This window comes from Antedon mediterranea, chromosome 3, assembly GCF_964355755.1.
Source record: "Antedon mediterranea chromosome 3, ecAntMedi1.1, whole genome shotgun sequence".
Taxonomy (NCBI): domain Eukaryota; kingdom Metazoa; phylum Echinodermata; class Crinoidea; order Comatulida; family Antedonidae; genus Antedon; species Antedon mediterranea.
In genome coordinates, this window is record NC_092672.1 from 6104260 (window position 1) to 6226155 (window position 121896).

A 121896-nucleotide genomic window follows, 5' to 3' on the forward strand; every position below is an offset into this window, starting at 1 on the left:
AGGCCTACCTTGGAATGTTGTGGTGCATTAGGTTCCTTGATAGTGAAGTAAACTTTTCAGGTGTTAGCTTATACAGGTAGTGTACCTGGATTAATAATAATCATGCAATGTGCAGTGTATTATTATTATTTATTTTGGAAGTATGCCAAAGATTACCAATATTAATAACTGTCCTAATAGATGATAATCTTTAAGTCTGTGGGAAAGGAGTGGAATTGTTTGTTGCTATGAGAACAAAAATCCTGACATAGTGTAAGGGAAGTAATAGTATAATCTATCAGCTTACTGCACTGCTGCACTGTTCGTTGGTTGGAAAATGATAACACTTGCCTTCTCAAGAGTTACTTAAATTTCAGGGAATTGCAGTGGTGTTTAAATCATGTTTGTTTTCCTTTATGCCAGGTTGTTTTCAATTAGTTAAATTTTTATTCAGAGTCTCTATAAAACATTTATCGCTTTCTGTAATTTCTTTGATCTTAATTTGTTTATCAATATTTTAAGAGGGTGGTCCATTCAGCCGAGAACTACAATACAACACATCTATTAATTTCAACTTTTTGCCAAGGGTAGCTCTAACAGCAGCACTACAGAAGAGCCCCCTTATCTTGACAACAATGAGAGTTGCATATACTCCATATAAATGTACTTATTGTTGATTTGCAATTAAACATCATCTCAATTTATGAAGTGCAATTACTGGATTGGCTTTTAATCAAATCACAAACAGAAAAACTCATTATGAAATATAGGAGATATACATATACTGCCCTACTTTGAGAAAAGGGCTTAACTACATTTTTTTTCGAAATTGAGATTTTTGTCTAATTTGACTGTTGGGGTATATACTCTATCACTTGAATTGACCAGTTATCCCAAGATATGTCTATAAATATGAAATTTATAATAATAATTATTATTGGGAGTTATCTACAAACATGGCCTATAGAAATAATTTTTTTAAAAAGCCTCAACTACAGCATTCCACCAAATAAATAATAACAATATAAATAATAAACACATGTATTTTTGTCAATAACATCAAATGTTGGCGCCTTCCGGGTTGAATGATATTCACTAACCCAAATTTCTTTGTAAACAGTTCGTTTTTAAATCAAGTGACACAATACAGATAAAAGACATATGCTTCATCAGATTTGAATGTTTATGTGTACAGTATAGATTTGTTACTTAATATTAGTATTAAGTGTAATAACCTCCAAAAATACAAAACATATTTGTCAAATAAAACACCACTGCATGGTTTTTCCAGTTTAAAATTGAAGCCAACTGTTACGATGCAGCCCCCCCCCCCCCCCCACCCCCCAATAGATGCTTCAACAATTCAGAATTCCGAAAATAATAATAATAGTGCATATAAGCAAGCTCTTATTGCGCTGCAAATTACAAATTATTCCCCTGGTAATTTTTTAATCAAACACGTATGGAAGCATACTCCCATAATAAGTTGTGTCTTGATCTAACCAGTACCGATTTAAACACTGGGTAGAGAGGCAAATTTAATTGTAAAGTGTCTTGCCTAAGGATACAGCGATGCAGCAATAGTTGGATTCAGACCACGATCTCACGATTAGTAATCCAACGTCCAACACACTGCACCCTCACTATAAAAACAAACAATTAGCAGCAATTCATTGCTGTCACTTCCCTATTTCAAAACGGAAGTGTTTGCGTTGCCAATTTCACTCATATATAATAGTTTAGGAGATTACGTTCGTTTGGTACTTTCTTCATATTGTTCATTTGAGGAAGAAATTGTTAACAAATCTGCTGTTTATTTGTAAATGTCATTTTGTCATACTTTTTAAAAATTTTCGGTGGCAATTAACTTTCATGACAAATGCTTCCTTTTAAACTTTAAAATCACCACCATTCAAATTCTTCAAGTGCAATTTTAGAAGAAATTTGAGTGATCAATAATATCAATGGATAACAAAAAATGTAAACTTTAAGAAATATTGCATGACTTTCAAAGCCATGAGAAGTGATTTTGGGAGACTCCTTGGTTATCTGGACAACCAAATGTGTCTTTGAACTCTTTTGTGCTGTTTGATCTGTAGTACCTACGGAAGTATTAAAATATCAATGTTAAATTGCTTTATAAACAAATAACATCACATTGTTTGTGGAGTAGTTCCCTGCAGTAGTTTACCCAGGGAGTTGTTATCTAAATACTCCCTGGTTTGCCTTACCTTTTACACAGTTTGCTGAAATAAGTTTAAAGAAAAACTAAATTGAGGCCCATTTCAACGTAAGTTTGTACTTTGTTTACAGTAGGCCATTTACTGAACTTTGTACTGTTATTAGTTTTCTATTTTTGGTACAAGCATGCAGAATTACAATGGGTTTAAGTTATTTACAAGTTACTATCTGACAGTAGATGTTTGTTCATTCTCACCGCCATCCCTTAACTCTGAAAATCTGAAATAGCCTAGGTGGTGATACACGTTTGGGAGATTCATGTGTTATTTGGAAGGAAAGTTTTAAACTTTTTTAAAAGCTCAAAATGTAGATTCAATAATTTCTTTCATAATTGTAAAATTTCCAAATTCTTTACACAGTTTTTCAATAGATAGAAGAAGAATAGAAGATATCAATAGGAACATTCACATGAATAGATTTATTATCTATTTTAAAAGCCCTAAAACGTCAATTATTAGTTGGAATTTTCAGTGCTTTTAGTTCCTTAATAGAGACAGTTAACTTGTCACATGTTAATACCTGGATTGGAATTTCCAGTGTATTATATAATTCAATAATGACAGTAAATGTGTCACATGTTAGCTTACAGGTAGGGTACCTGGATTTAATATATAATATGCAATGTTCAGTGCATAATTATTAAAGGTCTTTCTCCAATTAAGAACCCAGGTTTTAGTGGTATGTAGTCGCTCTGATTATAAGCCCTCCAACTAAAGACCGGTCACTAGAAGTGGTCTTTAAATCACCCTATTTAGAGGATAAATTAAATGTCAGAATGGTATGCTTCCCAGATTAAATCAGGTTGGTCCTCCTGTCCATTTGTGTGTATTTCAAAAACTGCATTTGTTTGATTTTCAGACAATTTTCTAACCTAAAGATACATTAAAGTGATCTTTAATTGAATTTGAAGGGAAATGTATTGTTCAGTTGGGTCCACCCATGGTCTTTGGTCTCTAATTTGAGGGAGTCTTTAATTGGCAGGAACTAATGATAAAAAATAGGCGATCATCCTGGGCCACGGTACAGAGGTTTTTAATTGAAGGGGAGATCTGTATAATACCCCTTTCACTCCAAAAGCAAAACTCCGGAGATAACGCTCTACTGTGTGAAAGGTAAAATTAAACAACTCCAGAGTTCAAAACACTGGAGTTCTCCAGTGGGTGAACTGCAGGGACATACCGTGACGGTCAGTGTGAAAGGTACCAACATCAAACTCCAGAGTTTTTAGGTCAACAGGTCATCCTCACACGATCAATCAATCATTGCTTAGTTTTATTTCAAAATACTTTAAATATGTGAACAAAATCTACAAAATAATAAATAGTATAAATAAAACATTAAATGACTTCTGAGACTGGAAAATAATTATCAAAAAAATTAAATATATTTTTTTTTTAAATTAAAAATATTATCAATTAAAATGATACAAAATAGAGTATTTACAATTTTATTTAAAAAACCCCGGTGTTGCTATAGGTTGATGTGATGGGGTCTCTTTAGAGTTTCTCAACATTTTGAATGGTCACAAACCCCGAGGAGATCATTTCGGAGTTTGGTGTGAAAGGGATATTATTGTTATTTATTTGGCTGTATGCCAAGGACTACCTACACAATTTAATCACTGTACCCAATATGTGGGAGTGAAAAAATAATTTCATAATTGCAAAATTTCTCAATTCTTACTTTACTCCAGACTGTTATACTGATTTCAATAACTTATTATCTATTATTTCAAAACCTAAAGCGGTGCATTAAGTTCTTTGACAGAAAACAAATTTGCTTGTACCTGGTATTGGAATTTTTCGTCCATTAACTTCCGCGATAGGAACAATACAGTAGGCCTACCTTGGAATGTTGTGGTGCATTAAGTTCCTTGATAGTGAAGTAAACTTTTCAGGTGTTAGCTTATACAGGTAGCTTACCTGGATTAATAATAATCATGCAATGTGCAGTGTATTATTATTATTTATTTTGGCAGTATATGCCAAAGATTACCAATATTAATAACTGTCCTAATAGATGATAATCTTTAAGTCTGTGGGAAGGGAGTGGAATTGTTTGTTGCTATGAGAACAAAAATCCTGACATAGTGTAAGGGAAGTAATAGTATAATCTATCAGCTTACTGCACTGCTGCACTGTTCATTGGTTGGAAAATGATAACACTTGCCTTCTCAAGAGTTACTTAAATTTCAGGGAATTGCAGTGGTGTTTAAATCATGTTTGTTTTCCTTTATGCCAGGTTGTTTTCAATTAGTTTAATTTTTATTCAGCGTCTCTATAAAACATTTGTAATTTCTTTGATCTTAATTTGTTTATCAATATTTTAAGAGGGTGGTCCATTCAGCCGAGAACTACAATACATAATAATAACAACACATCTATTAATTTCAACTTTTTTTCCCCGATAGTAGCTCTAACAGCAGCACTACAGAAGAGCCCCCTTATCTTGACAATGTAACAATAAAAGTTGCATATACTCCATATCAATGTACTTGTTATTATTGTTCCAAGTATTGATTTGCAATTAAACATCATCTCAATTTAAGTGCAATTACTGGATTGGCTCTTAATCAAATCACAAACAGAAAAACTCATTATGAAATATAGGAGATATATACTTCCCTACTTTGAGAAAATGAAAACTACATTTTTTTTAAATTGAGATTTTTTTCTAAAGCGTGGTTCCCACTAGCGACGCAACACAAGGACGTAACGCAACGCAAGTGAATTGACCAATCACAAGTGATGGCTTATTCGCTTGTGATTGCTAACCGTCTATAACTTCGCTTGTCATTGGTTAAAACGCTTGCGTTGCGTTTACGTCCTTGCGTTACGTTCTAGTGGGAACCAAGCTTTATTTGACTCTTGGGGTTACACTTGAATTGACCAGTTATCCCAAAATATGTCTATAAATATAAAATTTATAATAATAATTATTATTGGGGCAAATAGAAATAATTTGATAAAAGGCCTCAACTATAGCAATTAACAGTATGATGAATATATAATGAGGCAGATTAATGCTCTTAGGGGAAAAGCCTTTTTCATATATTTTGTAAATTTTTTACAAATTACCTGTAATTAAAAGTTAACTAAAGTTATTAAATTCCTTCTTTAATATACCTGGATTATTAATTGTAATTTTTTGTGCAACTTCTGTAATAGTGACAGCTAGTGATTGTGTCACGTGTTAGCTTATGAATAACCCAGGTACAGTAATCAATAGGACCTGGATTTAATTCATAATCATGCAATGTTCAGTGCCTAATATTACTGTTATTTATTTTGGCAGTATGCCAAGGAATACCTACATAATTTAATCACTGTAGCCAATAGGTGGCAGTCTTTAAGGAAATGGAGTAATAATTTCATAATTGTAAAATTTCCAAATTTTCCCTTCCAAAGGAGAGGTTCTACCGTATTCAATTATTTGCTGAAACAACAATTTATTTCATATAATAGCTCGCCATGTAACCCACAATCGTCCAATCAAATGACAGGAATTTATTTAGGTGTTATATAATGCAATACACAATGTTGCCAGCTTTGTGTTGGAGTTCCTCAATGGTATTGGTCATTGTCATGGTTATTAACAATATATATCAAGAACTTTATTTTTAAAGGATTTGTTAATGCATTGTATATTTCTATGGCCAACTAAGAAATAGACAATGCTTCTTTCTTTTTTAAACTATTACGAAGAATTGTTTGGTTGACTGAAAAGAAATCTACGAGTCATCCTGATTCAACAATTTCATTTCGGAACTCAAACTTTCACCTAAAGATTTTTAAAAGGAATGTGGTTATTTTGATCTCTATTCCTATTGAGGAAATATTGCTTTAAAAACATAGAACATATGGCCAGGATAAAATGGCTACTTAGTTGAGTCAAGTCTCAATCAAGTATACGGTTACACAATCAAGTCTCAATATACCGGTCTGTCGTAATAATTTATTCTATTTTTTATTTTTCAAAACAAACTTTATTGCTTAACACAATTAGTGCTGCAATATGGATAATAGAGAAATCTGTGAGACTGAGAGTGAAATCTAAGACTAAAAACTCAAATTTGGAAAAAAACTTAAAATAAGTATTTAACCTTTTTAAAAAAATCATCTCACTACCTATGTCTGGTTTTGATCATTAACAATACTATTAATTCCACTTGTTGCTTACACAAACACTGTAGGCATTTATACAATATATATATGAAACAGGAACTAAAATGTTTCTGGTAATGACCCAGACAGTGTGAAAAGGTTTTACAATACTTTACTTCTACACTTACTGTCTATTTAATTTTTAAACATTAGTAATTACCATCATAAATAAACTAACCATCTTTTCCACCATGATTCTTTTTTGAAGTCTCAGGCAAACTTTCTTCTGTTTCATTGCTGTTTGACTCCATTTCTTGCAGATAAAGCTGTGATTTGTGAAGAATAAGAGTAACCTACTTGTAGCAACTTAAACAACCTGTAGTCATAATGAATGTGTTAATTGTCATAACCAATTACAGACTAAGAAAACAAGTCTTTCCTTTAATTAGTAAACAATCACAGCAGCTGTAAGATATTGAAAAGAGTACCTACTGACTGTATTATTACTTCAAATGTATTGATTGTAAGTTGAGGGCGCACTGCTCTTTTGATCTTTAAAAAACCCAGAGAGTTGTTTTTGTTTTGTAATTTATTTAATTGAAAGTTGTATAAAAATGACCGAGGAAGAGGAAGAAAAGAAACATGTGAAACCTAAAGACCCTGTATTTGTTCCGAAGTCTACAAGTGCCAAACATCGCCTGCATATTGAACGCTTGATGAAAAATCCGGTAATTTCATATGCATAGCCTGGCTAGTTAGGCCTAGCCTAGTAGTAGCCTAGCTAGTAGGCCTAGTAAGTAGGCACTAGGGGCCTAGTGGCCTACTAGGCTAGGCCTCTATAGCTATTCTTCGCTTGAGGAGGACCTAGGCCTAGCTAGCCTACTAATGCCCTGATACTATAAGCTAGAGTAAAACCTTTTACCACTAGGCCTAGTAGTAGTTTTACCTACTGTTAGCTAAACTTAACCTAGGGCTAGGCCTTGCCCTACTAACTAGAGGCCTAGCTAAATTTAATAGCGCCCAATTACTGTATTAAAATAAAAAATAATAATTAATATATTATATAGGCCTAGATATTTTTGTATGCCTACCTACCTATACCCATGAAGGTATAAAGGGACACCCAATTTTTCCAATCAAAATGTCAACTAAGTCTGCGTTTAATGCATGGTTTCTTACTGTATTGGTACAGTGAAACTGGCAACAGTTTTGACCATGCCGATAGCCACTTCCCTTTAATTCATAGATAGGGTTGATATGGTGCCTCTTAAATATCCTTTTACAATTGAAAGATACATTTTACCAAACTGCTAAATAAAATAAACAAATTGTATAATAATTATGATATTAAATCCAATTATTGCTCCTCTTTCAACACTAATGTGATCATATTTCAGGAAAAGGCTGTGTTTATACCTGAAGTAAGGAAAGTATGGAAACCCAGAGATGCCCCAGAGTTTGTCCGTGATGTAATGGGTAAATTTAATTGCTTTGCTATTGCACTTATACTACATTATCACATTCCATTTCAAAATTGTATGTAAACTTGATATACCTGTAACACCTATAATACATGCAAGATATTTCATACCTTGTCAGTGTCGAGTTGAGCCATACTACAGATATACTACATCGGTTAAGGCTGCATCACATCAATAATGAGATATGCCATTATTGCACACTCACTCGCTCTACCCTCTGTTGGCATCACTCTCTTGTCACATACTTCATACATGCTAACACTCTGTTTTGGCCGGGAGACTACCATACTGTATTTTAGACTTGTCTCCCGGCCTAGCATCATGCTCCCGGTTTCCCACATTTTCTCCTAGATTACAAAGATGTGTTGTTTCTGCATTAAAATATAACCAAAAAAATCTAACACACACAAGTTTTGTTGACGATATTTAAGCCATTATACAACGGTCATAATTTGGTAGTTTTTTTTCTGAACAAGATTCCATGTCACGCACTGCACTCTTTACCTCTCCTGGTCTTGATAATAAATAGAGGGGGCTGTTGCCCTAAAAAAAAACACCTAGTTTTTAAACTTCATATGTTGGTATGTATGATACTTGGATGCCTCATTCTTATACCTGTAGTATTGTTTTAACTATTTTCTTATGGTACTGTTTCAGGTTCAAGTGCTGGTGCTGGTAGTGGTGAATTTCATGTTTATCGTGGATATAGACGAAGAGAACAGATTCGACAAGATTACATTGATAATAAAAATGAGAAAGTATGCTCTTTATTTTTTATAAAATCTTCAACATTTTTCAAAAAACAGAACACGTTTTTTTATTAACCATAAATTATATTTTTTATTTTGCAAATTTCAGGACGAAAAAGAAAGTGAATTCCAGAAAAAGTTAGAAGATAATAAAAACAAAGCAGAGGAAAAGACTGCTAAAAAGCGTGCTAAAAGGTATTTATGATTTGATTGGTTGCCACACAAGAATGATTATGCAATGCAAGTGACAGATTGTAACCTCCCTAGAGGATAGCAACAACACACTTGGCAATTCTTGGCTGTGTGCCTTAGAGTCTGTTTCTACTGCATAGCGCCGAATAAACCGTTTATTTCAAAATAGATTTAAAATGAAATTTTTTATTGACTGCATTTCTGATAAATTTTTTATCCAAAATAACAGTTTAAATGCAATTGGTCCTGGCGGTTAATTCAATCAAATAACCATAATTTTGTGTTGCAGCTTAAAGTTGCCCAGCAATAACCGGTTAAATGTTGTTCTAACACCGAATTGAATGGCTGTTTTTAACTGTTATTTTTGCACTGCACAAATTTTCCTGTTCTTCTTCCAAGAAATTGGGGTTAATTTATTCACACCGTTTTTTACCGGTTATTTTTATGCAGCTGAAACAGGACCTAAAGAAAGAAACAACGATTGCAATCTGAGACTTTACACATAAAATGACCTTCCACTTTCCATCCTGTGAAGGAGTTGTTTTAGATTCACCCTGCAGGATAAAAATCAAGAGAGGATTAGAAGTTTTTTTACTAGACACCAGTGGCCATATTCACCATTCACATTAAGGGAAACCTTAAAATTTTAAACAATCTCCTATCTAAGTGAATACCATTTATTAAGTTAAATAAAATACTTAAATATTTATGGGAATTATCTCACTTAATTGTGATTGGTGAATATGGCCACTGGATACTACTGAATTAAGCACTTTGTATGTCTGCGTCCATTTCATGCAATTCAATCTCATTTTTGTTACACTTTCAGAAATAAAAAGAAACTCAATGCAAAATTGAAGAAACAAAAAATAGAAGAATCCAAAGGTAAGTTAATACAGTAGAACCCCTACTTTGGGAAACCCCTATTAAAGGGACACCACTACTAAAAGACACCCCTATTAAAGGGACACCACTACTAAAAGACACCCCTATTAAAGGGACACCACTACTAAAAGACACCCCTATTAAAGGGAAACCTTATTAGGAAGACACCCCTATTAAAGGGACACCCTATTAAAAGACACCCCTATTCAAGGTACACCTTATTAGGAAGACACCCCTATTAAGAATACACCCTATTAAAAGACACCCCTATTCAAGGGACACCCTATTAAAAGACACCTCTATTAAAGGGACACCCTATTAAAAGACACCCCTATTAAAAGACACCCCTATTCAAGGGACACCTTATTAGGAAGACACCTCTATTAAAGGGACACCCTATTAAAAGACACCCCTATTCAAGGGACACCCTATTAAAAGACACCCCTATTAAAGGGACACCTTATTAGGAAGACACCCCTATTAAGAATACACCCTATTAAAAGACACCCCTATTCAAGGGACACCCTATTAAAAGACACCCATATTCAAGGGACACCCTATTAAAAGACACCCCTATTAAAGGGACACCCTATTAAAAGACACCCATATTCAAGGGACACCCTATTAAAAGACACCCCTATTAAAGGGACACCCTATTAAAAGACACCCATATTCAAGGGACACCCTATTAAAAGACACCCCTATTCAAGGGACACCCTATTAAAAGACACCCCTATTAAAGGGACACCTTATTAGGAAGACACCCCTATTAAGAATACACCCTATTCAGCCCTCGAAATTGGGACGAAATGACCTCGGCAAAAAAATGCCGACGTAAACGAAGCCCACCTCGGCAACACGTCGGCATTTTTTTTGTTCAGCCCCCAAAGCTATTTTTAGTATTCAATCACACACACATTAACTGTACTGTACCTAAAAATAGCTGTGTTATAATGTACAGCGCATTTGCGGCGCGGCTTGCTCTCTAAATAATAACCACGCAAACAAACCACGTGGTTTTCAATCCCCAATACAAGTTGGACTCTTCCATTCTCTCAGATCAGCCAAGTAACAATAAGTCATGTGATTTGTCATGCCTCACTAAACTCACATCATACGACGATAGAGCTGCTGAGCGTGGTTCGTTGTTGTTGTAAACGCCGGAGCGGTCTAGGCCTAGGCCTAATAATAGCTCCAACGTACAGTACAAATATTTAAAGATATATTTAATTCACTTGTAACGAAGGTAAATTTGAAAAAAACTGTAATACAGTAGGCATAAAACTATCTATTTGCTGTGTATGTGGTAGCCTTGATTTTACTCCAAGGCCTAAATCAATAAAAAGAGCCTCGGCAAATCAATGCCGTGGTAAGCTAGCAGGACCTCGGCATTTACCTCGGCATTGCCGAATGCCGAGGTAAATTTCGCGGGCTGCCCTATTAAAAAACACTTCTTTTCAAGGGTACCTTTTTAAGTGAGTGAGTTGCCGAGCCGAAGATACCCTAAGTGGACACCCTATTGAAAAGAAACTCTTATTCATGGGAGACCTTATCAAGAAGACATCCCTATTCAGGGGAGACCTTATCGAGAAGACACCCCTATTATATTAAGCGGATACCCTTTTCAGTGGCCACCCCTGTCTCCTTAAGAGGGGAGTCTATTTTAAGATAATAAGAATAATAAAGCGCACATATCCACAAAGTGCTCAAGGCTACTATAGTTTATTAGATTGTGAAACGTATAGCAATTTTTAAAAAGGAGATGGATTAGGTAGAGAAATTGCATACTTTCAAATTTAAAATTAATGTAATGTTGAAACCAATAAACATTGACTAGACTGATTAGTTGGCTAATTAGATAATTAATAATATAATAATAATAATTAATAAAAACACACCAAGTTTATTCTTGACATTTGATTGGTTGATTACCTATCGCATGCCATGCAATTTGATCCATCCTCACGATTAAGTGGTACATTGCATTTAGTGTAGGTTTTTTTATGTTTTATCCATCCTGTAATTGGCGAGTTGCTCGCTGTTGGATGCGTATGAAATGTGCAATTGCAAGGATGTTGACTTTTGTGCAATTAAACACCTGTACAATGTCTCTACTCCGCTAACTAATTCTAAGCACCGTTCTTATTATATTGTTTATGGCCTGTAAAAGGTTTTACCAGGTCCAATGTGCTAGGCTAATAATTCTATGTACAGTGATTAGCATTTTTATAGACAATTATATAACTATTATAAAACTATTTTGTTGTTATTAAATTAATTAAAGATCAAGAAGAGAAAGAAGAAGAGGAGGAGGAGGAAGAAGAAGAAGAAAATACAGGTGAAGAAACATGCTTTGTGATTGGTGGAAGGTAGCTATATGTTGCACCTTTCTAAGGTGCTCACTGATTGGTTTACAGACAGACAATCATGATTGAACAATGAGGCTGTTAGTAGACCCAAACAAGAGAAGATGACAAAAAAATGAAAACTTTTTTATTGGTTACACCAGATGATTGTTTTAAAAGTAATTTTATGAGAGGAAAAGAAGTTATGTTTTTAACTATTGTATTGGGTGTGTAGATAAAGGTCTTATATGATGATTGGATTTTGAAGCCTCATTTTTGATTTTTTGTTTTTAATAATATACTCTGGCTCTATCGAGTGTGATTACACAATATTATCACAAAATAAGAGTATATTTTGGTCATTTTTTGAAAATTTGAAGATAATAACACAATATATGTGCATATATGTCAATATTATCGCATAATTATTGAATTTTAAAAAGTGGATATTTTGGGCATTTTTCGAAAAAATCCCTATACTAATAGTACAGGAAAATTTTCTAAAAATAACCAAATTTGTACCCTTTTTTTTTTGACATAACTAGTTACTATGGCTCTATAAGATCGTGATAAAGGTAAAGGTAAAGGTATTCATATTTGTCCTCAAGCTCAACTGGAAACTGAGGAAATTCGGATTAGGCCCTCCACGGACCCACGGCAGCCAGCAGCGCCTACCAGATCAGCACACCGGGAGACGATCCCCTACTCTTTTCGAATAGTGTACCAAGTTCTTTAACGTGCACTGTTAAGTACACGGGACCAACGGCTTTACATCCCATCCGAAGGACGAGGCAATGAGAGTAAAGCATCTTGCCTAAGGATGCAATTAGTATGGTACAGATAACCTCGAACCCCATGCCTATATATAATACCACATTTATATAGCGCCCTTTTCATGAGTAATCATGCTCAAAGGCGCTTTACAAGGATTATTACCCCAGTATTTTTTGGGATCAAACACGTATGGAAATATACTCCCATAATGCAGCCGGTAACCAGCGCAAAGTTGTGTCTAGATCTAACTGGGTACCCATTTATACACCTGGGTGGAGAGAGGCAACGTAGGTAAAGTATCTTGCCTACGGATACAAGCAATGCGGCGAGAGTTGGATTCGAACCTAGGTCTGACAATCGGTAGTCCAACGTCCAACACACTGCGCCACACGCCTCACGTGCTAGTCCGATATTACCATTACACCATCACTCTCCAGTATATACAGCACCCGCCGCGATTTCTAGACAGTCTCCCATCGGCCGTATATATAACACAATATATGCGCAATTATGCCAATATTATCGCATAATTATTGAATTTTAAAAAGTGGATTTTTTGCCCAGTTTTCTAAAAAAATCCTTGTGTTTTCTAAAAATAACAAAATTTTAACCCTTTTATTTTTTGATTCTATAAGATCATGATAACACAATATATGCGCATTTATGCCAATATTATCGCATAATTATTGAATTTTAAAAAGTGGATATTTTGGGCATTTTTCGAAAAAATTCTTGTACTATAGTACAGGAAAATTTTCTAAAAATAACCAAACTTTTACCCTTTTATTTTTTGACATAACTAGTTAATATGGCTCTATAAGATCATGATAAAGGTAAAGGTAAAGGTATTCATATTTGTATTCATATTTTTAACACAATATATGCGCATATATGGCAATATTATCGCATGATTATTGAATTTTAAAAAGTGGATATTTCGAAAAAAATGGCCGATTTTCGACCCTTTTTATTAAATGGTTACTGTTGCATAATAAACATGCGCAGAGACGAATAATGGGTTCTGCGCATGTTATTTGTGCTATAGTAACTAGTTTTGGCATAAATGGTTACTATAGCATAATTCGCTATAGTAACCACTTTTATTGAAAAATAAAAAGGTTGAAAATTTGACATTTTTTTGGAAAATTTGCGAAAAATGGCCGATTTTTTACCCTTTCATTTTTTGACATAAATGATTACTATTGAATAATAAACATGCGCAGAGTCGAATAATGGGTTCTGCGCATGTCAATTGTGTCTTAAAAGGTGTCATTATTCTGTACTAGATGGTAAGCGAGCGTACCATCTAGGTCATGCCCACAGATGGTTCTCGAATACATAATAAATGTCAACGTTAAAAAACTGGCGATTTCAAATATACGTACGCAGGACAATAATACATGTCGTTTACAGGAACGAATAAATAGACACTGTGATTTATGTACTCAACTAAAATTAGCACCCTATTACTTCCGAAAGAGAAACTTGTCACAAAATAAGACCAATTGTTTAAGTCAAATTTAAACAAACTTAATTTGTGTTTTGTATGTAACATTAGGGTTGAGGGATGGGGAAGAGGATGGGTGCAAAGAGGAACAATGTTAAAATATATTCTTTATCCATTTAGTAACGAAATATTAATTGCTTTCATGTTTTACAAATAATATACCACTAAACACAGTATAACATTGCGATGTAATACTTTGTTGAAACTATCACCGTCCTAGTCGATTGAAATAGTACAGCACATGTAACGATACATCACTACGACGTGTATATGTTTATAATAATGTAAAACAATTTGTGAAAACCACCTCTATTCGGGGAAAATCATAAATTCGATTTAATCGTCAATAAATATTAAATTATCTAACTCAACTTAATTAGTAGGCCTAATGGTTTTCAATTGTTTCTTAGAGCCAATTGATACTTAAGTTGGTTCCTACCCTACCCACCAACGTTGTTCTGCGTTTAGGGCATGTGATGTACCGTAGGCCTCTCTACTAGTTTTACAACGCTACTCATGCCAGTGAGGGAAAGGTGATGATGTGGGTGGTTTAACTGCAATAATAAAGATTTGTACATAATATACGGCGAGTGAAAACGCTAGCTCGATATCCGTTAAAAAAAAATTATATCCAACCTCTGCAGCACAGATTGAAAACAAAAATGGATCGAATTTCGAGTATACAGTACTGTACTTGCCTTTACGACGCCTGAGGGAATAGACACTTGTGAAACAGAGATTGGAATGTTCCATTCATCGCAAATCAATACATTTGTATAATCGTATATTAAATCTATCAAAATAGTATTTTTTTAAGAAAATCGGCCTGTCTTCAACATTATGATGCTGTACTCTAGCTGTTCAACCAGTTTTCAGCTATTAAAAACAATTATCGTAGGAGGAGATAGGAAAATGCGAAGCCTCCTCGTATTTTTGTGGCGGGTATTTTTCAAGATGGACATCCATTAGACAGTGTATACCACGATCGGAAAACACCCCTATTTGGGGCAAATCGTTGAACCTAAATTCATTTTAATCGTCAATAACTAATTACCTAACTCAATTTAATTAGTAAACAGGGTTACATCAGATGGTTAAAATCAGTACCGAAAGTATGAACCAACTTTATATACCATCGAGTAAAAATTCTAGAAATAAACCGAGATTTACCGAATTTTGCCCTTACGTAAATTTATATATAGATAACATATATATATATATATTTCAGTCAAAAGTGGTTACTATTGCATAATTTTCGAAAAATGACCGATTATCGACCCTTTTTTGTTGTTGACATAAATGGTTACTATACTATTGCATAATAAACTTGCGCAGAGACGAATAATGGGTTCTGCGCATGTCAATTGTGCTATAGTAACCACTTTTGACATATGTTTAAAACAACATTACACAGCTTGCTGTGCAATTAACACCATTGTTGTGCACTTGAATGGGTTTCCTATGACATAAATTCAATAATTTTGAATATCTGAATATACCACAAGGTCTAAATAGCCCAAAAAGCTAAAAAAATGATATTTTAAAAATGTGTCAGTTGAGTCGTTCTTTCATGATATAGTACAGGAAAATTTTGGAAAATGACAAAATTTCGACCCTTTTATTTTTTGACTAGTTACTACGGCTCAATAAGATAACACAATATATGTGCATATATTGCAAAATTATCGCATAATTATTGAAATAAAAAAAGTGGATATTTTGGGCATTTTTCTAAAAAATCCCTGTACTAATATAATAGTACAGGAAAATTTTCAAAAAATGACCAAATTTCGACCCTTTTATTTTTGACTAGTTACTATGGCTCAATAAGATGATATATATATATATATATATGTGCATATATGGCTATGGCAATGTTATTGCAGTTAAACAGGGAGTTGTCAGGAATTGAACCAGGGTCTCTCTGTATTCAATTACTATTATTATTAGGGGAGGGAGAGAGATACCGCCGGTCGTTGTCTTTGTGAAAGGGTGCGTAACTAATAAAATGGCTATGTTGACTGTATATGCTTTTACGCTCTAGCGTATTCGATATTCGTCGTCCTCCCCTAACCGTCGTGTTTCGTAAAGTCTCTAATGATTCATTACAACGACAAAGACATAAATACTTAATTATTATACTAATACAAAGCTCAATTTAATCACTACCAAACAGGACATTTTGTACATACAAAGGAGATTCTTCTAATAACAAATGGAATTTATACAAGTTACAATGATTTCTTCAATTTTTACTACCAAAATCCACATCCTTTCCCAAAAAAAAAATGGTGCTCCTTCCCATTTAATAATAAATCAAATTATTCACAGTTTAATAAATAAAAAATCACCATTGCTGTATTACATATTTAAATACAGTGGATCATAATGTTAAAATCTCTCCACATTTTTGTTCATTTTCACGGCACATGGTATTTGCTAGTAAGAAGAAAAAATCAGACTTTATAGATGTTAGTATACAATGAATCACTATAGCTATTAACATGTTGCAGAGATGAAATCCCGTTGTTTTCATCAAATTAAAACTCTCATAATTAGGTATATTCACTATTTTAAAACCAGTAATTCAGTGCATGACAATTGACATAACCTAAAAGCAACGTCTAAAAAAAATCAGACCGCTAACACTAACAGAGGATGAACATTTACAATATGCTCAAAACCATTGCCAACATCGCCATGCTTTTAGTTGATTTAGTATTCTATTATTTTACAGGCAACGTATACTTTGTACAACATTAAGTTCACTCCAGATCACGGACAATGGTTGATATTAAGTGAAATCATTTCAACATTCCAGTCACTACTATAACAAAAATCCATACATTTGTTTACAGACATCAAATTATGTTCAATAAATAAACTCTTGATCAAGTATCTATGTAACATACATTGCCACAAACCTAATCTAAAAATGTACAGTTCTGTATACTAAAAAATCAAGGCTTGCTGATGGCTCCTCTAATGGCTTGTAGGTTATCAATTACTCAAACATGGTTTACAAAAAGCAAATAAAAAAGCTATTTTCTCAGATTAGTTAGAAATAACTTACCATCCAACCAACCAAATTAATCGACGGCTGATATTTAATTAACATAATTACCAAAAAATAAATAAACAGATTAAGCTAGTGTAATATAGATATAAAAAATGTTATATATATATATACGTGATATGCTTCTTTTATTTGATTTCAAGAAGAAAATCACTAATTATTGACTATTATACAAATACGTTAGAATTAAAAGAATAAAAAGTGACGTATGTAAACCAAATTCTCGGAGGCGAACCATCTGCTAGGGTGACAGACATCGCAACCTATGTGGGTGCAAAATGAGTTCTGGGATGTTTTCGTGAATGTTAGGACGATTTCTAGGCCTTACCAAACCGAGTTCATTTCTTGGCATTCTTCTGATTCGCTTTCCCCCGTGGAGGTGTTACAGGCCTGCCTGCGTTGTATCCACCATATGTAAACTTTTTCTTGTCAGCTGGTTTTAAAATCTAAATTGCAAAAATCAATAAAATGTTATTTACTGCATTTATAAATAAAAATACAGGACATAAGTAATGTGTTGGGTAGGTGGGAAAATTAATAGTACAGGGTACAAGGTAAAAATCTAATACTTTGAATTTAAGTTGGATAACAAAGATGTCCTTGTTAACAAGCACAGTAGAACCTTCATTTTACGTACAGTACAGGCCCAAAGGCGTACGTAAAACATGGGATTCGTAAAATCCAGGTTCACCTTAAATTCACCCCCAAATACATAGAGATTGTAGCTATAAAGGCTACCGTGTTTGCCTAGGCCTATTTTACTGTACAGCATGCAGGTGGTCACTAGCTAGGCCTAGCCAGGCTAGCAGGCCCTATAAGATGTGAGGCCTAACTAGAAATGTACAGTACTGTATATACAGCCTGTGCGTTTAATATCAATGTTCTTGTATTTTCTATCAATAAAAACAGTTGCTGCTGTAGGGGGAATGCACGTGTGTGTAGCTTGTCTCACACAGCAGAATTCCTTACACAGCCATGGCTTTGTTTTGTTGTTAAATTGCACCCTCAATGTAAGAAAATGATGACGTCATCGGTTATTTTAAGCGTACGTAAAATCAGGGTACGTAAAACACAGGTTCTACTGTAGATGCAAAAACATAGATTCATAAAAAATCGATATTGATATTGATCAGTTATAGTACACAATATAAAACAATATCACATGAAATTCAGTACAAGAACTTACTTGGAATGAGCACATAAGAGTTTCGTCAACACTCATCATGGCTCCTGCATTATCAAACTCTCCGCAATAATTCGGAGCTGAGAATAACGTCACTAGTTGTCGTTTAGCAAAGAACTCGTAGCCATCTTCAACAACCTTAAAAAGAAAAATGGATTATTTTTACAGAGCCGACATTTAGAATACATTTTGTGTTAAACATTTAGTCTGTTTTTTTTAAATAAAAAATATACACTACTACAATATATATCCTTTGCACTTCCTAGTAGCAAACCAAGATACTTCCTCATGGGTACACCACAAAGAATCTGTTAAAGATATAATAAAGTTTATATTTTGTATATTTTTAATTCATTTTAAGTAATTCATCAAGCATTACATACCTGATGTGCCCTGCATATCAAATCCAAATCGTGTTTACTTAAGAATTTCGCCACAATTTCGGCACCAAATGTGAATGAGACGCCACGATCATTTTCACCCCATCCCAATGTTTCTTTGTCTGGATCTGACCATAGTAAATCGCAGAGTAAGCCTTGATCTGGTACGTCTGTAGGTCGCATGATCCTTCTAATTTGTTCCATTGATTGCAAGTCTGGAGATAGGCCTGTTCACAATGTAAATTGTACCGGTTATCTACTGAATATATTTCGACAATAATTCTAAATATGTATTCATTTTCACCCCTGCAAACCTATCAATATATGTATTAAACTTCCCAAGCTATAAATCCATATTAATATATTATAAGTAACATACATGCATAAAACCATTATAAGATTTGAAACAACTTTAGATAAAAAGCAAGCAACAATTAACATAAAGGTCTACGACAATCAAAATCAGCGATACTGTAGTACAGTAATTTAATGCATCAGTTATTGCTATCAATAAAGAAAAACTATTGAGAAAACTTTTCAAAATAAGAAATTGAATGTGTTTCAGCTGGATTGTTGTAATGACACATAATTTTTATTAATTGACTATAGTTGTATTATTAGTCATATTTAAAAATTGAAAGCAATGTATCATGCCAGCCTTGGCCTTGTTCATGCATGACCACACTTGAAAACATCAACCATAGACATCAAAAAGGATACTAAATTAGTATTAAAAGTATTGACAAGAATTTACAAGCGTAGACTTTTAAATATCGATATACACATAAAATACTATTCGTTACAATATACAAATCTGAATTTGATTATTTTAAATTTTTTTTATATGAATTAGACCAATAAAAGATGAATTGATTTCGCCCTCACTACAAACAACGGATTCCAGAGTTCTTGTAGTAGTACAATAAATGTATACAGTTCCAGAAATAATTCTCTTACTAAAGTGTAGACAGGCCTAATAAGCTCTGTCTACACTATCAAACTTTATGTGACAACAAAATGTGATGTGCCCATATATGGAGATGATGTCATATCACTACCATATTTGAGAATATTATTTTACTATATTTGGGAATACCACTACCATATTTGGGAATATCACACACTACCATGTTTAGGAATACAACTACCATATTTGGGAATATCACTACCATATTTGGTACTTTTTTAAAAAACTAGTTTGATAGTGCAGACAGAGCTTACTGTAATACATGTTTCACTTTCAATACTCTCACACGACTACCTTAATGTTATGTCCTTACCTCCATGACAACAGAATATTTTCTCATCTATAATGGCTGCTATAGGCAGACAGTTAAAGCAGTCTGTAAATGTTTTCCATAACTTAATGTTGTATCTTCTTTTACCTTTTACAAATAAAAAGAAGACAATGAAATCAAACAAATTCTATTATCAATACAAGTCCTTGTTTGGCTAAAAAAAAATTCATTTTATACAATAAGTTATGTATTCGGGAAGATAGAGATTATGCTAATTTTGTTCACGTAAAATGTATACACAATGTCAAATTTGTTTATTACAATACTCTGTAGGAATAGCAGCAACCACTAAGCAGCTGGCATAATTTTCAAGTTCCATTAAAGATTTTTGGATTTAATGCTCACTACCACGCATTTGATATTTGACCTTAATATTGTACAATGGAACAGAGGATATGTCAATGACATTAATATCACATGAACGTTTATAAATTGTAATACATACAACATACAAAGGTTGCTATCGTGAATGTTAATATATTTTGTTTAATTTTAAAAGGCAAAACTTTTTGATCCACTATAATTTTCTCCAAAAAAGTGAATGCACAAAAATAATTCTAATTTTAAAAAATATATAAAATAGCCCACAAAGGACGGTATGGTTTTTATTGTTATACAACTGTTTATATATGATATAAATTACATTTGCATAGATGCTTAATCTTTTGTATTCAATTTACTATAGAAACCAAATCAATAGTATGATTCATTTATAAAATCAATAGACCATTCATTTGGTACTAGTCTGCATAACATTTTAAGAAACCAAAAGTAATTTTCAGAAGCAACAAAAGCACTTTTCATATATTTGATAAAATTATTATAGGTTAAAGTGTTCTTCTCCCAATGTAAATAATCAATACTGGGCAATTAAGTGACCAGGGTACTGAAACGCAAGTGATATAATGTTTTAAGATGTATTCAAATTTTAATAGAAAAATTTCAAAATATACTGTACTTTATTTTTGCCAATATTTTGTTTACACTTCCTAATATACAGAGAGAATGTTTTGTTTAAAGAGTTTAATTTAGTTAAGTATCATAATTGATGTTTAATCATTTTAAAGATGAGACCCGGATATCAGCTGGTCTGAGCGTCCAGCTAGAAGGGCTACCTTCTCTAATTGGAGCGAGTTTAGAATCTGTTTAGGCTTCAGGCTATTCTCACGCCTGGTTATTATTCAGTGGTAACCGAATAAATATTATTATTAATATTATTTTATTATAAATAAATACAATATTATTTGAAAATGTACAACTTACATTCATCATAGAAGCCATAGATTCTATTAATACTTGCACATTCATGATTGCCACGAAGCAAGAAGAAGTTCTCGGGGTACTTGATTTTGTAGGCCAACAGTAGGCAAATTGTTTCTAATGATTGTTTACCCCTGTCTACGTAATCCCCTAGGAAAAGATAATTTGCTTCTGGTGGGAAACCACCGTATTCAAATAATCTTAGCAAATCATAGTATTGACCGTGAATATCACCTGTAAACAAAACAAAAATTAATTTATATAAAGATGTATTATCCACCAAAAAACATGAAAAATAAAAAAATAAAGTTAATCACGCACGTCCATAGGAAAAAAAACCCTAAAAAATTTATAAAAAAGTTTTCACTTATAAAAAGAAAAAAGCAACAAAAATCAGTTAAAAGTGAGTGGAGGAAAATATATATTTCAATTGTTAGTGATAATAATAAGTAATAAATAAAGTAATTTTTTTTTAAATATTAGATAAAATATACAGTAATATAAAAAAAAATGGAATTACAATATTACACATTTTCGCAATATCATTTATTCAAGTTATTTCAATCAACAAATAACCACCAGAGGCACAAATCATGTTATCTTTATATCTAATAATAATAATGATTAAAGATTTAATTTCATTTTAAGTCATTCAGCTATAAGGAATAAAATATGTCAACTACTTAAACAGCTTTTGAGTAGGTAACCACCCACACACATATTCAGTCATAACCTGTACACACTGACATTAGCCAAGCCTATAATAACCACAAACTACAAACTAATAACATACGCACATCAAAACAATACAAGAACTACTTACCACAAATTTTCAAGGGTGCCTCTAATTCAAGCAATATTGGCTGACTGAGAAATAATTCTCTAGATTTTAAACAAAGTCCACGAATTTCTCCTTCTGTTAGTTGAACATTTTTGCCAGGCCTAGATCCACGTACTAAAAAGAACAAAATAGGGATGTGAAATCAATTACTTTTGAATTAAAATGATAGTAGTAATATAACATAGGAATAGTAATGGCACAGCATTAAAATATTACCGTATTCAGGGCTGAAAATTAACGGTCGCCAAATTTATTTAAAAAGCTTAGTTTCTTTAATTATGTCATTTTGAAGATGGATTATTTCTTCGAAAGTTCTAACCAATTTTGGTCACTCAAATCCTCCTCAAAACACGTGCCGACGTGTGACGTCAGCATCTTCTAGAAGCTCTCTCAGCCCTCCCCTGTATTGTGCGTGCGTGGTTATCCCCACCCCCGCCGGCCAAAAAAAATTTGTACAAAAAATTAATAAGGGCCAGCCATTTTTAATAAGGGCGACCATCCTTCAACTGGCCACTATGGTTTAAAGGTTAATTTTCAGCCCTGCGTATTTATGTGAATAAACGCCCCGATTTGAATAACCATCCTCCCCATAGAATATAATTTTGAATAAACGTCCTGCCACATGCATTATTTGATTAAATAACCCCCTCCCACCCTCCTAAACAATAAACGGCCTCTGAATAAATACAGTATTTCAGCTTCAAATCATGTACTATTAATGTTGGTTTCCCAATACCAATGCTGAATCACCGATTACAGCATGGTTAACAGAACAGAAATTGCATTTCAAAATATATTTTTAAAAAATCATTGGTCCCTGTATTGGCATTGTATTAAAGAATGATGCATTTTCTTAAACAAATTTAGGATTAGGTTTAGGTTATTTTAATTGCATTGATTTCTTATTAATGACTCTGAAAAAACATTTCTCAGTTTTTAATTATGGTATAAATTGCAAAATTATTATTCAATTAGTTTTCTATGCACAAATGCTAATGTGCTTGATTGAAATTGTATAGCCTTTCCATGTAGCCCACACCCAGGTACCTGGAAGTTGTAACTCCATAGCTGCTCTGGCTATAAACCTATTATAATGCATGCAAATATTGTGTGTATGTTGAATGAGAATTATTAAATGGTTATGACTCATGTATATTCTTTGGACTGTAAATAAAATTGGTTTACACTGATGATATGGTACCTACAAGTACTAGTACTGTAGATAAAAACATATAATTAAACAAATAAAATTAAAAAGGTTCAATGTATGGCGACTATATGTTAGAACAACACCAAAAAAACCAATCACAAAGTCTTTTCCAGACTTTGCATCTTTTATTTAATACTTTGATTTAATCTGTATAAATGACAAGTTTGATGCATTGTGAAATAAAAATGAACGAACGAAGTGAGTAAGTTGGGCCAAAATGGTCTCCAATTTTATTAGGAAAGTACCGTATTTTCCGGAGTATAGGTCGACCCCAAGTATAAGTCGACCCCCAACTTTGCCCTAGAATATTTTGGTATTACCTGAATATAAGTCGACCAGCAAAATCATCTAATAACAAAAAATCATCAAAGAGGGCTAGAAATGTATGAAATGTGGTTGTTTGTTTATATTATTAAGATGTAATCAATAATATTTATAAGACAATCTATTATTATTATATGTAAACCACAACGACTTCGCCGCAGTCTTCGCCAGCCTATAATAAATGATAGCGATGTAGCATTACAGTACTTGCCATCAGCGATGTTTTTTCGTGTCACTCACTCGAATAAATTAAAACGAGTTTTCCGTTTGGAGGCTTATTAAATTGTACAGGCGATTAGTTGTAAATCGCGTTATCTGTAAATGTACACGCGCCAGAATAAGGAGAATTTATTTTATGAATAGACATGCGCAGTAATTGTAATTACGAACAAACAAACAAACTGTGCATGTGTATAGATGAAAATATCGCGCAATAACAAACATGCTGCATGGACATTCCAACGACGTGTAGTTCGTTTGTGGTGTGTGTTACGATGTTTTCGCGAGTGAATACGACGAAGCATATAAAACACAAACGAAAACTATTTATTCTTAATTATCTTAAAAGCGTAATATAAACATCAAAATGAGTCTGTGATATATTAATATTTTATTGACCAGTACTTGTTGGAGTTGTATTATTTTGTACAATGTAGGTATTAAATTGAAAACTACTGTGAGTGATTGATGATAGGCCACTGACCATGCTAGCTAGGCCTTGACAGCTGACGGCTTTTGAACACATTTTTTCGGCCTGATTTTTTTTTTTAAATCGCATGGTCGGAGTATAAGTCGACCCCCCGATTTTGCAATTAAAATTTTCCCACAAAGTCTCGACCTATACTCCGGAAAATACGGTACTGTAACAAGACAAATAATTAAATACCGATAGATACTTTTACTTTGACCAAAGGTTTATACAGTATGACCCACTGTAGGACACAGCACAGGAGAGGTGCGTCATTTGCGAAGAATCATTAACTTTCATGATGTTGATGTTTTATTTAAATTTGAAAATGGAATAACATGAAAAAGTTGGAGGGATCCAGTTGGAGTAGCTAAATTGGCAATGTGTGTGCCCTTCTGCAGAAAACCAAATAAACAAACGCTAGGCTAACCACTTACCATACACCAGCAGCAGAGTCGAAGTATAGGCTTAGTATAAGGCTGCTGCACCCGTATTTTAAGTTTGTAGGACTAGGATACTGTACTTTTACACAATAACCAAGGAAAGGGCTCTATTAACATACACTTTTTTCATATATTGAAAATTACTAAACATTACATAAATATACATACATTTGGTACACAACATAAACCCATATGAACACTGTTAACTGTACTGTAAATCATGTATTACAGTGTAGTTATCAATTAGCCGGTTAGGCTAGCCGAGGTTCCCTGATATAATAATCTTCGGTTTCTACTCACCTTCTAAAAGACGTGAAATGATGCTATCGACACTTAGTTTCTCCTCAGACATTCTAAATACGATCCCTAAATACTTAATGAAAATTATTTAAGATAAAAAAATAATTTACAACTTAAATTGATTTGATTTTAAAGGATTTTGACTGCCGTTTCCCTGCTTCAACCGGGAGACGTTTATATCCCCTGTCAACTTAAAAATGGCTGCCGTTAATGGTTCTGGTTGTGCGCAACAATAAATTATATCATTTCGAAAATCTTAATGATTCGTGACGTCATCTAATCCAAACGTCGTTAATACGCCCACTGTACTACGCAATACGAAAAATAGTTCCGTAAAATAAGCCAGAATTCTAATTGTTACAGAAGAATAAATTGTGCTAATTATACAATATAACCTTACTTTTTCTATTCTCTGATTGAATTGTTACATCCAGTTATCGTTTAGCCTATATCATTCGTTGAATCTCCACTAGGCCTAGAACAAATTTTTAATATCGAAAAATTAATTTCCCAAATGTTTCATTATTAATTAATGATATTGAAATATCAAACCGTTTGGTCTTTCAAACACTATGATCAATTATTGTAAACTGATTGTTATCTTAATCATAAATTGTTACCTGTAAATATAAAGAATAATATATATACAGTAATAACTTCTTTTTTAAAACTTTTCTTTTATGCATTTTTGGATAATTATTTATTTACCCCAATAATAATTTTTATTTTATCTGTAATAAAAGACAACCCATTTATATATCTATTAAGTGGCTTCTTCAAGGCTGTAGCAAGAGGTTAAAAACAGACGAGGAAAATATGCTTTAAATATAATTATCAAAATATAATATGACGATCTGTGCTGGGGAATTAGGGTGGGTAGTGAAAATTGAAAATTTCAGACGAGGCAAGAGCCTCATCTGCCTCATGCTACAGCCCTGTTCTTTCTGACTTATTTCTTCATCTATTGCTCTTTCAATCAGCTGTCTAAAAAACAGCATTTTCTGAGAAATTTCAATTCTCAATACTTCGTCCAATACTCTGTAAAATGCATTCTAGTTGTCAGAGAAGTTTTTTTAATATTAATATTATTGTAATAAAAAAATCAAAACAAAAAGTCATACACCAATTTTTTTAATTTGGCAAACAATTTATTTGAAAGTCTTCACTCAAACAATAATTCCATCAAGCAAATTAACACATTGATGCAATCTTTTAATTTTTAAACACTCGATTAGATTTAGAAAAACAGTGAAAGATAAAACATTTTCCAGTTTATACTTTGATTCAGATAAAGAATTAAACAAAATAATCTTAACTTGAACTTGATAAAATGCATACAGCAATTACACCCCCAGGGTATTAGAATGAGCGCCACCGTCGAATGTGTGCTGCACGATTTGTACGAGAGCAATGCCACACTTACTCAATCATTTTACAGTATTTTAAAATGACTGCATAAAGTGTCAAACTGTATATACAAGATTAGGTGCGAATCTCGCACAAATCATAGATACATCATCATCTAAACTAAATGGAATGCGCTAAGTTTAATACACAGCATCAACATGTGAGGCTATAGATACAAATTATTTCCAATTGAATAGAAAAACCAGCACCGGTGATAACTACAAAAATCATTAAATATATATATATATATATACTTTACATAATACCATTTCAAATTCATTGATAATGCAGTGTTGCGGTAATGTTAATACTAGAACATGATAGCGGAATGGAGAACATTTTTTATGTTCGAATGATGTAAACTAGTCTAGGTTGTAGAAAATGATTCAGCTTAAAATTTAAAAAAAAACTATTTTGGCACAAATGGCATGTCATACTTAAACATGAGCTGTTGTAGTTATGAAAAGAAATCAAATCACCCACTGGTGATTAAAGGAATATTAATAACGCAAAAAGAAACAATATTTAAAGGTTTTTGGCAAGTCCTTGCATAACAATGATTTAAACATTTTTTTTATTATTTCATACACATCTAACAGAGAGTAACTTGCCAATTACAGAATGGATAAACTATTTTATAATTTATCGTGCTTATAAACATAGGGAGTGGTGGAGTTGGAAGAGGTGTGAGTTACAACCTTGGTACTAGGTCAGGATTGAACACTGGACCTTTGGATTGGAAGGCAAGCATGTTATCCACCAAGCTACAATGTATATTATACTCGGTGTGTCCGAGTGGGTAGATCTGCTTCCTATACTAGTATTAACACTACAATACACTTAACAATTTAAACTTCATCAGATCAATAAAATGGAATACAAAAAGCACCTCCAACAACAAGGTATAACTTCCGACATAACCAACCAAATAGTACCGGTTATAAGCGTAAATTCAATCTAAATTAAATTGAATAATGTTAAATAATATTTTCAATCTGGTAAATAAAATCACATACCACATCACTATAGTAAAAACTGTAAACAAACCAGGAAAATTAATTTAATTTTAGAATTATGTATAAAAGAATTTATCCTCCAAATCAAATGGCAAACTTAACTGATATTAATATAATGTATTTATTATTTATAGTATTTCCTTTACATCTAATTTGCAACTTCATGTAAGCCAAAACTATAGAAATAAATGGGAGAAAGGTAAGGCACAAGGGGTTTGAATCGGGTTTGTCTGGTCTGGTTCGAGTAATGGAAGGGTTAAATTGAAAAATGAATATTGAGAAACAGGAATGTTGTTAAAAGTTGTATTGCACTGTGAAAAAAGCAAGATTTCCAAAATTGAGTGAGCTTGAATTTTGAACTGGCTAAAGGGTCTTTCACACCTGTTCCGGCACAGTTCCAGTCCGGCGGCAGAAAAATCAATCAAACATCAATGTTTCGTTTTCACACGGCTACATGCATATCGATAGGTGCATATCCGTGTGGAGCGTCGTGAAAACAAAACAGGTGTGAAGGGTTTTTCAGGTAGGGATACATAACCACAGGATTTATGGCCCTATTCATGGTTGTGGTTGAGGAAGTTTATCGGGATAAGAAAAGAAAAGCTAACCAAATGATTGTGAACATACCATGAATCCCAGTGGTCTAATAGGATGTCTGTCTACATACTAAGTAGAATGTTCCTTGTTCAAGTCTTTAGGCAATTTTTTTCTTTCATATTGCTTGATTCAGCATTTTTATTGGGAAATTAAAATTTGTTTTTAGTTAGAATTAATATCTTAGTATTTTATTCATATTTTTATTTGTTTGTAATATATACTTTTAACCAATAAGGTAGTGCTTCATTCCTATCTAAATATTCTAATAACTAATTTTAGATGCTGAAATAATTGTAAATTCAAAGAAAACCATTAAAGCAGAAAAATCTAAAAATACTAAAAGCCAATAAATTATTTTTGAAATACAAAATAAATATATTATTTATATACGCATACAAAATCAATTAGTAAATTGTGAGGCACATTTTATAATATTTTAGAGTACATTCTCCTAAAATATCAATCCCATAACTATGAATAAAGTCAATATTTGGTATAACAGCTTTTGTAACACCAGAATACACGCGCTCATGGTTGAATACATCAATATCTAGATACCGAATAGAATTTTCAGCTGTGTTGCATGATATGAGGAAGCTAACACAAGGGCGAAAGCAAGCAGTTTCTCATAAAAATTATTTTGCCCTGATTTTCCAAGATTACATATTAGCTTGTTATTGAATATTAGTAACAGGTACTGTTTTGTGATTGTCCTTTGCTGGAGTAAAGATTGTCAGATCCTAAACAAAAATCATTGAATACTGGCAATATTAATCTCAATATTTAGTACTTTGGGGATCTTGCTGTCATCAAATACTCAACATTTAGTACTTTATGTTGCTTGCTGCTACTACAATCAATCAATCAATCAATCAATCAATCAATCAGTCAATCATGACATCATTGCATTGATAAAAGCATCAAATCCATTCTCTTTAATTGTGGTGCCAGTTGTCCACAGAACACCCTGCCATGATGATGGAGCCTTCCTGCGCAGGACAAGTGAATACATTTTCAACAAACCAAAATTTAATAAGTCTGTTCGTCATCACAAGCATCAGTCCAATGGCCAAATTCTACAATAAAAAAAATAGATTAAATCGTACTGATATTCATGATTTTATTCAATACGCATTAAGCGGAAGAATTATGCAAGTTCTCACCTTCGCATATATCACAATAAGCTCTCTCTTCAGTTCTGCTACCGTGGTAATTTGAAGGAGGCGGACTGTCAGAACTCGCCTGAAGAGGACAGTCTTCCGTATCGTGAAGGTCAAACACATCACAGATGTCACAGAATAACCTAGGAGGTGGCCCAGTTGGAAGCTCAAAACTGTAAAAGCAATTTTAATATAAAAATTGTAATTAATGCTCACAAGTTAGTGGCGGTTTCATCGCTGTTGGTTGTCAACTGAATAAAAAAAAAAAAGTAAAGAGATACAAACAAAAACAATAGACGCAGAGATTGCTAAAAACCCTCTTCTGTCTTCATGGGTAGCTGGTCCTATCACCCAATTTTAACTCTTTATGAATTGCTGCATACAATGTACTTTAAAATAACCAAAACAAAGTTGATAATCTTTCTAAAACAATTATTGTACTAGTATTTTCAACAAATGCTACTCACTCTATCGACAAATCATGGTTGCCGTTGATGGCGCCATTTTCCATAACATCCAACTGCATTTTCAATTCATCGTTTTTCCTTTGCAGGTCAACGATAACCGAGTTTAGAAACTGTACCTGACCTTCAGCCGTTTCCTTCCCTTCTTTTAATGAGGCATAAATTTCATTATCTGTAAATAAAAACCAAACAAAACATTTTATATGTACGACGCCTTCCCTCATCAGCAGTCAGTCATTTAGTAATTAGGCGGTAAATACATTTGTTATATAGTTTATGTTACTCTTTATACCAGGGGCTGTTGGTTGCAAGCTTCATTCGGAACACTTTGCGGACAAATTATTTTGTTGTTTAACTTTTACCAACCGATAAACAAAAAATGACCTAATATTTTTGTATATAAATATCTAAATTCTATGTTCAATTGTAATCTTGTTTCTATTTCAATTTTAATGTCCCAATTCATAGACTTCGTTCAAAATCAATGTTACATGTTCAATTTTCCTGCGTTAATATCTGTAAGAATGGTATTTTTTGTAGAATTTATAACAAATGTGTTTGTCAAAATCCTGAATTAGATATCATTTATTGTGCCTTTTCTAAGTTGCAGTATATAGTCCATGAATTAGTTAATAACACTGCTGCCAATCTATAGATTAGATTAACTTTTAGGCTTTTCTTTTTGTTATTTTTATTATGTGTATTCTTATTTATATCTATATTTTCATCCTGTAATTGATGTATACACTGTCGGATGTGAAGGAATAAAGAGTAACATATATATTTCAGATATATATTTTAATGCAGTAGATTAACCTTGTTGATATAAAGTTTGAGGTACACCTGATATATTAGTTCTGAAAAGAACTGTTGAGTTTCTCAACGTTTCGATCAATTTGCTTTGATCGTCCTCAGGAGTGAGAATATACGTGTTGTACCGCAACCTTTATATCAACATTTGATTTTGCCATGCAACAACTTGCAACAATAGATTAACCTTCCTTCCTCCACCAGAAATATATTTATAAAACAAATGAATTTAGTTTGTACTCTTACCATCTGGGATGTATTTGTTATTACTTTCTTGGTGTTTCAACTCTGTTAGTTGTTGTTTTAAGTCAGCATTTGTGTCCTCTACTTGGTCTAACCGGTCTTTGTAATTTTTCATTACAATACACTCTGCTTTTAAAGTAGTTATCTGAAAGTTAAAAACAGGTTGATAACTAAAAATTAACACATTCATTTATTCAATATTTTAAAATTATTATATGTCATCATTAGTTGATGTCCAGAGTGATAATTTGTAGCTAAAGCTCTGTCTACACTATCCAAAAAAGTAGGATGTGCCAAAATATAGTAGCGAAAAGGCCAAATATGGTAGTAATCATCATCATCGTGTCCATATATGGGCACATTACATTTTGTTGTCACATAAACTTTGAGCTTAAAAGCTTTCCTTACCTCTGATCTACATTTCTCCATGTCTTTTTCTTTTCCTTCAACTAGTAAATTTGTAATTTCTAAATTTCTTTCCAAAGATTTGATTTCAGATTTAAGACCCTCTGTTGATTTTGACTCGCTGTAAAATAAAACCAAGACAATATTACAAAACCTCCAACAGTGTTCAGCATGGTCAGTATCAATGTTTTGTACAGTTTAAAAATCAGTGAAAAAGATCATAAATTGAAACACAAATTGTGTGTATTTCCAAATTCAAAATGTACATTACAGTACAGTATTTGTTCATATAGCATGTTGTATTTATTTGTAAAACTTTTTTGCGACAGTAATGTTGATGACAATCAAATTTAAATTGTTTCCCTGGCTAGATCAATCAACATTTTCATGAGGACTGGAGTGTATAAACTGTATAGCCGATTGATAAAGAATTAAGTTATAAAAATTGACTAACAAATGTATTTCATAACTTGTAAATATTCCAATTGAATCTATTACACAATACCTCTTTCCATCATGTATGTAAAAGATTATTCATTATTATTATTTATTATTATTATTCATTATTTTATTTAATAATACAATGACAATTATTATTATTACAGTGTTAAACTATGCTGGTAGGGATTTAGGTTAAGAATGTATGACATTTCATTTGTATTACTTGTATAACTAAAATCTTGTCTAAATTATAGCAATATAGATGACCTAACAATTTGAAATGTATTATTTGTTGTTACAGTCTTGTTAAAGGTTATTGTACTGGATAAACAGTGTGTGCTGTAATTGGTTATAATATTTGCATATTAGAGACAGTGGCCATATTTACCATTCACACTTAGGCTAAGGGAAGCATCTCCTACGTAAGTGGATACAATTTAAGGGAAATACTTAAATATTTATTGAGTGAAAAAACTTAATATTTAAGGGAAATATTTCACTTAAGTGTGATTGTTATATTATATGGCACAGGTTCCTTTGTTCAAATCATGATTTATTATTATTATGAAAATAAAAGGTTAAAGGTTGAAGGTTAAAGGTTGAAGGTTAAAAAGGTTGAAGGTTACATATAAAAAAACATGCATTTTTAAAATTATTTCTCTTACTTTGATTTTGTATTTTCAAGTTCTTTGGTAACTTTATCCAAATCAACTATTAGCTGAAAAATAAATTGTTTAACAAAAATATAAAAAATGAAATCAAGCTGGCACATATTATTTATTGCATCAAATTATAATAATAACCTCCAGCCTGGAGAGGAGATAGGCACCACTTGGAGATATGGCATATGCCTGTTTATCATATCATGATGAGTACTACTACTGCTACACCCATACGATACTCTAGGTCATGGGACAACTACAAATAGAATAATACTTGGGTGATATATACCTTTTCTTTTTCTTCTTTCATTTGCTTATTGAGTCCATCCAGCTCATTTGTCAGGTGATCACGTTCCGTTTCTAATTCTTGAACTTTAACCTTTGACTGCCCATCAACTTGTTGAAGCGTTGCCCTGATTAACAATTATTAAAATTGTTTAATACTATTACTATCATACAATACTATCTCTCCACACAATAATATCTCCACACAATAATATCTCCATGCATTATACAAAACAGTGCATGTTAACCTGGACAAACATGTCTGGATTCATGGAGGTCAGAATAAATAGTATGAATTTGAGACATTTTTATGCATCAGAAAACATGTAGTTTTGGAAGAATTTTTTTCAATCAGGGTAATTTGTACACGTAACTTACAATTTTTCTTTCAGTTCTGCAACAACTTTCTCACTTTCCTGCGATGTCTTTGTCACTGTTTTCACTTGTTCTTCATAATCTTCTAGTTTCTTTTGCAGTTGTATTTCCCGCTGTTCCTTCGCCTGTCTGTCAGTGTTACTCTCATTCATTTGTTTCTCAATGTTTTCTTTCTCTTGAGTGATGAGACTTTGGTTTTGTGTAGCTGCTTCTAATGAAGCCTTCAATGTTTCTGCCTCACTTTTTGCCTAAAAGAAAACAAAATTGCCATAATTATCTAAAAATCATTGTTATAAGTTTTTAGGCTACTTCAATATTAAAAGTTCAGCGAATCAAACGTCAATGTTTCATTTTCATGATGCTCCACGCAGCTATACGCATATCCACGTGAAAACAAAAAAATTGATGTTCGATTTTATTTGCAGTCGCCGGACCGGAACTGTGCCGGAACAGGTGTGAAAGACCCTTAATATACAATAATTACAATAATATATATGTTTTCATGCACATTATTATTAAATTAATCATGTGTCCAGATGACATCATTACCACAAACCCTAGCACCTTGTTCATTAGGACACATTAAGCTCTGTCTACACTATCAAATTAGTTTGACAAAAAAAGTGTAAGGTGCCCAAATATGGTAGTGATATGACATCATCATGTCCATATATGGGCACATTTTCATATACAATTTGATAGTGTAGACAGAGCTTAAGATGACACAGGCCACTATTGGTCATATCTGTCTAAAGTCTGATTTTCCCACTCCTCTCAAAAACAAGCAATGTGGAACCACGACAATTCTTTACAAACCCCACCTTGTCAAGGTCAACTTGAACAGTTTTTAACCTGGATATTTCAGATTCATTTGATTCTTTAAGCTTTTGTAGTGATGTAACTTCACCTTCCTTTGTAGATAATGATGTTTGTAATTTAGTGCTATAAAATAGAATATAAAAACATAATTTTACTAATAATACCAAACACATCTATAAAGTAGAACATTAATAGTGATTACTAAGCTATGTCTACACTATCAAACTAGTTTGACAATAAAGTGTGATGTGCCCAAAATGGTATTGATATGCTTAAATATGGTAGTGATATGGCATCATCATGTCCATATGGGCACATCACATTTTTTCGTCACATAAATTTGATAGTGTAGACAGAGATTAACATTAAGAAATCAATCAGTGTACTTAGGACTTGAAAATCTGATCACTTCAATAAAATACTTTTTATGACTTACATTTGTTCTTGTAACTTCTTTGAGTTTTCATTTTCTTGATTTTCATGTTTCTGTTTTTCTTCCAATTGATTTTCGTATTCCTTAGCTTCTTTGGCTAATTCTTCATTTTCATTTTTCAATGTTGATGTTGTCGTCGCTGCCTCTTCTAACTTAGCTTTTATTTCACCACTATAAAGTAAACCAAAAAGATTAAAAGAATGTGTTTACACTGATATACTATGAATGAAAATAAAAATGGATCAAAGACCATGTAACACAGTGTCTGTATACCATGTACCTCCCAACTTAAGGGTCTTTCAAACCTGTTTCGGCATGGCTCTGGCAAATCAGAAGGCAAGTTTTTGTTTCACATGTCTACGCGCATATCTATTGGCGCATGAAAACAAAACATTCACATGCAATTTAATTTGCCAGTGCTGGACCGGAACCATGCAGGAACAAGTGCTATGTACTGTTTCATTAAATTGGTAAACATTCAAAGCTTCACAACAATAGTTCGTCTGTTTAAATTTTATTTTTAGGATCTGTAAAAATACTTACACTTCTTTATTCATTTGAGAAAGAGCATCTTCTTTGCCTTTAACTTCTTCTTGTTTTTCCTCTATTTGGTTCTTCATTTGTTTTACTTCTTCTCGTAATCCGTTCTCATCTTCCTTCAGGTTATCTATCTGTCGTTTGCTTTCCTCTAGTTGGTAATTGGCTTCATCTCTGCAAATAAAACAAATGTAATCAAATCAATACATCATATTTGTATTCCTTTAGATGCAACAAATCAAGACTATCTAAAGATGTAGAAGGACTTGTATTTTAATCTTCCGTTGTATTTGCCTTATAGGCAGTCATGTATTCATTTCTGAATGTAGGGTAAAGAGCTGTTGAGCTAATTGCAGTAAGCCTCTGCATAATATAGTAGGATGGCCAGTTCCATTCCACGCCGCTTTATCCTCCCTAGTATTTTTAACCTGCTACTCATTTACAGCCGAGTAGACAGGGAGTGGTCGGGAATTGAACCCAGGTCTCTCTGTAACCACTCGGCCTACATTCTGTCAACACTATCAAACTAGTTTGACAAAAATTGTGTAGTGATATACCTAAATATGGTAGTGATATACCTAAATATGGTAGTGATATACCTAAATATGGTAGTGATATACCTAAATATGGTAGTGATATACCTAAATATGGTAGTGATATACCTAAATATGGTAGTGATATACCTAAATATGGTAGTGATATACCTAAATATGGTAGTGATATACCTAAATATGGTAGTGATATACCTAAATATGGTAGTGATATGACATCACCATTTCCATATAGAGGCACATCACATTTTTGTTGTCACATACAGTTTGATAATGCTTTAACTTACAGCTGTGTTTGTAGTGAACCTATATTCTGTTCTTCTTTCTCTGAATGTTCCTTGCTTTGTTGGTCCAGCGTTTTCTTGAATCTTTCAACCTCCCTTGTCAATCGTTCTCTTTCTCTTTCAGATTCTGTTACCTCTCTCGTCTTGTCATTTAGTGACTGTTGTATTGTGTTACTGTAAAATAAGTATAAGAATAAGTAATTTGTTTTGTAAATATAGTATTAAAATGAAATACTTAATGAATTCTTAGACCTAAATATTATAAAATAATGTGTAAAAAAGGTGTAGTCTTGTGGGAGAACTACTTTTTCAATAGTGACCTAAGAAAGCTCTACCAATTGCTCAATAGTCATATCCCTCTGAATTGGAAACAATTCCTAAAGGAGGGGTTTTCTGTCTTCTACTCAAACGTACAGTTCAGTTTTCATTGCTCCTCTTGATACCTCCTCCTCTTTCTTTTTGACCTCATTTTCTCCAGATTGTTTTTCTAAAACATCTAATTTTTGTAATAAATCTTTCTTCTCATCTTCTAGGGCTGATACTAAACTTTCTGTCTCCTTTAACTTGCTCTGTACATCATTCCTAAGAAGACAAAGAAAGTATACATATATATTAATTACAAAACCGGCTTTTTAAACCACTTATATAGTGGAGATTATAATGCAATGTTATGAGAATAAATATATATGATCACATATATAGGAAGAAGGGAGATAGGAAGGACGGGAGGGAAAGAGGAAGGAGGGAGAGAAGAAGGAGGGAGAGAAGAAGGAGGAAGAGAGGAAGGAGGGAGAGAAGGAGGGAGAGGAGGGAGAGAGGAAGGAGAAAGAGAGGAAGGAGAAAGAGAGGAGGGAGAAAAGGAGGGAGAGGAAGAAGAAAGAGAGGAAGGAGGGAGGGAGAGAGGAAAGAGAAAGTGAGGAAGAAGGCAGGGAGAGAGGAAGGAGAAAGAGAGGAAGGAGGGAGGGAGAAAGGAAGGAGAAAGAGAAGAAGGAGGGAGAGAGCAAGGAGAAAGAGAGTAAGGAGGAAGGGAGAGAGGAAGGAGGGAGAGAGGAAGGGGTGGTGTTGTTGAGTGAATGATATAATAATAACCAGGGGTGTCATTTTCAGCCAGCTTTGGCCTCTCGAATGTTCATTTTAAAAACATGGTCTATTAATAAAATTAAAAACTCTCACATTTTGTCTTCTACATTCTTTAACTGTTCTTTTTCATTATTATTCTTGTCTTGCGTATCTTTCAATTCTTCTTTATATTTCTCTAACTCTTGTTTAACTGAGTTGATTGTTTCCGCTTGTGTCTTCAGTGTTTCTTCATGGTCTGTATTTACTTTCTTTAATGAGTCTCTTTCAGTTGTCAGTTCAGACAATGAAATATTAATTTTCTCATTTGCCTTTATTGCCTAAAATGACAACAAAATAATATCATGTTTAAACTCCCAAAAACCAGACTTCTTCATGTTCCATTTCTTTATTTTCCTACTCAAAAATGCACTATGAAAACCACAATACTTAATTTTTGTGTGGCCACCATAGAGTTATTACACACCATAGAGTTATTACATCACAACTAGAGAGTTATTACATCACACACCATAGAGTTATTACATCACAACTAGAGTTAACTGCTCTGTAACTGATGAGTACCATGGAGAGGGACCATCAAATATGGCTGCATCACATCAGCAAACTAAATTCTGCAGTACCTACAGTGATCATATAAGGTCAAAGTTCACAGAATCTATACTCTACCTCATTTTTAGCATTGACTTCACTTTCTATCTGTTTCATTATCTCCTCTTGTTTCCTATTTTTTTCTTGTTCTGAAGAGCTGGAGTTTTCTAACAATGCTTCTAATCTTTGCACTTTTTGAAGTGACTGTTCATTTTCAGATTTCATCTTCTCATTGTCACCTTGCAAATCTTCAAACTTTAACTGCATTTCTTCTAATTCAAACTAATAAAAGCAAAAAGTATATTATTATATATATTTGAGTGGGTGAGTGAAACATCTAGCTCATGTGTACTAGTACATCTTTTAGACAAGTAGGGGGTTACCCCGGTGTACTAGTACACACACAGCCACCGTCACTCACACATACTGAGCAATGTGGGAGAACAGGAGTTTACTACTGAACAACCTTCCCAGTATTTAGAATAAAGAAATAAAAATATAATAAAATATGCCAACTTTCATACAGAACTAATTACAGGTGATAATCTTGCATCTTTCACTGTATAACACATGATATGTTAAATAACATTGTAGAAAAAATCTTTTATAATATGATGGATTTGTCGTAGGTTGAAGTGGATTGATTCAAAAGAATCTTTTAAAAATAAAACAAACATAAAATTATAAAGATGCACAACAACTTGAATAAAAGAATTTACCTCTAGTTCTGATTTCTTTTGCTTAATGTCATCTAAAGTTGATGCGATACTTTGTTTCTCTTGTGACAATGCATCTTTCACAGACTCCTTCTCCAAGATTATCTCCTTCAACTTGGCAACTTCTTCAACATGCTGTTTCTTGATCTCTTCTTCCAGTAACTGCGCCTCATCTTGCAGATCCGTGATTTTAACCTTGCTTTCCTGTAATTCTTTTTGCTGAGAGTTGATAGTATGGTAGAAAAAAAAGAAAGCAAACTTAAAATAAAAAACTGGTGTTATGGCAGAAGCACAAAAAGCACGAAAGCAAAAACAAAATCATGTGACAATGACAATGTTAGTATAATTCAGTGAAAAACTAAAAAATAAAAAAACAAATATAATATCTTACAACAGAAAGATTAAGATGAAACCATTAATAAATAAGCTTTAAATAAAAACCAGTGTAAAGAAAAACAATGAAACCACAACAAACATTTAGATACAAAAATTAACTATAAAAATGTCTGGTGAAGAGACTAATTATAAGTCTGGTGCAGAGATGCCTAATGTTTACACTTGGTAACCAGGGACATCAACACAGTACAGATCTAAATAAATTGTACAGAGGTTTGGTTGAAATGTTTCATTTGATGTTGAAAAAATGATGAACTGATCACACACACCAAAAATGTACAAAGGTAACAAAAAGAAAAGTTAAAAAATATAAAATACTGTACTCAAAACAGAAAAAAATATACTTGTGTTACACAAATGAGAAATATTTTCTATACATTTTGTGTACAGAAAAATAAAAACACAGAAACAAAAAAAACTAATTTTGATTAACATTTCAAAGAGATCCAAATAAAATTGGAATATGAATGTTAAAGTATTAATTTTTGTTTCAGATTTAGCTAATATGATGTCGATATGATTTAGGTTTAAGGTCCAATTTCCAGTGTTCATTTGTTGGTATATAAAACAGTTTCTTGGTCATGTATGTCTGTAAACTAACTAAATAAAAATGAAACCAAATGTTTGAACAACAAATACCAGTAAATTTATTACATACATCTTATTTTTGTTTATTTATAGTATGTCTCACAAAAACTTACATACTCAAGCTCAGTTGGATAAAATTTTACAACTTTTAAAAAATTCTAAAACAATATTTAGCAGGCATATATATATATACACACAATTATCTATAATAACAAATCAATATCAATCAATAACAACAAATCAATATCAATCAATAATAGCAAATCAATATCAATCAATATTAATAATAGCAAATCAATATCTGGAAAGTTAGGACAGATGATGCATTAGAAAATGTTGAATTTCAACCAATATGATTTTGCTAAAATTCTGTATTATATTTGAAGTTCTATTATGAAATTATTAATGATAAATTTACAAATCATATAAAACTGAAAGTATTGTAAAATTATGGATACATCGTTGAACAAATTCTGAAACCTTTATACCTCATACACACTCAAGCTCGTAACCAGGGGCAACTTTACTGAAATACCTTTTTCAAACTATTAGTTGTGGAAGTGATGGTAAATAGGCCTAGCCTAGTTAGCTGATTTTGTACCCTTTTGTAGAAAAAATAAGCCACTTTGGTTACGAGCTTGACACTAATTATTAATTACTGTATCATAAATACACATTTTGTTTTTAAAGTTAGGAAAAAAAATAAAGTATTACATTTCTACTCAGAAGACATTTAATTTTAAAACCTTATCTAAATTTGATTCCTAAAAAGGCATCTAATATTTTATGAATGATAAACATACACATATGAAAGTCACAAAAACATCTCGTCCTTCATTTAACAATAGCAATATGCACATGCTATATATAACTTCTGACAAAATCCATTTAATGCTATCTAATATAATAACCATCAATAATTGTATAATTTAAAACATAGCATGCATTAAAAAAAAAGAAAACTGCCAGATTTATTTTTAATAAAAGTTTTAATAACTGCAAGTATTATAAATGCTTAATGTAATAAAAGCATACGCTGAGCCTGTATGATGGATATGTCATTGTGGGTAGTGTATTGTTTTTTTGTTTATTAATATTATATAGGATCTTATCTAGGATAATGATGATGATGATTATCTTAATGATGATGATGGTGATGATGTCAGATGATTATAAGCCGATGATGATGATGATGGTGATGATGTCAGATGATGATAGTGGTGATGATAATGATGCAAGATGATGATGATGATTATGAGCAGATGATGGTGAGCCGATGATGATGATTATAAGCCGATGATGATGATGGTGATGATGTCAGATGATGATGATAATGTAAGATGATGATGATGATGATTATGAGCAGATGATGTTGAGCCGATGATGGTGATAATGATGATGATGATGATGAGCTGATGATGATGATGAGCTGATAATGATGATGAGCTGATGATGGTGATAATGATGATGATGATGATGAGCTGATGATGGTGATAATGATGATGATGATGATGATGATGATGATGATGATGATGAGCTGATGATGATAATGATGAGCTGATAATGATGATGAGCTGATAATGATGATGAGCTGATAATGATGATGAGCTGATGATGATGTTCCTTCCTAGTGATGTGTTCTGTGGTCCTAAAAATGTTGGTAAACTTTTTGAAAGTGCAAAAGGTGCAAAAAGGCAAACACATTAATGTGCTTTAGAGCAATGAAAGGAAGAAAGTCAATAGGACAGTGAAGAAAAGGAGAAAGAATGGACAGGATAATAAATGAAGGAAGAGAAAGTAACATGCAGTGCATATATTGACAGAGACAACTTAGATAATGATGATAACCCTAACAGAAGTATGAGGTGGATGTTGCAAGTGGGGTAGGGTCTAAAAAGGAATGTCCATCATTAATTAATTAGACCCTTAATGAATAACACTAACTTTAAAACATGCATTAATAATTAATTTTAGTAAGATAATTTTTCAGTTTTGACAAAAAAAGTGTGAGGTGCCCAAATATGGTAGTGGTGTGACATCATCATGTCCATATATGGACATTTTTTGTCACATAAGTTTGATAGTGTATAAAGGACTAATAGAAGTTTTGTTATAATTTTGAGCAGAATGAACATTTCTGATAAACGATTAATTTAATAACTAGATTATATAAACAATAGCAGTATTTTGAAATCATTAAAGTAGTTTTATAAAGGCAATGCAACGCAAGGCAGTGCATGAGACAAGGAAAATGTTGTATGTTATGTTACATAAGTAAGCAATCACTGTTATTATGCTTTTTGGACTTGCGCTGTGAAATGAAATTGAAGAAAGAAAAGCCAATACAGTAAATATACTAAAAATTTAAAACAACACACATATAATAAATCTATTCAGGTCTCTATCCAATTAAACTATGTCTCAAATTAAAATTAAAATCTCCATTTCTGTGGACTGTAACAGCACAATAGTAAATTTAACATCAAATTTTTGGTCCCAAAGAGTGGCACATAATTAGAGGAAGACCTGAACAATTGAACTCAAACGCCAAACATAATCTGTGCATTACAATAACAAAAATATCATATAGGAGTACAAATAAAAGGGGATAACTTTGTAGGATATTATATATTTATATAGATACACAAATTATACACAATTTTATTTATTTAATTTCCTATACATGGAAAGCCCAGCTTGTCAATAATTTCATATTTGGTTTCACTATAAGCATCACACATTAATATTTTACAAAAGCACAGATATAAAGCAGCTATTATAGTACAGTAGAACCTTTCCTTTGGGACACGCCTATTAAGGGGACACGCCTATTAAGGGGACATGCCTATTAAGGGGACACCCCTATTAAGGGGACACCCCTATTAAGGGGACACCCCTATTAAGGAACATCCCTATTAAGGAACATCCCTATTAAGGAACATCCCTATTAAGGGGACATCCCTATTGAGGAACATCCCTATTCAGGGGACACCCTTATTAAGGGGACACCCCTATTAAGGGGACATTTTGTTGGGTCTAAAAGGCATCTCCTTAATAGGGGTTCCACTGTAATACTACATATCGTACACAACAAAATAATTTTATGTAACAATATAACTAATATATAATTTTGACATTTGGTATTGCATGCGAGCATTCAGTACTGCACATAGATCAGCTTAATGGTTGTGGTGTCTTGTATAGTTACCTACAATTAATAATTATTGAATCTAACATTGCGTTCTATGTTAGGAGTCTAATTTTTAAATGCTTTTAGAATTACATGTGATATCATCTTTGACTTTTCAGTGGATAATTTAGATAAACAATTTTCACATACTTTTTCCTTACGATAAAACTGACTAAAATCGTATATAAAATATGAAAGTAAAGGAAAAAAATAACTATTGCTTTCTCTAAATTATATTGCCATAGCATGCCATATAAGGATATATATTTTTAGAGCATAATTTGTACCTATATGTCATTCAACAGAAATGGAAGTTATGACAGCACTTACATACTTTATAACAATTTCTCTCTTTTAAAAAATTAATATATGTATAATACTATTATCCTGAAGCTTTATCCCTGACTAATTTATATACTCTATTATATGTAATAAACTTAATTGTATGCAGCACTAGTCTAGTCTAATCTAAACTATACATTTATAAATATGTACTAGAGTCCCTGTTGTAGCACAGTCTATACAAAAGCACACATAACAAGCATAGGTCTAGAACCATCAAGTACTTTTTTTATAGTTTGAACTTTAGGTAAAGAATTAATTTGATTTTGAAAGTTTTGTTGGATTTTAGATTTCTATATTAAAAGTTAAAAATAATCCTGGTACAAATAAATAATAAAATTAGTAAGGTATAGATAAAATTATACTTTTAAATGGTTAGTTTCTATTTTACCCATTGAGTTGTTAAGATATAACATAATTCTGTATGCTCCTAGTAAAGCACATTTAGACAACAGTTTTACATACAGTAGGTTAGGTTACACCAATACAACTATCTATAGTACTATACATTGTACAGTGTTTTAGTTAAACAACCCTAACATGATACCATAGACACAGTAGGTTAAAACAACTATAGTACATCACCATTTCTTTTCTAAATTGTTTGCGTTCCGCTGGTCTGATATACAATTTAAAATACTACACAATTTTAAATGGCACTTGATAGAAATAGACAACAAGCTTAAAGCTTTATACAACTGCGGTTCTCGGAAATAATGACACCAAATTGTTGGATATTTTTAAAACACATCCATAAGTAATCATATACATATAAATAGGGTTGTTTTTTTTAAATAAATAAATAAAATTGTTTGTTGAAAATTTGTAGATAATTCTCTAACTTCTAATTTAATAATAATTGAAAATAATATTTGATTTTTAATATTTTGAACAAGACGTGCATGCATTAAAATAAATGAATTAAATAAGGTAAATGGTAACTTTTGAAGTATTTTGTGTATAATTCTGCCAATAATTAATAAGCATATTTTATCAACAAACTTATGTTTTTTTTGTTAAGATGGCAAAAGCAATACACATCTGTTATAGGATTTATACAATGAAAAAAACACACACATACACAGGATATATAAGGTATACAACTAAAATGAAGCTAAATATGGAATTTTAATAGAAACCGAGATGACAAAGAAACACCAAATGCAGGAAAACTCTTACCAGACTACACTTGATCATTCTGATATGGCATGTGGATAGGTTAGCGTAGTTTGTTATGTGGTTGATAGTTAAGGGTGGGGGTTGAATTTGGTGGGAACTAGGGTGGCAGTTTTTTTTATATATTGTTGTATGTATGGGAGCTTTAGTAAACTTAGTCATTGGCAGTGAGTCAAGGATAGTCAACATTTTCTAGATTTTGCAGTCTATGTAACATGTGGATGTTTATATGGATGTTCTATGTGTGTATTCACTTTTGGTGTTCTCTACAGAATATGTATGTCTACTTTTTAATGTGTTTCATATTCTAACATAACTGTAATACATATTTAATTGAGGACCAATTTATCTATGGTTGTCAATCTGTATCGGTGCATGTCTTATTTATATGAATAGCTACTCTTGAATTTTGATAGTATTGGCTGCAAGCGTGGAAAAAAGAAAGAAAAAAAAAACAAGTTGAGAGATTGCGAACTACAAACTACTAAAAAATAAAGCATCTTTAAAATTGATACTTAATATTTTCAGCACCTAAAATTATTTTTTTGTATCTTTCAAAAGACTCTTTGTTCATGAAGTAACTTCATTGTTTCCTATATGATTGCACATTTAATTAAAAACTAAAATATTTATCTCATTAAATGTAATGATGTATCTATTATTTAACTTTTAAAACAATTCCTTTGATATAATAAAAATAAGATTATAAAATAAATCGTTATAGTAGTAATAAACATATTTTTTTTGAAATATATATTTTCTATTTTATATATTAACAGTAATAAAAATCAAATTGCATAATAATTAAAAATTCATTTATATCAATTTGGCATAACAGTAATAAAAAATATAATTGCATAAAAATTAATTTATATGAACTACAAACTAGAATATATGTATATGTTTCATATTAAATTTTGGTTCAAAGTTAAAATAACTTTATATATTAAAAAAATACTAGATAAAAAAATGTAAAAATAAAATAAAAAATGATAATATAAAAAATATAGAATAATAATAATAGAATAAATAATATAAAAAATATATTTATTTATTCATTTGCACATAGTATACACAATTAAAAGATAGGAACATGCAGTTTACAGTGCTGTACATGTGTACTGTACACACACTATACAATAACAAATATAACAATAGTATCAAAGACCATGTGTCATGTAGATAGGCCATTAACGTAGAAACGTACGGTTACAAGTTTTCATGTTTCTTCGTCAAAACGGAGACATGTACACATAGTGCACAAAACCTCCATTGATGGACACAATAGTACACACACTTTTTTTTGTTTTTAGTGTCCTTAGACATTGTACTGTAGCTATTCATCCTGTATAACCCTTTGACCTCTCTAAATGCACTTTGTAAAACTGGATGATCACATTAGTCTTCACAAACGCACACAATATTCAACATAAAAACAAGTCTCCTAACATACAGAATTGAACCCAGAACTTTGGTATTGTTAGGCAAGCACTATTAACCACCACCATTAGTATTGCTACAAATTCCAGTTAAAAAACAATATAGTTAATATATCTAACGTGTATTTAATGATTAGAAACAGAGGCTCATATTACAGTATGTATTATCATGACAATAATACATTATTCAACAATACTGACAGATGATCTTTTACTATTATTATTTAGGTTAATAGGACTTCCTAAACAGGGCTCGATTTAATTTACTAGCCCAACTGTCATTTCGTCGGCAGTTGGGCTAGTAGCTTAAGTTGATTAATGAGCCTCGGTATAACGGAAATAGTGCTCATTTTGGCAAGGCGAAAAGGGCATGAATAGAGTGGCTATTCCAAGGCCAGTTTTAACTAGACATTAGGTTAGTTAGGCTGGGCAAGTTGGGCTAGTACTAAATCGAGCCCTGCTGAACACTGATAAGTCAAAGCATTACCACATTTGATTTCTCCACATTTTTTTTACGTATAATTTTTAGAATTAGAAAAAAAGAGTGCCAAACACAAGTGCAGACGAAACCAATACAAGAAAACACAACCACCGCACGATTCACAACGATTATACGGTACTCACAATTTTATCGTTTTTGGTTTGATATTTCTTGATTTCTTCAAGATGCTGCTGCCGAAGGTTTTCAAAGTGTTTCTGTGACTCGTCTTTGTTGTGGTTAAGGCTGTCCAATAACTCGGTTACTTTTTTGTTTGACTCTTCCAGCTGTGAGGTTAATTCTTCAATTTGTCTAAGTAAATATTCACAGTAAAATAAATTGTAGTAACCGACACACCAAAGGCCAAGTTACAAAGTATAGAATCTATGTTATTCCTTATGACCATTTACACACAACAGAATGGTGCTTACTGTTACGTATCATCTGTATATATTGGCCTTTAAGGTGCGTCCCACCTTAGGATATAATTGACATATCTAATTTTTGTGTAATTATCCTACAAAATGGTTTATATATTATTTGCTGACCTACTTCATTCTAGTCTTCCAAAATTGTATTCAAAGAGGTAAATATGAAGAATTTATAGGTAATTTCTAATCATCCATTTTTAAAAAAATGTATTTATTTTAGGTATAAAAAAATTACAAAAAGCAGACAAAAGTCTGAAAATATTGTTTACATGGGCCACTCTCATGATTTCCATAACATGGTGATAAACAACAAGGGGCTAAAATGGACAAGATAATCCCTACTCTTTCTGAAATAAGCACTGGGTTCTTTTAAGTGCACACAAAGTCAGATATGTACACAGGATCTCTAGTTTTAAGTACCTATCCAAACATACTACAACAACAATGGTTCAGAAGTGCATTGAACCTGTGCTGATATTATGGAAGTGGTATGCAGTTCTCTCTTAACTGCTCGCCAACTCGATTAGACATGGAGTAGAGAGTAAGTATTTTAAAATAATTATAAATTCTGAGTCTTTAATTAGTTTTTCAACAACTAACCTTTCTTTTTCATTTATTTGTTGATTCATGAGAATAATTTGACCTGAACTATCACTGGCATTTTCTTCCATCTTCTTCTTTTCTGAATCCTAGTGAAAAAGATTTCACATATTAGGGAGTTTTCTGTGACTGCCAAATTAAAGACATGTGCACACTCACAATCAGTACTGTGATAGCTTCTGTAACTATGCCAATAGATACAGCTGTAAAATAACCTGCAACTCTCTATTAAAGCTGAGTTGCAAAGTACTGATCCTGCAACCTTGTATGTTAATTTTGACCAATTCCTACAGTTGCCCTTGTTTCCCAATAAAGAGCCATGTGCAAAAGAAATAGACAGACTGTTTGCTAGTTGTTGGGTTTGTATTTATTTAAATAAGATCAGATTTACTCACAAATTCGCTTTTTTCTTTTAACAATTTCTTCTGCGTTTCTTCCGACGTTTTCAACGTCTTTTCAAAATCTGTTAGCAATCCAAATAAAAACTAATTAAGTCACATTTGGGAGTCATTTATCCATATAAATAACAAAATCACAAGAGCCCTACTGTACTGTATATTTTTATCGCAATATAAATAATCTATAGGTCTTATACATGCAAAGCCTTCTCCCTCTATAATATATAATATGGCCCAAGTGTGTTTGATACTCACCTATTTTGGCCTGTTTTAATTCTTCAACTTCACTTAGAACACCACAATATGCAGTTTCCTTTTCACTTAACTTCTTATTTAAATCTATAAATTCCAGAATTAAGGATGAATTAATTCATAACTGATGTTAATATATATTTGGGTTTATAGATGATGAGGTGGAAGAAAAGCATGAATATTTATTTTAATAAAGACTTCTGATATTATTTTCCTTGTGTGTACGCAGGGACATTGGGATGTGCTTACTCAGTCAATTCCTTAACACACAATTTTGGTAGAATGTCCAAGCAATAAGCCCCAACATTTTGCTTGCACTGTTTCTTTATATATTGTATCTTCAGGTATCCCACTACCTACGTTATATCTGATTTCACAAACAGGCATATCAGAGAATATCAGGATGTAGACCTCTCTCTAGCCAGTTCAGATGAGTTTTTACAAGAAATGCTAACCAATATTTTTATTTCCTGAACCAAGGTTTTCCTGGGTATTCCACCCCGCAAAGTCGGCCCAATTTTGTGTTCCAGGGGTAAGGTAATGCAAGAAAAGTAAGAAAAACCTGACATACCTTCTACTGTTAGTTCAAGCTTCTGCTTGTTTGCAACTTCAATTTGCAACTCCTGAGCCTAAAGAAGTAAATATATAATATCTCATCAAACAGTTTTCGAAGGATATATATATGTTTGAAGGTTTGCACGACGAAAATCGATATGTTGACCATAAGTAAGATAAGAGAAGCTTGCGGTACATAGCGTATGTTGTTCTCAACACTGCTTTTCAGAACTACATACCTGGTGCAGCACAAACTTTATATCAACAGGATAATAACTTCAAATCAACAAAAGTTGATAAAAGAGGGTTATATAAACAAAAACTAGATAGAATTAGAAATAACAGTAACTTACAATAACAAATAAGACTATTAATATCAACACAACAAAAGAAAAAAAAAATAAGAAGAACAAAAAACATATACAAAACTAAACTAATAGTGCTACACTATTTAAATTACCATAAATATGCTACTTATATATACAACAATATAAACAAACAATACAAACATATACACATACAGCCAGGTCTACCTTTTCTTGAACCTTCCGCTCAGTCTCCCCTTTTTGTTTCTCAAACTCTGATAGCTGTTGTTCTAATTCCGCAATTTTGACGATCTTTACTTTCAATTCCTCGTTGGCCTGGTTGCCGTCTAATTGCGCCGTGTCGTACACTTGCTGTTTTGTTTCTAAGTCTTTGATCTTCTTTTGTTGTTCTTCAACCTGTTCCTGTAGAGTTGACGCTTCCATTTCCATCTCGGCCACTTTGAAATCTTTATTATCATTTTGATTCTGAAAATATATTTTTTATATATATTGATTTTACCCATTTCCATTATATCAAACATAACCAATAATGTGTGTATTGCTTTGAGGTCTGTCTATACTATCAAACTTTATGAGACAAAAAAAATGTGATGTGCCCATATATGGAAACAATGATGTCATATTACTACCAGAGAGTAACAACTCCCTGTTAGTGATATAAGATAACCATGACAATAATGACCAATTTTAAGCTCTGTCTACACTATCAAACTATTTAGACAAAAAAAGTGTGATGTGCCCAAATATGGTAGTGATATGACCAAATATAGTAGTGATATGACATCATAATGTCCATATATAGACACATCACATTTTTTGATAGTGTAGACAGAGCTTTAGACTACTCTATAATGTACTCACTACAAGCTCATCTATCTCTTGTTGAAGTTTTCTATTTCTCTGATTTTCTTCCAGTAATCTATCTTCAAGTTCCTTCAATCTTTCAAGTTCTTCTTTGTTTTCCTCCTGAAAATTTTGAAAAATAATGTTATTTCCCACAAATTGTTGAGTATTTTTATACAGATTTGGGTGCTACACAAATACCTTGTGTGATTCAACTATTATCCCAGGCTTGACTTTAGATATATCTGGGCCTATTCTAGCAGTCCTACCTAGCCATTGTTTAAAAAGCTTCAGAAAACCCCAAGGCAATATTCAGATAAAATAGACCCCTCCCAACCCCCTTTGAGACATCTCTATCAGGGGACACTTTCCTGTGAATCATATGAGGGGATGTTTCAACACTACGTCCAAACCTTATTCTGTGTTTTCCCTTAACAGGGGTTCTACAACTACCAATTATTATGTCATGAATTGGAACATACTAGATAAAATTACCATTTTAAAATACAATTGATTTAATAGCTAACCTTGAGATCTGAAGTGTCTATGGTAGCTTCCTCAATTCTAAATTGTAGATCATCTACTTTCCTGAAAATGAGATCATAATTTATAATAATGTTATATCATAACAATAACATCCTTGCATTCAATGACAATGATTTCTATTTAAGTACATTGCTGGTCAACAAGCAATCTATCTATATATGTTCTAGGTTAATTAATTATTTCCGTGTAACAAGTTAAAAATCACGGTAAACACCCAACTACAGGATGACACATACCAAATGCAAAAACCTTAAAGCAAAATAATTGCATGGGAACATAATAAGAATCTAACCAGAACTGTGCAATTGGAATATGGCTATACTGCATTGAAACACCGGTTTTCGCCATATGTACCAAAGTTAAGATATGTTGGGCCCAGTTGCTTTCTGGATAGGAGACCGACTAAGGATTGTGGGGGGTGCTTTAAACCGGAAAGTGATGGTACAATTATAATATCAGACTAGCATGTGATAGGCATGGGTTCGAGGCTACCTGTACCATACTGATTGCATCCTTAGGCAAGATGCTTTAGTCTCATTGCTTTGTCCTTCGGATGGAATGTAAAGCTGTTTGTCCCGTGTACATCTAGTGCATGTTAAAAAACTTGGTACACTATTCGAAAAGAGAAAGAAATCGTCTTGCAATGTGCTGATCTGGTAGGCGCTGCACTGTTGGCTGCTGTGGGATGACCTAATCCAGTTAAGCTTGAGGACCAGAATACATTTAACATTAACCACCAAATTCATGACTATTACAATGTTAACAATCTCTCAACCTTTCTAATTAATTAATTACCTTTTTTGTAGTTCTAGTTCCTGGATCAGTTCCACCTTTTCCTTATCTGCTGCTTCTACTAAGTACTTTAGGGAGTCTATCTCTTCCATACTCTCACGAACATACTGTTAAGAATATCAGTAACATTTATTGCATACTAATTCAAAATAAATAACATAAAAAATTATTATACCATTATTTATTGGCTCAAAAATTATTAAAAATTAATTAAATATTCTTTATTATAATTATTATATTTATAAGCTTTTTAAAAATATTATATTTATTATTTTCATATATAGATGTTTGTTTATACCGTACAGACATCAATAACAATAATTTAATAAGGTAAAATTACAATCTTGTAGGAATACAGAGTTACAATATTATATATTATTCCATTTCAATAAGAAATAAAGCAAATACATATTAATTATTTAATGTATATATTTAAAGTATTTATTTTAATAGAGATATAAATAAAGACCTTATTTAAATTACACTGTGTTTTTAGAATTATTTTTCAGTATAGTTATTATATTATTTATATTATAATAACCATTGATTATTATTTAAGTTTGATACCATATATCAAAAATGTTGTACAGTAGTGTTGTAGTTGTGGGTATACATCATGCACAGCCTTCAGTAGTCTAATCTATTGTGCATAATGATTACTATTATTTACAGGCAAGAAACATTAAGAAGTATTTTAACAATACATTTATAATTTAATAAAGCATAAATTTCCATCTATTTTTAAGGAAGGTAAGGAATAATAATATTTATACATGCTTAATTTATAAAAATCTGATGAAAAATAAAAGTATTTTTTTGGAAGATAAATAAAATTGATTTATTTGAAAAAGAAATAATTTACATTATTTTATACAAACCGTTGTAAACAGTTGCCAAGATACGGTAAACAAACAATATTAAACATATCAATTAAACATTCTCAACATAAAATAAGACAAAACATAAACAAAATATCATACTTGCATATATATATCAAACAAAATGGTGGAACAAAAAGCATATGTAATATCAGGCGTGGCACCAATGTTTCTAGGAGGAGCTTAACTTTTAGGAGAGGGGAAGGTTAGATTAGGGGAGGGATAAATTCATTTTTGTAGTTACTCCAAATAAGGACCATGACTAATAATTGTCAGTACTTTTGACATTGAATCATTTTAATTAAAGCCCAGTTTTATTCATTTTTTTATCCAAGTTTAGCTGGGATGCTACAAAACCTTAAAAGCAATGGTCCATATAATAATGAGAAATCATGTATTTTTGTTATTCATTAAAATTATTACTAGGATGGTTGTAACCACTCAAATGGTGCCACTTCTGAACAAAATATAATAGAATAGAATTGAAAGGTACATGTAATGAAATGTGTGTACTAACAAATACTGTATGTAAATACTGTACTGTACTGTAAATAAAAACATAATGTAAAGATGTGTGGCTTTGTTTTAGATACCTTCTCATGCTGTGTTCGTAAAGCTGCTAGTTCCAACTCCACCTGTTAAAGGTTAAGATAGCACACAACATCCAATCAAAAATTACGAGACAAACAAATGCACCAATCAGAATACACGAAAACAATTGTTCACCATGCTTCTAACAAATGCACTGTACCACTACAAACACATGGCCAAATATGACAAGGAGGGTTTATAATCTGGGGTTTTTACAGTAACTTAGGGTGTTTTTTTTATAAGGCAGCTTTTTAGGTTGGGGGTATAAATATGTGTAAACCAAAGTAATTTAGGTCGGTAATTTCATGCACCTCTGCGCCAGTGAGTACAGTTAAACTATCCACAGGCAAAAGGGAAGGAATATTTTTGACTAAATTCCACATAAAAAATACATAAAGAAGTTGGGAACTTACTGAACCATTATTCTGTGGGCAAATAAAAAGCTAACTGCATAAATATTTATTTAAAAAAAAAAAATTATTTCAACACTGTTTTTTTAGGTTGGTCCATCCAGTCGCAACTGCTTCAATTGAAATAATTATTATCCAAGATTATAAACTCCTTGATATATTTGGCCAGAATGAAACATTAAAAAATATGGTGATATATATAAATATTATATAGTTAATAGTAGAATTCTATCACCTACCCGGTAATGCTGAAAAACGCAACCAAAGTCAAAACCGTACACCACAGTGTCAGAGATAGTAATATAATAATTTATAAATTAAGAATATAATTAATAGATAAATTTCTTTAAGAATTCCAAAAATATTGGTGTATAATCTTTTGGTTAAACCACACCTCAAATATTTAATTTAAATCATTAACAGTATCAAGTGTTTTAAAATGTATAAATTCTGTAGAAATCCAAAATTTAAGAATTCCAATGTATAAATATCATTAGCATAAATCAGAGGTTCAAATTATTTGACGAATAAATTTTTCATTCGATTCTTACCGCAACAAGTGTGGCGACTGGGACACATTTTGAACACTGATCAGATAGCAGGGTATTTTATTCAATGAAATGTTAAAATATATTAAACATAAAACTAAAATTTGTATTAATATGATTTCAAAGTATTAGTAAACATCATTTAATAAATATAATATTAAAATTAGTGTTGATTTAAGTAAGTTAAAGACATGATTGCAATTTTCATCATTAGTATTGCTATAAATAAGTCTAATCACATTTCCTCATCATCACACATTAAATTATCATTTGAATACCCCAGAATCATTGAAGCATGCTGCTTAAATTTCCCCAGAATCATTAAAGCATGCTGCTTGGATTTCCCAAGAATCATTGAAGCATGCTCCTTGGACTTTCCCGGAATCATTAAAGCTTGCTGCTTGGATTTCCCCAGATTCATAGAAGCATGTTGCTTGGATTTCCCCCGGAATCATTGAAGCATGCTGCTTGGACTTCCCCCCGGAATCATTGAAGCATGCTGCTTGGACTTCCCCCGGAATCATTGAAGCATGCTGCTTGGACTTCCCCAGAATCATTGAAGCATGCTACTTGGACTTCCCCCGGAATCATTGAAGCATGCTACTTGGGACTTCCCCCGGAATCATTAAAGCATGATGCTTTGGCTTTCCCAGAATCATTGAACCATGATGGTTGGACTTTTTCCCGAGCCATTGAAACACATCAATCTTTCATTCCATACTTGTTCTATTATAAATGCATATTCACTAATAAAACTTTTGCTAATTTAAAAAAAAAATAGATATAATAAACAATTCTATGCCAAGCATTTTGATAAAAATCTAAATTAAACCAATTAGAACAAAGCAACAAAATGCTTTAAAAACCAAGAAACCAAAAGAAATCAAAGTTAAAAGAATCCCATGCAAGAATTTTGTGCAAAAAATTTCAAAAATAAAAATTTGTGCAAAAGGTGTTATTTATTTATTTGCAAAATAGACTTAAGTTTCTAATGTGAGTAAAAGAGTAACTCAGGAGAAGATAGAGATATGATATAAAACAATTATCTACCATAAAAGGGAAAACAAAAAGAACTGTTATGACACCATTTGCAACCCATACACCTCCAAAGGCTTTAAACATGTATAGGGATAGAAAATAGGAGGGAGGGGGATGGTGGAAGAAAGGTAAATGATAATAAATAAATGAAGGGTGAAAGTAAAAGGAGCGAACTTATATGGAATAAAATCTATATTTAGAGTTAAAGCTGGTTTGGAAGGTCAGTATTAGGGAACAATATTATAAATTGAAAATAGAATTAGACATGACAAGAATATTTTGTGCGGAATAATTGTTAAGTTACAATGAAATGGGTATTTTGCATGTAGAAATAGATATTCTTTATTATATTAAGAAAGTATTTTGTATGAGATAGATGGATGCAATGGAGGAGTGATTCTATTTAGAGCTAATTTTTATATATATAATTAAAGGTGATAGTTGTAGGTAGAAAAAATGGAATTGTTTATGTCCAAATTAGATATGGGAAGGCTATTCAGAACAGCATTATATTTTGTCTTAATTCAAGTTAAAACAGCTAGCTGGGTATGGAGTCACAATTTGTGATGAGAACATGAAAATCATATTCTGTATAATATAACTTTTTATAATGTTAGGCAGAAATGGATGAATTTTAAATTATGTTTTTGTAGATCTAAGCTACTACCAAGGCTACTACATTGATTTATATACCAAAAGTTACCAGACCTAGTCAAATATTTACCCATGCCCACTTTGATACCTACAATAGCAACAACAGAACCCCATAGGCCTAAATTATTATTGCTTGTCCATTTAAATACATTATTTTCAAGTACTAAGCATTATGCATCAAATATAATTTTAAAAGTATAATTAGCCATACTGTAGCCCAAATTTCTCAGTCTAAACTTATTTATGGTAATTTAACAATTAATATCGCTTACAAATATATAATTTATATTTTTATTATTATATGTTGTGTTATTTTTATTGTATTAATTTATAAAAATTATGTTAAACTTCATAAACCAATATGGATTAGTGTCAATGTTATACCTATGTTATAAATCCACTAAAAATGCAACCACAGAAAATATTATCTATGTACATACTGAGTTAATATACTGATAAATGTATATGCTGTATTAAACAATGTTTAATATGCTCTACCAATGTAAAGTATTATAAATAAATGGATCGTATCTTATAGAATGCAGGCATGCTAACTTTTGATATGATAGGAATTGGTGTTCGTAATAAGGACTTATGTTGGTGGTGCTTTCCTTAAGTCAGGTGGTGTATTTACATATAATTTAATGTATGCATTGCAACTATGACATGATGCAAGGTATTTGTATGTGTTCATAATGATAGGAATTGGTGGTTGTAATAAGGACTTATGTTGGTGGTGCCTACCTTAAGTCAGGTGGTGTATTTATGTATCATTTAATGTATGCATTGCAACTATGACATGATGCAAGGTATTTGTATGTGTTCATAATGATAGGAATTGGTGGTTGTAATAAGGACTTATGTTGGTGGTGCTTACCTTAAGTCAGGTGGTGTATTTATGTATCATTTAATGTATGCATTGCAACTATGACATGATGCAAGGTATTTGTATGTGTTCATAATGATAGGAATTGGTGGTTGTAATAAGGACTTATGTTGGTGGTGCCTACCTTAAGTCAGGTGGTGTATTTACATATAATTTAATGTATGCATTGCAACCTATGACATGATGCAACTATAGATGTGTTTATAATCAAATCTATTTCAGATATGTAGAAAGACTATGTATTGGTGGTTCATATTGAACATACATTGCAAGTTAAATTGTGAAATGACGCAACTATAGATAGAGTGTATGCGTGTTTGTAATAAAATGTATTAATTAATTACATGTACCAGTATGTAGAATATCTTAATATGCATCGTTTGAACAAATTTTAATGCAATTTGCATAATGTAAATGATTATTATGATGAATAGTTTTTTTTCCTCATTTTTATGTCTAGAAAATGTGTGTCCACATGTAAACATGAAGATATGTCAGGTGTATGTTATCATATATAATAATGTTTTAAAAGTATGTATTACATATTCATGTACAGCATTATGTTATGTATTTAGTATAGCATTCATGTGTAATATAAGCATTCATGTATGCATGTGGTCCTATACTAAATATGCATATGCAAACATTTACATATAATGAATATTCGCATCATGAATATTCATACCTGATTATCGGGCATTGAACTAGAACCGACGGTGGGCGCTGACGAGGGTACAACTGGCTCGGCTAAATCACTGGCTGACGCGCCAGCATCGATATCTAAGTCGTCCTAATAAAGAACACCAATGCACATAAAATATTGGAACAGAAAAGTGAAGAAAAAAAATCTAAATGGTAAAAACAAAATATAATATCACTGGTTGATGATAAACAAAAATTAAAGAATAAACAGACACAAAATAAAATTACAACTTTAAGGTTACACCAATTTACAATAAGAAAGAAAGTTGAACCACAAAAAGAAATACTATGTTAAAAAATATTTACTTCTTGGTACAGAAGAGTCATTTAAAAAACTTAAAATTGAAAGAACTTGTTAGGAATGGAAGCAATAAAAATGTGTTTTAATTTGAAAAATGAAAATTGAAATGTATCTTTAAAAATAATAATAAAAATATATAAAAAGCATGGTTTAGTTTTTAAAAATAAATATCAGCCATGCAGTGCTTTGTGTACATTTAGTTAATATACAATATTGCACGTACCTGTGAGCCAAGTTTACGCGGCGTTTCTAATGTTCTAGGGGAACCAGGATCTGTCGTTGAGGACCGTGCAAGGCTTCTCGACACGCTTGACGTTGATCCTATAGAGCTGATGGAGCTGTTGCTGTTACTACGTTTATCGCGCATCAAACCGCTACCATCTTTGGTTTTGGCACCGGTACCACGCACCTTAGTAACCTTGTGTACAGGAGCAAATAGGCCATGCTTTGGTTTGCATTGAAAATACCTGAAAAGGAGAACATTTAGAAATTGGAGTAGATTAACACTAATTATAGTATAACTCCTTCAGGTCAAAGTGTTTCCTTAAAACATATACATATAAACATATGCCTTGTTCATTTCACATGAAAATGTTCCTTTAATAGGGATGTCCCTTTAATAAGGGTGTTCCTTGAATAGGGATTTGCTGTAGTGTTAAAACATATATTGCCCCTTGTTTATTTCACAAGTGTCCCTTTAATAGGGAATACAGTATGAGTATTTCGAGGGAAGGCTTCTATAGTGCCCACTTCAAACTTGTGATACCTTTACCTTGTTCCTACCAAAGCACTATTGGTATGTGTAATATGTAATAAAATCTATTCAAGATACGTAGAAAAAGTATGTCTTAGTGACTCGTATTATTGAACATACACATTGCAAGTTAAATTGTGATACATTTTGTTTACCTTGTTCCTGCCACAGCACCATTATTTTTACCCTGTTCGTCATCCAACTCAACTCCCGCCCAGTCTCCTTTGGCAAATTCTGTCGTTCCGATGTACCGTAGCGTTCCAAGCTTTGTACCGCTTACAAGCACACGATCTCCAACCTTTACACAATAAGTAACAAAGTATGCTTTTTACAAGTGTATTTTTGAAATGTATTTAACCATACATACAATACATGCTGGTGTGTGTGTGTGAAACAATATAAACTAAACGTGTAGGAGTTTCGTATTAATGTCAATATCTCGTAATGATGGTTAATGTAATAATAACATATACAGTACAGAAAGAAAATACTGCAACTTTTCCTATGCAGTAGCTTCGTAGATAGAACGTAGGCTACGTTGTTGGCTTTGTAGGTTACATTGGCTTCGTAAACTCAATAAACAACATTCAATGAGCTACGTTCTGAACTTCGTAGGGAGTTCGTAACCCAAATAAACAACCCTACCTACGATGTTCTTAGTGAAGTATGTTATTATGTTTTTGTAATAAGTGCAGCAAACTAATCCATTAGGGTAAAGGTGTACATGCTCGCCATTATACACAGAGACAACACAGAGTTCTTAAACTTAAATTTGTCAATGCTTACCTTAAGTCCCATATGTTCAGGTGTGTGGTCATTCGTTGGTGTGCTGAGAGCCGCGGCCTGGGCAGCCGTCGTCGGAAGCTTACTAAGTGACCTACTGGATGAGGCTCTGGTCCCCATACGTGGTGTGTTAGGTATCACATTGGGCCTAGCTTTTGTCTTTCCCCTTTCTCTCATTAATTTTTCCGGTTTAACAAATACGCCCTTCTTAGGCTCGCACTGAAAGTAGCGTACACCATTAACAGAACCGTCATTCTTCCCCACCGCTTCATCCAATACGCAACCGGCCCACTGACCAGTTGCAAATTTAGTCTCACCCAAAAACTGTATATATCCATGTTTATCACCTCCAACGACAACTCTTTCACCGATGATAAAACTGTCTCGAGATCCGGTACTATCACCGCTTTCAGAGTTAGTTCGTACTAATTTATCTGCGTACTTAGATGCGTCGCTTGCACGCATCCCAGCTGCTCTTGCAGATTGAGCCACGGCATCTATGGTAAACAGATACAAAAGTTATTTCTACAGTATGTTAAGGAATTCCAGTCAATTACAGACTTCTATTTAGGACTCATTACTCTAAAAGGGTCTTACGTGACAAGATTTTTTTATCTTCTAGTAATGATCCTATTATGGTTTCTTTATATTAAATCTATTTTATATCTTTTAACTACTTGTTAGTTATACTGAGCCATTGATGAAATAAATGTTGTTGAATTGAATTGAATTGAACCTCAATAAATAAATCTAAGAGAAGAACAACTCTTGTATAAAGCATATTGAATCATCTCATTTGCATTAATTTTTGTGATATAATATAGATAAAAGGATAAATAATGAGATAACTATTACACCAAGATAATAAAATAAAAACATAAGTTATCTGATTATAAGGTGTAGAATAATCTTTAGGGTCCACCATTATATTATCCTTAATAATATGAATATTTAATAAGATAAATGAATAAGTAATGTAAATTAATACTCATATCATAATCAATATTGGAAGGCATTGAACTATATAACAAGAAAATCCATGACAAGCATATTGGACTGAGGCATAATTATTCCTGTCCAGTACAGTGCACTGTACGGAAAAAATTGCATTTCAGTGAATACGGATACAACATGTGCGGTTGCAAGACAATCAATAAGAAATGAATACAGCAAGCATGCAGCCAATCTTGGTTTTTTCTTCTCCTCACGGTCAATGTTTTCTATTAATTAGAAATTTGTTATTTCCTCCTAAATTGGTTAAAGATGATGTAGTGTATTAAATGTTTCCGGTTGAAGTATACGAATGTTGAATATTTATATTGGAATATTAATAATATTATAATTACACAAACTATGGAGGCGTACGAAATATACAGTAGTGTTGGTAGTCTATGTTCACACTTAGTTATTTACCCACTACAGTACAGTAGTTGGCTTTGCGGACAAATTATCACTAAACTTTGGTGGGTGGGTAACTAACTTTCCTGGGTAATAACTAAAGCTGAACAGGCCTTATGAAAAATATCCCCACAAAGAAAGAAATAAATTGAAGAGAAATGATCATTGATTAATTTCCAGAGCGAATGGCCTTCTGTAACCTTAAATAAGCGACTCCCAAATGCGAGAACACACAATTTTTGTTTCTACTTTTAAAACCAAATTGGCCAAATCAAATGAAATCTGGGTTTTATACCTCCCTGATTAAATCATTCAAGTATGTAAGCTACCTGTATATATGTGTAGTAGCTTCTCCTCCCAATTTTAACTATCCAAAATAATTATAATACGTGATTGGCAATTATTGTAAGCTCTGTATATTCATTCAACTCATTGATACAATTGGCATGCAACCAATGAATACAAATGGGGACTAAAAACCGACAACATGCAAACAGACCACTATATACACATAGAGTGATAATATACAACATTATTTTGTATACTCAAATGGACATATTGTACACAATTTGTAATGTACAGTATAGACAATCAGACAATAACAACCTATACAATGTCATACACCCCACACTCTAACAATTATAGACTATGACGGTGCTGACTTCACGACGGTAGGTGGCGCTGCGTGATTGCTAGCGCGACCAAAAATGCTTTCAACCTGCCTGAGTGACTATAAGGTCACCAATGGTTTGGAATAGGCTTATTGAAGTAGTCATTTTAAAACTTAATAATTTTCAATAAAAACAAACTAAAATTTCCAAAAATCACTCAATATTTGTTTTTAATAATCTATTTATTCTTCAACTACAGATCAAGTTAAGATACATAATTTGATAGAAATACAGATCTTTACAGTTTATCAACATAGTAGCATTGAACGCATTTTTTGGTTGGCTAGCAATCATGCAGCGCCCGCTATCGTTGTGACGTCTCACCATTATACTCTATAGTACAGTCTATAATGGGTGAATATTGTCCTGGTGGATATTGTCCTGGTATTTTTGTCCAGGTGGTCATAGTCCAGGTGGTCATTGTCCTAGTGTACATTCAAACAGTAGAATAAAGTATAGTATTTAATACAAATTAACTATTAGGTTTAATTAATATAATTTATGTAAATAACATGCACGATAAAAAGGATTTTAAATCACATTTCTATTCTAATGTTTAACCCTAGGCTAATTTAACAACAATGCCTGTAAAATAAATGATATTTTTTTCTGCCAAGCTATTAACACTAATTTTGTCAGCTAGTAATAACTTACTAACCCAGGGAGATAAGCATTAATTAAGTACAGTACAGTCAACCTGTTTGAAATTCCCTAATAAAACATGATAGGATTAGCACAGAGGTTTTCTTCAAAAAGGCTAGCAATAAAATGACTAATACTGTAGTATTTTTGCAAGTGGATTTTAGATATAGCTTATGATGAGTCATGTGAAATAATGAGACATATATTAACCAGTCTACTGTTAAAATCCTACTGTACGTATTATGCTGCTAACAAATTTAATTTGTAACCATTTTAATTTAAATCAGCCTTACAAGTTACAGCACACAGTCCCTATTAAGGGGATACTTTTGGGATTCACGGAAAATTCCCCTTATAGTGGTGTATAGGACCTGGCCATAGTGTATTGCTTCTGATTCATTTTACACAAAATTCTCTGAATAGGATGTTCTAAGGGTGAGGTTCTACTGTATATGGAATTAAGTTGGGCGGAGGTCACTCAGTTGGGTGGGGTCATTCAGTCAAATTTGTCACACACATTTATACATCTGGTTGATTAGAAGCCTCTGTAACTTCAATTATTGTTTACAACCAGTATCTAAAATATTTCCACCTATCAATTATAGAAAGACACAAACAGATAAATCAGGAACAAAAATATTAATCATAAATTATGTTAATAAAACAATTTTGAATAACAAATTTTGATTTATATGTACAGTCCAAACTGTCCATATGTGAAGGTAATTCCTTTCACTGACAATGACATACTGTACCATGAATAACATTCTAATTTAATTCTTTAATTCTATTGAATATCATATCATTGCAATCACTAATACACTCCCATTCCTGATTAACAATGACCTTATAGTACAATAATATATATATATGATATATTAATTTTGATAGGCCTACGGATAATTAATAATTTTACTCGCAGTTTTAAAATTTGTATTGTATATTCTTTATTTTTTTTTTTTATGAATTTATGTGTATATATTTTTATATTAGATGGTTGTGCAATTTTGCTCGTTTTTGATATATATCTTTGTAAATTTGTAATTGTATATTCTTTATTTTTTTTTTAATGCATTTTGTATATATATATATATATATATATTTATATTGGATGTTTGTGTAAATCTTGCTCGTTTTTGATATATTTTTTATGTTTATGTTACTGGACGCAATTCAGTTTTGTACTGCCATGTCTTTGTTTTTAATAAACCAGAATAAATAAATAAATAAAAAGTAATATACCGTGCAATAGATAGAAAAATATGTTCTAATTTAACTCATTTGAATATCATATCAAGTATTTTCTCAAATTGAAGATTGTAATTTGATATTAATGCAAAAGATGCCAGCTTAGAAATTATATCAAAAAGGAGTAGCCTGAAGTAGATAATAGATCAATTACACATGATTTCCTTAAAATATGGTATGACTAAATTTGTACACTGATTTGATAACTAACTAATGGAATGATATTTACTACAGTAGGCCCCATTAGGCAACCTTAACAGTATATAGGTTTGGTGATCTCCAGTGGCCTGTGACAAAACAAATTGGAATAATTGGGAAAGCTATCACAACATAGATTTGCTTTTCAGACTTTCTACTCGTTTTTCTGGTGGAACTAGCCTTAATTAAAGCTCTCTGGGCTGATTTAAGTTTCTCGAACTTAAGTGCATTCTACTTTTTTTAATTCATTTTTGATATTACATAATGATGTATCTTATGAAAATAAAATTGAAATGAAGAATTGCTTTATACTTATATATTGTGCATTATTATATCTTTAATTGCAGTTTTACGTAAGATCCATTATTTAATAAATGTTTTAAAAAATTTAACAATAATTTTTTAATTTTATATAAACTACTTCTATAACAAGTATATAAACATATGTTACACAGCAATTAAATTTTCAAATAAGCATGTTAGACATTAACAAACTAAGGAAATAACAAGAATTATATAGGAGATAATCCAATAACATGAAAATACAGTCTTATTAGTAATTTAATATAGGAAATTAATTGAGATTAACACAATGTTATTTTATTACATCATGCAGTATACATTTCAACACAAACAACTTGTTTAACATTCTCAGAGATTTGTACGGCGAACGCCGTGCTATGAATGATTTGACGACTGTACTACAAAGAGCATATAGTGATTTCAATGATTTCTAATTTATTGAAAACTTTATTGCAATTTTATTTTATGAATGAAAATGTTCAGACAAACAGAATTTGGCACATAAAACAGCCTTAACTCTGCCAATTTCATATTATTGACAGCCACGACTCAACACAAATATTGGGAAATTATTACTCTGCATACTGAAAATGCAATCCAGTGAAAAGAAAGAATAAGTAATACTGAAGTCATATGGTTAGTGAGTCTTAAATAAACAGGAACTGAAATGCATGCCTACTTTCATGCAGTACTGTAGTATATATTTACATTGATTATACAATATGCGGTTTTTAATGTTGAATCATACATACAGTAACTGTATAGACTTTCACACTACATACTTATTATATATTTACTGTATAATAAATATCGAAAACAATGTATTATCTTCCTATTTTTCATGCGGTAAAAGTCAGGGGCGGATCCAAAGGGGGTGGGGTGGTAAATTCAGCCCGGGCCCCTACCCCTAAATTTTGCAAATTGTAGTGCAAAAGATAGGACATCAAATTGAGCCCAGTCCTTGATTTCACCATTTTTAGCCCTGCCCTCCCCCACCCCCCCTATTTCAATATCCTGGATCCGCCACTGCGATCAATACGCAATATATAGAGGATGTCTCTGGTTTTGTACAGTGATGATAACGACAGCAAACGGTTTCAAGGCATAGATACGTTTATCAATGCCTACCTTTAATGCGAGTGGCATGCAATAAACCTGGCCAGAATAAAGAGCAGTAATAAACATTATTAAGAAAAAATAACAGTACAGTATAGTGATATAATAAGAATAACTAACAATAACATTTAGGAAATTATGAATATGCATTGGTTGTGAAAGATAAGACTAAAAGTAAGAATTTAAATACAAATTGTTATTGTTTACAATATAGTGGGGAGGGGGGGGGGGGGTTGATGGGATCATTGGGGATCGATGATCGTTGGTGCCTTTCTAATATGTTGTTAAAAATATACTGTAGATACAAGGGACTAAAAAAAAAGACATTAATTGATTGCTGGCCGATTCTACATTGCTGAGTTTGGCCCACCTGAAATCAAATCTGTACATGACCTTGTTAAATGCTTTATTACACCATCAATTTTTTCAAACGATTCATTTTAATTAACAGAACCCAGAATATTGGAATATTAGAAGACAATTCCTTATGGAATCAATTCCTTATGGAATCAATTCCTGCTGTTAAGTCAAGTTTTAATGCAGGTAAACAGATTTGTAATAGACATACGTACATCCTTATAAGGAAAGACTCCGCAACTCAGTGGTTTAATGACATGAGTTCAATAGGTCAAAGGTCATATCATTACTTGCTAAACCGCCAATATGGGTAGGACATAAAATGCTGACTGTACAGTAATTTATACAGTCATGTCATACAAAACTAGTATAAAAAGGCTTGAAACTGAAAGAGCTATAGTAGCATCATGATATAGATCTACATATTAACAGACAAATGTATAGCAATTAATATCAATAAATGAATACAAAAAAAATGCTTATATCTGAAAATGGAATAATATGCTATAGTGTAACATAGACCTACTGTATAATCTTACAAAAAACCTTCATCAATCCTATGGTAAAACTTCAGTACTACCAACAACTTGGTTGGAAGAAAAATCAATAAAACAATATTTTATTGTCAACATAATTTTTCAAGGGCAATTACTAAATCCTGTTGTATCTAGCCAAAAAAAGGCCACCAGTAAAAACTATGGTTTTGTGCCTATAATTCGTTATCAACTCTGCTAGTTAGAAGGTCAAAGGTCAAATTTTGTGTAAGCTCTTAATGTATCCATAAGCATTCATAATGATAATCGTTCATCTATCGTATATCACAATATTACATAATGATTGCCATACAGAAAACATGATAAATATCACCTGAAAATAAATGGGTTACTCTAAACTCATTTTTAATAGCAACCAAAATATCAGTGATGTCATGATCATATTCCATTAAAAAAAATCAAATAAAAAAAAGGAATGTTCTTTCTTTCACATTAAACCCATATTCCATAATCTGTGCGTTCTGTTTTTTTTAAAACACTAGATCATACTGTATCATGCCTTTGCGCATACCTACAGATAGTACTATAGTGGAAAGGCTTAATCAACCAATTATTCAATAAATATTGATTATAAAATATCATGACTAAATAAACTGTTTAAAAATAAATTGATCACGGAAACAGAAAAATGATTTGATTAAAATCAGAAATTCACAAGTGAAATCTATATTTATCAAAGAGGTAATGATATTCACTTAAATATCTAAGCAGTTCAGAACATTTAACAATTATTAAATAACAATAACAGGTGAAGTCACAAAACAATAAATTTTCACGTCACAGAAATCAACAAACTTCAAACACCACACATGCTCTTCGAAAGATTCCTAAAGAAATTAAAAATATCATCAGAGAGAAGAATTTGAGGTTGATTTACGATAATGAATAAGCATTGCTTATAATAGCAGATAAGACAAATGTTAATTATCTATAGCGATGACAGTGAGAGCATCATACAATGTAACAAGATTTACCTCGTGGGGCTCGCTGTTCTTCTGGATGATGTCCTATGAAGCGGTCAAAGAGAGAAGATTATATCGGTTAAATACTTATTTTCAATTATAATATTATAATTTAAATAGCAATTATGAAGATAAATTTATTTCATTTTTATATAATTAGATGCTACAATTAAAATAACATAATCTCAAAGACAACAAAAATATGAAAACAAGTAAGTAACAAAAAATACAGTTTAAAATTCAACTTTTTCAATGAAACTTGTTTGCTATGTTTAACTTAAGACTAACAACAAAAACAGCAGTACAGAATATTTTTAGTTTGAATTTACAAAAAAATATATATTTGGTATGGAACGGCAAAGACGACAAATCTGCATGATTCAAAAAAGTTGCACAGACTTGGACTCAAATTTTATCTATGAATGAATGAACTATGTAGATTAAGAATGCTGCTCAGTTATCTTTAGTAAATTATACAGGCTCCATATGGCCAGACCCATGAGAGAATTATCTAGAATCAAAGAAAGGCGTACTTATATTAAACCTTATGTTGAGCATCTGTTGTGGATCTGTGGTATGTTGGTTGGTGCAGCAGGTAGTTTTCTGGCCTTATTGATCAAGAAGATGGAATACCACGATGTCTTCTCTGGTCATGTCATATGTGTACTTCACCCATAAATCGAAACCAAAAGCAAATGAAATGGTGTAATGGTCAAGGTGCCCATACTGTTGTATATTGGAGGTCTGGCAGGCCATATGCAAAGGAACATTTGTTTGGCAGTGACAATATAGTCAGTGAGATATGCCGGCTCTTTTCAATTTGATTTCATGTGGGACTGTACCCCCAATGTTTAATCTAGCTCATTTTTTAGAAATGCAGACATTTTTTAATCAAGCAGAAATAGATTGGCAGACATCCATATCTGAATGTGTTACGTTTCATATCATATCAACTGTTCCTATATTGGTGCCATGTTTGTTTTAACACCAAAATGGGCTGCCGGTTTATGTACGGTACAAACACCCTACACTGCAAAAATTAAATTTTTACTAACTGTAGGGCCTATAGCAGTTTGTTTTTCAACTTACAATATATTTTTGGTAAACGTTTACACTAATCTATTCAATATGAAAGCTTTTTTTTTTCTTTAAAATTCATACCATTTATAAAAACGTTTAAATATCACAGGCATGTTAATGGTTGTCATAGTTTGTATTCAAAACACATTTACATTTCAGACATGTATGTATTACTTTCATCTCATTTATTTAATGTTGCTGTTACAAAAATATGAAACATGATTTTCAAAAATATGCATTCTAGCTACCTACTTTATAAATGTCTGAATCTACAATATTAATAAGTTTGCTGTACACCATGTATAATATTTCTGAAAAGAACTGTTGAGCTCTAAACTAACTAAAAGTCCAGACAAATTTGTTATTCTTGGTGTGTTAAAATAGGGACCAAATTGCATGTTGAATATGATCAGATTCACCTGTGGCATTGTGATGATCTTTGATAGCGTCAACTGTGATTCCAGTCGTGGCGTAGTTTTTATAGACTTAAATGGAAAGTACTGTATGTGTTCATGATAGGTTTCATCATATTTTTGGTGCGCTTCATGGTCTACACATTGGTGACCCTTTGTTTTCACAAGCCACGTCATTTCTATTGAGTCTAATAGTCATTCTGTACATGGTCATATGTTTGTGAGTGTACAACTCGAGTGTACAACTCGACAGTTGTGATGTGCCATGAAAACGGAAGATCACAAAATATAATTGGGTGTAAACAGCTAGGATAGGAGTAGAACCTCCTAAATAGTTGATTTCAATGACCTTTGACCTGAACAATTACATCAATTCATGCTAGAATTTATATTTTTAAAAACACACGAGAACTTTGGGTTTTATTCTGATACAAAAACTAAACCTTGCATAACCAAGACTTGAACTCTAATTTAATCACGATGAGCACCACACTACAGTGCCATTTAATGAAAGAAACAATGGATATGATAGAATGATAGGAGTAGAACCTCCTGACTAGTTGATCTGAATGACCCTTGACCTGAACAATTACATCAATTCATGCTAGAATTGTGGGTTTAATTCAGATACAAAAACTAAACATTACATACAGGTAACCAGGACTTGAACTCTAAATTGAATCCAAGAAGCACGATGTTCACCACACTACAGTGCCGGTAACCATGCCCAACAAGGTAACACTGTGATTAATTAAATAGACAAAACCGATTCAAATGGAAAATTACTTCCATCATGCCGCGGCATAATAATAAGGTGGCATGCTTAAACCAAAAGTGCTCAGTGAAATATACTACATCTATCTAGCTATGTGCGGACAGGGTTATCGGTTTATAGTACCGTAGTATAGTATTAGTAAAGTGGCCAATGGAAGGTTTTTTTTAGTTCAACCGAGAAAACGTTTCACTCAGTGTTTTATGGGAGTTCAGGTCCTGCAATGCGCCGACAAATGGATGGGGAACATCAAATTACCCAGGCAATTTTTTTAACGCCTTCGATTTGTGTATTAACTATATTTATCAATAAATCTTAGTACTATTTCTTTTCTATAATAAACCTGTACTTTTCTATTAGTAATTTGTGAAATCAAGAATGAAACATACATTAAAAAATATAATTCATTTCCTAGTTTTCACTAAATTATGCTATGAATTGTAGTTTACATCTAAACAAATAAAAATATATCATCATGAGTAATGGAAGAAGGTTCTTTGACAATGACAAGACAACTTTTTTTTATTTTAAAAGTACATAGAACCTCTTCGGCACTCAAACTGTCCCCTTAATGGGGGGTTGCCTGAATAGGGGTTGGCTGTAGTGTTAAAACACATTATCAAATTATCATTAACAAATTATCCTTTATTTCATAGGAAAATTTCTCCATAATAGGGATGTCTCAAAGGCTTCTACTCCTGTACACAATATCTCCAAATTAGTCCTGCGAGTTTTACCATACTGTACAATACATACCAAATGTTTATATCTTCATTTTCACACCTTAATGCATTGAATATTATTACAATCAACTTTAACTTTAAACTATACATTATTCCAGGTCTTTTCAACAATAGGAAGTCGAGTTCGTTTATAGTTCCTGGTATTATCATATCAACCTGAGATTAAAAAACATTTGACCACTAAATCACTACTCCCACTCAATTGTTCGCTGTACACAAATCTGTACTGTACAACTATTGTTAGTATTACTATTCTAAAACATAATGATTACAAATAAAGATATCAATTTAAATAGAACATATATAAATTGTAAGTACAGTAATACAAATACGATTAATATTCCTGCATTTTATGTTCTTGAACAGATAGTGTGCCTCAATTCACCAGTAGTAATGACAATAATAACTATAGTAACAACAATTTTAAATGTATTTGTTTTTTATGATGTAGTATGTTTAAGCGGATATTAGCCCTTGATTGATGGCATTTGCAGCAATAAAGAAATTGAATTGAATTGTGAAAGATACTAAAGTTCTGTAGAATCACCTAAACTTAAAATATTGTACACAACAAAAACAGCACCATAACAATATAACAACCAATATGGTAATAGTTTAATATTTATATTTTAAAGTTAATAAAATTGGTGACTCATTTTATGCTGGCATTGACCTAATGTAGAGCTACAATAGTTTTGACTAGCTTTATTGTCAAGTAGTCATCATTTTTTATTTATTACATTTAGAAAATATATTTAGATATTTCATAAGTGCAGTTAATTTAAGCAGCTGGACATGTCATAATCTACACAGTAACAAAATTAGACAACGTAAATATCATACTGTACGAAGGTTAGGCACTTGTTGTTATGAAGAAAAACAATTCAATTCTTTATTAATACATCAAAACAAATTTGATAAAATTAACATCAAGAAGGTAAGCTGCAACAAAACAAACAACATCAGAACTTTCAAAAACAAATAATTATGTTTCCTAAAAAAGGCGGAGTCAACATGATAATAGGTAAAAATAATATCAAACAAGCCTCCCCAGTTCTTGATAAGGAGGGAAGCTAAGAATCTGACTAAGATTGACTATAAGCCAGTACACTACAGTATAACTAATAAATAGTGGTTCTGTACACTTTTATACTCCTGTGTGAAGCACATTTAACGCAAGCAGCAGTGTGGAAGAGACGCAGTTATGACTCAAAAGATCATTGAAAATAAAAATATTAAAACTGGCCTAGAGTATGTAAACAGTTCAATCATTAAATATGAAAACAAAGATAATTAAAGTTTTCAACTTTTCAGCATAACACAACATTGTTATAACGATAGCATTAGCAATCAATTGACTTCTACAATAATAATAATAGTTCATTCTTATTAATGTAGCGCTTACTGTATAAGCAAGCTCTCAATGCACTGCACACTATTACCCCAGTCATCATTTTTTATGGATCGAACACGTACAGAAACTCCTATAATGGTGCAGCTAGTATTAATCAGTGCAAAGTTGTCTTTCCACTTGCTAAAAAAATCTGATACAGTTACTGTAAAATGTGTTAATAAAAAAACAATAGTTTTACTAAATATAATTCATTTACCTCTACCACCATGCCTTTCTCTATGGAATGAAATTAGCGATTTTTGCCTAATCAGCATGTTGGTTGTTGTTTGTAGGCCGGCCTATCGTCTTCTATCATATTGACACTTGTTGGCCTTTTGCTTACTTCCTGCCTGTAATACTACTACGGCCTCAAACAAGCAGGTGTGTCATATCTTTCAACCAATCAGAAACGAGGATGATTGAATGATATAGTCATGTTAAACAGAACAATAGGAGTATGTTTTTTAACGATTTGAAATTCATAATTTTATGACAAATATTATTTAAAACAATAGAAATGGTACTGGTAGTAGCAATTTTTCATATCTTTCGATCAATCACGATTGAATGATAGTCATGTTTCAGAACAATAGCAGTATGTTTTTTAATGATTTGAAATTCATGAGTTTATTAAAAACAATAGAAATGCTACTTGTAGCAGTTTTATGGCTAGTGGAAATAGCTGTTTTTTAAAAGTTGAAAGTAGATCATTTGAGATAGTATTTTTAATGCTCAATCATAGCATGACTCCATGATCAAAGCAAAGAAGTTGTTTCAAGAGAGTATACTGTATAGCTCAAATCAATGAATGTTTAAACAAATAAAATCCTCAGATTCAACTTTAGTAGGTCTCTGTTTAGATAAAAAACAATTAAATTGTATTGGTTATGGTTTTGGTAAAGCCGTACTTCTTTACTGTATAATTTTTCTTAATGAAGATACAACAGAGGTAGAATGTGACAGTCAGAGACCATGTCTTCACTAAGGATACCAATTAAATGTTTAAAAGAACAGTAAAAGAATGATCTGTATTAGCCTGGAGTGGTTTCCAATCTCGATTACAAAGTGGTATCGTTTGATGATTCATCCAGAGGTAAAACAAACGTGAACCAGATACTAATAAGCGATGTTTGCTACAGACCGTTTGCACGAGGATTGCCGCGCATGACTGCCTCTGGGGAAAATCAGTATTTGGCTATTTAACTAGCCTTTTTAGGTTAAAAATAACAAATAAGAGAAAACAAGAATATTTTACAGTAACTTTGATAAATACTGTTTTCATAATAATTCAAAGTTGACAGAAGTACCTGTAACTTGTAAGTCAACAATAGCAAATGGTATTCTTCACGAATAAGAGAATTTCACTCTTCTCTATTTATGACTAATGAAATAAATGTTTGTTGAATATGAATTTGACTACATAACATTGTTTACTCCTTTACCCCATAAATAATAAGTGAATAAACTATAGAAAAAACTTAAGAATCTGTCGCATTCCATGTAAAATGATGATATACCCAGAAGCTAGTTCCAACAGCCACCAAATACACTACAAGGGTTACCAAGCAAACACATTCCAAATGTTGACAAGTGCTCTAAAATCAACTGTCATAGTGTCATATTTTTTTAATGCGTACAATAAATTGTTGTACAGTGTAGTTGACAACTGGCTTTTGATCTATAAAATATGTCTTGTCGGAATAAAAACACTTACTGCATTTCACAGGTTATAGAAAGGAAAAAAAAACACAAATTGTGACATTTAGTTTTGAGCATTAGTAGACATCAAGTGACATTGACATTTACAACAATTATTTTGAACCATTCTTTATACAACGCTATTGTATTCTTTATTTCAAACAAAGGACGTCATAATTAAAACAATTTTCTTCATGTACAAAAAGTAAATAAATACTGTACTGAAAGTTAATGTAGAATATGAAGAGAACAGAGCATGCCCAAACTTCAGACAACATTTTTGATCATAATAATCTTTTCTAATTTAATAATAGGGCCTGTCTAAATTAAACATCACATGTCTTTGACAACAAATCTTTTTAAAATTAGTAAAGAACATTTTCATAAAAAGATCACTGTATAATGAATTATTTTTTACATTTATTTTGAAATATTATCAAAACAGGACTAGTAGTACGGTATTGGTCATATGGTACTACTATGAATATTTGAAATAAAATACTTACCATCTACTCTGATTTGCGATACTGGCTTTCCTAATCCTGTTGTTTTCGGTTTCGCTATACGCGATGGCGGCTTCAAACCAGACGATCTACCGGTCGTAGCCATAATGATATTGATATTTTTCCTTCAGATCATAAAGACTTTTTCGAAAGATGCATTTTTTAATCTATTGAAAAATAAAAATGAATTAATGACAACACAATATAAAGTATGTTAATATCTATATTAAACATAATAAAAATAATTGGTAATTGAGGGTGCCCTACAGATGTTTGGTAAATCAGAAGTTTTACTGTACAGTAACTGGTCTTAATAGCTCTTCCTGCTATAAATCTAATCTACTAGTAGTCTACTTTTTTCCACCAACTACAGGAGATTTGTAAATCACTGTACTACATTTAAAGCAACCCCTTTTTTTCCCTGAAGTGTCCTTTTCAAACTAGAATCAGTCCAGCAGCAAAAGTGCTAGTAGGTATAGGTCTAAAACTTTTCTTGGTTTTTTATATGCTTGCACTTTCCCCTGCCCCTATTTGTAGAAAAACGAATCACCTTGGCTTAGTTAAAGTAGCTGTTTAGTTATGTACAGTAGTAGTTTGCCCAAATCTACTGTAGACCAGAGATACACAGTCTAAAAACGAAATGTGTGACAAACATAACAATTAGTTTGTTTCTTGTAAACACAAGTTCTTGAAATAAAATTAAAAGGAACCTTTTATGTCCAAACACAAACTAACCTCTGAATTAACAGTTTTTATTCATAATGAATGACAATGTACAAACTAGAACAACTACAGAATTTACAAAATAATCCAATAATATTACTACAATGAAATGGGATATTCTCAACATCCTTTTCCCCAGGAGATGCAACACAATACAAAACTCATACATTCCATTTCCAGAAATATGCATAGAAGATATATTTATTTCCTGCATTCATGATATAGGTCAGTGGATTGAGTAATTGTCCAGGTAAGTAGCCACAAAATGAAAATTTTGAATATAGTTCATTCTGATAATCTTATTCATTATTCAAAGGTACTTGTTAATTGAATTTGAACATTAATATCGCACAGTTAATCAATTGAATTTGGTGTTAACACCATTAATGTTTAATCCCACGAAATATCAAATGGCAAACTTGACATTTCTAGAAGCGTATTCATTTCGTTGTCAATTAGTGGTTGAAAAGATTACGATATATATGCAGATCACATATGTCGTCAATAACAATCATGGCTGGAGCACTCTTTTATTATCAATTCTTTATAAACTACTAATTTCAAAGTATTAAGCTCTGTCTACACTATCAAACTAGTTTGACAAAAAAAGTGTGAAGTGCCCAAATATATGGTATTGATATACAGTAGCAAAATATGGTAGTGATATGACCATGTCCATATTAATTATTATCATATGTGCACATCACATTTTTTGTCACATAAAGCTTGACAGAGCTTTACAGATTTTTCCAATTAGCTTTATTGAAACAACTTATCCAATCCTAATCTTTACAATATTGCCCTAACACTATAACTACGTTATTCATGTGATAGTAGGTTTTCATATAAATAGTGCACTGCATGTTTCGCTGACAAATCTCAATTACTGTCCATCATTATACTAATTAATGTTAATTAGCATGCTAAGTGTGTTGCACTGACTTGCTGGATCTAATTTCCACATTTAACCAGTTAATTGGAAATTGTCCACGACTGCTGATGGCAAAAAAACCAAAACAGGAATCTACTGAATAAATTTACCGCATATGACAGTAATTTCACACAAAAATTATCACTTTCAAGATCTGAATTTATTCCCCTTCCCACCTATTAATAATTATACTCGGTGATGATTATCCTAGAAATTAAAAAAAAATGTAATACATCCACCATTCAGTCAGAAGTTGCATACTGTAATGCAAGTCATAAATTCGAAAATCTCAAGCAAAACGTATACATCATCGCCGTGTTGGTCGTTTATTGTTTGTCATCCCTTAACTTAAATTACAACAAAAAACAAGACATCTAAAAAATAATGTATTGAGTACGGGTGTGTCGAAAGCGAAGACCTCGAAAGCGAAGATCGAAGACCGAAGACCTCGAAAGCGAAGACCCTACGAAATGGTAGTGTACACAAAATCCGACCAAAATCACACAAAATCGATGATAACACCTTGAATTTACAGGTTCTAAAAAAATATTTCGATTTTAATCGTTATGTTATCAAAAAACATGACTTTATATATGAACAAGCTCACTTGTTTTCGCCATGGAGTTAATATGTGATATGGATTTACGAACAAACACATCACGCTATTTGCAAGGCGACGGACGCACAAGAAGGACATCGCACAGAGCATTGAATTGAATGCAATATTAAGTCACTTGTTCCGATAACTTTGTAGCACACGTCGCCTACAATTTTAAACCATAGCCAATTGTATAAAAGTATAGAAATAAACTACAGTAAGTAAATTGTAAGAAGTAAAGGATGGCGATAGGCCTATTTAGGCTTATTTTAGAGCCTATAAGCCTATCCGTATCATATAGATTTTACACTTGTTTTTAAAAATGTTATACGCATGAATACAACTTGGAGATCCATTTTTTTTTTTGCATTTAAATATTATTATGTTGATGTATGTTTATTATCTATAATATTTGCCTATTGTCTAAATGTATGAATAAATACAATAATATATTTATTTTCCTTTAGTTATTCTGTATAGTATTTAAAACTTTTACATTTTCCCCATTGTAGTCAGTATTACTGATTTAATTATTCGCCAGTTCAAAAATGTTTTTTCTAGTGTATTCATAATGGACAAATAATATTATCAGTATCGGTTAGTGTGGTTGGTGAAGCGACAGTACTATGTAAAGAAAAAAAAAGTAAAAAGTAAAATAAATATTTCATTAACAAACGAAAACATCCTGCCGCAACGTATCGTATTGACGCGCGCAACATAAGGTTAAGAAAATACTCTTCTATCTATTTTGCATTCCCTCTTACGATGAGAATCATGATGAACGTAAAGCAGAAACGGTGTTGAACACGTCGGTTCCCACTTATGATGACACGCAAGTTTGCACTTTGCGTCGATCTGGAAACTAATTCCAGCTCTTAAAATATTTCCCGGGCAAAATTTGACAGAATATATTCAAATTATGATTTGACAAAAAGCTAAAAAGAACGAACGATAGGCATCCGCGTTCTGCAAATTTTGGTTATAAATCGATCGTTTCATGCGACATATCATCAGTTTCACAGCTTCCATAATTCCGAATAACATTTAATTAAGCCATTATGTCAACGTTCACAAAGACAAAAGCAATTCAAATCAAAGATTGAAATACAAAATATTCGTTCCAAAATAAAGTTGCCGATTTTGTTACGGTTGCAATGTGATTAGTGACGATAGTGTGTTCACGTTTAATATATTTTTCAAGATTAAAACGGGTGTTTATTCAAATCGGTATTACGTTTACCGACACTGTCAAAAGACATGTTTAATGAAGTCCCAGTTCCGCCAACCACAATTGTCCTCATCATCGAATAAGAATAAGTTTTCAAGCATTGCCCGTGGTGAATACAAAAAGAGATACTCTCTATAAATCTTTATTAAGTGATGGTGAATGTTTATCGGGCTTAACCACTCTAACCCCCAACCTTCTATCTCACAGGCTTGTGGATGAGACGACTATTCAACAGTCTCCCGATTGTTGACGTCCCGCTTCTAAATGTTTGCATCCCTGCCATGAGTCTCCATTAACAAAAGAAAATATAAATTTTAAAAAATTAAAGAAACAGGTTACCGGTTGTGTATAATGACCATTTAAATATAGAATTGACACTACACAAACAAATCTAACAGAATCATACTATTATAACGGGTTAACGATCAAGCAAAATTTTCAGAGGGTGATGTCTATCTATATTTTTGACTTTGACAATACAAAGATATAAAATAAAGTTCCGTTAGTTCACGGTAAGCTCTTGGGACGAACTGTCATTGGCCCGGGAAATATTTTAAGAGCTGAAATTGGTTTTCAGATCGAAGCAAAGTGCGCCGTAAGGAAATAACCTTGCGTGTCATCACAAGTGGGAACCGATGTGTTCAACACCGTTTCTGCTTTATTACGTTCATCATACGATCCGATTAAGAGGGGATGCAAAATAGATAGAAGGTGGATAGATAGATTTTCTGTTGCGCGCGTGAACGTTGCGGCAGATTTTTTTCTGTTTAGTGGTGAAATATTTATTTTCCTTTTTACATTTTTCTTTACCTAGTACCGGTACCACACTAAATATTCTGATACTGATATATTATTTGTCTATTATGAATACATTAGAAAACATTTTGAAACTGGCGATTAAGTAAAATAGCAATAGTATACAATATGAATCAAAGATCTTATATACTAAGATATAATAATAAGATCTTTGCTACAATGGTGAAAATGTAAAAGTTTAAATACAATACAGGAAAATGAATATCTTATTGTATTTATTCATATATTTAGATAATAAACAATAGAAACAGGCAAATATTGTAGATAAAAAACACATAGCAACATATTTAAATGCAAAAAAGATCTCTGTAAATTGTATTCACACGTAACATTTTTAAAAGCAAGTGTAAAATCAAAATACGGACACCTTTTATATAGGCTCTATAAGCCTAAATAAGCCTATCGCCATCCTTTACTTTTCTATACTTTTCTATACAATTGGCTATGGTTTTAAATTGTAGGCGACGTGTGCTACAAAGTTATCGGAACAAGTGACTTAATATTGCATTCAATTCAATGCTCTGTGCGATGCACTTCTTGTGCGTCCGTCGCCTTGCAAATAGCGCGATGTGTTTGTTCGTAAAACCATATCACATATTAACTCCATTGGCGAAAACGCGTGAGCTTGTTCATAGATAAAGTCATGATTTTTGATATAAATATAACGATTAAAATCAAATTTTTTTTTCAGGATCTGTAAATTCAAGGTGTTATCACGATTTTGGTCGGATTTTGTGCACACTACCATTTCGTAGGTCTTCGCTTTCGAGGTCTTCGGTCTTCGATCTTCGCTTTCGAGGTCTTCGCTTTCGACACACCCGTATTGAGTACACCTCCTTAGCTCTGAGATAGCATGCTCCTATATGTACTAGGCCTCCTACAGTACGCTAGTTGTGTCTAGGCCTAGTAGGCTAGCTAGGTTTGACCTAGGCCCACTAGGCCTACGTCTTGCCTTAAACTCTAGGTAGGCCTAACTAGCTAGCCTAGGCACTAGCTTGCAAGAACAGACGTACAAATTAACATCAATCAATGACCATTTCCCACTTTAAATATCGCCTAAAAGCAAGATACAATGTTAAAGTAATATAATTAATAAATACATTTGATTGTCACTTACCAAATAAAACTGAAATGTGAATATGCTAGCCTGCCCGCCTGCCCATTGCTCTCATTTTTTACACCGAAAACGCCTCTAGTTTATCGACCGACGACCGGCCAAATGTCACTCGGTTCCGTTGTATATCCGGTCGGGTTTGGTTGCCCACCACACAAGAAAATGAGCTTGAGCGAAAGTACTATGAGGGGCAAAACGTGTTATAAACTAGGTTGAAGTTGTCTCAACATTGAGGGGGGAATACATTTTATTATAATAGCCATTTCTGTTTATTTATCATTTCTATTGTACAACAATAGTCTTTTGGCATTTTAACGACTTAATGATTTCATTTACTGTGTACTTGTATTTATAATATTGTTTTTAGATTCTGTTTTTTTTACTTTGTACGTTGTTTGCAGAATTATTCAGCCGTTGGCTGCCTTCTGTTTGTACTATTTGTGTTTTTATGAATAAATACCTACATATAAACATTGAGAACTTGCGCATATATTACATAAAAGCAAATTCAATTAACAATAAGCTGTTTTAAATTGTTTATTATTATATCTTCAGGATACAAAGTCATAAACGAAAGAGTATACTAGCTGTTTTAAGTATAAATTGTAAACCTGATTGCGCTGAATTAATTCACATTTTGCTAGTGTCTGTTGGAATGTTCAACCTTGACTAATCCCATATGTAATCCCAACTATGACCTAAGTATTTGGAATACCGAAACTGATATTTTTTAATGTTTTTAGAATTTTAGGCCCACTCAACTGAACTATTAAATTTACTGATATTATGTCTTCTCTTAAAAACACTATTCCAAAGTAAGTTAATCCTGGTGTTCTAATCTCAAATCTGATCCTAGATTTGGATATCAATGTTAATCCTGGTGTTCTAAATCTCAAATATGATCCTAGCTTTGGATATCAATGTTCATCCTGGTGTTCTAAATCTCAAATCTGCTCCTACAGTAGCTTTGGATATCAATGTTAATCCTGGTGTTCTAAATCTCAAATCTGATCCTAGCTTTGGATATCATCTAAATCTCAAATCTGATCCTAGCTTTGGATATCATCTAAATCTCAAATCTGATCCTAGCTTTGGATATCATCTAAATCTCAAATCTGATCCTATCTTCAGATAACAATGTTAATAATCCTGTACTACCAGTGTTTTACATTTGTTTAATTTGGATTTTATGATTCGTTTGTCCTTAATAGGGTAACATGTGTTCAGAAGTCTAGAACATCAAACTTTATTTCGATGGTTAGAATATCGGTTTTGATTTAAATCAAAACTAAGACAGTCTCATTATTATAATATCAAATCAAGATACAAAAGTTTTAGATCACAAATTTGATACTACAGATACATTTTGATCTTAATTTTTATGATATAACCACTTAAAGCTATCTAACAAACTGTAAAAAAGTTTACATGAATTTTACAATAACAAAATTTATACAAATAACAACAATTACACACCCAGTCAAACAGGTTTGAAAAGATTAATTTATATGCCGAAATTGGATAAATACATATTTTTAAATCAACTTTTCCAATACAATTGTTGATTATTTTATTGTTAAATGTCTATATTGATTTTATAATTTTTTGAAAATATTACAAATGATACAATGTAATCTTTGTGTTTGTATGCCGTTTATAGAGATGAAGTTACACGCAGAAGACTAAGTAAGCTAACTGTTCAGCGCTCAGAGCGTGTATTGGAAGAGGGCAGTCACTCCCGCAAGATTTACAGAAATTTAATTTGCATAAATAACACCTGCTCTTTACTACAAATAATATTAGCATAAGTTACGAATTCAATTTAAACCAAACAAGCTAGGCCTAAGTCTACCAATCCAATTTAATACCACATTCAGTTCCTTCAATGCGACTTCTTTTAGCCATACACAAGCTTTAAGTTATTTTGGCTTAGACATTAATCCTACTAAAACTAAAAAGAACTGTTTTCACAAAGATTGTTTCATTGGTCAAAATACCACATGTGACATCATACTTAAATGACGCTTGTGCAAAAATTAACAACAGAAACAGTCGCAGTAAGTGCTTGAATCATACGATTGATTAAACGCAAATCATCAAAATTCAAACTAAAACGTTGTCCCTATTATTCAGTCGTCGGTTTCTAAAAAAAAAATTGCAAGTCGCAAGGGTGAAAGAACATTAAAAGTAACAGTCTGGGAAATCAACAATTGATTGTGAGAAAAACCATTTCAAAATTGATGGGAAATAACAAAGTTACAAAAATAATGGATATAAAATAAAATAATTCTTATCTAATATTTATGCATTACAATTAAAAATCAAAAATAATAACAGTAACTTTTGTAAGATCATTAAGTTGGATAAATGTAACCTATTATTATATTAACTATAACATTACTTTTTTTGGTCTAATAATAATAATACAGATAGGACCAAAGATATTACATTCTTAAAAATATTTTTTAAATTTCCTTTAACTAAAAAGAAGACATACAGTGATGACTTATATCCCTATACTTTTACTCATTTAATAATTTGTAAGTAGAAATTGATTTGGTTACATAATCAAGCCGAGAGTTTGGTCAGAAAGGAATGACAATACTGTATATAGTTTTCACTGTCCCACACATCCCAGTTGGACATGAACCAAACCATGCTCACATGGCCTAGCAAAACTCAATAGTTTATGTATGATGTGTGCACAAACTATGGATGTTTGCTAAGCGATTTGAAAGGGGATTTGAGCATAATGATTAAAAATACCATGGTAGTCACAAAACAATTTTTTGCAACATTTCTTCAACATACAACCCATGTTTAAGAGTGCAAGTTGAATTGGTACTTTATCTCTATCAATACTATATTTCATGTTTTGACATATTTTAATTATAATTCAGAAAAAAATGTACAAAATTGTGGTGTCATTTTCTAATTAATATTTTGATGCAGTTATTAATGATCATCAAAATATTAAATAATAATTATGCATAATACCTAAATGCTGGATACAAGATTTACAAATTGTTATGTCAAAAGTGATACCCAATTTATTTTTACATTTCTTATAGTTTTTTTTTTCCTGTTGCATCTTCTTTTACATTTTATTTGTTTTCAAGTACTTTGATCCTTGATTCTAGTGATGTTACTGTTGATTTCAGTTTCTCTACTTCCTTCTTCAAAGCGTTAAATTCATCCTGAAAATGAAACAAATTGTAAATAATTAATGGTTTTAAATTTGTATAGCGCATAATAAAAATAGTCTCTATGTGCTGTGGACTCGGATGTTACACTTTTCAATTACATACTTCTCCCCTAAGGGTCACGTCATGTCGGTGCAGCCACTATAAGGCGCTCCCTCAGTCTCCGAGTGTGAACTAGTACACCAGGGTAACCCCCTACTCGTCTTGAAAGATGGACTAGGTTCTTTAAAGTGCACACAAGCAATGTATGTGTACACTGGACCTACGGTTTATAGTCCTTATCCGAGAATACTTGTTCTACCACCAGAACCATGGAGCAAGTGAGCTGGATTAATATAACTTGTCTTACTAGTACAGGCAATAATTTTAGAAAATTCAATTTGAAATCGCTCCATGCGGGATGAATAAAGAATTTGAATTAAATTGAAGTAATTGGCTTTGATTGTAGTGTCTGTTTTCAATATGTTTTGTGTGTGGTGTTTATATTGGTAAAGTATACAGTCAATTCTCCCAATACCGGTCACCATTGGGCTGGGCTAATATTTCGAATGTTTTTAATAGAAAAAAGGAGACCTTTTGGATCTTAAGACAAGTCTGTATTGTATGTCTTCCATCTTAATTTGATATTTTGACCTTCCAAGTGACCTCAATAATCAAGTATGCATTGCAAAAGCTTGGTTCCCACTAGGATACAATGTAAGGCCAAACTAGGAGAGGGAAATTGTAAAAATTGGTTTTATAAAAATCCTTTTTTTTTTTTAAACTTAAATCAGTTTTAGCTCAGCAAAATTCTCTGGAAAAAAAACAACCACCAAGTGGGTGGCAAGAAACACAAAAGGGAACTAAATCCCTATTTCTAAAAGCAAGTGTTTCCCTCTAATACTGAACCGTTTAAGCTACCATTTCATCATATTTGTTATTTACTTTCAGAGTATATACTAAATAATTTAAAAACCAAGTGTTACCTCTCCTCCTTCTCCAGCTGCTGCTGCAGATCGGACAGTCTTCTTCAGGCCTCCTCCAAATTTCTTGACACTAATTGTTGCTTTCCCCGAATTTTTGAAGGAGTCTTGAAATTTAAACTTGTTGGGTTCTGCGTTTTTGCCACCTATCCACTCATCCGCTGTCAGGGCTGGTATATCGGAAGCTGTATCGGGATAAATATCCTCTTGGAAGGTCTCGGACTATTAATCAAAAACAAATGTTACTGTGGTAAATTAATTATATTACAAATTTATTAGTTTATTCATTGTTGAAATACAATAATATAGAAATATCACATCTATCTTTAAATACAGTGTGAGTAGAACGCTCCATGTGGGACATTAATATATAGGAAATGCCTCTATTAGGTAGCCACTTTCCCTGAAGAACTAAAGGGTGAAAAATGTCTGAACACTAAACCGCTGTTCAGGGAACACCCAATAAACGAAAACTTTATTGGGTTTCAAAAGTGTCTCTTCAACATTGTTTGTACTATATTTGGTTATATATTGAGCTTGCCAAAGTCACTCTTCGTAAAGCTGTCTGCACTATCAAACTAGTTGGACCAGGTAATTTCACCTGGTTTGGCGGAAAAAAAAGAGTGATGTACCCAAATATGGTAGTGACATCATCATGTCCATATATGGGCACATTACATTTTGTGTCACATAAATTTGATTGTGTAGACAGAGCTTAATATTTTATAGTATACGATACATATTTCACTGAGTAAGAAAGAAAAAAATACTGTTAAAATATTAATAAATTTGCTTTCTTGAATCTAAAAATGTAGAAAAAAAGATGACTTTACCTTTCTTGGCACAATCATGGACATGACAGTGATGTTGTTTTTTTCAAATCTGTAGAATCTACAGATCTCCTTTAAGGCGGGATTGACTGCACGTTTGCAAATGTTGCCGATTCTTTTGTGTCCAGAAGAATCTGTTTGCGTGCTCAAGAAATGTAGATATGGATCGGCTTCTACCAACTCGTAGTAGCGAATAGCAGAGTCTCCCTGGAGGTCAAAGGACAAAGTAATAATAATAATTATTAATGATGTAAACAGCTTTAAATCTGAATGTATTTTATGAACAGCATAATTCGATCTGATTGGCTTAAGATTGGCTTTTTGTTGAGTCGAGTGGCCAAGCGGTTAAGACAGAGGCGACCATTATTCTGGTGGTAGAACATGCTTCTCTGATAAGGACTTAAAACTGGAGGTACACATCTGCCTCAGTTTATTTTTGGAAGAATGGTGGGCGTTAATGCTCCATTCAACCCCTGAAAAATAATTTAAACCACAGAAACAATGAAAGTGAAAATATTAATCTACTTACCTTACCAGTGAGGAAGATTACATTCAAGTCACTATCGTAGTAAATGTGTAGAGGACTATTGCTTGTGTCCATCTCCATAAGATTTAACTTTGCCTTAGTGCTCTGAAATAAATGAATGTTTTGTTTATTAATTGGGCTGTTGGACTTTATGTTATTTTTCCAGGTAACTTGGTTTTGTGAGCCAATTATTGGCAACTTCGGTGAGTATGAAAGAAACTTGTCCTATAAATAAATAAGCATAACAAGTTCATATCAACACAATTCACAATAGGTTTATTTTTAAAGTAGTTTTTTATCACCTGCTGCTTGTACAGATTTTTTCAAATTCAAGAGTTTTTCCAACTTCCGTAAGTGACACCAAAGTGTGTAGTTGATGTCATGAGTAAGGTTGCCAAACTAACGACAGCATAATAAAATTAAGATAAACTTAAGTTTGATGAAAACATTTTTGCAAACATGTTTCGTTGTTATGCCGTTATTAGGTTTACTGTGTCAATTACAGTATGTTGTATTCAAACTCCTTAAAGGGATGGAATAATGCGAAGTCTATCCTTTGTTGCTTCCAAATGATGAAAACTATCAAGTATGCATTGTGAATATTCCAACAGTTGCTTGCGATTGATTAAGCTCTGTTTACACCATTAAACTAGTTTGACAAAAAAAAATGTGATGTGCCCAAATATGCTAGTGATATGCCCAAATATTGTAGTGATATGTCCATATATGGGCACATCAAATTTTTTTGTCATATAAAGTTTGATAGTGTAAATAGGGCTTTACGCTGCATCATAACAAACATATTCTTATATTAAACAAAGTGATAGCTACAGTACCTGATTCCATACACGTAATTCACGTTCACTCATTCTTGAAAATCCAGTTGAAATAAACATGTTAAAATTGGCGAACTGTATAAACGAAGGTTTTGACCCTTCATGACCTTTCCATTTCTGTAAATAAAAATATAATATATCAAACAAGCATTTAAAGGAACCTTGCCAAATTTAAATATCAGAGTTTGCCTGACATACCCATGTTTACAATTATAGAATGCCAACATCATTAGGATTTTCATAGCACCCTCTATGGTTTGATAAATTATTATAGCACCCTCTATAGTTTCATAAAACCTCCCGACATCTCATTTTTCCAAGTTGGGAGGTCTGAAATTAATATAAAAATGCTTACTGCTTTCTCTTCCAATGTCCGTGCATCCAACACTCGGAAGTTCTTATCCTTGCAGGATACGACCAACTCAGAACCATCTTTTTTGAGGTCCATTGAATAGAGAAAATCAGGAAAGGTACAGCTCTGTATAACGTCACTAGTTTCTAAGTTCCAAATTTTGATGTCATTATCAGCAGCTGAAAGAGGAATAATGAATGTTAAAGATGAACAAAAAATTCTTAAATTTTTATTTATTTTTTTAACACGCCATTTTAATGTCACAAAATAGTTATCAACTTTAACAAAAAATTGGATTTAAAAAAAAGTACATTTAGGCCAAATAAAAAAAAATACTTGTTAAGCGTCACACCCTCATAAATTTTCAGGGGCGGGGGGACGGTTTTTTTTTTTTTTTTTTTAACTTTTTATGGAGGTATAATTTTGCGCGATGGACGTTTTGGCCCACTTTTTTTTAGGACGAAACGTCAAACTTTTAAAATGCGAAACAGAACAAAATTGACTATGTATGAAATATTATTGCTTATGACAAAATTGAGTTTTGTATTGTTTATATCCAGACGTAATTAAAACATTAAATTTAATTGCCACCGAGCGAAATTGTAGGCCCTAGACTAATCCGTCCAAGCTGCCACCCCCGCCTCACTCATCGGCGGCCATGGTCCGCCGTCTCTCGCTCGACTCATCTATCCAGGAAATTCCCTATCGCGAGAAGCATGATGTTGGTCTCAATAATACTAAATTATAGTGGGCTGATTTTGAAAACAGCTTACGGCATTTCTTAAGTGAATTTTTATTCAACGTATTCATTCTTCTTTGATGAATCCGTTGCCAATTGCTGTGTAAATCAGTATTTAAAGTTGTGATGCGAAAAGTGTGTGTAATTATTCCACAGGTAAACCAGGCATAAGAAAACGCATCGCCGGGCCCATCGCCCAACAGGACCTCGTGGTGTGCCGATCTCGAGATCATCATAAACAAAATTGGTAGAGTCCATTATGTATGGGGTGTTTCCTATTTACGAACCTATAAAAAACGCGTTTCGACCACTGTGTAGGCAAAATATTTATTTCAGTAATCCCTAAATTGATAATCGTGTATTCTGTAATCACGTGACTGATGATGTAATCCTCAGCGACGTACTAAGTGCACGTGATTTAATGTGTTGGGGAAAAAGCTTGCTGTTTACCACACATGATTCGCGGTGCTATTTGCGTTTCCTTGACGTAAATCGGCGGCGTGTAAATGAAACAATTGTTTTCACCAAATTGCCGTTGTCGACATAGAGCGATCGGTGGCTAGCTAGCGTGGCTAAGCTAAGAAGTACGTATTTTTCAAAAATTACACCAGCCTAGCAAACATTTGCTAGTTTTGAAATTTTCAACTAGCAATTATGAAGAATCTACTAGCAAAATGCTAGTTTGCTAGCGCGAATTTTGAGCCCTGCTCTAGAGCTGGGCCGGGCCGCTAAACTTTCCGTTGTATATGGGTAAAAAAAAAATAAAAATAAAAAGAGAGGCGGCTGGATAATCAGGAGCGGGCGGTGACGCTTAACAAGTATGTTTTTTTATTTGGCCTTACCTTAAAAATTGTATTTTAAAGCAAAGAAAAGTCAAACTGGCTGCCAGTCAACGGGTGTTGGTTGATTTTAACCAGTTATTTTGTTATTTTATAAGTTCCATTTTTTTTTCTACGGAAGTGATTAACTTTATTAAAACTACAAAATAATCTATTCAAAGAATGATTTTATTAATCTTAAATGTTCATGTTTTTGGGGGACAATACATCTTTAAAATATAAAAAACATTTTTCCAAAATAAACAGCTTGGACTATTTACAGTCCCTGCATTCAAGAAAACAAAAAATCTTAGGCCTTCTATCTAATCATTTACCATATTTAACATAAGTTGCAGTTTACTTACATGCAGAAAATAGAATGTTCTCTGCCGAGCGGTGAAACATCAACAATTGGACTTTTCGTTGATGTCCATCAAGTTGTAATGCCGCTTCTCGTATCGGTTCTTTTAGGCCTCCATCAGGAATCTCGAAGAGCTTGATTCTGCCGTAATCATCTCCGCTTGCGATGATGTTATCGTTGAAAGGATTCCAAGCAAGTGTCAACACTTTGTTTTCGTGACCTTCCACTTTAGGCGCATTTTGATCTATACGGCCATACTGAAAATAGATAATACTATTAGTTACATCACACACATGCGCATGATGAGCCAGGGAGGAATATACTGTCAAAAACAAGAAAAACAAGAGACGGCCGCTACTCCCTCATTTTTCAAAAGTAAAATGTTGAGCTCCCTCTATATTCCTTGGCACACAAGACAGAATAGACAGGGGGTCACTTGTATACAAACCAAACGGGGAGGTGCAGCAACCACTTCGAGACATGAGGCACTTGTGCTACCTGTTATTTAATGAAAAATACTATGGACTTAAACTACCAAGATGACAGGAAAAAGGCCACGCCAGAAAGGGTGCAATATTTCTACTAGTTCCTGGCAAAAGGGGAACCGTTCATGACAGGGTTTGCGATAACATAGACGGCTAGTTTTTATTGATTCAAAGGTAGGATCAATTTAGCGATGGGCTTAGCATCCAGTATAGTTAAAATCCCTGCTAAAATTGTGCGATAAATTGTGACATTTTGACACTGGACGGGTAAGGATTTGAACTACTAATTTCACCTCTTAATTTCCCACGCTTGTGCTACCAAATCCTCATAAATGCTGCACCTCCTCATATTTTCCCACACTTGTGTTAAGAGGCCCACGAAAATATACCCCATAAATGCGGTACCTCCCTGTATGAAAATATTTAAGAGTGACCCCCCGGGATCAAAAGAAAAACTCACCTGTTCAAGTGGTAAAACCATAAATGCTCCTCCACCCTCTGTTCTTACAACAAAAGCCAAAAACTTAGGGTTGGCCGTGATCATCACTCCATCGAAGCTTTCATTTGATAACGTCACATTTGTGAAAGACTGTTCAGCTGGATTCTTTTTCCCAAAAATGTGACGAAATTTACTTGCACGCACAAATGCCATTAATCTATAAAACAAAAAAGCCCATTGAAACAAAAAAATAAACACGCACTTAGTAGGCTAGGCCTAGCCATCTGGAATTCACTTTTAAATTAGTATAGGAGAACACTATGTATGTAGAACACTATGTATACAGGACACAACTAGCTGCACTATGGGAATATGTTTCCATATGTGTTTGATCAAAAAATGACTAACATTAAACAATATGTACAGCGCTTAGAGGTTTCACAACATTAGGCACTTTATAAATTCAGGATACTATTATTATTAGTATACAGTAACACATACTTCAATCTTTCAACATGTTTGTATAATATTGCTAATAAACGTTTATTGCATTGATTAAATTGCTTAAAATTGATGATTTACAGTATCTAATCATTGTTGGCCTAGGCCTACCTTCTTCCTTCCTGACGACTACTATTCAAATCCAGGAAGTACTGTTATGATCATAAGTACAGTGGGATTACCATAAAAGGATATGTTATATATCACTGGTACGCGACGTATTATACTCTACAAGTGCAACAAATGACAATAATGAATGAAAATCAGACATTTTGGTACTTTTTAACCAAATAACTAGTCAATCAAATTCTTTTTTAACTAACTTGTTTTGTTATATTATGTGTTTAATACAATACTTTGTTTAAATGCTTTATTTCAGATTATAAAAGGATCCTAATGGAAATAATTTAATAAGTTTTCTGGAAAATCTTTTATAAATGTAGGCTATGTATTTGTAATGTCAATAATTTATGATGATTTTTCTAATAAATTCAAATCCAAAATTAATTCTCATATTTACAACTAAATTTTAAAAAACAATTAACATAAAATACAAAAAGAAGTCAGTGGCAGATTCAAAAAGTAAACTTTAAAATATGTCAACATTTGACTAATTGCACCCTGCCACGATACTTAAAAACAAAACAATGCAGTATAAAAATATGTTTATATATAAATAATCATAATAAACAAACATACCAGTTGTTGACCTGGTTGACCTTAACTGCATAACTTGCCTTTAATTATTTTCAACCGATTAATTTTTTTTTTTAATATCATTTTATGATACTTTTTCTAAAAAATTCAAATCAAATTTTTCATGATATTCAAGAAAAATATTTGCATAATGGTGCATTAGTGTACATTGTGTGTAAAGTAATAGAATTCCAAAATATCCTATAAAGCCTTGTCTACACTATCAAACTAGTTTGACAAAAAAGTGTGATGTGCCCAAATATGGTAGTGATATGGCCAAACATGGTAGTGATATGGCATCATCGTGTCCATATATGGGCACATGATGTTTGTTGTCACATAAAGTTAGATAGTGTAGACAGAGCTTTAGACTTCCTTATGGAAATACAGCTTGTTGCAGCTGCCCTGGATGTACACTCTTATTACGGATCAGGAAGTATGGCCAATAATTTTTAAATCATAAATCATCTTTATTATTTAATATTTTATTACCATATTTAGTTTATTATTCTTAATCACAGTTTATTTAAGAATAAATTAAATTTATAATAGGTTAAGTACTCAATTCAATGTTATTATTATATTATGTAAAATATTGATTATTATAATTTTCTAAAGAAAGTCAAATTACAACCATATTAAGTCTAAACCAGGAAGTAAAATTAATAATGGGTTACTGCCATTTAAAAAACCATTATTACGTTAATCATTATAAAGGAATTCTCAGTTTGAGTTTAGGTACACAATACAATAATAGAACCTCTATTAAAGGGACACTTTCAGGGCCAAAACAAAGTAAGTTTACCCTAAATATTGCCTCTTAAAAAATAAAAGAAATAAAAAAATATTTTTTAAATAAAAAATAGGATATTCAAATTCAAACATAAATATTGTTTTAAAATAATTGTTCGTTTTTCAATTAAAAAAATACAGTAATAAGTAATAACTAGGAACCACTAACTATTTTTATAAAATAAAAATTATTTTACAAGCACTATTAACTAAATTATCTAACTATACATTAAACGAATTCAGGCATTCCCACTTGTGGGTCATTGACATATTTTATCTATTTCTAAACAGGTGGTACAGTAGATGAAATGAAAAAGAAATTAAAAAAGAAGATTAATTTTTGGATAAAGGATTTGAGTCGAGATTCAACAATACATAGTCATGGAATTTTCTGATTTACAGTACATAATTAATCAATATAAATTTAATGGCAACATTTGTATGTAGATATTTTAAAACTTACAGGGTTTTTTTTACTTTATGTGGAATTACATTATTTAATACAAAATATTATACATTTTTAATGTACTGTACATTATTATGATTATTATAATAACCATTTTTATTATCAAATACTGTAGTACATTCATAACTTCAAAGATAAAGAAATAAATTATGTAAATAAATCTACAATTTATCACATTATTAACTGTTGATAAATTTTAATTTAATAAATATTGTCTGAACTTTCACTAAGATACAGCAATCAAACGTTTCTTCACACAATCACATTTTGCATGCATTTGAGCAGACGCTGTCTCGCATCTAATTAGCGTAATAATAATTCTGCTTGTGCAGTCACAATGTATCTTGGGGACTGTCTTTGTGTATGTTGTAGTTTGTGGCTTTCAGATGCCTGGCAATAATTAAAGTACCTGGCAACTTCTACTGTAGGTCGGAGCCTAGGAAAGCCTAAATCTTTTTTTTTGTATCTCCATTGAGATCCAGCCACTGATACCCACAGCATCCAAAGGCAAATTACTGGAAAATGACAATACTGTGGGGATCAGTGAGTGTCTGGATCTCAATGGATACACACAAAAAAAGCGAAAAGCTAAATCAAAAAAACGATAAGTAAAACAGCCAGAAAAGTTAGCAGAGCTTTCAGGCAACACTTGTCCTTCATCAATGCATATATATATATATTGCCTGTTATATTTTAGTACAACCTCAATTCTTTTTTCTTACATTAAGCTTCTTTTTTTTAGCTACGGATATATTATGTAATCATGGTATTCCAAAATAAAGAAATGAATTAATTAAATAAATTATAATAAGAAAATAGGCCACACATATTAACATTAATATTATTATTTTGTAATTCCAGGAAACATTTAAAAAATGGATTAAACAAAAACTGCTGAATTTGGAGATGAGAAACTGTATACCATTTTGCTACAAATATGATCATTGCCTCAAATGTTGTTTGGATTTAATCAAATGTAAATAAGACATGAATGAAAAACAGGGGACTTGTAGAAATCATGTTGGAATACTTAATATAACAACATAGATGATACTGTTAAGAAGACTAGCTGCCATATAATAAAACATCCACGAAATTGGCAATTTTGAATAGCCGGCACCATAACATAATATCAGCCTAAATTTTGTATGTTTATTTTGAATAATAATTTTACAAGCTTAGAAAGCAATTAAAGGAGCGATTCATCATCATGAGGGCTAAAATTAATTATGCATGACCTGCCATCAACAACATTAACAAAAAATAATTCAAAATATATTTATTAATTAGGGCCTAGGCCTAGCCTAAATATTAGGCCTGTTTCGGATCATTAAATTTGCGTTGAATTTTTTGATCTCACAAGTTAAAGTAGGCTAGGCTTAGCCCTGTTTATTATTAAGCATGATATATTCAGAGTATTATCAAGCCATGCAACAATGATTTAACAACAACAACAACAACAACAACAACAGCGATTCTCCCTTTCAGGCAGAGCCGGCCTAGAGTAGGTATCAGTCTAGGTACAGAGAGGGCCTCTTCCTGCTCTGCCGCCTGCCCTCTCTGCTTCCTGCTGGCTGGACCAGCCTGGCTGGTGGTAAGCCGGTTTCGTGTTGTTTTGAATATTTTAAATCACAAACAATAATTTTCTGCTCAGTAATAAAATACATACCCTTTTTATCAGAAACAGTTGTTTGAAAAAAAAATTGAAACTTTGAAAATGTTCTCGTTTAGCTGGTCTTAACACCACGAGTTGAGTTCGAACTGAATGCGGTAAAGTTGAATAATACCCGGAAGTAAATGGTAGACACAGAAAGGGCGTTGTCAATCGACCAACCAACGACCGAGCCTAAACTTCGCAATTTAAGAGGGCGCTAACAGAATATGAAACTTTATTTTTAGTCATTACAATGATCATAATCATAAAGATTATTCTAACACAATTATTGTTATAGATACACTAACAGGTTCTGGTTTTCATTTAACGTGATGGTACTACAAGTGGATCACACATAAACAAACACATGAGTAAAATTAAAAATATATTATAAACCAAATCAAGCAACCACCGCTTGCTGGGAGTAAACAGAGAGAATGATTAAGATCCGTCTTTTAGTTTTAACGTACGGCCTAAAATTAGTAAAATAATAAAAAGTGGTCCACAATTTGGATCCTTGACCGTGTTTCCTCCAAAATTGAATGGAGTCATTAATTCTGTGACCATATACATTTGTTGTTTAAATGTTGTAAAGATCGTCTTGTAGTTTTGACGGCCTAAGTAAAATGATAAAAAAGTGGTTCAGAATTGGTATTCTGTTCCGAAAAGCCCTTTTGACCTCAGTCTCCATATCTGTGGTTTAAATTTGGTAAGGATCCGATTTTACGAGTTTTACCGAGTTGTACCGACGTGTGCCGAACATAATACGTAGTTGTATTGTTTCGATTAACTTCAATTGTGTTGGGTTTATACACAGACTTGTTTTCTTGTCGCTATTGGTGTCATTTCGACGCGGTGTTAAGTTGACTTTCCGCGCATCTCCATCTAGTTGGTGTTCCCTCTTCTCAATAGTCAAGACGTCTTTTACTGTATCTGGAATATCATTTGCATTGTTCCGAAATTCTCTAAAATCAAAAAGAAAAGCAGTTTCAATCACCTAAAAACACTCTGATTACATTAGCTGAAAGCCTGTTTCCCTGAAAAAAAACTTTCAATACAGCACCATCCACCACCTTTTGTCAAAAAACGATACCAGACAGAGGCAGTGAACGAGGAAATTCACTCAGGCTTTTCCAAACCAAACTCAACATCCGTCTGGTGTTTATTTATATGTTTACCATCAATGGGGGTATTTTACATAAATGAAAGTGCATTACTCACTTGACCAATCGAAGTAGTTTAACTTTCACAGCAAAAGACAATGCATTCATAAGCGTCTCGTAACCCTTTGAAATGCGCGTCGTAAAAACGTCATTAGCACGTGTTTTACACTTTCTATAGTTACTAATATACATACTTATATCATCATAATGATTAAATATATGTTTCAGATCATTTGTTGAACTGGTGTACAGTCTGTATGGAAATTTAAGCTTGGGTTTCTGAAGTTTTGTCAGAGAGGACGTCGAACGACCACTTTCTTCGGGCCATTCACCAAAAACATTTGGCGCTAATCTATGCTGCATCGTTTCTGCTGTACCATTAAGCGTTTCACTGAGGCGGAGTAACGATATACTGGCCTCTTCGGTTATTTGTGTGTTATCTGCGAATTGGTTCATCGGTCTAATGTTATGATCATCGCCTATACTGATAATGCATTGGTATATTTATTTCTAGATATCGTCGATATATCTGAAAAAATATACAATATAAATAATGGTCCTTTACATCCAATTCTTGTCTTGGTCTTTCATGCTTGTTCATCTTTTTAAAGATACTAAAATATAAATATGTTTTCATTCATAATATAGGCCTATATTTGGTCAAAATAAATTTTAATAACAATCAAGAAAATTGGATACAACGATACCTAACCTGATATACAGTTATTATATCATAATTACAATTTTATACAAAAGAAAATAAAGTAAAATTACGAACAATAACATACCTATAACGTACGTCAAAACGGGATGCCCTTCTCGTTGCCAGCTAAAATGGTATACAATTCAGAATTGAGAAAGAAAGAGCGTTACTTGCAGGGCTTAGGTCGTTTTGTTCCACGCATTGTGAACTCCTCTATTATTCTTCATATAAAGTGACGCAAACATCTTAGTGAAAAACATGAACTACGAAAAACACTTCTACTTTAACTCTCAGCAGCAACGAAAAACACTTTTACTTCTCCGCAGCAGCAGAATTTATGAATAGAATTGCCATATACAAGTCATTTTTTAAAATTAACTATCATTTAATTATTATTCAATGTTTCCAGATTGGTTGTTCTACCATATTTGAGTATATCACTACTATATTTTGGCATATCGCACTATTTTGATAAACTAGTTTGATAGTGTAGACAGAGCTTTAGACAATGCGCACTAACTGCACTTTCTATAGTCTCTACGAAGACTCATAGGTTCCAGTACATCCCAGAAAAACCAGGGTCACGCATATCTATATAGCAACTGAAATGCAAAAAAAAAAGATAATAACATTTATGTAAATTTGCATTATTTGTTATCGGTAATAAACTTGACTAGATCGTGACAATTGGTAATAAAGCAGCATAATTGATAACATCGATCGTCAAACTCGTAAAAAACAAGATATGAAAATGAGCATAATACTCGAAAACAGTCATTTTTCTTATGTCAACTGGCAAACAAAACTCTAGCAATATGGCAGAAGGCGGCAGCGTTAGTTCATTCGGAAAACATTACAATAATAGTGGAGATGAGTTAAGTAAATTTGGGTCTGTTTATTCGTCGACAACTGGTTCCCTTAGCAGCAGATATTCTGAACTATCCAGAATAGATATGGCGTCAAGTGACGATGAGGAGGATTCGGCTTATAAATCAACGTTAGACGGGAAACCAATCGTGTTTATGAATCCTATTGAAGAAAAATACAGATGTGTGTCATGTCAGCAAATACTTGTGTTTCCAGTCTTATTGGAAGACTGCGGACATCGATGCTGTTCCTCGTGTTTGCCGCAGCTTTTGAGGTAGGCCTAATTATCGCCATTTTCCCTCCCAAAATCTTCCTCTGTTTGCCTCAACTTTTAAGGTATACAGTACCAGTTAACTCACCATTTTCCTCCCTGCCCAAAATCTCCTTCTGTGTAATGCGTTTTTCTTTCCTAGCCTTTATAGAAGATGGCCAAACTTCCTTTCCTTGCATTAATTAAACTAGTGCTCTTTACTCGATCGTGCACTCTTAATGTCTGCCTCTGTCTTTCTGATGTTGTCTACATTGTAATACAATCACAAATTAGTGACATGTACAAAATAATTTTCCCAAAAAATAGAAGCTCTGTCTAACTATCAAACTTTATGTGAAAACAAAAATGTGATGTGCCCATATATGAACACGATGACATCATATCACCACCATATGGGCACATCACACTTTTTTGGTCAAACTAATTTGATAGTGTAGACAGAGCTTTAGAAATGTATTTCATATCTTTCAGAGCGTCCCAGAAGTGTCCGATTGATGACCAGAGTTTAACGCGCGATAGAGTGTACGTGGATTGTGTGTTTGGTCAAGAGATTGACATTCAAAAAGTGAAATGTGTAAACCACGCCAGAAGCTGCCAATGGACTGGTATACTTGGCCAATCAAAGGTAATATCTCATAAGAGCATTGGGCACAGTGGCGGGTCCAGGATTTATTAAAGTGCTAAACTTAAGAGAGTTCTATTTTTCGCACTGTCCTTTCCTGCCCAGACGGTGGGGTTGGTGGTGGTGGTGGTGGTGGTGGTGATAGGTTTTTCTTTTCCAAATAAATAATCGAAGTTGTTTTACCATAATGGTTCCGAAAACGCTCGAAATTTTAAAAACAACACGACCACTTTACAATTGTACCCATATCAATCACGTACCATTTAGTTAGCTTAATCTCTGTCTACCAAATAAAACTTTATGCGAGAAAAAATATGTGATGTGCCCATATATGAATATGATCATATCATATCACTACCATATTTGGGCATATATAACTACCGTATTTGGGCACATCACACTTGTTTGATAGTGTATAAACAGAGTGATACTTTCCATCATATATAATAAAAACAGGTTCTCCATATCGTGGCTCGTATCGTTGATTCGTTTGACTTTGTATAACATTACGCCTATTATCAAACAGCTCCTTATTTCTATGCAAGGAGGCACTAATGTATAAAACGAATGTGTTTTTTAATAGGATCACCTCAAGCACTGTCTTTACGTGTTGATAGAATGCCCAAATGTATGCGGTGCCAGTATGGAAAAAATCTTCATGGAGAACCACTTAAAAGAGGACTGTCACAAAAGAATGATCACGTGCGAATTCTGTAGCAAGTGCATATTCCACAAAGACGAGATTTACCATTACAATATCTGTCCAAACTTCTTGGTACATTGTCCAAACGGATGTGACGTCAATACCGAGTACTTAAGGCACAACATCGATAAACATCTTAATACCAATTGTCCTTTAGAGGTTATTGAGTGCGAGTTTGCAGGATTTGGCTGCACATTCACAGTATGTACTTCTTGTGTTTTATTATGAATAAGCACATTGTAAACATGGAAAATTGGCTTCGCGCGAATCGAAAGCGCAAGCTTATACGCATGCGTATTCGTGTTCCATCCTCCAAATCACTCTCTATATTCATGCGTATAATCATAGTCAATAGAAAGTATCTGACGCTGGTTCCTATAGGTTCGCAAATAGAAAGCTTCCTATATATTTACTGTATTTTCATATATTACTATTATTGTTGCAGTCAATTCGTTCAGAAATGCGTTACCACATGACGGACAACACGTCAATGAACAACCATGTTGCTATGATCGGAGAGAAGATTGTTTCACAGAAAATTATAATTGACGTCCACGGCGTTAATCTGGAGGATGGCACAGACTCTCTCCAAACCTGCGTAGATAAGGTGCAAGACCTCGAGAAGATGTTTGGATCTCACTTAGTATGGAAAATCAACAATTATGCGGAGCGCGTCCAAGATGCAAAGATTGCCAAGAAGACGACCATATTTAGCCCGCCATTTCTTACAGGAAGACATGGTTACAAACTTTCTATGTCTGCCTGTCTAAATGGTGACGGAAAGGGTAAGGATATTCAGACAATTTAGAGAAGTGATCTGCGCGAGTGAAACTAATATTGTTACATAAAACTAAAAAATATAATATATATATATATATATATATATATATATAAACAAATCAGGCAAAGAACATTAATTCTAAACCGCCCGAATTATATATATATATATATATATATATATAAATCTGCAATTGTTTCTGTAAAATAAAGCTTTGTCTTTTGACAAAAAAGGTGTGATGTGCCCAAATATGGTGTGATATGCTCAAATATGGTAGTTACATGACATCATCACATTTAGTTCGTCACATAAAGTTTGATAGTGTAGTTAAGAGTAGGAAATTGAAGTAGTGCTTTGTTTTCGACAGGATGTTTTTTTTTTTTTTATAAAAATAATCTTGTTTGAAATTGTCTTCACAGCTAAGGGTCACTTTATGTCCGTGTTCATCTGCATTTGCCGTGGTAAATACGATGCTCTGTTACCATTCCCGTTCACACACCGAGTGACCTTTTTCCTCATTGACCAATGTGAAGACCCACAAGCCCGACGGAACATCTCTTACAGCATCAAGCCTGTCCCATGTAAGGAGAACCGCATGTTTCTGGGTAGACCCCAGAATGAGCGTAACCACAGTTTTGGAACGTCCAAGTTCGCGCCTCTGCACATTCTCAATACCAGGGACTATATTCGAGACGACATCATATTTTTAAAGGTTCGAGTTGATCATGATGAAAACATGGGCATATAAGTTGACTTAATGGGACAAAAAATGATAATAATAGTATAGGCTTACAAATGGTTATTTTTAAATTCTAACAGCTATATATATAACGCCCTCTTAAATACATTGATATTATACACACTTTCAATATTTTGTACGATACACATACTACCGTTTGTTTCCATTTCTAGATGAATACATTTTAATTATAAATAAATGGTTTGAGTACGTTGGTCATTTGTTTCAAAGATTGTGTTTTTTAGTAGTGTTTGAACCCGGTCAATAAAGGTTCATTTATACAGTATACAATTATATAGAATCTATGTTATTCTTTATGACCATTTACACAAACCGCGGAGCGGACGGACGGTTTCCGCTCAGGATTAGATTGAACGTAGTTGTTCGCTTACCTTCACCGCTCGTCTGTGTAAAGTGAACTTAAGACGCAATAAGATGCATATAAATCAATAGGCTATTCTGCATGTCATAAATGCAAAACCAGATCGAATGAGACTCTGTATCCAAAAAGGGTGCATACAATTTGATTATCTGTTATTGTCTGCTTTTCGTATTCGCCTGTGAAGAAGAAAAGCGTCGCTGCCGAAGGATGATAGCGCCGCAATCAAACCTCACTAAATTCTGAATTGAAATTTATATTTAATTTAAATATAATTAATTCTTGCAGTTACTCGAAAAGTACACGAACATATTCTGGAGGAATAACATATAGCTTAAGTTTAAACAAGTTATGTGACAAAAAAATGTGATGTGCCCATATATGGACATGATGATGTCATATCACTACCATAATTTGGGCATATCACTACCATATTAGGGCACATACAATAATAATTCATCGGGCGCTAAGAAAGACCTTGGGGAGCCAATTGTTCATAACAACAGTATAGTATGAACTGTAAGCAACAAAAATAATAAAAATTGTTCCATAGATTATTGAATATTCATAATTCACTTTTTGCATGCTTTATATGTTTAAGAAATGAATGCATTTTATTCCTAACGACGGCACGTATATTGTAAACACAATTCTTTCAATTCCAAATGACGTAGCACATATTAAATAATCATGTCAAAATACCTTTACACGCCCGCGGCAATCAAACAACAGGATGCTGAGCTCCGGAGATCAAAGGGCTGTGTCTGCGACACGATAAGCTCAATGTCCATACAGTACCGTATTTGTCGCAGCCACACATAAGACCAAAGGCGAGCTCAGTGCCCTGTTGTTAGATTGCCCTGACAAGCTCAGAAGTTAAACTGTTACAAAATAGTAATGCTTGGCGTAAGCACAACGTAAGTGACTCAACCAATCACAGGTGATGGATCATTCGAACTGTCGCTTGTCATTAGTCAATTAGCTCGCGTTGCGTCTCTAGTGGGAACCAAGCTTTGAAACAGGTGCACGTCCGCAAAAAAAGTAAAAAAGAGTTGCGATAGGGCACTTTCTCTACAAATGTTTAGAAGTGAGAGACACTTGTGCTTTAGTTCTGTCCTTTTGTTCAGAACTCATATCCCGAAATAATCTACATAATCTAATATTATGCAAATTATCCACGTCTTTTTTTGTTTCTTTTTTTCAAATTGGAGACAATCCGCAAAGTATTTATAATTTGTTGGAGACTTGAGATGTTTTGGAAATCCTTTTTTTTTTCAAATTAATTTTCAGCTAGCTAAAACAGTTCATAAAATGATATGTGTTTGTGTCGGTAACCTAATATTCATAATAATTAATTTTATAGGTCTATTTATCTAGTACACATAATAAGTTTAACATTTTACGATGTTTGCCATAACGTATAATACATAATCAATAACTTGGAAATATTGACAACGTTATGCTTGGCTGACTTCAGACAATTATTAAGCGGTTTACAGCGTGTAGTGATGTTTTATCGTATCTAAGAGCCATCGATACAAATCGAAGCCTTCATAACTACGAATTTTGAAATATTGATATTGCAACAAATATCGCATTACGACAGTTTCGAGACGATTCAATTTGAGAAGGAACTCAACGCGATAACAGTTTCTTCAAAGAACTTTAAAAAATGCCAGAAAGAAGGGACAGCGCATCGTCTGCTAGTTCGGCAGCAAGTTCTCAGTCGTCTGATGATGAAGATGATCGACCAGGTTCCGCCGGTTCCGACGCATCGGATGATTCTCGTCCAGGATCAGCAGGCTCGAACGCTAGCGCGGAAGAGGAGAACGATCCGTGTTTGACGAAAGTAGGGGGTGTTTCGGTCTACTTCGAGGAGCCTTATGACAAGAAATATGAATGTGTGGCATGTAACCAGATCCTACGATTCCCAGTCCAGTTTGAGGAGTGCGGGCACCGCTGCTGTTCGTCATGTTTGCCTGAACTTCTAAGGTAGGCTTGGAAAAATACAATTATTATGAATGTTTAGGGCTACTGGTATTGGAACATTTTTTATTGTGTATTATTATTATTGCTTATTCTATGGATGGATGCATTATTTATCATTCCTCGACGCTTATCCATTGGTATTTCTAAAACCGTAATGATAACGGCGAGGCCAACATTGCTTCCGGAGCAAAATAAAAGATAAAAAAAACTTTAATTTTGGAAGATTTCGGGATCGAAATTGTGTGATTTTTTTGGGTTGCAAAAAAAACCCAATAATATATATTAAATTACAATGCGAAAACCCAAACTGAATTATAATTATAATTTCGACTACAGACAATTACTTGTCTCTGTAAAATCCCTGCAATATTGTAACAATGTAAATACATATTGCTGAATAAATGTGAATTTATTATAAGAGTGTTGAGATCTGATATATATCTTAAATTTTTTAAATAACTAATCTTAAGATACAATGCATTATAAAAACTATATCGCAGGATACAATAACTCATGATAAGGATAACGATAACATTTCTTGTAAAAACAAAATTATCTATACAAAATAATAAATGCGATTTAGGTACATTTCGATAATCTAGGCTATTTCGTTTATGAAATTTAAATGCCTAACTAGTAGAAATAATACAACATTTTGGCATGATAACACATTAGCATTGTGTGGATTTTAGCAAAGGCGTTTTACACTTATCATGTAAACTGTTTATATTAAATTATATAACGCATTTCTCAGTTATATAACACGCATTCACGGCAGTCATTAAAATGGAAAAACATAATTAATCTATGTTTATTATATTTTAATGTATTATACATGACGATGAAGGCGTCTCATAGCAAAAGTGACGAGTGCGTTCAAACACTGATGAGAATATTCACGGTTTTGTAGGCGCGCGTTTTTAATAGCTGCGTCTTTTTGGTGTCACATGTGTGAACTTCGTAATGTTGGTTGCCAGATATGCCGTGTTCACACGCACTAAAGTTCATAGAACGGATTTAAGCTGATCCGAAGCATATCAGAGTTATGTACGACGTAAGAAATGGACATATGATCTGTGAACTCTCTCAATGCCTCCGTGTCCGATATAATTCCGATGTACCTCCGACATAACTACGATAGGTTTCAGAGTTACAATTTCGTCCGTGTCGTCAACTCCGATATACTTCGATAAGTTTCAGAGGCTAGTTCAATTCAGAAACTCCTGTAATCTTACTTTAACGTACATTAAAACTTGACAAATGCTATGAAGTAGGCAAAATGTGTACTGTACTATATTATTTCTTTCAAATTATACAAGTTTCTTCTTTATTCTTATAAATATATAGATACATCTTTGAGCGTCCTGGGTAGGTAATCACACATAATTAGGATAAAACAGATTAAATACACTTCTTATCCCATATGCGCACGTATATCAATGATGAAGTAAACCTGCAATGAGCATGAGCAAACCCTTTCACCCACTGGACCTTGCCTGTATCTTTTAAGCCGATTTTCCACTAGGCGAATTTGTTCGCGCGAATCGAAGGCGTCAGCTAATACGCATGCGTAGAGAAGGATGTGGAAGATGTAAACATGAATACACATGCGTACAAGCTGGCGCTTTCGATTCGCGCGAACAAATTCGCCTAGTGGAAAATCGGCTTAAAAGTTTTCACATTGATAGTACTGTTTCATCGATACCATTAAAACCATCGGAAGATCATAATCAAAGATGCATAGCGTAGCTGCGCTATGTAATCTTTGTATCTTCAGTAACGCCAAGGAGAGGCATAACATTAACGCGCGCGCGTACAAAAGACACACTATTGTTATCACTGTTTGAACGCCGCGAATACAATTAAGTATGCCTCATTTGCGGTATCACGTGGTTTTAATGATTTAATTGATTGAAATTGTAACAATATAAAATTATTGAGTTGTTTGTTATGGTTTCTATCGGTGGCCAAGTTGCACCGTATCAAATAATGAAACATAAACATATGCACTTGTTAATGAAAATGAATGAAATAATATTATTTTTAAATTGAGTATTGACCATGAATTCGTCTCAAGCCCATCACACATGGAGCATGAATAGAATATTCATTTTATTTTTTTTTTGCCGCAAAAGATCGAAACAACGCTGCTCATATAATTAGAAAAACTCCGAACTTTGAGTAATATTTTGCAGAAAATTCAAGAAGAGTTTTGTTCGGCCTATCTTTAAAGTTTTCTTAAATCTCTCTTAGAACACCAAAATGACGAACCAGACTTACATTTTCTGCAATATATTTCCATGTCCGCAGCCACCACATTTATTTTAAAGCAATATTTAGCAAAGAATGAGTCGCCGGCATTCGATCTTTTACGATGTCAAACATTTTAATGAGTGTAAATAAATTGTGAAAAAATGTGTTAGTGGTTTGATTAGCAATTTAGAACGATTTTCAAAATTGACAAAGATGCCTATGGTGCGGAAAATTGGCCAAATTATCAATGAATAGTTTACTATTATCGAATAAAATCTTGCAATGGTCAAGAAAGAAACGTTTCGGTTTTTAACTGAATATATTGTCTCAATTGCTAATCCGCAATCAAGCAATTATCTATGACGACTAAATGTCGATTCGGGATAGATATCCCATCCACAATTATAATTTTATCTAAAATATCATTCTCCAAATTTTTTAGAATTTCGCCAAAGTGCCCACTTGATGAGAAACCCGTATCACGTGATAAGGTATACGTGGACACATCGTTTGGACGAGAAATTGGTGATCTTCCGATCAAATGCTACTATCACAAGAAAGGCTGTGATTGGACAGGCGTACTCGATGAATGTAAGGTAAGGATGCGTTCACACGTACGCTGCAGGCTTGAACTGGGTTTGACTTACGTAAGGTACATGATGGTTTCAAATGCCAAAGTGTTCACGTGATATTCACCATATATTGGTATGGCGTTAAGATAAGACACGTGTAATGTACAAGTTCGTGTCTACAGGATGATACCAATCGATATTAAAGCTATAGACCTAACGAAGAAGAAACACTGCATCTAATATGGATTAAAAACCCCAAATGGAAAAGGCTATAAACTTACCCCAAGTTATTTTCTTGTATGCCTTGTATTCCTTTGATTTGTGTCTATGCTTCCAGCTGAAGTATACGTATGACTCGCCATGTGTGCCCAAATATTTTTCTTTTACTAATATTAAGCTGAGTCTAGAACCTAGGCTAGTTGAAAGCCAACGTAGCACAAATTTCTAGAATTGCGCATATATAATACAGTATAATCCGATTCATTTCCAGGATCATAATGGAAAGTGTAAATACATTGAGATGGAATGTCCGAACGTGTGCGGAGCCAAGTTCGAGAAGCGTTTTCTGGAATCTCACCTTAGCGAAGAATGTAGCAAACGCATGGTCACGTGCGAGTTCTGTGAGAAGTCTGTGTTTTACAAAGATGAAATTTCTCACTTAAACCAATGTCTGAAATTCCCCGTACCTTGCCCGAATGGATGCGACCAGACAGATATACCTCGAGAGCAGTTAAAAAAACATACTGATACAGACTGCCCTAAGCAGAAAATTGACTGTCCATTCGCAACCATGGGATGCGATTTTAAGGTAAGAACACAGGGATTTCATAATAATTCTAATTCCTCTAAAGCCTTGTCTACACTATCAAACTTTATGGGACAAAAAATATGATGTGCCCAAATATGGTAGTGATCAAATCTATATATGGGCACATCACATTTTTGTCACATACAGTTTGATAGTGTTTAAAGGAATGAGTAGAATTACATAAAGAAAGGTACTAACGAAATAGTTCTTATCAACCATTTGCCTTTAAATATGAAAAATAATTATGGAATGTGAAATAAAAAGGAATTTCTTAAATAGACTGAGCGCCAGAAAATGCAACGGCATGTTCAAGACGATTCAATGACGTCAAAACATGTGACCATGGTCGGATCGACGATTGTGAAGCATCAGGATACCCTGGACAAGCAGGTGGAAATGATGGACATCCACAAGGAGACGTTGGGCAACTGTCTGCAGAAGGTACGAGACCTGGAAAAGCTGTACGGATCTCAGTTGATCTGGAAGGTTGATCGATACGCGGAGAGGATGCAAGAGGCTAAAACCGGTAAAAAGATCACAATCTTCAGTCCGCCATTCTTGACTAGTCGACATGGTTATAAGATGGCAGTTTCACTATGCCTTAATGGAGATGGCAAAGGTAAGTGACTATCAAAAACAATGATGTAACTCTCTCCTATTGTCCAATTTAATATTCAAATGATCCACACAAAAAAATGGTCTGACCTCACCAACTTACAAAACATAATTTTAACCAGGGAAGAGTGAAATCACACTTCACTCTTCACGCTGATTTTAACGTAACGGCATCTGGCGACATCAAACCACATGCTGGTTGTGTTTATCAGAAACTTTTAATAGACATGAAACTTCTTACATATTACATCATGATGTCTGTCGCTGAATATTGATATATTAGGCCTAGTTGTCTTGCCATTTCAGAAATACCACCTGTTCTTCTACGATACTCTACCATAACTATCAGTTAACTGGTTATTCAGACCCAGTATCTCTCCTTTCTAAAACATATCTTTTTATATTTTTCCGAAGTTTCAATATCTTAAAACGTTGTGTTTTTTCTTACAGCCAAAGGTCATTTCATGTCCGTTTTTATCTGCATTTGCCGTGGAGAGTACGACGCTCTAGTACCATACCCATTCACACATCGAGTGACGTTCACCCTCATCGACCAATGTCAAGATCCGAAGGCCAGACGTAACATCTCCTACAGCATCAAGCCTAACCCGTGCAAGGAGAACAAACCGTTCCTCGGCAGACCTCAGGGCGAACGCAACGCTAGCTTTGGAACACAGAAATTCGTACCATTGAACACGCTGAAGTCGCTGGACTACATTCGCGATGACACTATGTTCATCAAAGTCCACGTTGATCATGACGACAACATGTGTATCTAAGGAACTACGAACTGTCTACAAATTGTAAATATTACGCGTCTAAGGCTTCTTGTTTATAAATATAAATTATCTATGCATTGACTAATATAAATTAATAAAATAGTCATCAGATCATATGAAATTACTATTATTAGGTACCGGGAATGGGAAGGAGTTCGGGGCAGGTATAGTAACAGGGCTATATGTTAACATTTTCGGATTGTACCTACAAAATTGTTAATTATTTAGGTCTAAATATAACTTTTTTCTTTTCATTCGATCATAGATATTACACGATAATCAATAATATGGATCACGCGGCACGAGAAACATTACATTTGTCATTGAATTAACAAATCGTTAAATTAAACAGTGCTTTTAATATAGTATGTTTTATAGTGCAAAAGTAAACATGCGCAGATCGACTGAGACAAATATCTTCTCGTGAAAGGACAGACAAACATTGTAAGAAACCACCGTAAATCACTAATTAGGTTATGACATTTATAAGAAAAAACGTTTTATTTGGATTAAAAAATGATCTAGGTTATTTAAGACAAGTAAAAAGAACAACCTGATATATAGATATACTGTATCATTTGCTTTAATCACCCGTGTTGTAATATTTTTGTTAAACCAAAACACAGTTTTATTATTTTTGTAAACGTATTATCGTCGATATATAAAATGTGTTTTAAAATTTATAGATTATATAATTTTACCTTAGCTAAACATTGACATGACAAAAACATGTTTTGTTCTTAATATTTCAGTCGGTTTTTACGTAGGATGATTCCACGGTAAACAAAACATTTATTATACAATAGATATGCCAATAACAAGTGCCTTATATCTGGATTGACAAAGAATGCCAATGTAATGAATTGGATAGCATCATTAAATTACTAGTATATCTATATATTGCAAACAAGGTGTATATATAATTATATATATTGAAAAAAGGTTATTTTTTAAATGTAAAAAGTATGTGAAAGTGAATAAATCTATATAACACAGCAGCACTCTTCTTTTTTCGATTTTGGTCCAACTTTTGCGCGATCGGTGGCCTATCGTCAGTCACGTTGACGTAAAGCACCTAGAGGGGTCAGTGATCCATTAGGCGCTATATAAATACTGTTTATTATTATTAATATTAAACGGAATGGGCCTCTATATTTGTGTTTTCATTTTGTATGTGTTCATACGAAGAATCATAAACATTTCAGTAAAAAACACGCGAACAAAAATATTCACACGTTTCACGGAGAAGAAAACGGCGCCGTTTAATTCATATATCATTTTACAATACAAAACGTCGCCGTTTTCCGTTCCGTAAAACTAACAAGTGGGAATGTAGATTTCAATTTTACAAAGAGCCGAACGCTTTGTAAAATTGTCTTAGTAAAGTCAGAAAAAACGGTGGGAAGAAACGATTTTCCTACGTCAAGAAGATTATATTGCCACAGAATCGACGATTTAAGATCAATACCATATTAACATCACACGCTCTCGTTTAAGAAAGCCCCCAGCAGAGGCAATATGTGCTTCCAGAACAGAATAAAACTGAACATCTAAAACAACTAATTACATGAATTAAAGCGTTGTTTATTAAACAGCTTTATAAAGGCCAAATCGATTACCGCAATCAATAAATAAACGCATAAACGCATTATACTTCCAACAAGTATATCTTTCTTGTCTAAACATAAAAAAGAACGATTTATATTTCATATACTAGGTTCATTACCGTAATGATAAAAAACAGTAATATAACAGGGGAGATCTCACATTTGTTTGTTAAAATAAATAGATGAGTAGGCCATATCGCATTATAAAAATGTATAAAATCTCGTCAAAGTGTAGGCTAAACAACAGCTTGCAGAAAAAAAAGTATCGACACAAAGAAGATTACCAGTCTATTAGTTTTACAGTGAGATTTTCGATACAGTACGTTAAAATATTCTATTTTCGATACGTGAAAATATTCTATTAATTTCTATTTTCGATACGTGAAAATATTCGATTTTCGATACGTGAAAAAATTAGATTTTCGATACGTGAAAAAATTAGATTTTCGATACGTGAAAATATTCGATTTTCGATACGTGAAATATTCGATTTTCGATACGTGAAAATATTCGATTTTCGATAAGTGAATAAGCGATTGAGATACTGTACGTGAAAATAAGCGAGTTACATACTTTACAAAAAAGCGATTTTAAAAACGTGAAAATAGGCGATTTTCTATATATGAGCATATTTTTTCTGTTAAAAAGCCTGGAGAAGGTTCTTTATAAAATTGTTTTGTAAATTACTAACAACGAAAAATCTCATTTGTTTGACACAAGCAAAATAGTATTAGAAACAAAATAATTTAAAAAGAAAAACAGATTACAAAACAGTACTTGATTAGTTCAGTACACGATTCAATAGACTTTCTTCCATCAGTCATAGTAATGATTTTCAATGTGATGGATGGATACTAAATTAGCAAATTGATGAAGAATTTATCAGAAATAGAAAGTTTTTCAAAATGTAATATCAATGTAGACAATTATCACCGATACTTAAAACTCAGAAAGTGTCCTATCTTTTTTATATCTGTGAGGTGATTAGGGATTGTTCGAACTGTAATTCTCCAAGTCTGTAGTAACAGTTGCTGTTTTATGTTAAGCTCTGTCTACACTATCAAACCTTATGTGACCAAACATTTGCTGTATGCATATATGGACACGATAACGTCATATTTCTACCATATTTGTACGGGGCGCCGTTCGGGACATAATTTACTCCCCGTATATTTGGACACATCACATTGTTAAAAAATATTTATCTGGTGTAGGTATGGTCACATACTGATTTTCAATGGATTAGAAAAGTTAGAGATAGATGTAACCGAAAATAACATTTTACATTTAACTCAAAAACTATATGCGGTGTACCCCAAGGGTCTATACTGGGACCATTATTGTTTTTGATTTATGTCATTGTCAATGACATACCCAACACATCCAATTTTTTAAATTTTATTTATTTGCTGATGACACAAATATATTCTACTCACATAAAAATAAAGAGACATTATTTACAATTATTAATGTTGAACTTATTAAAGCCGCAAATTGGTTTAAATTAAATATTTTCTGTTTAATTATAAAGTAAGGGCTTCTATTAATGGTCATAGTTTTATTGATAATTTTAATATATCACATGTTAACGAAACTAAATTCCTTGGTATCACTATAGATGAAAAACTAACATGGAAACCTCACCTTCATATAATTAGTAATATAATTTCATAAATATTGGCATTATGAATAAACTCAAATACATACTTCCTTCTAATATACTCATAATACCTTAGTTCTACTGTATATTTTATATTTTAATTTGGGCCGTACTATAAATTGGGTGAGGTGATTTCCCGAATGATCGTAAAATCAAAACGGTACTGGGTATATGACCAACTAGCGTTCTTGTCACCAACTAGTCATCCATTCATAGAAGTACTGATGTAGTAGCCTACCTGTACGGTGACCATAGAATGTGACCCGAGAAATGACTAACTACAACTTTTTTTTTTCTTCTGTTTTTAGATGATAGAAAGTTGAGAAAATTTTTTACGAGTAGTTGTACGATATGAAGATGTTTATGAAAATATGTTAAAGATGTAAAACATACTACACTAGGCGTATAAACAGTAATGTTTGTTAGTAAAAACAATTTTATGTTAAAAGATATAAGGAAGAAAAGCAAAGAGATTATGGAGCGGCTGTACCTGAATATACAATACAAGTATTGTAAGGTTAAAAACTAGAAATTTAGGCGATCTTGTCAAAGGTCAAGCGCCTTCAGCCTGCCACGTTTCGATATTCAATATTGAACTTGATGGACAAGCCTTGAATCATCTGTTACTGATCATCTGTTCAAATTACAAAAGAGAGCTTTGAGAATTTGTGATGTTGTCATTTCAATCTCATACCAAACCTTTATTCCTTAAGTTTAATTTTTTAAACATTTACGATATTAATAAACTCTAAACGCGTTCATGTATCATATTCATCATTTCAATCTCATACAAAACCTTTATTCCTTAAGTTTAATGTTTTAAACATTTACGATATTAATAAACTCCAAACGGCTCTGTTCATGTATCGTATTCACAATTTAATTATTCCACCTCATATTTCTTCACCATTTGTTAAATCTGACAAGCATGCATTTAATACTAGACATGCAGATGATTATGTAACCGAAGCTTTTACAACAAACATTAGACGTAATTAATTTTTTATACTGGTCCAAAACTTTGGAATTCTCTCTCGATTTAATTAAAAAACAAACCATCCATTGCTAATTTTAAATATAAGACATCTCTGATGAGTAATTGCCTGACATGCACCATCTGATCCATTATATTGTTATTATTATAATCTGTGCCATGATTTTACATATTTCCATATGCATATTTGCTTTTTATCCCATAGGCCTATCCGAATACTACTCAGTTTATTTATTTATTTATTATTTTTTTAACTCATGTTTTTTTCTACTTCTTTATTATCTTTTTATAGAATATTTATAATCATAATAATGTATGTATAATAATGTTTGAAATGGGGGTCAGCCTTAAAGTTCTTTGAACTTATTTGACCTCCATCCACACTCATGTTTCTCTTAATCTAATAATTAATCTATGTTTTATTATGTACAATGTACAACTGTATTATTTGATGTATGTTGAAAATTTAATAAAACAAACAAACAGAAAAAACATTATTTTATAAGGGCCTCTTCAAGTCAGCTGTACTGCTGTAGTACAGCTGTTAGAGCTACCCCTTGTAAAACAAGGTTGAATAAATAAATAAATAAACTTTTAAAATAAAGTTTATGAACATTATTAAAACTTACAGAATAAATTGTCATGACTGGTAGAGTGACCAGATACTTATTAGGCTATCCTTGCCACCTACCGCCAATAATTGACCATTATCAAATTCCGCAAGAGGGTACGAGAAGGCCAGACTGAGGATGCTCTCTGTATGGTAGTCTAGAACGGCAAGTGGTTTGCATTTTTGAAAAGAAAATAAACGGATTCTAAAGAAAAAAAAAGATTGATTCAATTTAAAATTTTGCCAAAATTTATATTTATTTATAATACAAAAATAAATTTGGTAAATTCATGCCATAAACACAAAAGTTTTGTCATGTTTTATCATCCAATCTGAAAAATGTTTTTGCCGAAAGATCATAGTTTGTCTACTAAACATTTTTGCTCTCTGCGAGTGAAATCAGTTATTGCAGGCGACGATTGTACACTGCATAGTCCTTGGGTGGTTTTTTGTTATCCAATAAAAAGCGTTTGTCTTTAGGTCCGGTGTCGTCAAAGATCCACTCGCAAGACTTTGCAATGTCTAGTATACATCTGTTATTCTAATTATTGACCATTTTTGGGATAAGGAATTATGGACAGACTGTCCATAAGACTGTCAGTCTTTGCAGATTGGTCTCTAATTAGGAGAAATATTAATAACCAGCTATATTGTGTTCATTTAAGAAACTGAAGTGTGGTCTTTAATTGGAGGTATTTTTATTCAGATTCCTTAAGAGACTTGTATAGTTAATACTGTTTAAAAAAAAACTATACATACATTAAAGTAATTAACATTTACCCACCTGTTATCCCATCCACCTGTAGTGAATATCTTATTATCTTGTCTAATCTTGATGTCAGATAAACCAGCATTTGTCAATTCATGCTCTTTAATTACAGATATGTCCTAATAATATAAATATGAACTTCTGATATGTGAATAAAGAATGAGAAATTTCCGTAATATTGTGTTTTTTTTGTACTAATAATGGAATAGAGTTTTATGTCATTTATTGGTGTCATCATGAAGAAATTCCGAGACAGTCATCCAAAATGGACTCATAGGACAGGTTAACCCTATATTTGTTGTTTTTGGAAGGGGATAGTGGGGAAATGGTCTCCTCACTTTTTATTGGCAAATCCATTCAATGTAGTATATACAGAAAATTATCTAATATAATGGAAAGTACAGTGCTGATATCTTGGCTTGGCTTAAATCGCACTAGAAACGTCTATCCTTAGTTTTAAGGGATTCAATAAGATAAAATAATTGCTTACGGAAGAATCAACATGCCAAAGTTTGAGAGAATTATCAACTGAACCTGATACACCTCTCATCGTGCTAGTGGAAAAATCAATACACATAACTGAAATGAAATTTAGTCATTATATTATTGATATTACTATGACACTCATTTATATTATTATGAAATAATTAGTTATACATGCCATAATAAAAAATAAAATTATTATGAATTATATTTTAATATTTTCATCAATTTATAGCTTGTACTATTGATTATGTATTCATAAAAATATGAATATCATTGTTGTAAAGATACAGAATGTATTATATTACAAATAGATTCATAATGCACATCAATACAGGGATTATCTTTAAGTGTTATTTATAAATAATTATATCTTGTATGACAATGCACTTTTATCATACAAAATGTACAATATGGTAGTTGTGTAGAGTGGGAAGAATAGGGACTTTAAGAAACACGACGGTTAGGGGAGGACGACGAATATCCTGTGTTTGCTAGAGCGCGTAAAATCATAAACCGTTGACATAGCCGTTTTATTAGTTATGCACCCTTGCGTGAAGATGACGACTTATTCATGCTGAGCTTCGCCCACTTTGTTAAAGCTCATGCATAAATTATTCATAAGAGCACCGTCCCGTGGCTTCCCGTCGTGTTTCATAAAGTACCAAATATTATAAGTAGGGCTTGCTAGAGGGAGCTTCTGTAAATGGGAGCGTGGCTTATGGTTAATATTATAACAAATATTTATTTGGTCATATTTTGTACTAAAATGTATTACCTGGTTCCGAATGCATTTTTAGTTTTGAAACCATTTCTTGCTTTTTGGTATCCCACAATGCAACAGTACCATCCTCATAGCCAACTATTAGTTGATGATTTAATATCCATTTCATACACATTACCATTCCTATTTTATGAATTTTGAAAAGAACAAAAAACTTGTGGATTTTTTTTTTTTCAGCAAAGCTTAAAAGTTTTATATGGCAAAAAAAGTATAGATTGTGTCACTTACCATATGATTCTGGTTTAGTTGGTATCAAATTACAAATTGGCTCCCCTGTCTCTAAATGGAATAGTCTAACTGTTGCCAGTTCACAAGTTGGTGTTGCAAGAATGTGACTACCATTATCTGTAAAGAAACATTTCCAATCAGAAACAGAAAATGTTCATTAATAAAAATTAATTAATTTTCAACTTGCCCAGCTTATCTTAACACTTGCCCTTCTAGGTGTATAATGAAAATTATTTAATACCAAAAAGTAAATGCAATTTTTTACCTTCAGAAGACAATGCACATTTACAAAAACTAACAGAGGTAACAGGAATTTTGTTGCGGACTTCTTGACGACCTTCTTTGAAGTCCCAGACACAAACATTGTTATCACGGCCTTGACTATATAAGAAAAGAGAAGAATTCATCAATATGCATGCTATCTGATAAAAGTCACTTCTTGGTAATGTTAACTTGGAAGTTAAGTTTAATAAAGTCAGGTTCGTGGTACTCCATTTAAATAACCCACAATTATACTGATTCAAACTAAACTTTTAAGATACCTTATTAGACTGTTTTCTCTGTATACTTTCACCCAGATGACAGCTTCTTTATCATGCCCCTGAAGGGTCTGCGCCACCCTCCTCGTTTTTAAGTTCCATAACTGTACCTCTCCAGTTGAACTTCTAAAAGAAATTTAAGTAACCACACATTAAAATAAAGTAAAATGATACATAAAATAACGTTAAAGAAATCTGCTCCTCATATATTTATAAGAATAATTATACAGTTTTTTCAGATAGATGAATATTCAACTCACCCGGTAACTAGCATATCTTGGTATGTTTCATCTTTAGTAGTATTGTGGTTCATAAATGTCATTGAATGGCTAAATCCATTTAAACCACGAAGTACAAATAATGGAGATGGTGATGGCCGAGTCATATTTATTTTAATTTAGAAGTTTCGGAAAATTATGTTAAAATCTTTATTTAGAAGAAGTTTTTCCTGGATAAGTCTTTATTAAAAGATATAAAGAACTGGTCTACCACATCATTATATGTCTAGGCCAAAGTAATTCAACTGAAGACAACAACTTGCATGCCTCCTACTGCCTCCTGCTACACTCTAATTCAGTGCTTCAAATAGCAACCCCAAACAAAAACGAGGTAAAAGGCCTAACATAAAAGGTAAATTTGAGAATAAAAACCACTAAATATGCTATTTTCAGTGATTCTTTTGAAACACTATAACTAAATCTACCGATCTATATTGCTTTTAACAAACATTGTTCATTTGAATTTAGATATGCAGCAAATAAATTGTTAATTTCTTGTGCACATTTTGTAAACAAACTTGTTTAGCCAGTGCAGCACGTTATATTGTAATTGTAAAAACGAAATTACTACGGTCCAACAAGGTATACTGTGTTTCAGCTTGAAACTTTTCCGTATTTTTGCTTTCCGACTATTTGTAAATAATTGACGGACCGCGAGGACAACCTTGCATCTAAATCTTAAATTTCCATATTATTTCATATTCAAATGGAACGAAAACTCAAAATAAAGATTGCTCCAAATATTAGGAAATATGGTAAGTATTTATCTACTTTGATCTAAGATTTTAATGCAATGTTACGTGTCGTTAAATGGGCTAGGCCTCTTACCTAGGCTCAGCGAGGCAAAGAAATCTGGAGGGCTGCCGCACAGAAAAGCTTTGGTCGGTGTGTTGAATTATGACTATGACTCTGAGGAAAACAGTAACTGACAGTTTTATATATTATTAGGTACTAATTTAATGGGTTAGATATGAACTTTTTTAACACGTTTATACTCTTGAATATTCAACCTGGTCTGCAATAAGAAAAGTGATAAAGCAAATACTCTTTATTTATAATAAAAAAAAAAAATTAAAAATACTGTCATAAAAGGCCCCTATTTTTTTGGTTACTGTACAGGTATTATTTTATTATAAATGGGTACCACCAACATAACTTGTGATGTGTTTTTAATATTAATATACCAATCCATTGTATTTATTAGCTGAAGCTAACAAAAACTATGCAGCATTATCAGTGGCTTTGATTTGCTTAGTGGTTGGTGTACCAATGTGGTGGTCAACAACCACGACATATCGGGCAAGTTTGCCATATTCAGAAATAGACCAACTCGCTGCATCTAAGGTGAGATACATAAATGGCCTACAATTGCATATATGCACAAATGCACTTGTCAATTGTATGACCCACTATACGACCCCCAGGAGAGGTGCGTCATTTGTGAGATGTTCATCATACCTTATGAATACCATGACTTACCTTTAGGTGACCATGACGTACCCATTTTGACGCACTGTGACCACGTTGTTCATGATATGGTGGGTGGTAAAGTGACAGACATTGACACACCATTGTCCAATGATGTGACGTACCATCTAGGTTTTTTTAAGCATCCATGACGTACCTCTGGTCGTATAGTGGGCCATACAAATGACACATGCATTAGCATCGACAATAAAAAAATATTAATTAATTTTTGAATTATTAATGTATATTTCAGATAACTGTAGTCATACCTACAGATGTGTGGATTTGTCTTGAGCACACGCAGGTAGTAGATGCAACTTCTTACCGAAAACTGGAACAGAAACTCAGTCTTGGTATGTTCTTGAATTATAGATTTATGAATTAAAAGAAATCTATAAAAAATAATTTCTTCTTTGAATTTTACCTTTGTTTTGTATTTTAAACAAAACTTAATTGTAAAATCAGTGAAATTAAACGTAGAAAGAAGTGATAATTTAATTAATTGGTATAAAAAAATTTATTAAATAAATAACATCATTTGAATAAAAAAACAAATCACACATCTACACATAATCAAACATCGTATACACTATCTCTAACAATTTTTTCAAACTTCTGTCGACTAAAGCCGAAGTATAGTCAGCCATTGTATACTTAATATCTTTAAAACATAATTGATATCCTAATAAGAGGAAAACTTTGGGACAAAAGTAAGTTTCTACTTAGAGCTGTCCCCTGAATTGGTCATAAACTATTTTTCCCTTTTATTTGTTTGTTTCAAAGGTAAAGTATCAATTTAGTATGGGTGTTCTAAATTCTACAGCACTAAATTATGTTTGTACATTGTATATGTTTTTAACCTTTAATCATTTTTCACTGTTAATCAAGGAATTGTAAGGCTTGGAGATCTTTCAATGAACTACAATATTTCAGTTCATGAATGTTCGGCAAAAACAACAAATATTTTATCAAAGAGCAAAACTATAAAAGGTAAGACAACTATGTAAAATAAAATGTTTTTAATGAACATGCTTAATAAATTCAATTTTGGCTAAATATTTACACTCCAGAATATCTTAAAACTCTCCCTAAACTCTTTTCTTCAGGTCCCAGACTATTTGTTATCATTAAACAACACACATTCAGAATACACATTATCATCATTATTACTGTAGGCTAGCCCAATCTAAAGCCTTGTCTACACTATCAAACTTTATGACAAAAAATGTGATGTGCCCATATATGGACATGATGATGTCATATCACTAACAGATTTGGGCATATCACTACCATATTTAGGCATATTTCTTCTGGTCAAACTAGTTTGATAGTGTAGACAGAGCTTAATATGGTTTCCAGTGTATTGGGAGAGTTGACTGCACTGTAACAGCATATCAAACTTGTGCTTTGATAGATTTTGATTCCGAGCTAGAAGAGACTAAAAAATTGGTAATGGGCAAGTCCAACGTCTATTTACTTTCTGAACGACGTTTTAATTCGACAAGTCAAATTATTGTGAGTCAAAATAGAAGAGGCTATGTAAAGTTTCAAAAAGGTATGCATCTGTTATAACAATAATAAGAAAACATACCCCCTGCCCCACCAACTCATCTCTTACACACATCTTTATATTGTACCGTTATAAAATATGCTTCAATTATTGTATGGTATTTTGTGAATCGAACCCATAATCTTTAGATAGCTATTATGCCAACATATTGTGCCATCATATTGTATTTTTAGACAAATGAGTTTGCATTTATCGATATAAAGAACTTGTAATTGTGTAATTATTGATTTTTGAAAGTAAATAATTTAATCTCTCTCACCCAGAATTAATTACATGTTACCATGGTGATATTGATTTGTTTACGTTATGAATTTAATTGAGTATTCTTTATTAACACATTATATATCAATTTACTATTATTCTTGTTTTACTTCCAACAGAAGATTTAGATAATACAGCCAGTGCTGTTTTGGGATTAGTTCGAGATGTGTTTACAAATGAAAATATAATTAACTCGTCTTGTTCTGCATCCAAAGAATATTCACATACAGAAGTAAGTCCCAAAACATCAATTGTGAAGTAATTAATTTAGTATAATAACAAATACAGATACAGATACAGATACAGATAACTTTTATTGTCCAAATAAACTGGAAATTGCATTTGCTCACTTATCACATAAAAATATCGTATAAAAATATCGTATAAAAATAAAGTATAAAATGCAGAATAACAATATAAAAATACACAATGATTAAAAAAGTACATCATAAAATTACAGCTCAAAAACATTTAAGTTAAAAATACAGATCATTACAAAACGGTTTAAAAAGTGTCTTATATTTCATTATTAATTATTATATTATATTATTTATTATTGTTATCAAAATTATTGTAGTTACCTCTTAAAGTCATCGTTAAATTTTTTAATCCCAGCTGGGAGAAACGAATTTGAGTATCGACCCGTCCGCGCCAACACCGGCCTCAGTCTACCACTTCTACCAATGTGGCAGCGCAGAAGATCCGAATGAAGGGGGTGGCTTTCCTCCTCCATGACCGCCTGTAAACCATTTTTCAAATAAAGATGAAATTGAAAAATCCTGTAAATATAATAATAAATTAATTTGGACTTTACATAAAAAAAAAAGGAATCCATGAAATAAATAAAATAAAAACTAATCAATAACTACAGATTAATAATAATTATTAGAATCATACTCCAATTATTAGTTTCGTTTTACATTGCATAGTCTGGGCTCCAGACGGAGTTTTGTCTTAATATTAGTAAAAATATAAATATTTTTGCACATATGGCGTTTCATACGTGTATTACTTGAGTTTGGGTATTTTCAGACAAAAATCAAAACGACGACGTGTGGAATGACATAAAAAAGACAATAAATACAGACTTGGAGCAAGTCTATACATTGCATTACTATTAATTATTTAAAAAATAGTTTATCTTTTGTTTTTTTCACTTATTTTAAATAATTAAAAAAAATCTTGTGATGGTATTATAGGATGACATAGACAGCATGAGAGCATTAAGGTCCAACCCAGGGTATGAACTTTCTTTTAACCTTTTGAACCCTGACCCAGCAAGTATACATTACACGTGGGACATCGCAATTGGTATTCAATGTAAGTCCTATTTCAATGACGTTGAAAATGTACATCAATTATCTGAATATACAACAGCTTTTGACATATAGTACAGTACATCGATATCAAAGTCTTAATATTTGACTTGCATTATTTTTTTTTATAGCGTATTTGCAACCATTTCTAGATAAATTATCTGAATTTGCCAATTTTGGCGTCGAGTCTCAAGTTCTATACTATACAAAGCTAGCAGTAAAGGCTAGGAAATCTGCAAATGTTAATGGCTATATATTGTCCTATGATCTTCTTCCGCATGTTATCAACCCTATTGAAGCCAGGCTAGGTAAGTAACATTTGAATGAACTTCTTGATTGTGCAATAGGAAGCTTGACCTACGACCTACACATTAATGCGTTGTTATTCGTCTGGACACACCAAAACTTGGTTGAGGAATCGAGTGAGAAAGCATTTCCCAATTATTATGATGTAAGACTAGATCCTAGAGTTACAAATCAGAGTCTTCCAAAGGCCATAGGCCTACCTATACTATCAAACTAAAAGAAACACTTATATTATTTTCAATACAGGTAGTCACATATCCACCAACCCTGATCTAAACCACCGAACTAAAAAGAGAAACTTATTTATTTTATTTTTAATACAGGTAGTCACATATCCACCAACCCCGATTTAAACTTCATCGTTTATCTACCAACCCAATCACAGTCCCCATTGTATGTGATGGATGCGGAAGGCAACCAAAGTCCATACAATGCCTTCCTAAGCCCTCGCTGGGGTGGTGTGTTAGTGTACAATACACCAGAGGATGGTGAAGTTGATAACGAGGGTCGCCTGAAGGTTGACATGCAGGAGGTGATGGAGGTATTTGTGGGTCAGTTGAGGTTGCTAATTGGTATACCTGATCAAGCAGTGAATGTTCTACATAGTAATGAAAACTGTGGAATAACCGATTGGGTCAGTAATCAAAGTAATTGTTTGAAAAATTTGGACAAAAATACAGAGATTGAAGGGTAATATATTTGTTAAACATCAATGTATAGACAATAATTTAAAAGTTTAGGCCTAACTGTCTAAACTTAGCTTTGCCACACATGGACGACATATTGAACCTTGATTGATGAGAAGAGCTGAGTGTTTGCGCATGCAATTAAAATCTGATGATGAAAATTAGAAGTTAAATTACCAAAATCCTGTACCACAATATAGCATGTGTTTCCCTCTGGCCTTAATATACCAACTAATGGCGTGATACCTAAATGGAAAAGCTGTGAACTGTAAACTAAATAAAAGAATTTTCTTAAATAAGGAAGTGGATGTGTTGTTTCGGAGTAAGACATTGGAAAATATTGCATCAGCATCTTCAACTTTGACCTCTCTTTCTCAACTTCTAGCAAAGATTCCAAACATGGTGATAAAGGACGATGTGGCTAAACAGGTGAATTAAAGATCTTGTTTTAAATCGTAGAGGGTGACATACTACATTTTACAGAATCAAGCAACACTGAAATAAAAAGATTGTGAGGCTTTAACCCTGTCTACACTATCATTAACTAGTTTGACAAAAAAGTGTGATGTGCCCAAATATGGTAGTGATATGACATCATCGTTTCCATATATGGGCACATCACAGTATCTCCAAAACATGAAGTAGTTGTTCATATTTTTAATTTCCAAAAACTGTATTGTGATTTTTTCCTTGTTCTAGGTATACAGTGCAGTGGAAATGATACAACTAAGCAAGAAATTCCTGGCAGAAGGCAACATTTATCGGGCTTTTCATGCTTCTAAGAAAGCAATACAAACATCAGAAGAGGCATTCTTTGATTCCTCCTTGCTAGAATTACTTTACTTTCCTGAAGATCAAAAGTTAGTATCATTTATAAAAATCCAAACAAACAATAAACACATGAGATGAGAATCTAAATCGAGATAGTCTATAGTAACTGAAAAGAAAAATAAAGAGATTAAAAATGTTTAAATGGTAGTAATCACGGAAGAAAGGTGGATACGCTGTATAAGCATGATGATAAATAAACAATTATCAGAATCGCCGAAATGTTACTTAATGAATCAAAAATTAAAATTGTTTATTTTTGTCCATTTCTCATCAGGTACGCAATATACATTCCGTTATTTTTACCCATCCTAATACCAATTGCCGCATCAGTGTACAAATCTGTGCTGTGGCTCAGAGGCAAGAAAAAGGAGTCAAAAGACAAGGAAGATTGAAACAGAAAGGCGTCTGTGCAATACATTAAATGCTGTTAGGCCGATTTTTCACTTGGTGAATTTGTTCGCGCAAATCGAAAGCGTCATGCTATGCACATGCATATTTGAGTTTCTGTCTGTTATACTTTTTTACCCTTCTGCGACGAATTCTAGTTTCCTTGATTTTTTGCTTCAGCGAAATTTACTAGTTCGAAATGTTTCTACTTTTTGTGAATCAAAATATTGCGCAACCAATCCGAGCTCAGGAAATGAGCTATGACGCTTTCATGAGCACTCATGCGAATCGAAAAGCTCAGCAGTCACGCGAGGAAAATGAACATCGCAGCTATTCACTCATGTAGTAGAAAGAGAGTAGCGCAATTTTTTTCTCTTCGAGACGTTGGATTCACGCGAACAAATTCGCCTAGTGGAAAATTGGCTTTAGGTCTCTGGGGCTGGATGGCCTAAATAGCATAATGTGCATATAGATGTTTCTATGCAACTTTGATGGTAGCTATTACAAATGTAAATTTTTTTATAAAATGGGGGAACTAAATCTGACCAAAAAATGAAAGTTAACAGAGATCATGACCTCCAAGAGCTAAAAACCAATTTTAAAAGCAATAAAGCAAAGATAGTCATTTGGAATTCCATTTCAAATAAGTTTGGGGAAAATGGAGAAAAATCATGCACTATTATTTAATAGAAAATGCAAGTAAAACAAGTTGAGGTGCACAAGGTGTGATGACATTGTTCCAGGAACTGTGATCAATTGTCATATCAATAAGCAAGCATATTCTCTGTACTGTATCTATACTTTTCCAGTATCATGCAAAGTAGTACAGTGTCACATATTTATCACATGTGACGCCAATGTTAAATTAGGCTTATGGCCTATGAAAGAAGCATGGGCTGTGGCAGAGGCAGGATACAGCCAAAACATGTCATACATATGACAGATAATGCCATTCAGTACAGAGAATCAGGTATTCAAGTAGTTTAATGTCATGAAGTACTTTTGTATGTATATTGTGTTAACATTATTTTCTGAATAAACTATAACAAACTCTCTTCTTTGACAAGTCATTGCACATTTTAATTCATACCATGGCAGATTTTAAAATTATTTGCATCAGGCTTAATAATTCTACAGTAGTATTTATCATGCAAACACAGGCCTAGGTTAGAAATGAGTGAGTTGTAAATGCAATAATCTGTTAAACTCTATCTACACTATCAAACATTATGTGCCCATATGATGGACATGATGATGTCATATCACTACCATATTTGGTTGTACGATCAAAATGGTACTGGGTATGACCAACTAGTGTTCATGTTCCCAACTAATCATCCATTCCTAGAATTACTGATGAAGAAGTCAATCTGTGGCGACAATAGAATGGACCCAAGATCTGACTATCTTCGACTTTTAATATTTGGGCACATCAAACTAGTTTGATAGTGTAAACAGAGCTTTACCCTTGCAGAGGCATGGATATTGATTACAAGATGCGATGCAAACACTATAAAACAACACATGATTTTCTGCGCATCGACGCAAGTGAGCAGATAACCATAATGCTTTTTTGTCTTTGCATCATCAAATGATTACATCAAAATCTGGTAAACATATCATACTTCTCAAATTCAGATTATATTCAACCAAACTGTATTTATGGGCGAGCACAAATAAAAATATTTTACAATTTGGTAAACTCGCACAGAGTTTCTTAAGAAAGCTTATCTTTACGTATTCTATCTTTACTTTATAAGCAACATCAAATGAGTGTTTTAATACAGCTAAAAAGTCTTATACATTTAAACACATGGTTAAAAATATAAAGGTTGTAACTGGTTATTCAGATACATGTGTACAATACAGTTTTATTATTAACATATTTACAGTATGCTAACATTTTTATACAGTCAATTTATTAGTGTCTACATGCCTTGAAAGCTATTTAGTACTATAATATTGGAAATAATGCTTTTTGATAATGCATATACCGTAAAATAGACCAATAGAGACTTAACTACCGTACAAGAACAGTTTCAGGAGCCTTGACGCTCATGTCAAGAAAAATGAGAAGTCTGTCCATAACAGTGTTAAAGAAACACTCAAATATGCTTTACTTGTCTTCGAAAAAAAAAAATAACAAATACTAATTATAGTTTCTCTGCTTTTAAAAAATTTACTTTCAATTAAAAACATATTCAATAACAAGATGATTGATATAAAGTTACGGTACACCGCATATGCTATTCACTCCTGAGGACGATCAAAGTAAATTTAAATTAAAGATGAGTAGAGTGTCCAGCTAAAAATACAGAAACCAAAATTTAAATGAAAAGTAAGACATAATATGTTCTCTATAAGAACTATAAATTGTTGGAACTCTTTGCCAAAAAATGTGATTGAATCTCAAAATCTAAATAAATTTAAAACCGCACTGAAAAATCACAACCCGTTAAAATACAGCCCTTATGAATCAAAGAAGATTATGTTCTGATCAAGAGAGGCACAGAAGCATTAAAGATGTATTGTCCCCAAAAACATGAAAAATGAAGATTAATTAAATCAGACTTTGAATATGTTATGTTGTAGTTTTAATAAAGTTAATCACTTCCATAGAAAAAACAAAAACAAAAACAATTATGTTTTCACTAGTAAAATGACAAAATAAATGGTTAAATTCAACCAAAAATGCATTGGCTGGCAGCCAATTTGACCATTTTTTGCCT

The 121896-nt window shown here is 32.6% G+C and overlaps 9 protein-coding genes across 16 annotated transcripts in view; 4 read left to right on the forward strand and 5 right to left on the reverse strand.

The window, feature by feature from the left end:
• The window catches only part of LOC140044674 (voltage-gated hydrogen channel 1-like), a 15005-nt gene extending 8313 nt beyond the window's left edge, over positions 1-6692 (reverse strand). Inside the window, exon 1 of one of the 2 annotated variants that reach the window (XM_072089285.1) lies at positions 6562-6692. In XM_072089285.1, coding sequence (XP_071945386.1) covers positions 6562-6634 — 73 coding nt within the window. In that variant the 5' untranslated portion in view covers positions 6635-6692. The remainder of the gene's footprint in view (positions 1-6561) is intronic. The other variant, XM_072089286.1, reaches the window with a different exon arrangement.
• A 96-nt stretch (positions 6693-6788) lies between these two features.
• Positions 6789-12235, forward strand: LOC140044675 (PRKR-interacting protein 1 homolog). The gene is made up of 6 exons (XM_072089288.1): positions 6789-7051; positions 7721-7799; positions 8462-8562; positions 8663-8748; positions 9575-9630; positions 11915-12235. Exons 1-6 carry the CDS (start codon positions 6938-6940, stop codon positions 12001-12003), a joined length of 525 nt encoding a protein of 174 aa, XP_071945389.1. The 5' UTR covers positions 6789-6937; the 3' UTR covers positions 12004-12235.
• Positions 12236-16389: 4154 nt separating this feature from the next.
• Positions 16390-25472, reverse strand: LOC140044676 (serine/threonine-protein phosphatase PP1-gamma catalytic subunit B). Its single transcript, XM_072089289.1, has 7 exons — positions 25260-25472; positions 22277-22408; positions 21457-21687; positions 20176-20280; positions 18899-19122; positions 18519-18653; positions 16390-17778 (listed from the first exon to the last, which is right to left on the reverse strand). Exons 1-7 carry the CDS (start codon positions 25309-25311, stop codon positions 17671-17673), a joined length of 987 nt encoding a protein of 328 aa, XP_071945390.1. The 5' UTR covers positions 25312-25472; the 3' UTR covers positions 16390-17670.
• Positions 25473-26401: 929 nt separating this feature from the next.
• On the reverse strand, positions 26402-77655 carry LOC140044677 (uncharacterized). 7 transcript variants are annotated; one of them, XM_072089290.1, is made up of 32 exons: positions 77494-77655; positions 72084-72247; positions 58033-58526; positions 57402-57544; positions 56716-56959; positions 56175-56279; positions 51956-51997; positions 50488-50591; positions 49674-49734; positions 49165-49269; positions 48499-48768; positions 47994-48051; positions 47426-47509; positions 47168-47235; positions 46773-46861; positions 45888-46053; positions 38136-38351; positions 37495-37698; positions 36922-37145; positions 36163-36330; positions 35752-35922; positions 34920-35087; positions 34380-34547; positions 33946-34066; positions 33128-33372; positions 32754-32877; positions 32468-32520; positions 31365-31482; positions 30960-31101; positions 29907-30075; positions 29443-29612; positions 26402-29355 (listed from the first exon to the last, which is right to left on the reverse strand). In XM_072089290.1, the coding sequence occupies exons 2-32, from the start codon at positions 72184-72186 to the stop codon at positions 29309-29311; spliced, it is 4644 nt and encodes a 1547-aa protein (XP_071945391.1). In that variant the 5' UTR covers positions 72187-72247; positions 77494-77655; the 3' UTR covers positions 26402-29308. The 7 variants fall into 7 exon arrangements, with proteins under 7 accessions (XP_071945391.1, XP_071945392.1, XP_071945393.1 ...); XM_072089291.1 differs by having other exon boundaries at positions 48511-48768; positions 77494-77654; XM_072089292.1 differs by lacking the exon at positions 51956-51997.
• Positions 77656-78008: 353 nt separating this feature from the next.
• Positions 78009-91295, reverse strand: LOC140044679 (coronin-1A-like). The gene is made up of 9 exons (XM_072089297.1): positions 91166-91295; positions 87063-87258; positions 86122-86374; positions 84203-84378; positions 83848-83964; positions 83015-83116; positions 82489-82692; positions 81659-81877; positions 78009-80687 (listed from the first exon to the last, which is right to left on the reverse strand). Exons 2-9 carry the CDS (start codon positions 87252-87254, stop codon positions 80595-80597), a joined length of 1356 nt encoding a protein of 451 aa, XP_071945398.1. The 5' UTR covers positions 87255-87258; positions 91166-91295; the 3' UTR covers positions 78009-80594.
• A 2526-nt stretch (positions 91296-93821) lies between these two features.
• On the forward strand, positions 93822-97264 carry LOC140043462 (TNF receptor-associated factor 4-like). Its single transcript, XM_072087976.1, has 5 exons — positions 93822-94157; positions 94626-94779; positions 95360-95680; positions 95925-96264; positions 96677-97264. Exons 1-5 carry the CDS (start codon positions 93832-93834, stop codon positions 97003-97005), a joined length of 1470 nt encoding a protein of 489 aa, XP_071944077.1. The 5' UTR covers positions 93822-93831; the 3' UTR covers positions 97006-97264.
• Positions 97265-98917: 1653 nt separating this feature from the next.
• Positions 98918-105381, forward strand: LOC140043463 (TNF receptor-associated factor 4-like). The gene is made up of 5 exons (XM_072087977.1): positions 98918-99367; positions 102060-102213; positions 102680-102997; positions 103277-103616; positions 104063-105381. The coding sequence occupies exons 1-5, from the start codon at positions 99048-99050 to the stop codon at positions 104389-104391; spliced, it is 1461 nt and encodes a 486-aa protein (XP_071944078.1). The 5' UTR covers positions 98918-99047; the 3' UTR covers positions 104392-105381.
• A 3135-nt stretch (positions 105382-108516) lies between these two features.
• LOC140043464 (guanine nucleotide-binding protein subunit beta-like protein 1) lies at positions 108517-112861 on the reverse strand. The gene is made up of 8 exons (XM_072087978.1): positions 112326-112861; positions 112069-112191; positions 111792-111907; positions 111527-111643; positions 111293-111421; positions 110522-110610; positions 110047-110150; positions 108517-109467 (listed from the first exon to the last, which is right to left on the reverse strand). The coding sequence occupies exons 1-8, from the start codon at positions 112448-112450 to the stop codon at positions 109293-109295; spliced, it is 978 nt and encodes a 325-aa protein (XP_071944079.1). The 5' UTR covers positions 112451-112861; the 3' UTR covers positions 108517-109292.
• A 135-nt stretch (positions 112862-112996) lies between these two features.
• Positions 112997-120401, forward strand: LOC140044680 (GPI transamidase component PIG-S-like). The gene is made up of 12 exons (XM_072089299.1): positions 112997-113098; positions 113548-113687; positions 114064-114163; positions 114699-114800; positions 115225-115365; positions 115761-115873; positions 116841-116961; positions 117089-117265; positions 117587-117897; positions 118250-118378; positions 118649-118809; positions 119055-120401. Exons 1-12 carry the CDS (start codon positions 113050-113052, stop codon positions 119170-119172), a joined length of 1662 nt encoding a protein of 553 aa, XP_071945400.1. The 5' UTR covers positions 112997-113049; the 3' UTR covers positions 119173-120401.
• Positions 120402-121896: the final 1495 nt, after the last annotated feature.

Coding starts and splice junctions, on each gene's coding strand:
- LOC140044675 (XM_072089288.1), top strand. CDS start 6,938: ATGACCGAGGAAGAGGAAGAAAAGAAACATGTGAAACCTAAAGACCCT. Junction 7,800..8,461: donor GTTTGTCCGTGATGTAATGG/GTAAATTTAATT, acceptor GTACTGTTTCAG/GTTCAAGTGCTGGTGCTGGT. Junction 9,631..11,914: donor AAAAATAGAAGAATCCAAAG/GTAAGTTAATAC, acceptor AATTAATTAAAG/ATCAAGAAGAGAAAGAAGAA.
- LOC140044676 (XM_072089289.1), bottom strand. CDS start 25,311: ATGTCTGAGGAGAAACTAAGTGTCGATAGCATCATTTCACGTCTTTTA. Junction 19,123..20,175: donor AATATTCTGTTGTCATGGAG/GTAAGGACATAA, acceptor CATTGTGAACAG/GCCTATCTCCAGACTTGCAA. Junction 18,654..18,898: donor TGATATGCAGGGCACATCAG/GTATGTAATGCT, acceptor TTTCTTTTTAAG/GTTGTTGAAGATGGCTACGA.
- LOC140044677 (XM_072089290.1), bottom strand. CDS start 72,186: ATGGCTACGACCGGTAGATCGTCTGGTTTGAAGCCGCCATCGCGTATA. Junction 46,862..47,167: donor TAAAAGAAAAAAGCGAATTT/GTGAGTAAATCT, acceptor CTTTTTCACTAG/GATTCAGAAAAGAAGAAGAT. Junction 37,146..37,494: donor AAGTCAATGCTAAAAATGAG/GTAGAGTATAGA, acceptor TTGTCATTTTAG/GCAATAAAGGCAAATGAGAA.
- LOC140044679 (XM_072089297.1), bottom strand. CDS start 87,254: ATGGCATTTGTGCGTGCAAGTAAATTTCGTCACATTTTTGGGAAAAAG. Junction 83,117..83,847: donor AATTACGTGTATGGAATCAG/GTACTGTAGCTA, acceptor CATTTATTTCAG/AGCACTAAGGCAAAGTTAAA. Junction 80,688..81,658: donor CAGCTGGAGAAGGAGGAGAG/GTAACACTTGGT, acceptor TTTCATTTTCAG/GATGAATTTAACGCTTTGAA.
- LOC140043462 (XM_072087976.1), top strand. CDS start 93,832: ATGGCAGAAGGCGGCAGCGTTAGTTCATTCGGAAAACATTACAATAAT. Junction 94,158..94,625: donor TGTTTGCCGCAGCTTTTGAG/GTAGGCCTAATT, acceptor CATATCTTTCAG/AGCGTCCCAGAAGTGTCCGA. Junction 96,265..96,676: donor TCTAAATGGTGACGGAAAGG/GTAAGGATATTC, acceptor TTGTCTTCACAG/CTAAGGGTCACTTTATGTCC.
- LOC140043463 (XM_072087977.1), top strand. CDS start 99,048: ATGCCAGAAAGAAGGGACAGCGCATCGTCTGCTAGTTCGGCAGCAAGT. Junction 102,214..102,679: donor GCGTACTCGATGAATGTAAG/GTAAGGATGCGT, acceptor ATTCATTTCCAG/GATCATAATGGAAAGTGTAA. Junction 102,998..103,276: donor CCATGGGATGCGATTTTAAG/GTAAGAACACAG, acceptor TTTCTTAAATAG/ACTGAGCGCCAGAAAATGCA.
- LOC140043464 (XM_072087978.1), bottom strand. CDS start 112,450: ATGACTCGGCCATCACCATCTCCATTATTTGTACTTCGTGGTTTAAAT. Junction 111,644..111,791: donor ATGTGCATTGTCTTCTGAAG/GTAAAAAATTGC, acceptor GTTTCTTTACAG/ATAATGGTAGTCACATTCTT. Junction 109,468..110,046: donor ACAGGTGGATGGGATAACAG/GTGGGTAAATGT, acceptor TTTTTTCTTTAG/AATCCGTTTATTTTCTTTTC.
- LOC140044680 (XM_072089299.1), top strand. CDS start 113,050: ATGGAACGAAAACTCAAAATAAAGATTGCTCCAAATATTAGGAAATAT. Junction 114,801..115,224: donor AAAGAGCAAAACTATAAAAG/GTAAGACAACTA, acceptor GTGCTTTGATAG/ATTTTGATTCCGAGCTAGAA. Junction 118,379..118,648: donor AGGACGATGTGGCTAAACAG/GTGAATTAAAGA, acceptor TCCTTGTTCTAG/GTATACAGTGCAGTGGAAAT.